The sequence below is a fragment of the Camelus ferus genome, chromosome 25 (assembly GCF_009834535.1).
Source record: "Camelus ferus isolate YT-003-E chromosome 25, BCGSAC_Cfer_1.0, whole genome shotgun sequence".
Lineage (NCBI taxonomy): Eukaryota > Metazoa > Chordata > Mammalia > Artiodactyla > Camelidae > Camelus > Camelus ferus.
Window position 1 is genome coordinate 23,428,339 of NC_045720.1, and position 118,577 is coordinate 23,546,915.

Sequence of the window (118,577 nt, forward strand, 5' to 3'; positions counted from 1 at the left end):
AAATCCTGTGAGGAGTGAACACAATGTTCCAGGCACTGTGCTTAGCACTGGAAGTTACAAGATTGAATGAGACAAGGTACTTGCCTCAGAGATGCTCACAGTCCTTGGAAGAAAGAGGCCTAAGTATGTACACACCATGGGACACATGTATCATAAAAGAGACATGGACTGAATGCTAAGGGTAAAGAGGGAGCCACATGCTCTGTGTTATAAAAATCAGAAGGATTTCAAAGAAGCAATATTTGAACTGATGGTGAAGGCATAGGAAGGCTATTCAAGGCAGCGAAAACTGTATGACAAGTATAGGGGGGAAATGCAAATCAAAACCACAGTGAGATATCATCTCACACCCATCAGAATGGCTATTATCAAGAAGACCACAAACAACAAGTGTTGGTGAGGATGTGGAGAAAAGGGAACCCTCAAGCACTGTTGGTGGGAATGTAAATTGGTGCAGGCACTGTGGAAAACAGTAAGATTTCTTTAAAAACTAAAAATAGAACTACCGTATGATCCAGTAATTTCACTCCTGGGTATATATCTGAAGAAAACGAAAACATTACTTCAAAAAGATACATGCACCCCTATGTTCATTTCAGGATTATTTACAACAGCCAAGACATGGACGCAACCTAAGTGTCCGTCAACAGGTGAACAGATAAAGAAGATGTGGTATGGAATATTGTTCAATCATAGAGAAAGAATGAAATCTTGCCACTTAACGTGGATGGACCTTGAGGGTATTACACTAAGTGAAATAAGTCAGAGAAAGACAAATTCCCAAATACCATATAATTTAACCCATATGTGGAATCTAAAATACAAAACAAATGAAGAAACATAGTAAAAAAGAAACAGTTATAGACACAAAGAACAAACGGGTTGCCAGAAGGGAAGGGGATGGGGGAACAAAAAGAAAAAGATAATAGGTAACTCTGTGAGGTAATGAGTGTTAATTAGTTTGCCGGTGGTGATCATTTCACAATGTATATTTATATGAAACCATCATGTTGTACACCTTAAATATATACAATTTTTGTCAATTCTACCCCAATAAAGCTGAAGAAAGATTAAAAACAAAGTATAGAGAGAGGCATCCACTCTCTCTTTCCAAGTTCCAATTTCAGAACATGAACAAGGGGCTTCAATCCTCTCAGGGATTTGGGGAGCAATTCCTTTAATTTCTCGCCCACTATATGGTATTGCAACCATGGTTGGTGGGACCGATGGGTTTGGGGAGCATCTCAGTAACAGGTGAAGCCTCAGTTCACGTGCTCACTCCCCACAGTCAGCAAGAGTGCTCCTCCAAGACATGACGACCCCAAGCTATCCCTGCCCCTGTGGGAAGCCTACACTTATCCAGCTGCTCCTTCGGGACCAGGTGTGTAAGCTCAGCTCTGGAGGACATTGGACCCAAGGTGCCTCTTCCAATTCTACTGTATTTGTAATAAGGTTGATATCTAAATCCTTGCTTCCTATAATTCTTCTTCAGTTGCTTCAGAATCTGGAAAGCAGAACTGATGTGCTCCTCACGTGACTCTCAGATCCCAAAACAAAGACATTTCATTGTTTTGGAGTTTGTGTGTTACAAAAATGGTGGGAAACTCAGCATAACTAATATACAGAGGAAATGATAGGGAAGACAGAATTGAAGAAGGAGCTGGAAGACAGACTGTGAAAGATATTTTAACACCATAACAAGGGAAATTTACTTTTTCTTGATGGCAATGAGGTGACTGTAGGAATCCCTAAGCAGAATAGTAAGATAATCAGAATTCTTTTGAACGTACTAATTCTAGTAGGAAAGTGATGGATTAAATAATAGCTACGATATACTGTTCATGATGACATGATCAGTGAGCTATAGTATGCCATACAGCACAATGTTTAAGCATAAAGAAGACTTGGGTTTAAATTCCTGTTCCTAGCAATGTACGTTGGTCCAGTAACTTAATCTCTCTCGGCTGAAGTTTAATCATCCTCTATATGTACAGTACCTGGCCCATAGTGTTGACTTGAAGGGTAATTAATTAAGAAACTAGATACATGCAGTTAGCAATGAATACTGGCGGCTTCTGTTAGTCCTCTAACATTTGAGATACTCGTTGTCATATCTAATGTCTAACATTTAGGGTAGTCATTAGTGCAGCAGTTCTGCTCAATTTCAACCCATGTTGTCCACCGAAGTGAATCATGAAACTTCTGAAAATACATGTGTTGAGGCCCCACCTCAAGATTCTGACTCAGTGGCTCTCTGGGGGGCCCTAAGCACTTGCATGTACTTTAGGTTCCACAGATAATTTTTATGCACAGCCACAATTAAGAATATTTAAGTAGTTGTTGCATTTCTTTACACTAACAATGAATAGAAAGGGAAAGTAAAAAATTATCCCTTTTAAAATCACACCAAAAAATACTTAGGAATAAACTAGGGAGGTGAAAGATTTATATACTGAGAACTACAAAACACTGGTAAAGGAAAATCACAGTGATTCAAAGAAATGGAAAGATATCCCATACTCTTGGAAGGATTAATATTGTTAAAACAGCCATACTACCCAAAGCAATCTACAGATTTAATGTGATCCCTATCAAATTACCCATGACATTTTTCACAGAACTAGAAATAATAATCCTAAAATTTATATGGAATCATAAAAGACCCAGAATTGTCAGAGCAATGCTGAGGAAAAAGAACAAAACTGGATGCATAACCCTCCCAGACTTCAGACAATATTACAGGGCTACGGTAATCAAAACAGCATGGTGTTGGCACAGAAACAGACATATGGGTCAATGGAACAGAATAGAGAGCCCAGAAATAAACCTACAGACTTATGGTTAATTAATCTTCGACAAAGAATATACAATGGAGAAAAGATGGTCTCTTCAGAAAATGGTGTTGGGAAAGCTGGACAACCACATGTAAATCAATGAAGTTAGAACACTCCCTCATCCTATACATAAAAATTTACTCAAAATGGCTTGAAGATGTGAATATAAGATATTACACCATAAAACTCTTAGAACAGAACACAGGCAAAACATTCTCTGACATAAATCACAGCAATGTTTTCTTAGGTCAGTCTCCCAAGGCTAAAGAAATAAAAGAAAAAATAAACAAATGGGACATAATAAAACTTAAAAGCTTTTGCACAACAAAGGAAACAATAAACAAAACAAAAGACAATCTAATTTAAACAAAAGAATGGGAGAAAATATTTGCAAAGGATGCAGAAGACACGAGTTTAATTTCCAAAATACACAAACAACTCATACAACTCAATAACAAAAAAACCAAACAACCTAATCAAAAAATGAGCAGAAGACCTAAATAGACATCTTTCCAAAGAAGACATACAGATGGCCAATAGACACTTGAAAAGATGCTCAACATCGTTAATTATTAGAGAAGTGCAAATCAAAACTACAATAAAGTATCACCTCACACTGGTCAGAGGCCATCATCAAAACATCTGCAAATAATAAATACTAAAGAGGGTGTGGAGAAAAGAAAACCCTTCTACACTGTTGGTAGGAATGTAAGATGGTGTAGCCACTATGGAAAACAGTATGACATTATGGAGATTCCTTAAAAATCTAAAAATAGACTTACCATATGATCCAGCAATCCCACTCCTGGGCATATACCCAGAAAAGATGAAAACTCTAATTCATAAAGATATATGCAACCCAATGTTCACAGCAGCACTATTTACAATAGTCAAGACATGGAAACAACCTACATGTCCACCAACAGATGAATGGATAAAGAAGATGTGGTGTATAAATATATACAAATTACTCAGCCACAAAAGAGAATGAAATAATGCCATTTGCAGCAACATGGATGGACCTAGAGATGATCATGCTATGTGAAGTAAGTCAGAAAGAGAAAGACAAATATACGATCTCACTTATATGTGGAATCTAAAATATAATACAAATGAACTAATTTACAGAACAGAAACAGACTCAGACATAGAAAACAAACTTACGGTTACCAAAGGGGAAAGGGGAAGGGGGAGGGATAAATTAGGAGTTTGGGATTAGTAGATGCAAATTACTGTATATAAAATAGATAAACAACAAAGTCCTATTGATTCCAAGGCAATCTTCAGTCCCTGGCAGGAAGCTTCTCATATACTTCTTGGTGCCACAGGAACCAATCGAGGCCTGAAGGTGGAAGCAAGTAAATGCATGAAAATGGAGGAGGTGAAGCTTATGGAAGCAGGAATAGCACAAGATCTCTGATCAATAATACCAGACCACTACAAAGATGCCAAAACACTGAGAAACAAGACTAATATTAAATATTACTAAAATAAATTTATATTCAAGAAACTATGACACATGACAAAATATGTCAGAGTAATATGATTTAAAATGAAAAATGGGACATGGAGAGTAATTTCATTCATTCATTCATTCAACCAAATAACAATTCCTGAAAGCCTTCAACTCTCAACCCCTGTGCTAAGCACGAGGCATATCAGGACACAGACAGCGTCTCCAAGGATCTTCTTGTCTAGCAGGAGCACCAAAGGTGGAATTATTACAATGTGATGTATTCAGTCCCATGATACAGTTAATATCAGGGTGTCAGGGAAGACTTCCCAATGTAAAGCTTTAAAGAACTCACAGGCACTAGTTAGGGAAGAATGTAATCCACTGTGAATGAACAGCATGTTCAAGGACAAGACAGTGAAGAGGACGTGGCACATTTGAGGATTTGGAAGTAATTCAATAAGGCTGGAGCATATGTTGTGAGGTTAGGAAGAACGGAAAGTTGAAGCCAGAGAGATAGACAGGGGCCCTCTAATGAAAGGCCATGCTAAAATGTTTGGATTTTATCCAAGATATAATTTTCTCTGACTTTAAGTCATTTTAAATAATATATCCAAGGATATGCAGCAGACAAGATGAAATGGAAAACCAAATAGCACATATGAATTCAGCCATGCAATTATCCACGCAAGGTCAAATAAGAGTTCTGGTTAAAAATAAACCGGTTTAGCGAACTCTGTATTTTCTGCTCAATTCTGTTGTGAACCTGAAACTGCTCTAAAAGAATAAAGTCTATTAAAAACAAAAACACACACAAAAAAAACTGGTTTAGACCCAGGCCTGAAAATACAGGGGAGCTCCTTTTGGGGGGATCAGATACAGTTCCAAATGTTTACATCAAATTTATTTTGTCTTTTCCAGGATTTGGTGTTAAAAAATTATCTTATTTTCTTTCTCTAAATTAAAATAATTTTTACCTAAGAACAACTTACTTTGGCACATTATAGCAGAGTGCTCCCAGAGCACTAAATAAAGATTATTGTGAACGCAATGAAAGATTAACTTTCTAAAACACACAAAAATTAAAAGAGACACAAAAATAGTCTCTCAAGATAATTTTGATAAGAAAATCTAAATTGAATGATGGCTTTACACATACATCTTAAATACAGAAATATGAAGCCATTGTTACCTAAGTCCATTGTTACCAGAAGTTGGAGTTATTTGGACAAAATGCACTAGTGAAAACCCATTTCAGCAGAGGAGCCACTTCGCATCACAACAGTTATTGAAACACCTTTGAGGCACACATTTGGGCCTTAATAAAAGAAATAATAGTGTGGTCATGAACACCTTCATTCTACATGGCAGACACGACTGAAGCCTCAAAATTAGAAAAGATTCCCTGTCCCCTTTGACAGGACACTGTTGCTACAGTGATGGTCTGCTAGACTATCGCTGAGCATCCTCGGGTGGCTTTGGTTCATGGGGACAAGCTAAGTCATGTTTGAACCACCCTGCTTACACAGCAACCCAACCAAAGAAAACCCTTTACATTTAAGAACAAGTTATCCACTTGTTAAAAGAAAAAAAACTCTGTGGCTTTTGAAGCTGTCTATGTGATGAAGACTCTCAGATGATTATCTCCAGCCTCTGAGCTTCACTTCCACTCCATAGCTCCATTTCGATGCCTAATTATTATTTGACATTTCATATGACCGAAACAAACTAGTCATTTCTCCCACTCCCATCCCAACCATCACAATCACATCTTGTTCCATCAAAGTAAATTGTACCCCCATCTACTCAGTTATTCAGATCAGAAACTTTGCAATCATCACTATGTTGCCTATTTTAACTACTTTAAAACACTTATCAGTGTCTGAAATGATCTTGTTTGTCACACATCTTTTCTCTGACTCTATTAGAATATCAGATTTTGCATGGCAAAAAAGCAAACTTTCATTTACCATTATATTCCCAGCATCTAAAGCAGTGCCTGATATATAGTATAAATATTTTATTGACTGATTCTGCCTAGTCCTGTTTCTTATTTTAGAATTTTCAACAATATTTAAAGGATGTGATGTGACTGTAGACAATTTACTTTCTCTGGGCATTTGTTTCGTCATTTACAAAATAGGGGCAATTAAATAATCTATAAATTTTCCATTTATGCTAAAACTTCATAACTCTGGTCAAAGCTTACTTTAATTATAAAATATTCCTTTTCTACTCAATTCACTATGTGATTTCCATTTAACTCTTTTTTTAATGTCATGTACAAGAATGTGTATGTAATCATAGTTCACAAAGCACTTTTGTTTCCATTATTTCCCTTTTTTGGGGGGGGTAGTTAGGTTTATTTATTTATTTAGTTAGTTAGTTATTTTAATGTACTGGGGATTGAACCCAGGACTTCATGCATGCTAAGTAAGCACTCTAACTACTGGGATATACCTTTCCCTCCTCCAGTATTTCCTTTGACACCTCAAACTCCTGGAGCATTTTATTTACTATTTCTGTTCAACAGATAAAGAACTACAGGCACGGAAAAGGTATATGAGTTGTTCAAATTCACCATGCATCTCATTTCGTTAAACCAATCTGTTATGAATAAAAGTTGTTGGCTTGGCTAATACTCTAAATATTTTCATAGCCAAAATGTAGACTCAGGAATTATAATAAATAATCTTTCTCCAAAATACATTTAATAGATATTCATCATCATATATGTGGTTTAAAGGGAGCCTAACACAGTTTTCCAGACTTCTCAAGAGTTTTTTTTTTTTAAATTGAAATATAGTCAGTTACAATGTGTCCATTTCTGGTGTATCAAGGGTTTTGATTACTTTCTGTCAGAAAAGAGAAAGTTACTGGTATGTTTGAGTTGAGTGACAAAAGTTGACTAAATCCACTCCTTGTCCATCCTGCAGTAGCATCTAATATTTCTTTCACTTGACTGTTCTTCTGAATAGAGGCATTGCCTCCAGAAAGCCCCAGCAGTGAATAGGAGCACAGAATAATCAGAAATATTTGGGTTCAAATCCTCTCTCCACCATTTACTAGCTTTGTTACTGTAAATAAGTCATTGACCTCCTTTTCTTCATCAGTAAAATGTGACCACTTCTTAAGGAAAATGTAGTAACTACATTAGATGATGTAACACCTATGGTCAATTAATCTTCGACAAAAGAAGCAAGAATGCACAATGGAGAAAAGACAGTCTCCTTGTTAAGTGGTGCTGGGAAAGCTGGACAGCCATGTATAAATTAATGAAGTTAGGACACTCCCTTACACGACACACAAAAATAAACTCAAAGTGGCTTAAAGACTTAAATATAAGACAACACCATAAAACTCCTAGAAGAGAACACAGGCAAAACATTCTCTGAGAAGTAGGAGAAGGGATGACCAGAGGAAAATGACCTCCGACAATAGAATAAAATGTTTCATATATTTAACATGTGCCAAATTAAATAATGTGAGACTGGTGGGTTTCAACTATATATTCTACACTGCAAAGTTCTTCCCCCATAAATAGAAGTCCGTTGTACTTCATGCTGACCGTGTGGGCTAAGCTCTCCTGAATATGGGGAGAAGAGGAGCCAGAGGAAGGGGTGGGGGTGGGGGGGTCCAGGTAGGGCAGGGATGCTGCAGGCATTCTCCAGAAGCAGTCTTCTGTACAGAAAGCTCCCTTTAGGAGTAAAAATAAAGATTAATCTAAGGCTAAGCAAACAACAGAACAAGAAACTCACTTGGAAGAGCCTTTAGCCTGACTGCGGCGGCTGCCCTTTGACCCTTAGCTACGATTGGCCAGAAGGAGGCCACCAGTTCCACCATGAAGCTCTAAGTAAGGCTGGAAGTTCTTGAAGGGGCTACCTGGGGCTCCTGGCAATTCTGAGGGAAGAAAGTACCTTCCCACCAATTCAAAAACCTACCTTCCCAGAAAAGCAGGTCGTGGGGCTGATGTATTCGTTTTGCATTTGGACTCACGAATTCGAACCGTTTTCTTCCTAGTGTTGAGGTTTCCTTCAGCCTTACCTAAAATCAATATGCAAAGTATTACCTATATTGCACTTGCTAATTAAAGAAGTCTGGGGTAATTTGTTTTGTAAGCCCAATCGCTATTATCCCCTAAGAGTTAGAAAGTGAAGGCCCACGTTTATCCCTGGGACCAGAAAATTCTGACAGAGACACCTTGTTTAGATGAGGCGCCCAAGGTCACTGGAGAAGTCAGGAAGAGCTTGTGGCTGAAGGTAAGTCTTGGCCTGGAGTTTGGGGCAGTGTTTCGTTAGCTGCCTCAGACAGGCTGTGGCCACGAGAGGGATTTTCTCAGGGAGAGGCTGTTCTGAAGTGCACCTCCGGTTCGCGCTGCGGTTTTCAGTGGTTTGCATCTCCTGCGCGGGGACAGGGTATTGGCTTAACGCGGGTGAGTGAAGACCGCGAGGCGGACTCCGACCCCAGCAGCCCCTGGGATTCGCGCGGGCTTGAGAAGGAGGTCGTGAAACGCTGACCTTCCCGCCCTTAAGCCGGGCTCCCTCCGCAGGCGGGAAACCCGAGCCTCTGCAGTGCGCCGCCCCCACCCCGAGCGGCTTCGGAAACCGAGCCCGCAGCGCAGGCGGCTGGGGCCCTGGCGACTGGGACCAAGCCTGCAGGTCGGAAGTCCCCGGAGTAGGAGCGCGTCGCCGCGCCCCACCTACCGGTGCCGGCCTTTTGGTCCCTGCCCTTCTTCCCACTCGGTTTGCAGCCGCGGCCGCTCCCGGGCGGCTGCAGAGGCCGAGGGGCCGCCGCCCGGACCCGAGCGCGCGAGCGGCGAAGGCACCACGTGTCCGGCCCGGGCTGGCGCGGAAGGAGCGGGCCAGGCCAGGCTCCCGGAGCCCTGAGCGCACACCCGCGGCGGCGCCGGGTCCCTTCCGCACCCGACGCCGGCCCAGGGGGGCCCCGGCCTCCCGGGCGCGCGTGGATGCCTCCTCCAGGACAGCGCGATGGGGCCCTTCTGGGAGAGAAAGGGTAAGAGCGGGCATCTGTACGGGCTCTGAGGGCAGTGCCCGCGGGCACTGGACGGCGACTGATCCTCTGGTTCAATGAGGGCCCGGCTGGGGTCTTGGAACCCTCGGACCGCCCCTTCCAGTGCCAGTAGGGGCAGGGGGGCGGGTTTCCATAGTGCCTGGGGACAAACAGAAGGTTGCGGAAATTGGGGACTCTCAGCAGAGGGAGGCTGAGGGGGCAGTGTCCCTATTTCACTGGTTATTGAGATGGTTGGGCTGCACTCCTCGTTGCAACAGGCAAGGTTGACCAGGCCGTCGGTTTTGGGTCTCCCTTTAGTAATTGTCCTCGGGATTGGTGACAGAAATGGTGCCTTTTAATAAAGAAGGTTCCGTAAAGAATTAATGGTATCCAGAAAGAAAGCCTCGGTAGATCTCTCCAAAGGGATGGATGGTCCAGAGTCCCCAGAGGACACTTTTCAAGTTTCTGCTGCCTTAGGGATTTTTTTGTCTGATTATTTGAGGTGAGGCGGGAGGGCCCACTTTTCATCAATACGTTGGAAGGGCTCAGTCAATGAGCTCAAAACATCCTTATGCGGAGTGGCATCCTATGCTGGATGACTTAAAGTAAGAGAGAATTGTAGAGAGGAAGAGATCTGTAGGTTATATTGGTGCCTGGAAAGAGGCTCTTAAAGCTTTAAATGGAAGGAGTTACTTCTGGCAAACTGCTTTCCTGTTGTTTTCCACTTGTTCTCCAGTGTTGAGCAAGTAGTGACATCAAGGAAAGCAGGAAACTTCACTGCTAGGTTCCTGGCAGGTCCTCTGTTCCTGACCCCAGACCTTGGGCAGCAGAAGCAAAGAGCAGCTCCAGTGTCTGAATCTTCCTTCTCAGAAAAGGAAGATTCTTCAGAATCTTCAATGTAAAGCTTCTACTGCAGCACTACCAGCTCAGATACTCGGCCAGGCACATTTTAGGGATGTTCACTTCTTCCTTCTCAAAAGGTGTCTTTGGGGGCAAAGGAAGTCAGGTAATCAGAGTGACAAGTTTTCTCTACATGTACATTTGGGAGGACAGCTGCACATGTCCCCTTGATAGATGCGTCCAAGTGAAATCATGTTTTTTACTTGCTTCAGATTTTAGAGCAGCAATACATGATCCTAATGCAGCTTTTGTTTTCTTAAGTTATGTGACACTGACATTATTTTAATGCAGAATACATTTAAAACACACTGTTCAATCCATGATGATCTTCACATATTTAAATTAAATTTTATTAACTTGGTTTACATGCAATCTTTAAAGTGGTATCAAAATTGAGATCAGATTATTGTATGAGTTCTTAAATGCTGGTGCCCTGAAAAAAAGAAGTCCAAATTTTTGTTTTTATAGCTGAGCTACTGAGGCTGGTAGAGAGTTAGCCCAAGAGCATGAATTAGCCCCTGGCAGACTTAAAACCAGCGACCTCCTAATACCCAGTCCAGTGGTTTTCTCACATTTTAGTTAAAGTGTGTAAGAGATAAGCATAAAAGGGTAATCTTACAATTGGCCTGATTGGCAGGGCTTAGAGATGGGGTGAAGGGGTCTGTGACTATAGAAAGGTAGCATGAGGGAGATCTTTGTGATGATTGAAAGACTGTGTATCTTGATTGTGATGATGGTTATGTGAATCTGCATATGAGATAGAATGTCATAGAGCTGTACACACACTACGCTAATGTCAGTTTCCTATTTTTGATATTACGCTATAGTTATGTAAAATATAATCATTGAGGGAAAGGGAGTGAAAGCTATATGGGACTTCTCTGTACTATCCTTGCAACTTCCTATGAATCTATCATTATTTCAAAATAAAAAGCTTTTTAAAAAGTCATTTTGTAAGGACATCAAATTCCAAAGCATCCTTCTCCACAGGAGATGGCACTATTTCCAGAACTTCAGTTACTCTAGTATCCTTGACCATGTTTATCATTTCTAAATACAAATTGTAATATTCTTTACTTAATATTATTTTAATTATCACACTTTTTTTTTATTTAGCCTCCATCTAAGGAATAATAGCCATGATATACCAGGTTTAGATGTTAGTTACATTTCTCAAGATATGTAAAAATAAAAATATGACTTCAAAAGAGGCTTATCCACCTAAAATCATCACAACACTTGATGCTGGACAATGGCAGCCTTTGGGAGGTGCTCCAGGCAGTGGTGAGGGAGGCAAGCCCAGCTCCGCACAGCAGCTTATGATCAGTGGTGCAATGGGAGAAATCTAGGTCACCCCATGTCCTGCAGCCATTGGAGAAATGACCTATCATTCCTTAGGAAAAAACCAATTTCCATTAAGCTTTTTAAATTATAAAATATTCCCAAAATTACCTCAATTCTTTCTCAGAGTGGAGCATCTCAGTAAGTATATTTAGCTCTGTAGAAACTAGAAGCTATATTTGGTTTTTATTTCTATAATTTATGACAGTGATTATTCAAATTGTCTCCCAGGCTTAATCACCAAGTCGTCTGTGTGTGGGCTTTTTCTGTCTCTCTTCTCAGAGTATGTTAACTTGTTTTTCTTAAACTGGATGGCCTTTGGTTTGGTGTAGAAATCCCTTTGAAAAAATCCACGGATGAGTAAATCTTGGCATTCTCAAAGTGAATTTTTAAAAGCGATATGAAAAAAGATAGGTATGTAAGTATGGAAGGACCATAACAGCATTATTACAATGCATTCCTAAAAAATACTTTTAAGGAACTTTAACTCTTTGTGCCTCTGCTGGTTCTAAAATGAATCGTTTATGTTGTTTCATTCGGTTAGGTATTATATTTGTATTAAGTTTCTGACCATTAAACTTCAGTGAGAATGTTCACTCATCAGAAAGAAAAAAAAAAAAAAAGAAAACATTTTCCTATAACAATATGTGGGCTACAACGCATTCTTCAGGGCCGTAATTTTTTAATTTAAATAATTTATTTTCAAGCATTAAAATGATCTATTGCCTTGTTCTTAACTTTGCTTCTCAAGAAACATAGGCATGCCTCTTGGACAACTGAAAAATATCTTCCTAAACCTACCAACCAGCAAGATCCAGATGCGAGGGGAAAGAATAGTGGTTCTGTGACTGAGTTAACAGAAGGAGAAATAGTCAGTCACAACTTAAATCCCCAACTGATTTCTGACCCTTCATTTTTTTTAAAAAAAAATTCAAATTATCTACAAAATCAGATGGGATTATTTTGAATACGTGATAATTTTTTAAAGATCATTTTTCTTACCCCTTCACCAATATGGGTAGAAAAGCCAGAAATTGTATTAGAATAGACTCATTCATAGGTCTCTCCTAGACTGCACCATGTTTGCCACCTCATTTGGGAATTGCAGTTTGCCAAAGCATGATGAGATTTAAAAACAAAGATAAGATGTTTTTCCTTAGGAAGAGTGATACTGATGTTGGAATGACAACTGCCAGGTGTCAGATGATTTCATCCTCTTCTCTAATTTGTTTAGTTTATGGAAGGCTGATCAAAGAGAAGGTAGGATGTTTGGGCTGCTCAGTTACCAAAGTTTGTAAAATGTTGGTGCATTAGGAGTGTGATCGTATATCTCAGGCTGTACCTGTTGACTCTATATCCCATCTAGTTTAGCATTTTGCCCTAGCAGAATGACAGGTGCATAATAATAAATATTTTAGAAAGAAAATTTAAATTAATATAGAACTTTTTAGCTAACAACACCCATTTGTTACAGTGTAATGTGTTTTTCGCTTACAATAATTTCATGTCCTATGCTGAATTTTGGAGGAAAACTCCAGAATGAAGTTAGCACACAAAAAGACACATTCATAGAGTGCCCATGTAACTTAATATCCAAACAGGACAAAAATAGATTGCAAACTCCGTAAGAACAGACATTTTTGTTCCTATTGCACTGACAGCACCTAGAACAGTGCTTGGCAATAGTAGGTTTTAAATTAATATTTTTAAATGAATGAGCGAATAAAAGAAGATGTGTGTGTGTGTGTCTGTGTCTGTGTATTCATATTTATGAGAAAATATTAACATTAAATTTAAAATTCAGCTCTAGGTTGCTTTTCCATATGGCCTTTGGAATTGCCAAATTATGGTTAAAATGAGTGCTTCTAGTATAAGGACTGCTCATGCCATCACTGGGAAGATCCAATTTTCCTTATATTGAGATTAAATTTGAACTCATCTAAATGTAATGTCTGTATTGTCACCCAACCAGAAATTCTCGATAATGGTATATGAAACCCTTTCAGATGACTCCACAAGGTCCGTATGCTTTGCCACGTGTCCCAAGCTGGCAGCCTAAGGGTCAGATGCATTCTGCAGATGTATTTTGTTTTGTTTTAAAAATCAGAAAAAATATTCATTAATAAAAAGTTGCAGTTAAATTTTTTTAAAAAATGATGATTCACATAAAAATCCTGATTTCTGGCTTTTCTGGGAAAATAATATCATTTAGAGCTGAGAGAGGCAGCTGGGGCACAATCTTTTCTATTCACAGTGCCCATTACCATCCCATTTGGTAGTACACTGGGCCATGTAGCTCATTTGTGTTCATTGGCTGGCTAAGTAAACTTCTGAGTTTGTGACTTCTGTCCTGACCATGTCTCAGATTTACTAGTCTTAACCCTATCCTAAAAAAAACCAAGACCAAACTGAAAAACTAGGCTTACTAAATTATATTATGCTTTGGAGACCAAGCTGTTCTCCGAATATTACTTTTTTTTCAAGTACTCAGAAGCCATCTTTTTGTTAAGTTGTGTCAGAAAATTGCCTAATATTTTATTTTGACCTCACCAGTGTTTTAGAGACTCTTCCTTCTCTCTAATTTTTGAAAATCAAAACTATATGCTTCATTTCTGGATTGCTATCCTCTCGGCATCTCCCTTCATCTTCAGATAACAGTGTTGACAGTGTTATCATAATTCTATTTGTAAAAGATGAGTTTAGAAAGCTTAGGACGTAGTTTGTCAAATCAACTAAATGCCTTAAAAAAAGCTGGTAGCCTGAGCTTTAGTATCCTTTACAAAGTTTTATTCTATGCTTTTTAGATTGGACATCATTTGACTTGAAGGAAAAGCAGAAGAGTAGCTACACAGTTCTGCCATCTCTTAGTCATCCAGCAATATTAAATGAACCACAACAAGCAGTGGGTGTACACTTTAATTTCTCTTCTCCCTTCAAACATAATTAAAGTGAGTAGTTCTCTCATTCTTAATATTTTCACAAGTCACAGTTCAAAATTAGATTCCAGTCTTCCTGTTACTATGAACCAAAGTTTTGCTGTATCAAATGTTCCTGAGAGCAGAACCTTGAATATTTCAATTTTTCACATGATAGTAATAATATGTATTATCATAATATTTAGATCCAATTTAAAATTGATTAAACACCACTGTTTTGTCTGATACATGGTGATGATGTGAGGGAGAGATTACAAAAAAAGAATATCCTGAGTGACCCCTCTCAGTTGAATCTGTAAGATGAATACAGGAAGGGAAAGAAGTGACAAGTTATCTGTTTCTCTGAAACTAGGGAATAAAATATGAATTTAGTCTCAGAAGTGCACATATTTTCTATTCCCTGAAGAAAACTGCAAACCTTTGGTGACCCAACCACAGACAGTTACCTGAGTTTAAAACCATAAAAATCAATTTAAGCTCAACTTACTAACACTGAGCATTTACTTCCCAAGGGCAGAGCTGACATCTATTGTAGTACAAATGAAGAATGGAGTAGAAAGTAATATTAACCTGTCCTCTCCCTTCTTCCTGGGTTTAACCTGTGCCCAGGGAAACTCAATTCATAATTTCATCAATTTCACACCATTAATACACATTAAATTAGCTTTAAAAGGTATGGTATAATAGTCTGAGTGAGTAGGAGCCATTAAACCTAATGACACTTAAATGCATTTATCACACAGTGATGCATGTCTTTAAAAGGGCCATTATGTTTTTCCGTAAGATAGAAGGGGTTTGGAAGTGTAAACTTTGTATTATCCAGCTGAACGTTCTTTAGTATTCATTTGGTCCTTAAAACATATTAAAATGGAAGATGGCTACCATGAAGTTATTACATTTTAACTTAAGGGGACTGTTTCCTGTACCACTCGTAAGGCTGAGTGTTTTTTTGGTGCTTTGTCCATGGTGCTGAAACCCACCACAGGGTCAGAGAAAAGAGAAGTGTTGGTATTTCTTTCAGGTAACGACTTAGAAGAATACAAATATTGACTTAGAAATGAATGTATAGTTCAACTTTATAATCAGCATAGCAAGAAAATTTGCGCATATTACAAGTTTGTTTATGTGAATAGTGTGCAAAATGATGGCTGAATTGACAAATATTTGTTTTTAACCTATTTAAGTACAGCTTGGGAATTTTTATCATTTTACTTCCTTTGTTCATTAAAGTGCACCAATTGCAATAATTTTAAAAGTTGTCAATTTATATTGTTTTCCAAAAACTTGCATTTTGGATTTTCTTAAGCCTAAAAATGCTTTCTCTTTGACTTTTTATTACAATAGACACTTTGGGCATTCTTCATGCAATTTCAAACCACAGGAAAAACTATGCATCTTCAAATAATGGACCAATATTTGAATTACCTGTTATAAGTATTGAGAACATTTATTATCAGTTACCATTTAAGTCAATAAATACTTAATACATATAATTATAAGGATTACAAAGAATTCGGATATATGGCTTTTAACCCCCAAAAACTTAAAATTTTATACATGTAAAATAACATAAGCAGTATATATCATTAAATTTTAAGCTCCTTGAGGGACTGGATCTGCTTGACATTTTCACTGCTTTGTCTCTAGTGTGTAACACAGATCCTAACACATAGTAGATGCTCAATAAATATTTGGTAAATGAATTAGAATGTGAGTGAATAATTAAGTGCAAAAAGAGCTAGAATTGTGGTACCAATCAGATGTTACTGATTTAAAGTACCTTCTTTAGAAGGTGCATGCATTCTCCAGTTATCAAGTTACAGAAACTGATGAACATTTATCTGTTTTTCTCAATGCACTAACTTACCAAGGGGAAAAAAAATGACTAAGAACATTTTAGTGTGCATTAAATGTGAGGCATTTTTAAAGTGCTTACCTGTGTCACTTCACTACAACTATTCTCTTTTTGCAAATGAGGAAAGTTAAAATGACTTTCTTAAGTAACCCAGTCAGTAGTTAGTAATGCAGAATCAAAACTCAGAACTAAGTCTGAGCTCATGATCATTAGTTTATCAAAGCCCCAACCTATTTTTGAGCATTCAAGCGCCTTTGTAAATTCCAAGTCATCATATAAATTGCAGCTCTTTGGAAATCTTTCTCTTGACCTGTTTATATACAGTTTCTTGCCTTCACTACGTTCCTTTTCTAGCTGTCAGTGAAGAAGTCGCTTTTCTTCCTCTGTGTAGCTGGCAAATAGGGAGGTTTATTCATAGGAGAAAGCACAAAAGCCAGGATCCGAGGGATCCTTTGGGCTTACAAAGAAGTAGAGAAAGAAGTGATGCAGTTGGAAAAAAAAGTTAGGTCTCTCTACCCTGTGATCCCAGTTGAGAATGTTTGGGGTAGGGGGTAGCTATAGAACAGTGATAATTTTCTGGCTGCTGCTCTGTTTTCTCTTCTTTTTGTAGTGAAGTAGCTGCGGCATGAGGTTCAGGCCAAAGTCTTGAGGAAAAATGTTCCAGGCAAAAAGACTCTTTTTTTCCCCAATAAGACCAATATCAAACATCCCGGGAGTGTAGACCAGTTCTTTTTTATACAATTATATTAAACTTATTTACAGAAGTTTCATTAAGAAATCTGTTAGGTCATTTTCTCAGACTACTTCCCGATCTAATATTTCTTATACTTATGTTGCATTTTTGAAATCAAAACTTTTAAATCCAGCGTCTTTTATTTAGCTGTCACCACTAATCGTCCCTGAAGTTTGTCCAGGAAATTTACCAACCATCTTGAACTCAACTCAAAAGTCGTGATGTTGATCACTTTCCATAAAAGACAACTAGGAAAATAGATTCAGTAGAGTAGTTGTATTAAACACACACAATCCTTGCCATTCATAAAAATTGTATTATGACATCCAGCTAAGAAACTTTAAAAATGAAAATTGAATGAAACCCAATAGTGCCAAAGACATTCCATGTCCTGGCAATACCTAAACGCTCATTCTCTTCATTGGAAAAGGCAAAAGCAACCTGATTTTCCTTGCTGAAATGATGAAAAGTTATGCATTAGATGAGGTGACTGGTATATGATCGATGTGCTCATCAGTTAGTATCTACAGAAACTTGTAAATTAAAGATATGATGGCTTGATCACTTGCTCTGAAGATTTTGGCCCCAGTCATTGAACTTCGCAATCTGTTATCCAATTTTCACATATAAAGAGAGGAAAATACACTTCATCAACTGTACAAACAGCGATGAGAGAATGAAAGAGTAGAAAACTAACACGATGGTTCTTGAGTTGTTCAAGCTGTACTTCCAGCCAAACTGATCTTATGACTGACACACTTCCCTCCCTGTGCACTCTTTTCTTAGAATAACTCATCCTAGAGGTCGTGAAAGAAAGTCATGGACTGAACCTCAAGAAAATGGGCAACCTCTCCTAAATCCCTCCGTAACAACAGCAGGTTCTTATCAAGGTGAAGAGAATGTAACACCGTGTAAAACGCCCTGATTGTTACCACTTTTTCTGTGCCATCCAGTTTTTCTATAAAACCTCAAGACCCCAACCCCAAGATGGGCTCACAGTCTTTAAGACACTAGCCTGCTGTGACTCCCTTTGCCTGGCAAAGCAATAAAGCTATTCTTTTCTATCCTCCCAAAACTCTGACTCTCAATTTGGCTATCAGGGTACAGAGACTGGTATTTTGGCAACAAGAACACATAAAACATTTTAAAATTCTTTTTTTAAAAAATTGAGGTTAGATAGTAATCCTTTGCTTTACATTCCTCCAGTATAATAAAAACAGCATTAAAAATGATTTGAAATTAAACTTCTCCTATACTTTAAAACATATGTTAACACATGAATAAATTACACTGTTAGGTTTTTTCCTTTTCATGACCTTAACTTTTTCATTGCATTTTTTCATCCCATTATGCTATGCCTTGCTCTTTATTTCACTGCCCTAAGGAATTTTTTTTCTCTTTTTACCTACCTGCTTCTATCTGCCAATGAAAATTTTGCACACTGGGGAGAAGAAAGAGGTAAAAAAAAAAAATTCAGATACACATCCTTGACTTCCTTAATGGACGTTCAGGAGAAGTGGAAAATTTCTTTTCTCAATGTCTCTAATATGTCTTTCAAAGGAGATGAGACAGCATTAATGTGACCACAAATTTCCAACTGCTAAGATGTACACATTCACTGTGTACAGGCTTGTTTTACTGGTACACAACAGAGGTCCCGTCTCTGGGACTTACTTTTTTTCTCCATCAGGATATTTAAGCTGGAATCTTTGTCAGACTGCATCAGTGTTTCCAGAGCAAGCAGGAATGCAAACTGCGCTTTTAGCATTAGCATTCTACTTAGAACAAAGGGAGGTGCCCGGAAGCTCTACACACCAGTGCAGATTCCTCTGGTTTCCCTGTAGAGGGTAGCCACAGCTATCTGAGTCTTGGGTTCATTTAAGCACATCTCCAACTCTTGGCTCCAGACCTGAAGCTTCATACAGCTCTTTATATTTGCTGGAGCCAGTGATTCCCAATAGGTAAGTGTGCTTGTGGTGATGAGGGAGGAATATTTGTTTTGCTGGGGGGTGTATTTGGGGTCAAAGATTTGTCAAAAAATATTAAGGAAGCTATGGTTAACTAAACTGCATTTTGTAAAATGTTGCTGATTTTTCTAGAGAAAAAAATTTCTAGTTCTAGAGTTGTAAGGAATCTGGAGAAAATATAAGTTTCCAGTGAGCATTTAAAAAGCAAAGAATTCACACTGCCTGATTTATGATTCTTACAAAGAAATTTCAAGTCATGTCTTATAAAAATGTACCCTAATTTTTCAGTTTGGTAGAATGCAGCTTTCCTTTCATCAAGCCATATAAAATCACTTCCTATGTTCTTCACCATGAGTATCTCCGATCTGGTTGACAAGGAGAGAACTACTAACTAGAGTGGCATGTAGCCATTTCTACAATTGCCAACTAGAGGGCATTTGAGTGAGTGACTGAGTTTCACTGAGATTCTATCCAGGGTTTATACAGGACTCAATCATTTTATGCTGCAGGTTTTGCTTTAGAATGTAGCTGAGAAATAATGCTCTCGATCTGGAAGCATTTTGACTAAATTAATTTGAATGTGATGCTAGTTGTTTTGAGGTTGTACACACTGAATGCTTCTTTAGCCTGTGAGAGTTTATATATGCTGTCCTGGTTGGGAGCTGTCACAGATTAGAGGAAAAGTGTCTTTCTGCTGTTAAATAGAAGTGCTGTATTACTTGGTGCTGAACTATCTAGTATGCAGAGTTTCAAAAATAGCTACCATGAATTTCATAATCTGATGTACAAGTTGATGGAGATTCTTGCAGGTGAAACTAGATATAAATACAGCTGTTTTCCTATAGGCGCCAATCCCAGTTGACATTAAGTGGATGCCAACTAAACTCCCACCTCAGCAAGGGGGGAAAGGGTTATTTCCTGCTGCCCTAAAGCAGCTTTCTCTCCAGTTAGGTTTATACTGTTTTTACAGAAGTTCAGAAATCTATCCCAAAGGGATGGTGATTATAGTTACTGTCTGAGTTATCTCATTGCTCATAACATAGAGAGCTGTCATACTTGTGCTGTGCCTAATTCTTCACACACACCTGGTACCCCAAGCCTCCACTTATTTGAAGTCACATGGGTATAATAGCAAAGCAACTGCAAAGGAATGGTGCCCTTGTTGTGGACGGAAACTAACAGCAATGTTTTCCAACCTTAGCTGTACGTTAGAATCACATGCTGGGCCCTGGGCATTATCTTTTTTTTTTTTTTTTTTTTTGAGTTTCCCGGGTAATTCTAAGATTTAGTCAAGGTTGAGAACCATTGCTTTAAAAAGAATTATCTTCCTGTATAATTTTTACAAGTCCTTTGTAAATGATCTCTTGTCTTCTACGGACAGCAATATGAGATACTGGAGTGATTTATCTACTTTTGAGGGGACGGGGAGGGGGTTGTCAAGTTTAATCCAACAATCTTGAGTTACAGGGCATGATGAGTAAAATTTGTAAGGGTGCAAATGTACTTAGCTTTGAGAAGGCAAAACAAGATGTTTCGTTTAAATGCTGATGTTTTTGAACTCAGATATGGAAAAGAAAAATGAAAAAGGGTGTTCAGTTTTACTTTTCCATATTTCAATATATCGATAACTAAATATACAAAGTAGTGTTTTGAGTTATTCGGCAATGTTTATCACATGTCTGTCCCTGAGATCCATTTCAGTCTGTAGTTTGGGAAACACCCCGGCCAGTTTCCTCGTCTTGAACAAAAGGCTAGTACTTTACTTAGAGGGCTCCTGAAAGGGTGGAAGGGATGATGCGTGTTAAGATGTCTAGTGTGGTGCCTGACACACAGCAGTTGCCTTATCTAAGTTAGTTAGTCTTCCCCTTTCTTCTTCAGCTTATGAATTTTAACATTATTAAATCCTAAATTAACCTTCAGGTATGAAAAAACCACTATGTCACGTATAGTATGTTAATTCCTCTGTTATTTTTTTAGATGGATTAATTCAAAGCTTTGCCTGGACTGTTGCTATTTGCCTGTGTATTTCTTTGTAATTCATTTCAGAATAATTAAAGGAATTCAGAGTAACTAAGAAATCATGCAGAAAATGCAAGGTTTATTAGTTTGCCCAAACGTTGTTAAAAGAAAGAAAAGGGAATGACTGAAATACATCCTTATTTTGGTAACGATGGCAAATCTACTGCAGAAAGCATTTCCAGTTATATGAGTGCTCTCATATTTTTTTTAAAAGGTTCCAGGTATTGATTTGTATATATTATTTGAAAGTGTCTTTTAGTTTTGTGAAAAACCCTTGTCATTTGTTGACAAAAGTTCTTTAAAAGGCTTCCAACTCAAATCTTAACTCTTATGTATACCTCTTGCCTCTATCCAACCGAACACATGCTTCTAGCTTCTATTTTCCTTTTTCTTCCCTAACGGAGAGGGAAAGAGAGAGAGATTTTTCTGCAAAGTATACGCTGAGATCTTAGCCAGTTTAAATGCTGATAACAACTGGCTGCTGCCAAAGCAATCCACTAAATGCTAAACTGACACACTCTTCATTATACAGAAAACCTCATTCCCTCTTGGGTACCATGTCCACAGCTCAGTTTAGTAAGAAAATATTTAAGTCATTTTTAATCATACAACGTCCTTACATCAAGCTATCAATTTTAATACAGAAATGATTTACTTTTTTCCGTTTGAGTTGAATTCTTGATGATTTATGTTCTGTGTATGAAAAACGCGACACTGTATTGTGAAATTGGAGTTAGACAACTGCTACAGATAACTGAGACCCCAGAGTTAAAGTTGTTCAACTACAGTTTATTAAATACACAGCAACCTTGAAATGACAGACATTTGAAACATCCTTTATCATAATGATAACCAACTACAGGAAAACTTAATTTATTCATGTCAGTAATTGTTATCCCGAGATAGCAACTATTAATCGATCTCAGATATACACAGAAGTCGGTGCGAGAAGAGCTTCTTCTAAAGTTCGTTTTTGTTTCTGTTTTCTTTTTAATATTTCACTCATGACTGAAATTAAATAGATGGTTCCGGGTAAAAGTACAATCTAATATTAAGGGAAAGAAAAAGGTTTTCATTGCTATTCTTAAGTTATATAGTACATTTTAGCACCCAATTTATTAGTTTATTTTGACTTCATAAATGAGTTTTTCAAAAAGGTTTACACTAATAGCTCCTTTTTAATTCAAGTAAGGGAGGAACATGCTATCCTCATTTAAAACTTAAATATTAATAAAGTACCCACAGCATCTTCAATGCATATTAATTAACTCATCAGCCTAAATAAGCTGTCCCTTCTTGCAAGAAGCACAAATCCAATTTATATAAGTAAATAAATAAGTGACATGAACCCTCCCTAAATTGAATTAGAAAAGGTTTTATTTCTATATTTCAGAAAATAACATTTCTGAAACCCATAAACAAAACTAGTTTGCAACTTTTCAAATGCTGTAATTACTTTTCAGTTATTTTAGGGTAAAGTGACACTGGCCTAATTCGTGTGGCCGAAAATTAAATTCCAGTGGAACCTGGTACCCACTGGAGCTGTAAGAATATATCCGAGGAAGGCCGTCTGCCGTCTTCATTGAGTCCCTCCAGCCCCCAGTGAAAGAGATTCTTTGAGGTTCAGGCTATGTGTACTTCTCGGAGGACACATCTGAGAGGATGCTCTGTGTGTGTACATTTCTTTCTATCTCTAATAGTATGGATGATGAATATGAAGCTTATGAAATATGCACTCACATAGCCTTCCTCCCTTTTTAAGAAAACACTCTGCCACACCCATGATAGGGAGAAAACCTGAGAAGTCTGAAATAAAATTTGTCTTGAACTTAATATGACTTTACCATAAAGAATGGTTTTCTGCATATAAATTTGAGTTCACTCTATCAAAAGGAATTATTATGAGGGCAAGAAGCAACATTACATGTGAAGTCAGGATTTTCATACTGTATTACTACACTATAGATTGCAAAGAGCCAGGAGCTGCATCTAGAAGATTTATAATTTGAGAGATGTTATCTCAATCAGTTCTTTAAAAAGAACCTGTAAGATTCTTTCACCTGTGTCAGCACAAAAAGGAGAAATTCCTTTTTAAAGACTTCCTTTGATACCTACATATAGAAACTCTCTCTCTTTTTAGAGATAAATAGAAAGAAAATAATTTCTTTATACCTGGAATGATAATATATATGGAAGGAAAAAAGGAAGGGAAGCAAAGGAATTTCTAAAAAAAAGGGAAGAATCAGAGTTGTTTGCTAAAAACTGATATCTTGGCAGAGATAAGGCAAATGTTCTTCAATTTAAATTTTTATTTAAAGATATTATATTTAAGCACTGATGACAGACATGAACCACCATTTATATCTTCATTCAATAGTACTCACAAAGCCAAAAAATAATTGTACAACAGGCTCATTAAAAATAGTATTATAGGAAAAACATCATAGCAAGGGTCAAGGGGCATTTAGAAATTAAATGAGCTAGTATACATGAAAATGGTTTGTAAAGCTAAAATATATTAGGTAATATTATTAAAGTTGTATTTTCCTTTTATAAATTGAATTGCATTGAATTTTATAAATATGAAAAGTCTGATTTTAAAAATTTCTTTAAATTAGAATTCTACCTTTTTAATGTTCAATTTTGATATTTCATTGGTAGGTTGTTGCATACATATAGATGCTGGTAATAGCCCATAACAGAAGCTAATTTCTACATTATGGAAGTTTATTTATTAGAATTCTGTTCATAATTCTGTTACTGTTACTAATTTTTCTTTCATTTGGCCTAACCTCACTAATCCTCTACGTTTATACTGAAAAAAAAAAAGTATCTATGATGACCATTCATCAGCTATTAAAGGATTAATTAAAGTGCTTTTACTGCATAAGCATGTATGGGTTTCCCATGTTTCATGCATGTAGCTGGGATCCAGGCTCAGTCAACACTACTCACACAAAGACAGTTGTAATCAAAGAAAAAGCAATTTATTTAAGCTAACAAATAAATGTTCTTCATATGGAAACTGTAAAATCAATGGATGTGCTCTTCTCTGATCGTATCACTAATAGCCTCTGGCTGCCTTGCATTTCCTTGGATAAGTTGGGGAAGGGAAGTGGGAAAAGGAAAGAATCAACCCTAAGAAGCTTTGCACTGGTAGAATCTCTAACCTGCACTCCAGAAATGAAACTATATGGTGTTTGAATAAAACTTCACATAGTATAAAATCAGAAATGGCAATCTGATGTTTTCCCCTTAAAATTCAACACATTGGTATGTTTTATATAATAATATTGCATAAATGTAATCTACTCAATCAGATTTTATAGGTATTTGTGCCAGGGCCAATAAATATCTTCAATCTCAGATCTCAGTTGCTTCACAGAGTAATTAAATAAATCAAAGAAATAAGCCTGTGTTTTAATTGCCTGATTAAATTCTGCTCTGTTTTCAATGTCTCCCCTTTCATTGGCACTCAAGTGTCTATCATGTGGATGAATTTCAGTCCATTAGTACCTAAAATCTAATGTAATTATATTAATATAAATTATATAAATTATATTAATATAATTATGTTAATTATTATGTTAATTATATTTAATTAACATAATTATATTATAATTATATTGATTATAATTATATTAATATATTAAGTACGCATATTTACTATTCTTTCACAAAATACACATAGTAAAAATGAGGGAGAATTTCAAGTTCTAAACTATGGACCTTGAGTTATCAGCAGTCTTTTTCACTGTGACTGTTTCTAAGGACTATCCAACTTGAAAATAAAACACTTACTCTTCTGTGTTGCCCTAACTGAGTCTGAATTGCAGACATCTTGAGAATGCCTCAAACAGCTTCAGCTTTGCCAGCAATCATCTGAAAGAGCAGGATACGCTTTTGCTGTGTTAAATGATGCCATGAAGTCTATGTTTTTTGGCTTCATTTTTCTGTTTGAAAAATTCTGGAGTGACATCGCCCTCAAACCCACCCTTATCCCCTGTTCTCCTAGCTCATGTGCACAGGTACAGAGTTGCTGGAATCACACTGGATGCTGGGTTGAGATTTCAAAGAAAACATGCGAAGTAAATAATGACAACAACAATAAAAATAAAGTTCAAATTATCTTTGGAAATTCTTTAAAATGGCCATAAGTTCACTATTTAGCCAGTTTCCTTCTAAAATCAGAACAGGCCATTTTTTGTTAGTTAAATAACAGATGAACTTCTTGGTTTATACGTAGAACCCTTGTATAAAAAATATTTGTATCTTTAAACACTAGAAACACACACGACTCAGGGAGATGTGAGAACTAAAGAAATAGCAAATTCATGTCTCCCATTTCACTCAACTCCCAGGCCTAAGCTGGAAAATACCCGTACTATTACAAATCTCTCTCTCAAATTGAATCGTTGAATTTAATTTAAATGAGAATGTGACAAGACTCGGCTGTTTTGTCAAAAAATCCATTAGCCTCTTCAAATTACAAGGCTCACGGTATCAGGCCAGCTCTCATTAAGAGTTGCCCAGGAAGCAGTAACACGCACACAGTGAACCTGAGCCTTGGAATAAAAAAGATACGAATTTGAGTGCCATTTCTACCAGGTACATAATTTGTTACTTCAACACTCTGAGCTTCAGCTTTCTTAACTTTCAGGTGTGAGTTATGATACCCACCTCAAGCAACTGTTGTGAGTTAAATGAGGGAGTTTTAATTAAGTGAATTATAATGTATACCAATGAATGTTAGCTATTGATATTATCAGTGATAAGAATAATGTTGTTTAAGGGTTTTTTTTAACTATTACTTTAAAAAAAAAAAAACCCACAAGAGGGTAGTAGAGAACAAATCGTTTGTATACATTGTTCCAGGTGCTGCCAGGTGAAATGACCATGTTCTTGTCCTCATAATACATCTATCTACCTGTTCTGTCATTTCAAAATAAATGTATAAGCCTAAAAACATGGAATAAGCTTTCACTATTCTTAAATATCCAAATTTTACATATGACAAGGAATAGTCTGTACTAAGTATAAAATGCTTTGTTACGGAACTGTTTTAAAAGAGGAAGAGAATGATAAATCTTGCTTTGAAGCATTTTATTCATACACAGTCTTTTACATAGTTGGAAATGTTTCAGGTTCTACTTAAAACATGAATTACTTCATCTTTGTGGTACTACCAAAAAAATACCAAATTGATGGTAGTGAGGTTTTAGTGCCTTGTTTATTTAGGGAGTCCAGGTCATTATAAAACAATTTCAATAAACACCCTCGAAATACATCTAAGGGGTTTCAAGCTCTCCATCTTTTCACTCTCTGACGCACGTAATGGTCATGTATGAAAGTCACCATTATCACTGTGGTTTATCAATTCTGGGTAAAAATGAGGTGGCGTATTTAACTTTAAGAGGGCAAGCAAGCTAAAACAAGATCATTGAGTTTGAGGAGATGGGACACAGGAGATTATTGTGTGAATCTAATCTGTTTTCCAAAGGCTACAAGCGCTAGATGTAGATAATATTGGTGGATTTGTACTCTGGACTAGAGCTCAAGCTGTATTTGTAAATATATAATCTTCAGACTCTGAACAGAGCAGTAGTTCTCAATCAGGGACAATTTTGTGCCCCAGGGGACATTTGGCAATGTCTGGAGACATTTTTGACTTGTCAGGAGCTGGGTGAGGATACATGTGGGGGTGATGTGAGTGGAGGCTGGAGATGCTGCTAAACGTCGCACAATGGAAAGGACAGCCCCACCAACAAAGGGTTATCAGGCCAAATATGTCAATACTGCTGCCGTTCAGAAGCTCTGGAATAAAGCCATGAACTTCCAAAGACCATGCTGTGTCATTGGATAGTTTCCATTTCTATTCCAAGTCCACATTGGTCGTTTAGAGAAGAGCTCTCTACTAAGAACAGCAGTCGCTTTGGCATTCGTTCATCTTCCTTTTTTAAAGCAGCAGATTTTCCTGGGCTTCCATTTAAAGAATGTGCCATATTCACTCAGTTTCTGACACATATTCAGTGTGATTTGGAAACCTAGCAAGAAATGTACAAGTGCTCAGTAAAGACAATTTGTAGAAAACAAAAACAGGAGAGCAGGTTTCTAGCTTTTCCTCCCGCAAAATGGCTTTGGTGCAATCAAAAATGGGAAGTGTGAATAAAACTGCTTTTTGTTTGAAGTAGAAGCATTTGAAAGTATTGGTATAATGCCTTCAGGACACAAAATCTTCAGTTACATGATCACTTATTTAGAAATGTGATGAAGTGTGAAGAAACTGCACCAGCAGGAGGAATCATTTAAAAATTTAAAAATCTGAACGATAAGTTGCATAGAGCCTGTATGTGGCTACAAATCAGCTGGTGTATGTAGTAGAGCCTTTTGTGTTTAACTGTCACAAATCCATGGACTTCTTCTAACTTACTGAGAGCTAAAGGAGAGCCATAAGAGAGCACAGAGTCCATCTAGTCACAGGGATTAGCTGATTTGGAGGGAAAATGGAGCTTTTCACTTTTCATCTATAATTACACCTAATTTGCTAATTGCGAATCCAGCCAAAAAATAAAACATGAATTTTGAAAACCAGTAAAGCAAATAGGTCTTACCAATTTAATCTTCAAGAGATTAAAACGTCCAGTCGTGATTAAAATTACTAGAAAACTATCCATATTGACTGCTTTATCCAGCTCATTTATGCTAGTGCATGGACCCGTGCTGTCCAATATGGTAGTATTAGCCACGGGGTTATCTAGAGCCTTTGACACGTGACAGGTCTGAGTCGAGATCTGTCATAATTGCAAAATACAAAGTGGGTTTTGAAGACCTGGCTGAAAGAGAAAAATCTCATTAATAATTTTTATATTGATCATATGTTGACGTAATATTTTGGAGATGTTAAGTTGAATAAAATAAATTGTTATATTAAGTTCACCTGTTTCTTTTTACTTTTTTAGTATTGTTGCTAGAAGATTGAAAAGCACATTTTAGCTCATTATTTTTATTGGACAGCGCTGGCCTAGACCATTCAAGTTTTAATTAAGTAATTGTTTTCATGATCAAATGTGCATGTAAGAAATTATGATAATGTGAGGGAAAATGTATAAGAACACCTAGTTTGCTAATCCTTCTTCTCTGTCATAGGGTTATGACAGAGAACCCCCCTTTCATAGGATTAACGCCCACTTCCCCGTTTCCTCCCCACAGGAACCTTCTGTTTTCCCCAAACAGGTTCTTCCAAACCTCCCTTCCTACACCCAGTGCTCTTTCCTCTGTGTTTTTCTGCTCACAGTGCTCCCTTTGCCTGAGATGCCTCCCCTGCCTTATTTCCAACTCAGTCTTCAAGATCTAACTCAGAAACATTCCATCTTCATCGTGGTTTGGTTTTCTCCAACTGCAAGTGGCCTCTTCCCCTTCTGAGCTCTTTAGCAGTTAATCTGTGCTGGCCTTTCTCGAAGTGTGCTGCTTCCAACACTGGGACTGCCAGAGTTACAGTTTCTGAGGAAAAACGTTCTGTGGTTAACTAAACCTTATAGTTCTTACTTTGCACGATGCTCGCACAGTGCTTTCAATTTAAACTCTAATTAGGGGTAGGAGTGCAGAACACTCTGACCTTTTCAGTGTAGATTAGCAGCACTAAGCAAAGCCAGCAAATACCTCTAGCATTTCTTTGAGGGCAAAAGGGGTAAAATTGCTGGAGAATATGAGCTGGGAGTCAAATTGAAGACTGTAAAATGAGAGTAAAAAAGAGATCTTTAAGTTAAAAACGTACCAGGGAGAAGGAAAGACAAAGGTGAATAATAAAGTACCACCAGGTATATTTTCATTGTGATGTAAAAAGCACCTCCATCAGATATTGGTTCGCCATTTGTCAACTGTAACTCATTTTTTCCCAAAAATATGCACTCAGTACCAAATTCAAAAGCTAATTGATTCATTACTATAATCCACACATGTATTGACTAATCAAAATTAGAATACTTAATGCCAGTTATAAGAGTTAAACAGGATACCTAAGAAATGTCACGTTAGGTATAACCTAGAGAGTATTCTATCCCATTCTATCCTTCATTGTCCCTATCTCTGCCCTTATGTCCTTTTTTTATTCATATATATTTATGAACTTGACCTCCCCACCCCCAGGTAGGACATGAGTGAAGGAGACTGAGAAGAGGCTGTGTTCTATGCCTTTTTATATTTCTAGTGCCTGCCCTACTTCATTTATATTTGTGGAATCCCTGACAGTGGCGTGAAGCATTCTGTTGAAGAAAAGGGCAGCTGTTTTCTTGATTTCCACCTAAAAAATCAAAAGTGTATCTCAGGATCCAAGTTTTCCTCAATAACCCATGATAAATATCACCCATGACTTTTTTATATTGCCAATGTTTTAATCAACTGATCAATAAGTATGCATTTATAATCTACTTAGTATGTTTGTAGCCAGGTGCTTTGGGAGGGTAAAAAGAAAATAAAATACACACTTCTTTTGCCTTCAGGGTTGAGAAGACAAGGCAAATAGATAATTAGAAAACAAATGGAGAGTGGGCACTAAATTCCATGGAACATATACTTCAGAAAAGGGGAAATGGAAGCAGGCTGGAACACAAAGGAAGTTTGCAAAGTAAAGCCAACGTTGAAGGCAATTAAAGCCAAGGGCGTGGTTTACACCATGTTTGGTAGAGACCAGAGGGCCCAAGATGGTTTCTGAGGAGCGGGTCTGTAAGATGAATCCTATGCTAATGAGTCCTGTCCTAGACTCATACATAGATTAGATTCATATATGGACTCATATATGGATTAGAGTTGGGGAGAGGCTGCGTAAGGAAGACCACGTCAGAGACCGTTGGCTTTAGCCTGAGTTGGAAGGATGAGTGTCTCTCTGGGGCTGTAGACCCGGAGCAGCTTTTGAGAGGAGAACAGACAGGACTCAGTGACTGACGGGAAACAGGAGATTAAAAAATGTGGATGAGATGGTCCAAAATGACCCCAGGGGTTTGAGCACAGATAAAATAAATAACAATAGCTTATGTTTTTGAGCATTTGCTTTGTGCCAGGCAGTGTTTTGTGTAGATGTTCCTGAGTTTTATGATGTGGTTATTGATGTACGTACTAATGCTTCTCCCATTTTATAAGTGAGGAAACTGAAATTCAAAGAAGAAATGTAACTTGTCCAAAGTCACAGCTGAGTGGAAATTTTAATCCCAGCAGCCTAGATCCACAGCCTGTGCTCTTAACTTCTGAATTCTTCTCTGTCTCACATCCTAAAGAAATGGGAGTGATGATGATAAACTTGGGATGAGGAGCTAATTTGGGTTTGGGGCAGCAGTATTTCCAAGTAGACATCTCCAGGTAAGATTTCGAGATGAAAGACTTCCGCTTGGACAAGCTGGAAATCTAAATTTCACAGTAAGGACTGCAGAGAAGTGAGAAGTTCTTAGGAGAGAAAAATACAGCAGAGATCTCACAGACTGCAGTCTTCCCAGAGGAGTCACTTCTCGGAGGGGCTGACTTTTTAGAGCATGCGTATTGGTAGTTCATGTTAAATGACCCTACACAGTGCTCTATCACACATCCCTATTATGGCAAAACATTTGAGCACCCACCCTTGGTATTTGTAACTTGTTCTCCATCGTTTTCACTTGGTAATAGAGCTGATGAAAAGTTCCTACTGGGGGAAGAGGCAGCTCTATCATATTCTAGTTTGCTTCTTATACCATCAGCATGAACTTCTGTCTGCAGTTCTTTGGCAGAAGATTCTGGAAAGCCATTTCTCCATTTTGTTGAGTTAACATTATCCTGTGTCCTCCAGGCTCATGTAAAACGCATCCTGTTTCCATGCACTGTGCACAAAAGGAGGACGCTGCTGTCGGAACCTGCACTGTGGGTCCCTCGTCCCACTGCATTTATATAGGTGGCGCCAGACATCTGATTTAGGAGCTAAGTTATGGCACTGGTTTAATTAAACGTATTTTTATTTACAAATTGTCACCTAAGCATTTTCTTTCCATCCCCAGTAGTTTCTTTAACCGTTCTCCACCTCAGCCAGAGAATTCCTCTGCCCTTTGGAGAAGACTGACTTTGTCATAACTTTCTCAGGAGTCAGGAGGTGCTTCCTCAATATTCATTTTCCAGCATGTGCTGAGTGGATGAGTTTGAGATCACTGTGTCTGTACCCCAGATGGTGTGCACACTTCTGTCCCAAACCCACTCAGCCATTCCCTTTCTGTATTTGAATTCCTGAAGATTTAGTCTCCTCATGCAATTTCCTTACTCCTTTTTTTTTTCACTATTTTAGTTTCTTTTTTTCCTTTTAATTACCTTAGCGTCAACCTTCTGTTTTTTCTTATGCTTCTTGGGATCTGACAGGGAGAATTTTACAGTATTTCTAGAATAAGCCACTATCTGTGTTCTCTGTATGTTTCCAGAATTTCCTTTCTGTATATATTTTATCAAAGCAATTCATATTTTTTCAAGCTCCACTCATTGTGGAATGAGGACCTCCCTTGTATTTGTCAAAAGTAAAAGTAGCGGGTAGGGGAGTAGGTCAAGAGGTAGAGCGCATGCTTAGCATGCACAAGGTCCTGGGTTCGATCCCCAGGACCTCCATTAAAAATGAATAAATAAAAGTAAAAGTAGTATCTGAGTCAGAATATATACCCAATAAACATTTGCTTAGTGAGAAATTTAATTTGTAGATTAGAGTCAAATAGTAATGTCAGAAATATTTATGAATCCTTGTCAAGTGAGTAGAAAATGTTAATTAGTATATCTTATTTATTTTTATTTAGGTTATTGCTTTTAACTTATTTTTAATTCTTATATTTTCATGTTAAATCACTTTATTGTTTTCTTTAACCTTGAATTAAAAGTTTTCTTCTGCTTGATTAGATAATAATTTTACAAACAGGCTGGCCACGTGACATTTGGAAATACATTCTCATTTAGGCCATGAGAAATAAACTTTTGCATTGAAAAAATGGTGAGGGTGAATACTGAAATATCAGATAACAGTTGGGAACCACAATTGGATTATTTGAGATAAGACAATACTAACAGCCAAGTACTCGGTCCAGAAAGTTTGTGATATACTCATCTTTCCCATTGATATAAATAACTAAGTAGATGTTAAAATAACTTGTAACTGCTCATCACCATGCTGATGGACCCATTCATTATAAAAGTAAATAGAAAAAAAAGAAAGAATTTGTAGGTAACTGTGGACCAACTTCCTTCCTAGCCTAGCAAGAAGAGTTTCTACTTTCAGATTTGTAAACAAAATATATGGTTCTGGTTTTAGTTTAAACTTGAAATCAAGTAGAAAAATGTCTTTCTGTCTATTTCTTATTAAAATAAATGAAGCCAAATGGATAGTGCCAGAAGATGGCTCAGAATTAGGCGTATTTTAGAGTCATTTCATCAGAACTATTTGGATGATTAACTAATTGGCTGCTTGATTCATCAACATTCAGGTTGATAGAGAAGCAAAATTATTTTTTGTCCTTTTCCATGCAGCATTTATATTTTCACATGACAAATGTACTTAGGATCTTATCAATATAATTTTTTTAAGTTGACTTTGAGAAGCAGCTATACAAAAACACCTACCTCTGTTTCTAAAAGTAATGAATAGTAAATATATATTTTTCCCTTCTCATGCTGACAGTTCACAAGATTACACCTAATTATAGGGCTTGACAAAGAGCTTTATGATTTGGAAGAGAAGGAAATAGCTAAATGAAAAGAACAGAATGGCTCTTGGTGTGGGGAGAGTTTAAAAATGACAGTCAGGGGTGAAGGGCTCTCATGAATCTGGTGATGGGGTTGTGACTGGTAAAACTTACTGCTTATTCTCTGCACAAAAGAACAAATTCAGATTGGGCCACTGTAAAATGTAGTGCTGCTTTTGTTGACATCGTGGGCTCCTTGTTGGAAAAGGACAATGTAAATAAACACATAGGCAGTGAAATGCAACAAAAAGCTATTGGCTTTGAAAGTCTCTACCCCTGTTACACTGGAGAACTTCTATTTGGTGATCATGAATAGAAGTCTGATAGGTTCAGGGACGAACAAGAGGCAGCAGATCGTCAAGTTGTGTGTTATTGCTATACTGGGAAACACAATGGCCATACTGGAAATTCACTTGGCTAATTTTCTCTCATCACCCAACTGGGAGTCCATCATGGAACAGACTTGGACAAGACCACTTTGCTGAAAGCAAACATAAGTCTCACCCACGTCATTGGGGAAGTTGTCAAACATGAGCTAATGGTCACTCACTAGAAGTAGAGCAAATCCAGTACTTTTCCGTCTTTATGAATGGATCTGAAAATACAAATGATGGCAAAATGATGTATATGTTCTGTGTGGATAAGACTCCTTTGCCAAATGTTAAATTACTGAGTTCAAAAGAGGCCAAGCAGGTGAGTGCAAGGTTTGAAGAAAATATAATTCTTAACACAATGTCAGAGCTTGGAGTGGATGTAAATAAAAAGCATATTGGTTTTGGGAAGGGGGTGGGAAGGGGGAGGTGGAGGTTTAAGAGGTACAAACTATCAGGTATGAAATAAGCTACAAGGATGTATTGTACAACATGGGCAATATAGCCAATATTTTGTAATAACTGAAAATGGAGTATAACCTTTAAAAACTGTGAATCACTATATTGTATGCCTGTAACATATAATATTGTACATCAACTATACTTCAATTTAAAAAATATATTATAAAATAAATACATAAATTTTTTTTAAAAAAGAAAAAGATTGAATTCAAATAAAATAAATATAAACCAAAATTTTAAAAATTATTGGTTTAATGGGTGACAGTATTGGCTCTCATCTTCAAATAAAGAGAGAAATTCCTGACCTGCTCAAGAAGGAAATGCCCTTCTGAGTTTCAATACCTTTGTCTTAGTCACCACTTGGAGAGCTAGCTTCTTTGAACATGTTTAAAACACTGGCTTTGTTGACATTTTTGCCACACTTCTCTTTATACCTAATATCAAATAGCCCTCACTTGTCACTGTGAATTAAAATTTTAGCAGAATTTGTAGAAGACTGTTTAACAACACTTAAGAAAGCAGGTGGAATGCACCAGTTCGAGCATAAAAACAGGGCAGACAGGGCCCTCCTCATGCTTTCTGTGTGAGAGCCCCTGTTTTAAAGCATGGTCTGTGGGAAAATCCCAAGTTCAGGCCTGCAAATGAGAATCCAGAGCTATCTGACGTTGCTAACTAGCCTAGAATGTGCCCCTAGCCCTACTCACCACTGAAATGTGAAAACCTACTCTCCAAATGCCATTGTCTTGCACTCAGTGACTTACCGGTGAATGCGGAAAGAAACCCAGAGGCAGCACCTTCCGGTAGGATCAGACCAAATGGCGGATAGTGTTGTGATGGAAAACTTTAGGAAAAGAGTGCTCATTTATAATAACGTTATTCAAAAGTGGGGGCATCACATTTTGGAGATCTTTGTAAAGAAGATGCATCCTGGTTGTTTTAAATTATCAAATATAAATAGAGGACCAACACCGAGCGTGCCTTAAAAGCATATGCAGTCAAAGAACTTGAAATGTTTATTAATCCCTTTGAAGAGCTGCTGCAATAAAATCACGTGGACACTTCCCAGTTGGCTCGAGAATGGGATTGCTCAAAGGTTTCAGGCTGAAAAGCCTCACACAGCTCTCCAGGCAAGAAGTTTGGCAGTGGTGCTGAAAAACTACAAAGACATATTCCCCGATATTTATCATATGATTTGTATTCCGCAGTCATTTCCAGTTTCAATGGCAACAGTGGAAAGGAACGGATGAAGTCAGGTTACAGAAATAGAATGCTTGAGAAAGGGCTTGAATATCTAATGCACATTTCTACGGAAGGCCCAATGCCAGGAGTATGAAACTACAGGCCTGCTGTCAACTTTTTCTAATTAAAGCTCACCAGGACAAACAAATTCCCTTTGGCAAAAGACCCTCAGAAAAAGAAAACCTCCGTTTTGAAGGACAGCCATATTCCTTCTGGTAAAAAAGAAACAGGATTTTCTGCTCAAGCCCCCATTATCTCTGGCTTTGTTTGTAAATTATGGATAAGCGATTAATCTATCTATAGTAAAGCATAATAATAGAGCCAAAGTAGCAAAGTAAAATGAACTGAGTACATTTCCTACCATTAAGGGGTTGTTGCGTGTCCATTTAATTTTTAATGTTTGTAGGAACAGGAGTACCCTGTGGGAAAGGAATTCAAGGGATTTGGCCAAGGGCGCAGGGGGAGAGGGGAGCGGGAGGGAAACTTGCTCGATTTTCACTTGACCATATTTCTTAATTATAAAGAAAAATACAGCATGTGGCCTATATTGATAAGTAGCATTCTTTTGTTATGTTTGTTTTTCTGTGTTTTCATTCTTGCTTTATCTTAAAATATAGCTTAAAGCTAGAAATCAAAGTCTTAATATTAAACAGGTCATGCCATTATCCTGTAAGTGTTAAAGTGATCATATTTTATTTTGTTACTTAAAAGTTGCCCAAAAGGATGCAGCATGGCTTAGTATTTGGGTGGAGTTTACCATTCTGCCTTTATTCTCCGCGGCCGTACAACAGTCTAAACACTGCTTGGGGCCCTGTGCGACGGCACCGAGTGAGATAAAAAATCACATCTGTTCCTGCTACCGACGCAAACTACTTAAATTTCTCCCAGTACTTCCTGGAGTTCTTGGTATATAGCCAAGGAATCAGTGAATATTTGTTGGATAAATGAAATCACTTACTTATAAAAAGTCTGGCATTCACAAGATAGGATTTGCAGCCGTGAAAGTATAACTCTGAAAGGCAATTCTTAGGTGACCATTATGGAAACTGCCTAATTATTATTTGCTTCAGCTCCATGATGTTTAGTGATGAATAATCTTATTTTAAAACAGTGTTTGTCAGATCTCCCTTATTGCATGATTAAAAGCCAAAAATGAGAACCGGAAAGTTCCTAAGTCTATACTTACTCCCCATTTGCCACATTTCACAGTCCTTTCCTAGAGAGGTGTTTCTGAATTTAGAACTCTGTGGAGAGGAATACTGACATTAGCGAAGGCAGAAAAAAGTAGTAATTTATACGGAAAAAACAGTTATTTACCATGGGAGCTATAAGCACATTGGTTTTAACAAGTCACACTTCTATACTTAGTAACTCAAGCATTAGGAAATCAGCTGCTCTCAAGTGTGTTTTAAAAGGGTTTGTATCATGGAGTTTTTTAATATTCTCTTGCCCAAGTTACTACTTATTATAAATTTTTACAAGTCTCAAAACAGATCTGCTTAAATCTGATAAGCATTTGAAGAAGTTGCATTCTCCTGAGTTTATTTATAAAGAAAATAATAATAAAAATAAAGCAATGCAAACATGAATATTTTAAAATATAGATGCCATTGTTTTTTGAAAAATAAATCCTAATCTAGAATTGTTTTCTATTTTAATAAGTCAAATAAATGGTAGGGGGAAAACAGCAGGAAAAACTAAGAAAGAATCATGGGAATACTTTTTCAGAGAATTCTTTGAATTCTCACTCAAGAGAAGTGGGTTCATTAAAATAATGAAGCTAAGATTAATATTTAATAATAAATAAGATGAAATGTATGTATTTTCTGTGGCAGAAGCTTTTCAAGTTATATCAATTTGGAAGTCATTATTTCACTTGATCACTAAAAAATTCTTTTGAATTGTTCTTCAACTCATGCTACAAACCCAAGAGCTAACACAGCCTTTCGTGTTTATCATATCTTTAATATGGTTTTATCTTTCCTTAATACTATACACCCATGTAGTTCCAGCAGAAAGAATTTCAAAGTCAGAAATCATTGTCTTTTGTTTCACACTCAAGACTGGAGTAAATTCCATGACTCTTAACGAATCGGCTTTTCCAGTGAGCACATCTGGAGGGCAACAGGAACTGGACGGTAGTGGTGGTGGGAGATGGAGGTTTGAGGTTGGGAAGTGTTGTGAATAGAAGGAACAACACTGGTGAAAGTCAAAGGTAGAATGCAAGAGTTGAGTCACCACAGGTCTTGTAGGCCGTAAGTTAGTGTATGAACTTTATCTTGAGGGCAGTGATGAGCACTGAAGGGTTTCAACTGGGGCCAAGGGATACAGAGTCGGGGGTGATCAGATTTACACTTTAATAACATCATTCTGGCCACTGTTTAAAAATGTACTGAAGGAACAAGTCTGTATGCCAGGTTAGAAGTGCAGGCAGCAAGAAATGGAAGAGAAATGAACACATTTTAAAGATAATTAAGAGGTAGTGCAGATATGGGTTAGGTTCCAAGTTGTCGTAAAGGTGAGGGAGAGAGACGAGTTGAGAGTGTCACCCAGCTTCCTGAGTCTGCATGACGATAGCGTTTATTAACTTAGGGAACACGGGAGAGATCAGCTTTTAGAGGCAGTGTGGTGAATTCAGTATGTAATATAGTGAGTTTGTTGACCCTGTGAGTTATAAAAGTTGAGCAATCCAGGTGGATTTTGGGATAGTTACGGAATAAAGATTTATAGAATTTATGGATGATCTGCATATAAATAGTAGTTGAAGCAATGGAAAAGAAAGATGTTACCTAGGGAGGGAAGGTAGGATGAAAACATAGGAGGATCAAAGTTAGAAATTAAGGAACACCAATGTTTAAGAAATGGCCTAAAAGTCAGAAAGAGGGTCAGCAGGAAAGAACAGGAGGGTTGTGTTACAGAAGGAAAGTGGTTTTCAAAAATGTGGCAGTGTTTATGCCAAAGACTGATGAGAGATCAAGATTCAGATAAAAACTAGCCAGTAGATTTAACCGCATGGTAGTAATTTGTGACTTTGGGCAAGAGCTGTTTGGTAGCAGGGTGGGTACAGGTACTTGAGTGGAGCAGGGAGGGTGTGAGACGTGGGAATATAGTTTTTATTGTTTTTCTAAGAAAAGTTGTATGATGAATGGGGAGAAGCCACTGGGTATTACTAGAAAAATACAAGAGTTCAGGGAATTATTTATTTCCTTGGGTGGGAAAGGTTTCAGCATATTTAAATGCTGATGTGAAGTGTCTGATAGAAAGTAGGTTAAAGTGATCAAAAAAAAGAATAATAGCTAATAATAACAGCTAACACTCACTGAATGCTTAAAATATACGAGGCGTTCTTCCAAGTTCTTCACATATATTAACTCCTCTTATGTTCACTGTGGTTCCTCATTTTGCAGATAAGGAAAAAGAAACCTGGAGAGTTAGAAGGACTAACTGATGGGATAACTTTCCTTAAGAGTTGGAAAAGGGTAGAATCCAAAGCCCAGGTTGTCCAGAATAGGGACAACTTCCACTCTACAGGACCAGATGTGGAAAGGATGGGGTGGAGGCAGGTGAATTTATAGGTTTGAAGGCCAGAGATCGAGAGAATTCCCTTAATAGCTTCTATTTTGTCAGTCAACCAGGAGAGAAGGGCATTTGCAGAACATGAGATGAGGTGGGTAGGCTGGTAGGTTGGAAGTGCAGAGAAGGGTTCAAACAGACCCTGTACAGAGTAAGAGAGAACACTGTCTAGGGAGCATAAATGATTGCAAGCAGCCCTGAGACCCCGCTGCAGTTACAGGGCGAGTGCTGGCAGTGTCATTCATCTGTGGGGTTGTGTGGTTCCTCCACACTCAGCTCCAGGCCAGAGGGGAGGTAGTGCTGGTAAGACCACCCAAGAAATATCCAGAAGTTCTGGACTTTGGAGGCAAACCAAACAGGTCAGGGTATGGGGAACGGCAGGGGAAGAGGTGAGGGCACTTACTTGCACCTTCTGTAGAAGCAGAGTATAATTATACTTCATTAATCAGGTGCACAGGGGATGGATGATATCTGAAGATTAAAAAATAGATATTGGTGAAGGGTATATGGGAACTCTTTCTGCTTAGTTTTTCTATAAACCTAAAATTGCTAAAAAAAAACATAATAAAGCCTATTAATTTAAAAAATAGACCTTGGAATAGAAGAGATAGACTGTCTGAGTATGCGTTACTATATGACTGCATATGACTTACAATATGACTTACCTTGCTTGTTTACACTGGCTCAGCAGGTAAAGCAAAAGAAAGGAGGTTGGAACTATTGTCTTTCATATGCTCATTATCCTGTACTTACTGAATATTGATTCCATTCATTGGTACTCAGTTATGTGTAGCCTTAAACTTTGACAGTTTTCTGAAAGTTTGAATAAAGCCACTACTTTGGTTTGTTGCAAACCAAACTTTTATCTGTGAGAAGAATAATTTACTAACGAACCAATAGGTGGCAGTATAACATGGTGTTGTTGAAATTTTAAATAATTGCTAATTAGTAAAATAACTGATTGAAGCACCAGGTACTGTGTGTGGTGCTGTGCTAGGTAACTAAAACCCTGAGACAAAATCCCTTTCTTCCAGAAGGTTAGTCAGGCAGTAAAGATTCAAGGGGGAGTCCAAAACTTCTCTCTCAGCAGTCCACTGGAGACCAGTATGTAGGGCAGCAGAAGTCTCTCAGAGTGGAAAGAAGGTGGAGGGGGAAGGAGGACAAAGTGGAGGGGGGGGGGGCGGAGGGTGGAGAGGAGAGGAAAGAGAAAGAGAAAAAAATTCTGAAGGAGCCAAAATTATAATAGTACCCTTTCAACACTCAAAATTTACCTCAAAACTCACCCCTGGAACTCTCAGAACCCAGATTAGACTGGCAAGCCCTCAGGTCACTCATCTGATGTGGTGTTAACACAATGCATGCTGTAACAGCTTATGGCCATGAGATACCTGGGGAAACACTGTTCATCTTTGAATCCTCTAGAACCAGTGCCTAAGCCAGTGTCTGACTCAGAATAGAAACAAAATAAACATTAATGGATGAACGAATGTATGAATGTGTGTATGAATGTATGTATGAATGAATGAATGAAAGGTATTTGGCCATTTATCATGCTGTTTACTCTAACCTTTCCATCTGCCCTTGGGAGGAAAAGTCCTGTCAACTTCTTTTCTAAGGAAAAATTAAGCTTCTCACTTTGTATCTCATAAGCCATCTGGGAAAAATTAATTATTTCCTTTTAATGGCAGTTAAAATAAAAATCTTTAGGATGAGGAGAATGTGAAACAAGCAAGCAGGAGGCAGCAGTGGTGACTGGAATGGTTTGGACCTGAGAGAGAGGATGCCTATTAGGCTTCAGCTATGTGCCAGACATAAATGGTAGGCTTTGCATGTATTCTTGTCTGATCCTTACAACAGTATTATGAACTAATTACTGTTGTTAAGCCCGTTTTATAGGTGAGAAAAATGAGGATCAGAGATGTTAATTTGCCCAGAGACATTAACTGGTGCAACCTGATCTCTCTTCTTTCCTTCTTTCCTCCCGTTTTTCCTTTCTTCTTTCCAATCTTCCTTCTTTATTTAACTAGCACACACTTATCACCTGCTGAGTCCTTGAGGGGCTCAACAGCTTGTCTAAGGTGACAGTCAGAAAGAGGTAAAGACGGACTCAGATCTAGGCCTGCAGAACTTGAGAATCCATGTCCTTTATTAAACTGCATTTTTCCATTCTGGAGCTCTGCAGACTTCGGGAACCTCATTTCACTTTCTTGCTCTCCCTTGAATTAGCATCACATGATGGCAAGCCAGTAGCTGGACTTCTGAATAGAAAGGGACTCAGGTGTTTTGCTACCAACCTCTGAGTTGAGGTTATTTCTCCAGTCTGGAGTTTGCTGATTCTCCCCTACCGGTGCTTCCTGAAACTCATGGCCCATACAGTAAGCACCAGGGACCTGGGAAGCCATCCTTGTGCTCTGAGCTTCCAACAGCAGCCTCAGCTGTTTGTTAATGTGCTGAGAGCCTCTTATATCAGATTAGCACCCAATCAGAAGACAAACAGGAGGTGAGTAACTTCATGGGAGAACACTGGGTATGCATGCTAGCCTACCGCAGCCATCCAGAAACAGCCAGACGTGATGGCGTCAAAGGCCTAAAATGCTGTATGTCACTTAGAATCGTATTCTCATTTTAACAGTACTGTTTTTGATGCACAGTAGATAAGCCTGAGAGCAAATACACAGAAATGCTAACAGAAGGAATATGGATAATGGCGTTTGGACAATGAGATGATGAGTAATATTTTTCTTTTATTTGCCAGAATTTTGACAGTGTGGTTTTAGTACCTTTAAAAAGAAAATATTAAAATTATCTTTTTAAAGCATTTGTTTTCTCTTTAATGAAACAGCATTCTAGAAATAGCTAGAGAGGACACATGGGCAGATAAACAACATAGGCCAGATCCCCAAATTCTGAACTCATCTTCTTAACAGATTTTTTTCTCCAGTGGATTGGAGAGGATCAACAAGTACATAGCAAGGGCTAAATGTACTCACTAGGTCACAAGATACGGGGTGATAAAGGAAAATGGGTCCCAGGAATGGCCTAGGAGGTGGGAATAAAGCAGCCATCAGAAGTCTCCTCTGCTCCACAACAGCAGAGGTAACCCCTCCAGCCCCAGCCAGCAGATCAGCGGGCTCCCGCTTCCACGTTTCCCCTTGGCTCCTCTAGCTGCCATCATAGTAGTTGGCCTCTAGGGGCGCTCTGCTCCACTTTGCAATATTGCTCTTGCCCTTCGAGTAGACGATCTCAAAAATCCTCCTCTTCCCCCCAATCTTCTATCAGAAATAAAGGCAGAATTACTTTTTAAAATTAAAAAAGAATATTTAAAGTTGAAGGGAAAACAAATGCAAAGTCATGGAGATAAATTATATGAGAACAGATTCTTTTATCTTTATGTAACTCAAATCTAGTCACAGATCTGCTTTCTGGGAACCCAGATTATAAATTTCTTTTCTAAGCCTAGACTGCTGTGGATGATGAATGAGTCCCTCAGAACCTGAAACCTGAGGTACTTGTTCTGCCACTGCCAAGTCGGAGGAGGATCTCAGCCTTCACTCATCTTCCCTCTAGGTAGTGAGCTGCCCCACTGGGTTCAGGCAGCTTTCAAATGCCCTGTCTTTGCCATACTTTCTGGTCTCTTGGTCTCCTGGGAGAGGAAGGTGCTTTTCTCTTAGGCCCAGAATTCAGCCTCTGGATTTAGGCCATCCTATGCCTACCTTAGATACAAAGATGACTTTATTTCCCTTTTCTGTAAGTCTGTAAACCCACAGATCTGCTTGTCTTGTCCCATTGTACGAAACATTTTGTTAAGTTCAAGGTTCAGTTTCTCTTACTTTTTTACAACTGTACTTTCCAGAGCATCTTAATTCCAGTCATTCTAATCTACTGTCCTGAAAATTATACACCTACTTGTCCATCCATGTATCCCCCGTTTGTTCAGTACAATCACCATACTTCTTTCTGTCTTTGGCTAATATCATCTCCTATTCTCACAAGTGGACAAAAGATCACAAACAGTGGACAGCATTTGGGGAGGATTACCTCATGTCTGCTCCCCTGTCCAGCAAGCAGAAGACTGTATCCTAACCATCCTCCAAAGCTCCCATCCCCAACCTGTACCACCTTACCTGGACTTTCCCTTCATTCCTGTCCTTCATCTGAGAGATGTCTCTGAAAACACATCTGTGGAGCAGAGATCATTGACTCAGTCTGAACCCAGTGAATGTTCAAGCCAGCCTGGCCTCACCCACTACCCTGTCTGCCTCAGGTAGTCTCTGGGCCCCCTCTTCAGGGAGAGATCTTGCAGAATTCTACCCATTACAGTTTTACAACATCAAAATCCCTTAACCATATAGTAACAACAACACACATACAATAAGAGGAGGGTTGATCACTCACACATGCCTTTACGGGAAAACGGGCAGCTCTCTCCGTGGTAAGAAAAATACAGGTCTCTACCCCACCATAAAAAAAAAGAAAAAAAAATCCCAGGATGCCCCAGAATGCAGTTTCTTTTCTTCATGACGTTTGTAAAGCACGTCAGCTGCTCCTTGTTGCTGTGCAGATCACCCAACATCGGGTCACTGAGACAGACGGCAGCTTTGGCTCGCCAGCTGATAGGATTAGGAGCTGGTGCTTTGTCAGCCCTGCCGAAGTCCGAGAAAGCCCCCAGCACACGCAGGTGAGCTGTGAGAAAGAGCGGATGCAGGGGACTGGCCGTGAGGTATCTTGGGTGCATGGTTTCAGACGTTTTCTCTTTGGCTGTGTGTTTGTATTGTCTTTTCTGTGAAGTTTGCAATCTAGGGGGTTCCTATCAATTAAAAACCTGTTCTTTATGACGTATCTGGTTTCAGGGACTGACAACATATGCCTCACAGGATTTTTGTGAGGCTCAAATAAGATTATACATGTGAAAGAGCTCTGAAAATCTCAAGCTGTGTGCAAACAGAAGGTAGGAATCATTTAACTACAGATTTCACATAAAGAAACAAATAATTTATCCCAGATCTGGGGACATAATTACATAAGTACATCCCTTTTCTCCCAGTCTACAATACCCTATCTCCCCTGTTCTTCTTAGGTCTGGGCAGGGATGTTATTTATAATCTTGAAGGATTCCAGCCCTCTGAAGTAGTTGATATTTTCTAAAAAAAAAAAAAAAAAAACCAGCATTACTTTCATTTCTGAAGGAAAAGCCACAAAATTGCAAAACCAGACAATAAATCAGTGTTGAAGTAGAAATGAAAATGATTCATGAGAATATTTTAAAGCAGATTAAAGAGGACTATATAATATGCTGTATTAGATTATATTTCTTTGGTGGCAGAATCCAAGCATTTTAAGACATTTCTCTTACTGACATGAGAAACATTTGAGTGAAATTAAAGGCAACATAGATATTAGCATTCGTAAAACTTGCCATTTAGAACAGTGTAAAAACAGGCTTGGGTTCCAAAAGTACAGAACTAAGAGGCGTTTGAACACTAAATCATCAGCCTTTCCCTCAGCAGGGTTGCTATGGTGACAGCGGGGCTACAGCGGGCCTCACTGCCTGCACTTCGCAGTAAAGGCTTTCACTGAGCACATGTTGGATTTTGTAAGGCACACAGCACATCATCAAATACAAAGACATATTGGAGGCAGCTTTATCTGAGTTATTTTGTAAAGAGAAGTTATGTGTGTCTTCTTTATCCTGTACTGATGGCCCCTTAGGGGTTACAGAATTCACTCATTCATGCATTCATTCATTTGATTGTTATATATCGAGTGCCTACTGTGTCAGGACCTGTACTAGGCACTGCCTACATCCCTGGTAAAGACAGACAAATAAGTAGGGAATTCTGATACAAGATAGTAACAGTTCTCCTGGGTTGAATTAAATACAGGTGTCCTGGAAGTATGTAAGAACTGATCTTGAGGGATCAGGGAGGTTTCCTGGAAGAAGCTGTTTCTAAAATGAAACCCAGTGTATCTTTTGGAGTTGAGGAGGATGGGTGGGTGGGGTACAAGAAATGCTCTAGACAAAGAGACTCAAGTGTGCAACAGTCCCGCGGAAAAAGAGAACATGATACCTCCTGAGAACTGCCAGTTTCGCAGTTTGAAGGTATCCATTTGTAAGGGGAAGGGGAGTGGCAGGGGCGCTGGGTAGCGAGTAGGTGGGGATAGTGAGGGAGCGGGTATCTAGAAGAAAGATAAAGCCAGATCATGAAAGGCCTTTGGGCCACATTAAGGAGTTTGAATATTACTTGGAGAATAACCAGGAAGTCATTAATGAGTGCAGATGAAGAAGCATGGATAGATTCAGCCTTTCAGAAAGGCCTTGTGGAAAAATTGCAAAACTGGCAAGAAAGGAATAAGAGGCAAGACTGCAGGCAAGACAGCTTTAGTTAGACCACTATTGCAATAATCCAGGATGTTTGTGGTTTAGATTCTAAATGAAGATAATGGAGTCAGTGGACTGAAGTAGTCAGATTCAAGACATTATTTCTAGGGTAGTGTGATCATTTGTGGTTTCTGCTGTGTGAGGGCCACGTGAGGGAGAAGTCAGGAATGACTCTGAGGTTCTGACTTGGACAGCTCAGTGGCGGGTGTTTCTGCTGTTAGGTCCCCAGATTTAAGTCTCAGTTCTCCAGAGGAAACTCAGAAGCACCATAACAGTTTGACCCTAGCTGTTTGCTCCTGTCTCACTGTTTTTGTCCTCAGGCTCATAATTTTGGAAATAATAGATTGTAGGAATCATCCTGGAACATCAGTTTCCTGAAGCCCAGATCTAAGATAGCTCTGGATATAAAAGTATGAATTAATCGCCTTTTCCTAAAGAATCCTAAGATTACCAACTTCACTGCTTAAATAGATTGAAAAGACATGAAGATGTATGGAACAAAATTTCTTTGGGGGTATAGAGGTGGCAGATTGATTTCAGTAATCCTGATTTCACACGGTCTCTCAGCTCACACTCTACATTCCTAGACTGGAAAGTTGAGGACTCAGAAAAATACTTTTTGGAGGGCAGGCAAATGAGATAGTCGAGGTTCCAATACCATTTTTCAAGGATTGTAGTCCTTCCGTGTAGCACACTGGGTGTAAGGCTCAGTCTGTTCCCGGTCCACATTGCTACTTAGAATATTCTCCAATTCCGAAATAAAGGACGTCTGATAAAGGACGTTATTATTCATGTTCCATCACCAGGTAATATTTAAATAATAAGTGTAATAAGTCAAGGCCCATGACCCAGCCGATAGACGATCTCTATTCCAAGTCCTCAGTTGGAGAAGTGTTAGAGCTTTTTTTTGACCAAATTTGTGTGCCCCACAAATGCTTTTTCTGTCATGGAAGAGGACTCAGCAAATTGTGAATGGAAGACCTGGACGTGACTTGACTGCCCTTGAAAAGTTCTGTGCAGTCAGCTGGGTGTAGCAGGGGTTTTTTGTTTTCTTTTGTTTTCCTCACCTAATCCTCATAACTACCCTTCAGGTAGGTATGATTATTATCCCTCAGATTGAAGGAGGATAAACTTGAAATTCAGAGAGGTCAAGAACCTTAGGGTTAAAGGTACCCCGCTGGAAGGGAATGGAGTGTTGCCTTGAACTGGTTCTCAGTTCAAGTGCGGTGTTCCCAAAGCAGCGCGCCTGGGGTTCATTCCCGGGCGGCTGCGGATCTGAGCCGGAGGAGAGGCTGCTCTCTCCCTGAGCAGCCTGGCTTCCAGAGGAACCGGCCTCCTGTCGTTCTTTCCCGGCGGCGCTGCGCTGCCAACGCCAGGCCCTTCTGATGCAAATGCCCCAAGGAGATTCGCAGCCTTGGAGATCCTGGAACCCAGATGCTGTGTCAGTCCTACAGCAGTGGCTTGGCTGGGGTCCGGGTAGAGGGGGACCCGCCCCGTCTCTCTCGGACGAGGTAATTGTGGGGATCCGCATGTTGACTTAAAACCGAGAGAGCAGGGAGGGGCCGCGAGGGGAAAACTTTCCCTTTCTCCATTTTGGCTCTCAGTGATGTCACAGCTATTCTGGGTTCTTCTATCCGACGTGCACCCCCTTCTAGCCCGATACCAGGTGCCAAAAAGACGGCATTGGCCCTCTCCAGGTTGGAGATGCCTCGAGTCTCCACCTGGCCCCCTTGGGTCGGGCCCAGCAGAGAGGGAGGGGCGCGTGGCCAAGTCCGGCGGGCGGGGTGCGCGGATGTGCCTCCCCGGGGGCGGGCAGGTGAGGGGGACGGCGGAGGAGGCGGCTCCCTGGGAGCTGCGGTGGCACCACGTGTCCGGCCGGGGCGGGGCGGCCGGGCGCGCCCTCGGAGCCGAGCGCGAACGACGGCAGCGGCGGCGGCGCGTCGGCCCCGCAGCAGCCGTCGCCAGCAGCGCTCGCCGGCTCAGCGCAGTCTCCTCGCTCCGGTGCTCGCAGGTGCCTCCACCTGGACGGCGGCAGCGGCGGCGCGAGGAGCCGGCGGGCAGCAGCGCGATGGGACCCCTTCGGGAGACCAAGGTAAGGAGGACACGTCGTGCGGGCGCGGTGGCAGTGTCCGCGGACGCGGGAGGGAGAGGGGAGGTGGGCACTGCGGGGAAGAAGCGGGTCAGGTGAGAGCCGGAGGGGTGGCGTTGAGTTCTAGACGCGGACAAGGAGGTGGTGGGCACGGTGGGAAGGCAGGGGGCAGTTGCTCAGGTGATGAGCCCTGGGAGATGGGGAGGTGGTACGGGAGGAAAAGATTTGGAGGGCTCACAGGAGGATTAAAAAGATTGACTCTGGAGGGTTAATCCCATCCCCTGAAATTGGAGATTTGGGATCTAGCTCTCAATTGCTGTTGTGTGTGTGTGTGATGTGGATGAAAAGGATTTGATGTATTGGTGACTGAGAAATAAGAACTCCAGCATTGGTTCAGGGTCTGCCGTGTGCCGAGCGGAGGGGCTGACGTGTGATACCTGCTGGGTGACTGATATGCAGAACACAACCCGAGGCTGGGCGCGACTGGGTAGGGTGGACGCCTGAGCGGCCGCAGGAGTTACCGGCTGCTGGGGCTTCCCTTCAATTCCCTCACTGTGAGGGCTTCCCAGAGGTGTTTACTTTGGCAGCGACCCTTCCTGGTAAGCCGCGTGGAAATGAGCAGGAGGTCATGTTTCGAAATACTGTTTGTTACCTAATCCAAAACCTTTTTTTTTTTTTTTCAATTTTTTCAGTTGCAGAGGATAGTGGGAGCGGTGAGATTTTTTTTTTTTTCCTGTGAAGAGCTCCTCCTAGGAATCCATTTTATTAAGTAAGGAAGGATGGTGGTGACCCCGAAAGGCACTGGGTTTCAGGCCTGTTCTGCTTCTAGGTGATTGCAGCAGTCTTGCCTATGCATCTTTACCTCTTTTAGTCTCAGTTTTCTCATCTGTGAATAGGGACACAAAATAGTGTCTCCGCTATGGCCTGAGTTGTAAAAATCAAACAAGATAACGATTGGGAAAGCACTTTTAAAAATATTACTTTTTATGTATTTTTTAAAGCCAAGGCATGGCCCTCTGCATTTAATGCTGTGCTTTTAAGGAGGGAGAGAAAGATCTTTTTTGCAGGGGTGCCCTGTAAGGAAAACAAAAGCTAACCATGAGGTAAAAGGTGGAGCCATCTTACCGGGTATTGGATTTTTGTTTGCTTTTCTGTTGGCAACAAGCCTTGTGTACCAGGATATTAATGAATAATTAAGAACCTGGCGAGAAGAGGAGGGATTTGAAAGATAAGATTTCATGATCTATCAGGAAAGATTTGTTTCAGGTATAGGGGTCTACTTTGTGAGGAGACAGGAAAACAGAAGTCAAACTGTCACAGCTAATTCAGGGAAAGCAAAATGGAAGTCTGAAGAAAATCAAGTAATAAGCCGGAGTGAGCTGTGAGTTGTAAAGAGCCTTTGAGTGTGACAGGAAAAGCCTGAGTGGCAAAATGAGTTAGGAATCACATGGGAGAATGGAAGAGCCTTCTTTCAAGTGGGCTGGAAGTGTGCATGCTTCTGTGTGTGTGTGTGTGTGTGTGGTGTATGTGTGTACACATCCATGCTGGAGTGTGTGCTCTTCAGTAAATTAAAAGACTTAGCTCAGTAGAAGAGTTTTGGAGCTCATTTTAGCTTCTGCAACAAGGACTAGTCTGTGAAGATTCAATATTCAGAAATGTGATTTCTTGGAAACTGAGCCCAGAAGGAGCAGACTGGAGTTCAGAGGAGGCAACAAGTGTCCTTTTGTTTTCTTTCTAACGTCCAATTTGGAGAAGGAGCAGAGGGTGCAGCATCATGAGAAGGAGATTTCCCGAAGCCGGATTCCCCGTTTGATTCTTCGGCCCCATCTGCCTCAGCAACAGCACAAAGTGTCCCCGGCCTCTGAGTCCCCCTTCTCTGAGGAAGAGAGCAGAGAGTTCAACCCCAGCAGCTCTGGGCGCTCGGCGAGGACCATCAGCAGCAACAGCTTCTGCTCAGGTACGATATCCACCCAAGTGTGTACGTTGCCAGGGCATTGTGAATGGAGCTGGAGTGGACTCCTTAGAGTCTAGGCCTTGACTTCTGTTGTTAGGATGAATGGTATGAGGTTGCATCCTTTTGGTTTCGACCTGCAAATGCAGCAGTTGCAAATGTTTCTGTGTAGGGGAATTTCATACCTGTTTTTATACGTTATTCTAGTTTATAATTTACTGTGTGAAACCTAACTTCTTGTTTCTATGACTGCTTGTAAAATGTATTCCTTCATTAAATCAGGAAAATGTGTTAGCTTGCATTGTATATTAGCAATCTTTGTAAGCCTGTGTACTTCAATTTATGGAATCCCCAAAGATAAAGCAAGTCCTAATGCATGAGATTCAGATCAAGGTGGTTTATATCCTAGGACTAGCCTGACCTTGTAGTTTAGAGGGTAGGAGCACAGGCTTTGTAATCTTATAGGCTTGCGTCGGAATCCCTGGCCTTTCCACCCCTTACAAGCTGTGTGACCTTGAGCAAGTTGCTTAACTTCCTTAAGCCTCAGTTTTTACATCCATAAAATGGGATGATGCCTACCATGTAGAGTAGCTGTGAGGTTGAAAGAGACCACGTACTAAAGGTACTCCTAGCACAGAGCCTGGCTTGTAGAGATGCTTAATAAATGATGGTTCTTAATACAAAGAACATATGCCAGCTTTGATGCATGATTAAGGAAATTTCCTTAGCATTGTGAGCATATTTAGTAAAGGCACACAGCTCTTCCCAGCTCCTGAAGATGCCACCATAATCACTCGACAGCGTGTTGTACTCACTGAAGCATGTGACTTAAAAGGACTTGTATTCTTTGAGAAGTATTAGGAATTTGGGTAAAACTTAAAGGTGTGGCTGTCTTGTGATTCATGAAGAATGTTTTATAGAGGATCATTTTTAGAGCTTATTTAGGAAAAATGTAATTTGAAGATTAACCCATAGATGAGAAGGGACATACGAATCAAGATGTTATGATTAATTTAGCAGAATACAGTATTCCATTGTATTTATTACTGGAAACTACATTTTTCAGGGATTTTTAAAGTGTAACTTTAGATTTATTTTATACTTTCACAAAATAATTCCATCGAAAGCATAAGTTGTATATTAGAAATACTCTGCTGCCTATTTAAAAATTTTTTCTCTATAATGCCTCAGATTCTCTGTTGGTTTTGAAAGAAAAAAGTCTATCAAAATATTATATTTTAAAACATATTATTGCTGTTTGAATTATCTGAATCCAGCTTAAAATAGAAACCCACTGGTGGTTTGCCTGACACTCCCAGGAAGAAAACAATAGGAAAACTGACCAGCCAGAGAGGTTAAGACTCCTAGAACCTGGAGCCGTATTTGCAGAATGTAATGCTGTTTACTTTCACTCCATTTTGGAGCTCAGGAATCACTCTGTTTGAATGTGGATGAACCCAAGAGATACTATTTCATACTGACACAGCTTTGTTTACATAACTCAATTACGTATTTATTCCCGAAATTCTCTCCACATAAACATTTTTTTCTCTGACTGACTTCAGGGTAAGCAGTGTTGCCAGAAAAAAAAAAAAAGGAAGAAAGAAAAAGTTGGTCAAAACAAAAGAAAAACTCCAAATAGATCTTAGAAAATGTATTTGGCAGATGAATAAAATCGTTAATTTTGGTCATGAATCATTATCCCCAAGACCCATTTCCTGGATCATCCCGCCTTCCCAGGGGACCTGTCTCCCTGTAGGGCCATGATGCTGTACATGGAAACTGAAAGTAGATATTGATCCTTCTGCCATTAACTAGCTGAGAATTGAGTGGCAGAAGCATCTAATGATGGGTGTCTATAAACCTACCTTTCGCTTTTTCACCTTGCATGCTGACTGCAGATTGGACTTGCTCTGTTCCTGGGTCTCATCTTCCTGCCTGGCGATTCCCCAAGGTTTGGGTTGGTGCCTTGTCCGTCTTGGCTTTCCTTTCCTAAGAGCCCTGGTAAAACCCCACGACGGTTTCTAAGTGCTGCGCTGACTAAAATTGACTGGAGCAAGGTCTTTGGGGGCGTGTTAATGATGCTTTAGGAGATCAGTCGGTGGATGGGAAATAAATGGGTTTGGTACTATGGGGAGCATCAAAGCTGCAGGCAGTGAGGTAGAGAATGTAAAATACGTCCAGCCAGCGGGGGGAATTAGCTGGTTTCAATGCAGCCGCTTTGACACTGAAGCTGGAATATGTGTTGGTTATCACTCCGGTTAAGTCTGAGACCAAGGTGCATGCACACCTTAAAAATGCCATCTTCTGCTAGAATGAAACTCTGGTAATCTATTTAGAGATGTCTGTTGCTGCCTTAGCTTCATAACTTTCCTGTGATCATTCTGCATTAGTTTGTCTTCTTTATAAATCATCACATTCACTAATGTGAAAGAACGCATACAGAGTTAGAGGAATTCTGACAATCTGCTAGTAAAATTATAGAGGAAGATGTTACTCAAACACTGTGTAATTTAATTTGAAAATTACATTTTTAGACCTGCAAACTAGATTTTCCCCAAATTTGTATCAAAGACTGTATTAATTATTAAGAGAATCATATATTCTAAGATACTCTGTTTTTAAAAGAAAGATAATGCACTCAGTTTATATAAAGTTAAATTTACTCAATATAGAGGATTACCCTTTATTTTGAGAGTCTGGCTTTTCTATCATTTGTGTTATAACAAAAAGTCCTAACAGGGGTTGGAGTTATACTTCAGCAAAATAAATGACAACTATGTTGACGTGTCCTTCACCCCAACCCTCATGTTTTTCCTTTAATTTTACTGATCTGTGAAATTAAAAGCCTGGGCACCGTTTTCAGAATGACCTATCCGTTTTTACCTACTTTCTCTATTCCTTCCCTGCCTCCACTGCCTTCCTGCTTTCCTTCCCATGGGAGCCTTGACAAGGAACATTTCATAATTTGATATTCTGTATGCTAATTTGTATATTGTCTCTATCTCATTTCAGAGGGAAGGAGTTGTGTATGACCTTTTGCAATTCATTTGGGGCGTGTCCCCAAAGAGCTCTTCTTTTAATAACTTCTTATTAGCAAAATTTCTCCGAAGAGATGCATATGTTTGGTGCATTTCATCAGCACATATATTTTTGCACTGGGACATCCTTCTCCTATTAAAAGAGTCCATTCCTTACAGTTTATATTCAGTTTTAGTCACTGTGACCTCAGGTGGGCACAGTTAAGCTTATACTGTATTGGAGGCCAGGTCCTGTTTTGTGTGCGTGGCAAGCAAAACATTGCACATTTTTATGTTAACTAATGCTTTCTTTTTTATCAAAAAAAAATACATAAGGAAGTACAGTTAATAGTAAGTTAATAGGAAAAAACCCTCCTTTCATGACCCTTCTTTTATTTTTAATGAGTTTTTTTTTTAACCAGTGGTTTGGCATAAAATCATCCTATCTTCCTTCCCTCTCACTCCCCTGCCATGTTTCTTGCTTTAACATTCCCACTAGAAATGAAAAAACCCATATTTATGATTTGTGCTCTGGGTGTGGCCCCTTGAATCTAGACCTCTGTCTGTTCTCCCCTCTCATGGTGGTAGTGCGTTGTGTTTGTGCTTGTCCATGTACCACCACTCCAGCCACTATAAGAAGAGCTAGTGACCTGGGGAAGCCCATCGTGTGCAGCAGTCACCTGACTAGTTAGCAGCGTGCTATGCATTTCTCTTTGCTTAGTGGAGGCAATAATTACCCCTTAGAACTGGGAGGCAGGTGGATGGCTGGGTTTGAAGCTAACTCTCCTTGAGGTGCCTTGTGTTTACAAGACAGGTGGGAGAAATGGTGCCTCTAGTCCTTTGGTGGTTTTATGCGAGACCAGTGATTTCTCTGAGTTATTTCCATGTTTCTAATGTGTACACACATACATAGGCGAAATTATGACTAAACCCATTAAAAAATGTATCAGATCAGTCAACTGAATGGACAGAATCTGAGATTCTTTGCAGCCTAATCCTGAGTAAGGTGTTTGCAGAAATTACCCTGGTGGTTTCAGTGGCTGGGAAGAAATCCTTCATTGAGTGCCAGTGACCTAAAGGTAATTATTGTTGCTGTTTGTGGGAGGAACAATTAAGGCAAATTACAACCTGACTAGTGCTCTGCCGCGGCATGATAATGCCTCCAAAAATTTGCCTGGCCTTGCCAAACAGAAATAGTTCTGCTATGCTTTTGTCCAGTTGAGGAAACTTGGCACCTGGGTAGAGTAAGCCTTTGAACATAATGATCGGAATTGAGATGAACTGCTTAAAGTGAAGTGAGCCTCAGTACTGAATTACACTGTAGTTGAATGACTGCCAACCTGCTGTGCAGAAAAAAACAAAACCCTAAGACTTTCGTGTCATTGTGATGACTACGGGACCGAGGCACTCCTGCATAATGTATATTTCAAGTGCTTAGTGGCCTCAGCATCAGAAATAAATACTGAATGAAATAGGTTCCAGATGAAGGGCACGTAGACAATATTTCTTTGAGGATGTGGTAACTAAAATTAGGGGGACCAGAGCACAATTTTTTGCCACTTAATTAAAAAAAAAATTAGTTAGCTGTGGGGACAGTAAAAGATAATCATGATGGAATTGGACCACACCCAAGAGAAAATCATGGTACTTAACATGAAAATCTTTCATGTTCTAGAATAGTCATCTTCATGACATTGTTTCTCAGTGTCGGGAACGGTGTTTGTCTAATTCTGAATCCCAGGAAAACTTGCCTAACATGCAGGCCCCACCATAACCTGTTATCTCAGAATGAGAGGGCCCAGGAATCTGTATTTTACAGGCTTTCTGGATGACTCATGCCTCCTGAAGTCTGAGCCTCACTGCTTTGTGGTCTGGGTGCATTTGGGGATTCTCAGTGAGGGATGTGAGGGGTATGCCCCAGTGACATCCCACGATGAACCAGGATCAAAGATGGTAGAAGTGGTGGCCAGCCAAGCTGTTTAAACCCATGGCATGTGGTGAGGGAGATGCCTCCACATTCCCTGGAAATTATAGCTTCTCACTGTGTGTTTACGATTTCCATGTTATTAGTTTTAGCAATAATATTATTTACGTGTACATATGGGTTTAACTTGTGTTCAAATGGTAGAAAAGTAAAGGGAAGGAGAAAGCATTTCCTTCCTTTATTTTCCTACGTAGTCCTCTCTCTGGATTTACTGTCTCTAGCTGTACTGTTTATTCTTTTGCATGTACTTACTTTGGTATTAGGATGATTTGGGGTACACAGAAAGCAGGTACACTGGGTTCAACGTAAGTGTACTCTAAACGCCCAGTAGGTACACTGAAAAAGATGGAAAAAAGAGAAACTGAGGCCTGGGAGTAGCAGGACATTCAGCTTCCTGCAAATGTCAACAAAAGTATGCTATCCGATAAATATTTATTCAGTGCCTGCTGAGGATCAGAAATTGCGCTAAGGCTGCAAAGATGAATAAAACACGGGGAATGGAAAACTCAGTTATTTTGCTGCCTTAACCCTGCTACCAGGATGAATGGGATAGCACATCTTGAGATGAGATTCCCACACAACTGCCTTTACTCACTGATTTTGTATCAGTTCCTTTTGCCCACACCCACTCCACACACACACACCTTCCTTGTAATTTGAGTTTGTTGCTCCATTTATTATCTGCATTGGCCACTCACATTTCATAAGCCCAGAGGTTCAGAGAAGGAGCATTCATTAGCGTGGTGTAGTGGATAAACATGAGCCTTGACATCAGCCGACCTGAGTTAAAAAGCATGAAATGAGATTAGAAAGGTGGGCAGGGCTGCATCAGGAAAGGCTCTGTTTGCCATGCTAAGAACTTGATCCCTGAGAACTAGGTCCATACAGGAACTGGACCAGTAACGTACAGAGTGAGGCCACCTGAAGAGATGACAGTAGAAGAGACTCTGGAACTGGACAGTGTGTGCCCCTTCTAAGGATATGCAGAATTTCTAAAATTGAGCTTTTTTGTTTGTTTGGCTTTTTCCTGACCCTGGGCCAAATAGCAGGCAGCCGCAGCTGGATATGGCCCATGGGCTGCTGTCGTGGGCTTTCTAAAGGTCTTCCAGAGCCAGTGAAGGGTTTTCTGCAGGGAAGACTTATGACCAGATTTATAATTTAGAAAAATCTTTCTGATTACATGTTGGAGAGTGGATAGGAGGTGACAGGGAATGGTGGTGAGGAGCCTGCCTGGTTTGAAGGCCACTGTGGTGACAGTCTAAGTGAAAAATGATAAAATGACATGTGAGAGGACTGGGGGCTAGAACATACGCATCTCAGTCACCAATCGCAAGTGGAAGGGGGAGGAAGGGCTTGAGTCTGAATCTCCACCGGATGCACCCACGTGGAGTAGCAGGACTGGGGAGAAGGGCCAGTCTCCCTAGACTAGGCCTTGTTGCGTTTGACGTAAAGGTGACGGTCTGGAGCTCTGAAGAGAAGTCAGAGATGCTGGTAGCTGAAATTGAGCGACTTGATGATACAGGTTTCCCACTATCTTAAAGTAGAATGTCCTGTGAAACCTTTTGTAAGCAGAAATGGTGTTAAGCAAAGAAGCAGTCACCGTAGGACATGTCTTGCTAGCAGATGCACAAAATAAATTGAAATAAAGCACAGATGCTGACAGACACAGTGTGGAGCGCTGGCAGCTGGATGCTGAGGAGCTGTGTAGTTCCCAGAGGAGGAACTTGGCTGTGCCGCTTTCGCCACCTGGGGTGTCTGCTGCCTCTGTTGACAGATTGATGCAAAACAAATGCTGACTGCTATTTTAGATATTTGCCTCTTCTCATAAAAGCAAAAGTTCTCTTTAAATGTCTTTTGGTTAGTGAAAACAGCACTACTGTAGGTCTTTCTTGAAAACAAAGTGGCCTGAAGCAAACTTTCTGTATTTGGGGGATGCCTCTGATTACTAGGGGAGTATGTGGAGGAAGATTAGAGGACCAAGGCTGGAAATCTGAGATAAAGCAAGAGTAGGCAGAAAAAGGACACCAAGGCACGAGAACAAGCACTGGAGACAAGGGAAGAGAGTCGCGAGGAGAGTCAAAATGTCTCCAATCCCAAAGGAAGAGAATGTTCCCGGAAGAAAGCAGCCGATAGGTTCAGATGTCCGTCACCAAGGAAGGTGAGCACGTAAAAGTGCTCAAGGATGAGACGGCTAGGTTATCAGGATCTTAGACAGAAACAGTCCCAGAAAAGTGTGGGGATGGACTCAGATTGCATTTGGCTGAGATGTGAATGGGAGGTACCAAATAAAGTGCAGACAACTTTTCTTAAAAAGCTTATTAACAGAGACAGGAAAAAAAACAGAATAAAAACAAGTGTTGCTTTTATAGTAAAGATAGAGTGTTTATCAAATCGCAGTCATTTTGATAAGGTGTTTAGGCTGAGGAGAAATAGACAAGAAAAGAGAGAGAGACAAAGATTGAAAATAGTAGAAGTGATAACTTTGTAATAAGACCAAGAAAGACACATATAGAAAGAAAGAAAGGCTGGATGTGAATATAGGTAAGTATATTTATAGGTCAGGGCAGGTAACTGAAAGGTACATTGCAAAGTCTAGGTTAGGTGCCCCTTTTTTATACTTCTCTCAGACCAGATGGCCTGGTTTTAAATTTTCCTTTTTAGTTTCCTGACTCCCCAGTAGACTGTAAGGCAGGAACGATGCAGTTCCCTGCACATACCTGACACACAGCAGTTGCTTAGTAAGTATTTGTTGGAATTCAGTGGAAGGTATAATTAGGAGAACAGGACAAGTGAAATAGTTTCATTCATTTAATGCATTGAGAGCAGGAGACTTAGTTGCTGGGGAAATAAAACAACTAGAGCAGCACTGGTACTCAATGTTATAGGTTAATTAAAGGAAGGAAACATTCGTGTCCAGAGGACTTCAGCATCTCTAAAGGTCAAAAAGAGTCATCTGTGGAACAGAACCCTGTCCCCAGTGCTGGGGTAGCTAGAAGAGAGCTCTCGTGTCAAGAAAATCAGAAAATACTCAAGAGCTGGTAGTTGTAAGCCCTGAGGAAAACAGCAGCCCAGTTTATTTTTTATTTGTGTGTGTGTAAGTGTGAGGTGGTGTGTGAGGTATGTGTGTGATTGGTGTGTGTTATGAGGTGTGTGTGTGAGTGAAGTGTGTGTGTATCATCAGTGGGTGTGGTATATACATGTGCTTGAGTGTGTGAGGTGCATGCACACACTGTGTGTGTCCGGTGGAGAGAGAAGTGGAAGATTTGCATGTTGGCAAAGCTTTCTGAGGAAGTGCTATGTAAATTCTCTGTTCCTTCAGCTCCAGCCAGGCTCTCCTCCTTCTGCTCCCCTGAAGTGACACCTGCCAAGTTCTCAGTGGCTTGGCCACTACCAGACCTCACCTTATCCATCCCCTGAATTCAGTAAATGGCACCCACTGCATCTAGATAACGTCAGCCCAGTTTAGCCTCCAGAAGGAATTCAGCACAGCTACGTTTCCCAGGACCTAGCTTGACCCTGGTCGCCACCCCACCCTACCGCCCCAGCGGATTTCACCCTGGAAAGCCCCAGCTTCCTCCCACTGACCCAGGGGGCCTGAAGGCTGCGGGGTGCGCCTGGATCCTAGGGCAGCTTTGCAGGCGCCTGGGCACAGTAACTGCCCCGAACCTCCGCTGCTGTGGCTTGGACTGTGGACTCTCCTGCTTTGGAGACACAGTCCTGCCCCTCCTCTGCCGGAGCCGAGACCCGGCCCCCAACTCACTGCCGGGGGTTACGCTCCAGGGGGCCAGTGGTGTCAGGCTGACGGCCCTCTCATTTTAGGGAACTTAAACCAGGCTGCCCAGTCTCAGCACGGGAGCTCACCCAGCACTCACCCCCATCCTTCCCGGCTCGAGGCGGGTTTCCCCAGGGTGCCTCCTCTTTCCTGCAGTCTCTGTCTAATCCTCTCCTCTCTAGTGTGGGGCCCCTGCAGACAGGGTTCCTCCTGGCTGCTGACCTGACCCTCAGAATTCTTGAGACCTCTGGACCCTAACCTGCCCTTCTATTTATTCTGAGGTGTTTGTGAGGATTACGTTTTCTTTAATGCTAATATTATATATTTTAAATTCCAAAGTAATAACCGAGGGCAAACACATATGTCAGCATGGATGTGATCACATTTATAGGATTTATTTTGTTTAGCTTTTTGCCAAAGTGGGATCATGCTCTGTTGACCTATGACCCCTTCGGTTAATTTAAGTAAATGTTTATTGAACACCGATTGTGGGCAAGGGGCTAGCCTAGGCACCCACAGAGCAGTGAAGCATGCTGACAGGGCTCCAGCCCTGCAGGAATGTGTGCTCCGGGCCTGTGCCTGTGGCTGTGGCTGCTAGTCAGTACGTAGAAGTCGCCGCGTTCATTGTCGTGACAGCCCGTGTTCCACTGTATGGACGGCCTTCATTTATTCAGCCATTCTTCTGCTTTTGGACATTTTATCTGTGAGGCTGACTTTGAAAATTCAGAATTTTATTTTATGAATGTCACTGGAATTAGCTTGTTCCTGAGCATATTTCTTTCTCTCTCTCTTTTCTTTCTTTGTACCTTTTTAAAAACAAAGTAAATATGATTCGCATATATTTTCTAGAACAATTCTCTTCTTTTCCAAATAGAAAAATCCAAATGGAGCAATTACACTAAGCATTGTTTCCTTAATGTTCTTTAACACTGCTCCATTTTTATGCCTTACTCCGTCTTGACTGTCACTTTTTTCAGATTCTCGATGTGAGAAAAAATGGAAGGGAGGGAGAAAATATTTCCATTGCTACAAGAGAGCTCACTGTAATTCAGGTGTCCTTGGGGTGGTTTGGAGTTTCCCTGTTAGAAGGTTTTCAAGAGATCAAGAGATAGCTTCTTGGTATCTGTCTCTGTGTCTCTCTCTTCTTTCCTTCCTACCTTCCAGCTCCCCTCCCTCCCAATCCCCATCTCCTCTATCTTCTCCCCACAAGGAACCTTAAGAAAAAACAAGTCTTTATAAAGGCATGGCTGAGAAACTGCGAATAAACTCGTATTACTAAGGAGAGAGGAGAGGGAAGATCAGAAGTGTTAGTAACATGCTGTTTTGGAAGGATCATAACCCTACGAGAGAAAGAGCAGGAGAAATAAAAGCTTGTGAGACAGAAGACTTCCCCACCCCCTGCAGGGGCTCACCTGTGTCCTGGTAGCAAGTGAGCCACCCTGGTTCCCAGTTTCAGCATTAGCTGCTCCCTCACCCAAACCCCTATATAAATGTGTTGTTACACTACATCAACTATTTGGACCAAGATGTTTTCCCCTCCAGATTCCTCCTGTGACTGCTCACGCAAATCAGACAGCTTGACGCTTGGTGGAGAACCAAGTTGAGGTCCTTGTTTCAGAGAAAGCACGAGTCCTACGGAGAAACAGACTTGCCTCACCTCACCTCACTTCGCCTCACGTCCTCCTTTACTGCCCAGGGCTGCACCAGATGACTTTTATGGGAGCACTCCAGGCTCCAAAATAGCTCAGAAATCCCGGGAATGTTTATATGGGAAATGATTATTTTGTCTCCAAGAAACCAGGGAAACGTTCATTAAATGATTTCTCCGTTCTCCACTTGATTTTTATAGACATAGGTTACGTGTCTTAGTGGAGGTGCTTCATTCCAGTTACTTGAACAAGCTCCTCTCCCTGAGCACACACATACTCTAGAGTACACGCATCCTTGAAGAAAATAGCTCACTGTGACCCCTCATCTCCTTGCAGCTGCCATCTTATTTCTCTGCTCCTCTTCACGAGCAAAACTTCTCCAAAATCCTCTCTCCATAATTTGCCCTTGTCAAGCACATGAGTGACCACATTGGCAAATCTGACATTCTCTTGCCTGCCCTCGTGTTCCCTGATGTCCCAGCAGTAACTGATGCAGTTGAACAAGTCCCTCTTTTAAGACAGATCTTCCTCCTTGGCTCCCGTGGTCCCACCCCTCTGGGAGTCTTTGTTGGTTCCACTGCATCCTGTCCCCCTTCACAGTGTCAAAGTCCTCAGCCCTCCTCCCTTCCTGTCCCTCCCAAAGGCTTGAATCTTTAAATCTCTCACTTTTAAGATAGTGATGCTCCCCAACCCCACCGCTCCTCTGAGCTTTAGACACACTTATCCAACTGCCTACTTGATACCTCCAATGCCGTGGTTTATTTCTGCCTCAAGGTTAACGTATCAAAAACGGAATTCTTGATTTTACCCTCTGCAAACTCATAAACCCATTTTTCTCCAACTCAGAAATGACCGCCATATTCCCTGCTGCTTAAGCAAAGAACCCAGAAAGTATTCTTGATCCCTTCCTACTTTTCATTGTCATAACTTCATGCTTTCAGTTATTTCGCCAAAATGGATCCAAAATCCATTTCCTTTTCTCAATTTTCACTACTACCACCCTAGTCAAACCATTGTCCATTGTCATCTCTCGTTTCTCCACGTGGGTTTATTGCTTCTGCGCCTTCATTTCTAAAGGGACCACACAGCCTAGTGGTTAAGAAGGGGGCTCTGGAGTTAGCCTCTGGATTCATACCCCAGCTCTGCCACTCACTGACTGCAACCCCGGGGAGGTGACTTACACATTAGTGCTAGTTTTGTATGCCTGTCACATTAGTGCCTCTCTCAGAGAGGATATCAGATTAAGTTAATTAAGATGCATTTAGTAAGTGTTTAGAACATGCATGGTACTTAGTAGGGCACTCAGTAAGTATTAGTGAGACATAATATCACTAATATTGTCTGTTCTCCACAGACCAAATGCTTGTCATCTCCTGCTTCAGGCACAGGATGGCTTCCTTTTCACTTAAGATAAATTTAAGACTCCTGCCTAGACTCATGCTCATGCATGGTTGGACTTCTACCTCATCATCAGTCCTTCTCTGTCCATCAGCTTTCCTGGCCTCCTCTCAGTTTTCTCAGTACACCAAACTCCTTGTTGTTCCCTCTACCTGGAGTTCTCTTCCCAGCCTTCTCCATAATTGGAATTCTTTCTCATTTTTTCCATCTCAGTTCAAATGACTTCCTCAGGACCTTCCATGACAACTTGTCTAATGAAACACCATCCCACGTCCCACACAGCTAGCCAGTCTATACAGTACCACCCAGTTTGTTTCATTAACAGTACATCAGAATCAAAATTTCTTCTCTATGTTTTTTTTAACTTGTTTATCAGCTGTCTCCCTTTACCACTAGAATGTGAACTCCTTGAGGACAATGCTCTGAGAGTCTTGGTCATCATTGCATCCCTAGTGTCTGGAAGACTATCTGGCACACAGTAGGAAATCAGCAGTTTTTTGTGGAATGGATGGATGGTTGGATGGATGAATGGATGAGATTCTTACACTCAACACTGGCAATTGTGTAGTCTCATATTTATAATACTGAAGCAAAATTAGCGTGGAGCCTTGTAGACTTGTGAATTCTCACTCCAAAAAGTTGCTAAAATTAGGTGAAGGAATAGGAGTTCAGATTTTTCTGCTGAAGAACTAGAATGCATAATCATCTGTATGGCAAGCATTAAATGGTTACTGTGTAGAAGCAAAACCTGGAAACAACTAGAGTTTCTTGCCTCAAATTTCATGGTCTGTTTATGATGGGATGGCTTCTTTCTGAAGCTTCCTTTGTCTGCTTTTAATTTGCACTTTCCCAGGATTTCTGCTGTTTCCTCTTGGGACAAAAAAAGGTAGAAAAATTTAGAAAACAGTTTGTGGTGGTGAGAAAAACAAGGACTTTAGGGGCAGACAAACTTGAGTTTGAATCTTGAGCCAACTATTTGGTAGCTGTGTGACTGTGGATTTCTTACCCTCTCTGAGCCTCAGTGTTTCCACCCATAAAACAAGCTATTGTTAAAATTATATGATAAAAATCAGTGTTCTTGCCACATGATAGCTACTTAATAAATGTGCATTTGAAAGTGATAAGAATTTCACAGGGTTCAGATTAACCATGAGGTTAAGCTGTGACACCATCTGTCTCCATCAGACTATCTTCAAAAATGTCAGTATCTGGAGCAGTAAGGCTAGTAACACCTAGAGGAGTGTCTGGCACATAGTAAACACTCAATAAACATTTGTTGAATGGATGAATAATTAATGCTTTACAGACAAAAGCTGTAAACACTTTCGTCATTCATAAGAATCAACTAGATTTCTATATAGTATAAAGAAATGTTTCCTTAAAATAGCAGTGATTTTTCCTCCAAATTATGCAACTGAACATTTAACAGCGTCAAACCATAACTGAATGTTTCAAGACATTATGGCACAAAACCACGTTTTCTCTGCCTGATGTTATTTTTAAGTATGTCTTCTGGAATTGTTTAGTTCAGCATTTTGGAAAACAAATGAGCCATGAGATATACATTCAAAAATGAACCAGAAGTTTTAGAGGTGTTTCTTGGGCTTTGAAGAATTATTTTATTTGTAATCTTTAGAATCCAGTATTCTTATATGTAATTGGTGCAAGGAAGTTGATGTAGGGACTTGGTCATCATAATTGTCACCAAATGTGCTTGATGGCACTGGTTGTTAGGTACTTTAATTAAATACCAGGAAGTTATATAATATACACACGCACTTTAGGCAATTCTAATATTTTAAAATGTGGATTAAAAAATACATATATATATATATATACAAGTCAAATGGTGTATATTCACTTTGCAGAAAATATTCATTGCCATCAAAATTTCATCAGAAAAGCATTTCAAAGTAATATGGAAAGGATAGAGTTCCTAAAAATTAAGCAAATAATAATACAGTTAAGCATCTAACCTCACACTGTTCGAAAATGAATTCCAGATAGATTTAATTTAAATGAAAACTGAAATTATAAAAATCTAGAAGAAAGTATAGGTAATGTTTGATTGATCTTGGAGTAAAGAAGGACATTTTAAACATTAAAGCATTGGATGAAATCTCAAAGGATAATATGGAGAGATTTGACAAATGGAAATAGAAAAAGATTGGATGTCAAAAACATTATAAACTAAAAGCAAACAACAAACTTGGTGAAATATGCTAAAGGCAAATATGCCTTTTATATATAAGGATTTCTTACAGATCAGTAAGAATTCCTTAACACCTGAATGGAAAAATTGTCAAAGGGCATGAACAATACACAGGAAAAGTTAAAAAAGGCCAGTGAACATTTGAAAGACATTAAGCCTCACTAATAATTAAATACATGCAAGCTAAAATGTCAGAAATACATTTTTCGTGATTAACTTGGCAAAAATGCAAGCAAACCTAGTATTCATTACTGGAAGGGATTTAATAAGTGGGATGCTCTCATACAATAATAATAGGAATGTAAGTGGTTTCAAACTTCTGAGAAGACTTACTAATTCCACTTTTAGAGATACATTCTATGAGATAATAAAAATTTTGACTAGAGATTTATCTGTAAAATGTGTCATTAAAGCAATTTCAGTAATAATGAGGAAGTTGGAAATAAGCTAAAATACCCTACAAGAATGAATTGATTTTTAGAAACACTATGTTCCTATCTATTCTAAATAGTTACCCATGTATTAAATAAAATATTTTGAAGCTTTTAAAAACATACTCAAAAGCAGAGCAAATACTACAATGAACCCCAACATGCTGCTTGTCCACTTTGTCCAGATAAAGCAATAGCAAGATGTTGTCGTATTTGCTGCCATCTCTTTTTTCTTTTCTCTTTTACTTTACTGAAGCATTTTAAAGCATATATCCAGACATCATGTTATTTCATGTCTACCTACATACTTCAGCATGCATTTTTTTTAAATGAACTTTTTTTTACATAGTAATCACAGTGCCATTTTCATTACTAACACATTTACTATCATTCCTTGGTATGATAGGGAACACTGAAATAGCCTCAGTTGTCTCAAAAGTGTCTGTTTGCTTCCTCGTGGTATCATTTAACCCAGAAGGCAGCAAACTTTCTGAAAAGGACCAGATAGTAAATATTTTCGGCTTTGCTGGCCAGATGATCTCTGATCTCTGCCATTGTGCTTGAAAGCCACAGTAGACACTGTGTAAAGGATTGGGCTGGGTTCCAATAACATTTGATTTACAAAAGCAGACAGCAAACAGGAATTGGCCTGTGGGCTGCAGTTTGCCAACCCCTGATTTAACTCACTACTGTTCTCCATGTAATCAAATCTTGATTAGATTCAGGGGCAATTTTTTGGTGGCAAGAATACTTCGTGGGGAATGCTGTGTGCTTCATCTCACTTCCCGTCCTAAGGTGCAGACTGTCTGTTGCCCCACTGTTGGTGATGCTAAGAGTACTACATGGATACAGATGGGTAAGGCCTGGTGCCAGGCCTTACCAGCCTTTTGTCTAAAGGTTTCATCCATTATGTTTATTGATTGAATCAATTATTTCTTTAGAATAACAAAGTTTGAACCACGTTGGTCCACTTGTATTTGGACTTTTTTCAGTACACATGTGCCATAGTGCTACATGATTCAAGGTAGGTTGAATCCTTGGATGTGGAACTGCAGATATGATGGGCCACCTGTTAAGTTATGCTTAGATTTGTGACTGCATGGAAGCTGGCACCTCTAACCCTCACACTGTTCAAGGGTCAACTGTTGTTAACTTTATATTATTTCATCTACTTTCATTAACCAGAATGTTTCTGTAAGGAAGAACTTTCCAATATCAATGAGTGATTTCAGTTATCCAGAAATATAGTTTGTATAGTAACAGCTTTTACAATCAGAATATGTGCTAATTCCTTCTTGCCTTTTAATTGTGAAATTTTAGTATAAAGAATTGGTCTCTGGGTCACTTTCAATGATTTGTAGTGGGTTGGTGTTTTGGGGGAAGTGAAAGGGGCCTTTCTTTTTTTTTTAGGTTGGGTTTCTTTTTGTTTTTGGTTTTTTTGGTATGACAATGAACTCACAGATTTTTTTTAATATATCTAATGATCATCTGTCATTTGCATGTATTATTGTTTTTGATACTCAAATTATTTCATCCTTGGCCAATGGAGCCCCTTTGTTTTGGCTCCTATTAGACTTAATAGCTTCTTTCTTTCTAGCCTGACAAGTTCCAGGGAGAAATTTTTAACAACAGAGTAATGATACTGTCTATAATTATGTTGAAATTTTAACAAAACAAAGAACAAGCAAGCAAGTAAATCATATGCATAAAAAATCAATAAGAAGTATGCCAAATAATTAAATATTTTTTCTAGGCAGTACAATTATAGGAAAATATTAGCCCTTTATTTTTTATTTACTTCTTTGTACTCTTTTGTACTCTAGATCTTCTATTATAATTTAAAAATTTATTAAAATTTTAACAACCCAATTGAAGATTTTTTTAATTTAGCGTGTTTCTTTAGTGCATTTAAAATAATAAAAATTATTTTAAAAGATACTTATACATACCTTTTCAGAATTATAAATTGAGTAATTGTACAGTTATTAACTATATCCCGTATTCTCAAAGTGCTTGCAAAGAGAGAGGAAAAATAGATTTAAAAAATCATTTTTAACAACCTCCAGGCTACAAAATTATATTAGATGCCTGATTTCTCCCATCTGTCTTTATAGACCTTAAAAAATTATTTTTTTTGAAAACAATTTGGAAACTAGTTATTAGTATATTTTTTATAGCTCCATAGATGGGCCACGACTTCTGGAGGTTCCTGGATCTGTGGGTATTCTATTATCCTGAATCCTGTGTGTTGACCTACTCAAAGTAGGTAAACAAGAACAACACAACAAAAGAACCTATTCCTCAGTATAAATCAAAGAGGGCATGTAAATTAGTCTCCTTCACTGCGGCCGGTGATAATTTCGATGTGGCCCTAATGAGGGTCCCTTTAACCTGAGTTCCACCAGTGGCCATCCTGGACCCATGTACATGGGGTTTTAAATTGTTGACCCCAGAAGGAAATCATCTCACCTGGATCCATCCCAGACGATCACACTGTGTAAAACATGAAAGGTGATCCTACTGCATGTGTATTTTTTAAATGAAGTTATATTTACCATGAATAATAGAGAAAGAAATGTAAAAACTCAGGATTTATGCAAGAGCTAGTGTGGGTGTGTGTTTAAGTGCATTTTAAAAGAAAAACTCCTTTCTTGCCAGCAGAACTGACAGTCTCCTACACCCCCTTCCTAAAGCCTTGGAGCGGAGCTAAAACCAGGCTGAAACGTCCTTACTTCTCTCAGGCATTCTGGAAATTTGAAGCAACCCACGCTTTTTGGGTAAATCATTCAGGATTTCTGCCGTTTCCTGCCCAAGGAACAGTTTCTTCATGATGTCATACTGAAATTTTTGTCATTGATAAATTCTTTATGCTACCTAACATAATTAACAAAAGCTGTAATTACAAATATTGCACTTAGAAGTCTGTGGATTCTACAGGACAAATTCAACAGTCAGCTTAGCAGCAGGAAACAGAAGGCACACTCAAAGGGTTTAACTGAAGCAGGCGGTTGGGTACGATGCCTGTGGCTGGTTCAGTGCCAAGACTTTGTACATATTTGTTTAACTAATGAAGGACAATGTCGTATATGCCTCTTGTTTCCCTCCCAATAGGAAGGGCAGTACGAGACAGTGAAGAGATGCTGGGTGAACACCAGTTTACTATATAGTGATTGAAATGCTGTACCAGGTACCTCAAGTTAAAGATATATGTAGGTATTCATCTTCTCAGTCCCTGCCCCGGGAGACACTGGCTGTAAATATTGATGACAGGTGAGGCGCACACTCCAGGTGAAAAATTGCTACTGCCTTCCCTAAACCGCCACCATTCTAAATCATTTCAGCCCCCATTTTTTAACCAGACCCTACCTAGCACTTAATCCTTGAAATTACTAGTACTGAAAACATGGCATATACATATTCCTTCTTGTTTAACTCTGGCAAAATGATAATACAAAACAAATACCAAACAAAGCACATTTGTTTTCTATTTATTTAAATTATAATTTCAATAGTGTTTCTCAATACTGGAGATTAACTTTGTCCCTTTGAGAGTTTTTAAGAAAGTGATTTTTTCAGGGTAGAGAATCTGAATTTTTATTTATTTGAGCCATCTCTCTTTCCAAAGAAGTAATTTATGGCCCTGATTCATAGGGAAATACTTTTCAAGACAAATAGATAATTTTGAATGACTGGATCTCATTTGTTTGGGCTTATCTGCTTTGGGATAGGAATCAGGAACCAGGCTGTCCTGAGGCTGCGTGCAGACCTGTTGAGGCTTGTCAAAGTGCTGGAATCTGTCTCAGTAATTAGTAGCTTTGCACCTTAAGAAAGGAGCTCAGATTTCTTTGGATTGAAGCGTGGGACATGCAGAGAGAAAGCCAAGGACAATAAGCGAAGAAATAGCTGAGCAGTAGCAGCCAAGAGGATTCTCATCACTCTGTGATTTAGGGTCACAGTGCAGTTCAGGAAGAACGTAGCACATTTAAAAGAGCAACCAAGGCAGAGAGTATGAACAGTGCAGTAAAAAACATTTACTTCCAGAAATGGACTGTTGAAGCCCTCTATAGACTAATATGCCTAAAAGTCAAAAAGGATACAAGGGAAATGAACCTTTTTACCAGTGCCAAGTTCACTTTGTTCCAGGAACTGGGATATTTCATAATAAAAATTGAAACAAAGGCCAAAAATGAACCAATGGCAATTATTTTTCTAGATGGATTCTGGTCATCTTAATTCAGGCAACCAGTATATTTTATTCAGGCCTAGTTCTCTTTCTGTCCTTATTCAAGCCATGAAGTTTTAAGATAAACTTTGATAGATGGTAAATTATTTTAGTTTCTTTAATATTTATAAAAATGTAATAGTCCTAGAAGTTATTAGTACTAAAAGTCCTTATTCACTTTTTTGCCTAATTAGTTACTGAAATAACTGACATCAAAATATTTCCATATAATAAGGAATTATTTGGTAATGAAAATTGATCACTAATTGGTTAGTTTAAATAGACATACTTTAAGTAATATTGATTGGCTTTCAATGCCCATACGATACTTCTCATCAAAGTATAAATGAATTAACCAACCATTATAAATAATTAACAGATATGGAAGGCACTTACAGGAGTCAGCAGTACGACGTTCCTGTTTGCTTAATAAGCATCTACACAGGTCACTTCATGTCATGCATACTAACTTATAATAATGAGTATGGTAATAATATATAACTTGAAAGTTAAGGGAACATTTCTAATTTGAATATCATTTTCATTTTACCCATTTACCCCAGACAGCAAGATTTCTGATTGACGTATTTTTGATTGGATGTGTTTGATAATAAAAGATCACTTCCTTCTGCTTCCTTGAACTCTTAAAGCCAGATCTCTTATCTTTCAAACTCTGTTGACCAGTTGATGGGCCCAGTGATCAAAAACTGGGTGTGGTCAATAATATTCAAGTAACTTTTTCCTAACACCGACAATTCTGAAAATTCATGTTAATAATCCTGAATTGCTCTGGCCACCCAAAATCTGTGGACGAGTATGACCCAAAAGTATACCACCTGAAGTGTTACAACAGACAAACCTTTGAGTTTTAACAAGAATGGTACAGAAATATCTGTGATCCAAAGTCTTGTAAGGTTTTGCCTTTAAGTATTTTTTTGTGATAGTGGGTATTTCCTTTGGTAACACAATTGGTCAGCATGGAAAGTAAAAGGCAGGCCATTCACAGGATTAACCCGGGGCCTCATGAGCCCAGTGCGTGTGTGAGGGCATGCGTGGGCACGGCTCACTGCGCGATTCCCCTTGGCCATCATTGATTTCCTCCTCCTCATTAAACACTCATTGATTCTTGTCTTCCAGATGACACAGGCTGTCCTAGCAGTCAGTCAGTGTCTCCTGTGAAGACGCCCTCGGATGCTGGAAACAGCCCTGTTGGCTTTTGCCCTGGAAGTGATGAAGACTTTACCAGAAAGAAATGCGCAATTGGAATGGTTGGTGAGGGAAGCATCCAGTCAGCTCGCTGTAAGAAGGAGCCCAAGTCAGGCCTTGTGAAGCCAGGTGAGTGTTTGCTCTTCGTGTTCTTATCAGAGCAATGTGACTGGAGGGACTGCAAATGAGACGTGAAATGGAACACCTGGATGTTGAGATAGGGAACACTAATGCAGTACCTGGTACCCAGAAACATCTTTTTATATATATACATATTTTATATTATATACATATAAAAAAGGTGGAGCAGAGAGTGGAATATTTTCTGCACTGGTTGTTAATAATTGAGAATGTATATTGACATATGTGTCCATTAAAAAGACATTAAAAAAAGGAGGAAAGTGGAGGAAATGTTAACTGAATGGCCTAACAGACACTGAAACTATATAATTAAGTCTAGCATAAATTATTCTGAGAAATTCCTTGGTACCATCTAAAGTGCACACAAATTGTGAAAAGAACTGGTTATCTTGATGCAGATCTGCAGGGCTGGACATACCTGCTAACCTAGTTATTCTATTTGCTTTTAAATATTTAAATATGAATATGATACTTTATATGTGTAGACATATACACATAGAATATTCAATTATTTCAAAATTGTTAAAGCTGTGAGATGAAATGGAGCTCATTATTGCAGTGAATGCGATGCCATGAACATCAGAAAAGGTCAATTCTCAGAATTTGCAATCTATAAATAAATATTTTACATCTCAGAAATATACAGAGTGTACGAACAAATATAGTTTTAGTGAAACGAAAGTTATAACTTGAAGGTAAAAGTATCTGAGCGTTGGCATTGAGAAACAACCCTTATATTGCATTATTTTTTCAATATCACCAGTTATACTACACATGTCTATGAGCCTGAAAAGACAGATTAATGGCTTGTGTGAGTCTCATTCCTCACATTTGTCTTCTAATTTTTGTTCTGTGATGGCTTGTTGTGCAAGGGGCTATAGATGGCTTTATTTCAGTGGAGCCAGGGCTTGGTCCTCTGTCTGCTTCCACTGGAAGGTCCTGTGTCCTCTTCCATCTCCCTCTGTTTTTGTTCTTCCTGAATAAGTGATATGCATAGCATATCTTAATGGATTTTTCTTCATCTTGTTCTTGGCCAACCGAAGAGAATGTCATTTGGGCTCAGAGTTTAAGTACTGTGTGAAGTCCGCTATTTCCTAACAGTTCCTGACAAATGTTAGTCATGATGAATTTGTTAATATTCTTTTGATTTGGAATAATATAAAAAAGAAAGGGAATGATACACAATGGAAAAGACAGCATATGAAAAGAAAAATGGATATTGTGGATAAAAAGGGTGTTGGGTACCCCCAATACTTGAGACGGAGACAGTGAGTTAATGTCATACAATTATAGCCAAGAAATAAACCATTACCTTGTGTACTCAGCAATCAGAACTGCCTTCTTCCTTCCCTCAGCACAGTTGTCCTTTTGTTAAATTAAGATACAGTTCACATACCATATAATTCACCCTTTTAAAATGTACAATTCAGTGGGTTTTAATATATTCAAAAGATTGCACAAACATCACCACTATCCAATTTCTGGACATTTCCATCACACTCCCTAAAAAACCCCATACCCATGAGCAGTCACTGTCCACTCTTCCTTTCTCCCCGGGCAACCACTAACCTACCCTCGGTCTCTATGGATTTGCCTGTCCTGGGCATCTCGTATAATGACTCATACAACATGTGGCCTTTTGTGTTCGGCTTCTTAGCATGATATGTTCAAGGTGCATCAACGCAGCATGTGTTAGTACCTCTTTCTTTTTATGGCTCAGTAATATTCCATTGTATGGATATATCACATTTTAAAGTAGACTTTTGGGAAGCAATTTTGGGTTGACAGAAAAATTGAGCAGACAGCACAGAGAGCTCACACACACCCCCTCACTCCTCCTACCTCCAGCTTCCCCTGTTATTAACATCTGGCCTTAGTGTGGTGACATGCCACATTTTGCTTATCCATTCACCGTTGATGGACATTTGGGTTGTTTCCACTTTGGGGCTATCGTGAATAACGGTGCCATGAAGATTCACATGATAAGTTTTTGTACGTGCTTTCAGTTCTCTTGGGTATATACCTAGAAATGAAATTGCTGAGCCATATGCTCACTCTCTGTTTAACTCTTTGAGGAATTGCCAAACTGTTTTCCCAACTGGCTGCACCACTTTACATGCCACCAGCAACGTATAAAGGTTTCAATTTCTCTGCATCCTTGTTAACAGTTGTTATTATCTATCTTTTTATTATACCCACTCTCATGAGTGTGAAGTGGTATTTCATTGTGCTTTTGATTTATATTTCTCTAATGGCTAAAGATGATGAGTATCTTTTCATGTGCTTATTGGCCATTTATATGTCTTCCTTGGAGAAATGCTCTCAATTTTCCTTTAACTGAGAAGTAGTCACCAATAGAGTCTGCTTCTCTAATGTACAGAATGTAAGTTGAAGAGCAGAAGCCCTGTCATCCTCTTTTTGTATTCCTAGCACACAGGGTCCGGTGTGTATCGAGGGCACAATCAACATTTGTTGACCTCAACAGCAAAGGTAGGCTATGGGGTTGAGAGTATAAAATGGTGCAAGAAAGAATGTCAACTTCATGGATTGCAAAGAAAAAGCAGATTTTTATTGTGATGGTATTGTAGGATTTGAGTGCAACCTGAAATTATTTCATTTTTGTTATTCACCTCCCTCTCCTCCCCAGCCTCACTGCAAAAACATTTTACAGTGATGACAATACAGTGGAACAGTGGAACAGTGAAACAGTGAAACAAGAAATAAGTGTGGTACAGCAGGAACAAACTAAGTTTAAATGGCAGTTAAGATTATACTTGCCCTTCCTTGTTTCAATAATCATATGAATAATCGTACTTAATATAAGATTGAAGACCCTATGTATCTATGTATATATAGAGAAGTCACAGTGAACAAGTCTCTGTTCCTATGGAAGATACTCAGTTGCTGAAAACCAGCTACTTGTCTTGCTGAGATTGTTTAAGGCTTATGTCCTTATGAAGAAAATGCAGACAAAAAAGGAAAAAAAAAGAAGAGGAGAGGGAAGGGAAGAAGGAAGGAAAGCAAGAACAGTTCTTCTTCATGCTGGGTTTTGTTTTTTTTTTATGTTAATCCCAACCTCCTAATTTATCCCCACCCCCCAGCCCTTTCCCATTTGGTAACCATAAGTTTGCTTTCTATGTCTGTGAGTCTATTTCTGTTTTGTAAATAAGTTAATTTTTATCATTTTTTTAGATTGCACATATAAGTGATATCATATATTTGTCTTTGTCTGACTTTACTTAGTATGATCATTGGTCTATCCATGTCGCTGCAAATGGCATTATTTCTTTCTTTTTTATGACTGAGTAATATTCCATTGTGTGTGTGTATGTGTGTGTGTGTATATATATATATATGTATACACATATATATACCACATCTTTATCTAGTCATCAACTGATGGACTTTTAGTTTGCTTCTATGTCTTGGCTATTGTAAATAGTGCTGCTATGAATATTGGGGTGCATGCATCTTTTTGAATTAGAGTTTCCCATGAAACCTCAACTAGTATATGATATTTTGTGCATATTTTTCTGGAGTATGTGTCCATGGCCTTCATGTTGTTTTGACTAATGGATCCTTGGAGTATCCTGAAGGCCATGGACCCATACTCCAGAAAAATATGCACAAAATATCACATACTATTTCTGAGGTTTCATGGGTCTCCTTTATTAGGATCTAGGATTCCTAAATGACCCAGAGGCAGAGCCTGAAACACCTCTTTTGTCAGCGCTTCTCATTTAATTGATCATAGGCAAACATCACCTAAGTAGAGCTTACCTTGTGATCTTTTGATTTATTTGCATTTTGTCAAGGTCAGAGGCGTAACTAAAGTTTATTTCTCAGTTGCCTGAAATTCCTAATGTCATCACTAAAAACATTGCTCTAGTTTTTGAGTGGGACCCAATTCTGTACAGTAAGCTGTTTGTATTTAGAACAGTCTGCACCGTGACCTACCGTTCTCTGAACTTTCAGCAGGATAAACCCATCAGTCTCACAAATATGAAGAGAGGAAATCCTGGAAACGAGGTCCCTGAGTGACTCCAGAATTTAAAAAATGCAGCATCATAATCTGTTAAACCACAAGAAGACACTGCTCTCAGGTTAATACATTCCTCCTCCATAGCCCCAAGTGGCCATCTCCCCACGGCCTGAACTCATTGTCCACTCTTGATGTGCGCCCTACTTTTTTAAAATAAATCAACTCATTAGAACCAATACCAGTTTATTAAAATAGCAAGCAATTAGTGTCTCTTAGACAGATGCTCCAGGGCCGTTTAACATTAACCTGAGCCCATTTAATTTTAGATCCACTGTTCTAGATTCTGGAAACTGCTGTTCACCTCAGAAAGGAGTCATTGAAATGACCCTTTGGTCATTCAGACCAAGAGCTAATAATGTTTGCTGAGTATCTAATGCAGAAAGAGAAGGTCAAGATGTCCCAGGATTCCAGAGGGGCTTAGAAAGGGAGCCTGAGCCACCCGCACCTTTCCAGCAGGACACTCGGCACACACAGCAGGAAAGCCCTGCCCCCCGCCCGGCAGAACTTGTGCTGGAGCCTCTTGGAGGCAATGAGCCTTCTGCCATTTTGGCTTCTGTCACTTAATGCATTTTGTGCAGATTTAATTAAAAATTGCCACCAAAAAGCAAAAGAAAACATCCCTATAGTCCAATTGGATTATAGCTTTGCCTTTTTCATGTTTTCCTTTTATCTACAAGTCAATTCAATAACCACTCAGGGCTGAATCTCCAGAGCTAATACAGTGGCTGTCATAACATAGGTGTTCATAAATACCTCAGTGAGAGTAGAGGGTACAGGGAAGGCTGTTCAGTGTGGGATAGCGTGGGAGAGCTGGGCAAAGAAGACCTCAGCATCATCCCTGCTCTTATGGACCTTACTGAAGGCAGAAAACTGTACGATAAATCTGGTCAGTAGTGCCGATTAAAGGGGAAGGGATGAAGGCATTCTGATTGCGAACTTTTTGAGGGATCTGCAGCGTTCACATCCTTCTCCCAGGAGCTTCTCCTGTATTTAGTTCACAGTCAGCTTTCCTGATGAGATTTTTTTTTACCCAGAAAGGAAAGGCCACGTTGGATTTCCATGCCAGTACACTGAATGATGTTCCTGGGCCTCCTTTAAGGCTTGATTTCCTACTTGGGAAGCATCCTAACCCAAAGAAGATAAAGACCCAGCGTCATTTTTCTACAAATGCAAGTGCTAAATCCCTTCCGACACCAGGCTTTTTGGAGAGCTGGGCAAACAATTACACAGTTTAAACAAATAATTAGAAAATGTGAAAGTTAAAAAAAAAAAAAACCACTGATTAAGGAGATAGGTAAAGAGCAAATGGTTAGGGCCAGTCCGATTGAAAGGAAATCCACATTTAGAAACTGAAACGTTGAAATCTGCATTTGAAAGATGTCACCTCTGCCATGCCATCGGCATTCAAGCTAAGTTAGTATTCCCAGGTCATCAGACACCGCCCAGGCTGTTGAAATTGGAGACCAGGCCAGGTGAACTCTAATGACCTCACAACAGTAACGGAGGACGGGTGACTTTAAAAAGACAATTTCCCACATTTAGAGGCATTCGCTCGAAAACTCAGAAGGCACCACCTCGGTTAAGTGATGAATCAGCGCTGCTTCCCTTAGTAGACGGAGGCTCTTCCACACGCAGCTGATAGCCTGCAGATGTTCTGTGCTTATCACAAGCATCGCCCCTTTCACTTCACAGTTAGTTCTGTGAAACAGAAGAGAGCGAGACAATTTACAGGGTGGGTGGGGGTGAGTGGGGGCAGACATGTGTGGAACAACTTGAGCGACAAAGTGGAGAGTCAAGAGCTTAGATCTACACAGTTCCTCCCCAGGTTACCCAGCTTGTTGTTTCTGGCAAGAAAAAAGTGTGTGTGGGTGGGTGGGGCAGGTCTGGGGGGACACTTTCTAACCACTGGCCTCAGGAGTCCAGTACACTAGGCTCACATCTTCATCTCACCCCCTTATAACTGTGCACTCTTCAGCTACTAGTTATATCCCAGAAACTTGGTGTTCCGAATCTGTGAAATGGGCTTTCGTGAAGGTTAAATACACTAAAGGATATAAAATGCCCGACATTGGACCTGGCACCAAGTAATTCCTTAGAAAATGTTAATAATGGTCATTTATTGCTCTTAAAAGAGTTACCAGAAATTCCTTGCACTTTGTTTACAGGAAAACCCTTCAAACTGTCACACAGGACTTACTGTTTATTTAAAACAAAATTCTATCCCAGTTCACATAAAATGGAAGGGTGTTTGCCATAGGAGGGCACTAAAAAGAGCATGAATTGACAGCTGATGGCCTGACAATGAGGAAAGAGACAGGAACAAATGAAAAAGCAGACAAAAGACCACTTAAAAGCACAGTGGCCTTTAAAATGTTTTAGGGCCTTAAATGTTTTGTAGCACTTAATGCAGTAATTAACGTTCTAGAGACAGACAGAGTCATTGTGATGGTGGAGTTGGCAGAAAATGATGTGTATGAGGGCAGGAAAATGTCTTCAGCATTTTAGACATATTTTTGTGGAGTGGAAAAATTAAAATTTTAGTGCTGAAAGAGATTTTGGTTATATGGAAACTTTCTACATTCTTTGGCAAGGCAATACTTATTCTAATAGCTTACGGTTTCAATCAAAGGTCTTCCAGCAAAACCCAGGCTCAAATAAAGGCTGTAATCTGTTTCAGATACTGAAAGCCTTTTGAAGGTATCTGGAAGAATATATTAGAAGTAACTGTGGGCTTGCGTGACCCTGAAGTTTGATTAAAAATTGTTTTAGCTAATACTTATTGAGCCCTGACTGTCCCAGGCAAAATTCCAAGCCCTTTACTCATTTAATCCTAGTATCAGTGTGAGAAAAGGATCTCATTATCCCCTGTTTTACAGATGGGGAAACTGGCATAGAGAGGTTAATTCATCCAAGGTCACACAGTTGGATGTGTGGATTTTAAACAGCGTAGTCTTATTCCTAACTCTTAACCACTGCACAGCTTGTAAGGTCTGACTTCCAAGGAATAACTCACTGAATTGGGGAAGGGGGGTAATACGTGAGAAAGATAGAAAAGAGGATTTTTTTAAAAAAAATCTGTAGAACCCTATAAATTAACTGATATAGTCCCTATATAGATTATGCTGGCAGTTGCTGATAACAAAATCATTGAACCTCAAAGTAACAACAATGAAATAGAGAAAGTTGAACGCAGAAGGCTGTTTGGATGCAGATCAGTAAAATAAACCACGAGGATGAGAACATCAAAGGCATGTTAAGGTCTCGAGTGTTTTCCACTTAACCACGGACTGGTCCTTTCTCCACTTGTCACCATAGTTTATGTGCTGCCTGCCTGTCATGAATACTTTTGTAATCAAAGATCATTAGGCTTTGTCAACTTAAGTAAGAGCTTTTGCGTGGGTGCTGAAGAGGATCTCTGAAACTTTCTTTCACTCTGAGAGAAAGAATGTTCTCCCAGGACACAGCAGAGGATGCTTTATGGTGAACATGTTTTCTGGGTATAGTCTAGCCCTTCTCCCCAGCAGAGACCAGACCAGTGAAAAAAAGCATAAGTGTGATGAGCAGACTTGAGTGTTTGCCTTTACGGCAGGGCTACATGTTTACTCTCGTGCCTTTCTCCCATCTGCGCTTCTGATAATGCACCCAATCAGTGTAATGGTGCCAAATGGTCTGCTAATCGCTTTCCCCCTAAGAATTAGTGAATTATGATCCTCTTCTTCCCAAAGGTGACTGCCGTTCCAATCCCAGGTCTACTAAGGTTTACTGCAGGGACAGTGTTCTAGCTACTGATCTGGGGGCCTGCCAGATGCTTCCTGGGTGCTCTGATGTGTTGAGAATGAAGCATTACTGGTCTCTCTTACATAGCAGACGTGCTAGCAGACCACACACCCAGCATTAAACATATTTATCGACTACCAACAGGAGAGAAATAAACCTGGAAACTTCTTGCACACACAAACCTATAAACTAAGAGTTCTGAATCATGCAGATACAGGCTTTAGATTGGGCTTTGGGGGGTCTAATTGAGCAGAGTTTATTGAAGAGACTGCCTGCAGAGGAGTGGATGTGACTGAGGAGATCCAGCAAGGAAGGCGATGGCAGCAGCTTGGAGCCCTTCCCACGTCCCGGCGGGGCCGGAAGAAGGTCCAGTTACCCAGAACCCAGGGCGAGAGAACACCAGGCTGCACGGGAGGGGGCGACGCGCTTGGGTAGAGGAACAAAGCACCTGACGAGAAAGGAGCCAGAGGGATAAGTACCCTGACCTCTCCGTCTTCTTTGTCATTATAGTTTGTCATGTGGCATCTGGGTAGATTGCAGGGTTATTGACAAAAGTTATGTGTTGAACACCACAGTAAGTTCACTTGGGTAATTTAGTAAGTTAAGGTCTTCTGCCACCTGAACCTGTGTCTGCTCCTTGCCAAGGGACGGCAGTAAGCCTCGTAAATACAGGCTGTGGGTCAGTGAGCCGGGCTTCAGGAAGCTGGCTGCAGTGGGCTTGCATTCCTAGATGCATGGACAAGAATGTTTGTGGCATTGCAGGGAGGTGATCGTTGTGTGTGAGTCTAAAGGATGGCCACCCTCACCTGACCACGTGTAAGGTTTCTGCTAAACCTCAGCCTGAATCCCAGGTGGACGTTGATTGACCGGCTTTCGGTCACTCAACAAAGATTTATGAAGCATTTACGCTGTGCTGACACCGTTGTTTCAGTCATCAGGGATAGAGAAGTGGAAATAAACAGACAAGATGCCTGTTCTCTTGGAGCCTGCCTTTAGCACGGAGCGATGGCTGATACACAAGCAGACAAACAAGATGAGTTCAGACAGTGACAAGAAAGACAAGGTAATGCTAGAGATAGTGACTGGGCGTGGGACAGGGAGTGTCTGGGGAGATGACATCTGAGCTGAGAACTTAGCCATCCATATTCCTTCGCACTTGGGGAGGCAGTGGGCAGAGCAGTGAGCTAGGAAGGGAAGCGAGTGGTAGCAGGTGAGATCTGTATCATTAGAGCAATGGGAACCCACTGGGAGAGGCAGTGAAAACGGGGAAAGTGTGGGGATACAGTGTAGATGACAGAATATACGGTCCCGCACTTTCCTAATGAGATTAGAAACGTTTTATTTGCTAACTCCAGTAAACCTTTACAGATGGATGAAGTAGTCAATATCTGATAAATTTTTAAATTTATTTTTTAGTTAAATACACCAATTTATACTGTGCTATTAATGTAGAAGCAATGATTTTATTATTTATAGTTAATATAAAAAATGTATTGTCTTGCTCATCCTTAGAGCTGCTTTGCAACTCAGCTGTCTTGTCTAGAGCAAATTTCCTTCACTTCCGCCAAATTTGTTTGATATAAAGCAGTTTTGAAGTCATGCCTGGTGTTCTCATTGGACACTATTTTTAAGCCTCCAAGTACTGTGAGGGTATGAGTTAGGTTACTGTAAAAAGAGGCTCCCAAATCCAGAGGTTAAAATTAGACAGAAGTTGATCTGTCTCCTGTAAAACAGGGCACAGGTGATGGGTGGTCCAGGCCGGTAGGCAACTCTGTCAGGCTGGCTGTCCTCTCCCAGGCTGAGGGAAGTGGGAACGGGACCAGGGGATACCCACTTAGGCATTTTCAGGTCAGGACACAGAAGTGGCACATGTCATTTCTAATTATATCCCAGGACATCTTAGTCAAATGGGCATCTATTATTATGGAAGAAGGGGAGAGTGGAGGTGGCCATTGGAGGACAACTAACAGGGTGTCACAACATCTGTGTATAGCATGGGGACAGCTGGGTTTTCTGTTTTCCTGTAGATGGAATGTGAACTTCCTTCACTACCCAAAGCTATTCAGTTACTGAGTTCTGTTAGCAAGGAATTTTCTTTTTTCCCAATCTCTACAACCTAACCGTTGACTATTGCTGTTTAAAGTAATCTTTAAAAGGCTGGAGGAGTCAGACCACGGGAATAATTACAAAATCTGGCTTTGAATTTCTTGGCCCCCTGCATTTTAATAATCGCATCAGTCGACCTCTGAAGGCAGCCCTAACCAGCACTGACTGAGGTCAAATCAGACTGATGTGCCTTTTTCAAATGACGCTTTTTGTTCAAAGAAGGTAATTATAAGAAAGAACTCTGTAATAAGAGGCTTCAGAAAGACTTTAGTATAAGGAGCTTTCTTTTCTGAGAGGTAATCGTGGGAGGAGGGCACCTCACCTTATATTTAGACATTGAATAGGGTGGGCCGGGGCACCTGCAGAGCAGTGCGGGGGAGGGGGAGTCAGTGGGCATAAGAATTTCTTTTGTAAACGTAAGGAAATGCTTTCTCTTTTTTGTTAATACTTATTTTTCTCAGGTTGCTGTGAGAATCATAAAATATGTTAAGTAAATAGCAGAGTACAGGCCTACCTCGGAGATGTGGGTTTGGTTCCAGACCACAGCAATAAAGTGAATGTTGTGATAAAGTGAGTCATATGAATTTTTTGGTTTCCCAATGCCTGTAGAAGTTATATTTACACTGTATTGTAGTCTACTAAATGTGCAGTAGCTTTATGCCTTAAAAATATACGTGTCTTAATTTAAAAATTCTTCATGCTATAAAATGCAGATCATCATCTGACAACACAGAGTTACCACATATCTTCAATTTATTAAAAAAATGCAGTATCTGCAAAGTGCAATAAATGAGCTGTGCCTGTATATGCATCAAGTAAATACCTCATGGCACTAAGGCAAACATGCACATCCTGTGTCTTTGCAGAATTCAGGGTCAGTATTGGGCAGGAAGCTGTGCTTGTAGTGACGGTACTTGCTTGGTCTACAGTATGTGCTCAGTTAATGAGCATTCCTGTTATTACATGAGAAATGAGGAGAGTTTACAGATTGCACGACTTAAAGGCATTTGAATGTTCACTTATTGTCTTGTCTGCATTGGTCCTATTTTATCATGGATGCCTTCCTAGTAAGAATTATTCGGATGTAATGGAGGGCTCTAGCAGAAGCTTAATAAACAGATTTACTCTAAGCAGACTCCTCTTTGGAAGGACTGTGCCAACAGTTGTCCCAGAGAGCCCTCGATTCCATTTTCTTCCTTCAGAACAAGGGAACCACTGTGCAGTGCCTTGCATATTTAAATAGCTGGAATTCATGCAGTACACCAAGTATTTTCCTCAGAGCATCACATGCTTGCCATTAAATTTAGGAATATGTGGGGTTTTGGATGTCATTTCTTCCTTGCTCTTGGGATATAAACATGGTAGAAGGGCTCCAAGTGGTTTTTTTTTTGCTCCATAATTGTCAAAGGATTAGCCTTGACTGTTGTGTAGGCATTTACTTCTGTTTGACAATTTGATGTTTCCCTTAAATGCTTTGTGTCCATTCATGAGGGCGATGGTTTCATTTGAAACGCTGCAGTCACCAGGGAGAAGCTCCTGTGCTCTTCCCTGATTGGCCAACCTCCCTCTGCCTCCTGTTGCTATGGTGCCCAGCAGAGTAACTTCCTTGCCCTGCACATGCAGGAGGCTCGGTCTCCATGGATACCCCACTCTGAGACTGTACTCCATGGAGAGATGAGCTGAGCAGCACACACTATATTTCTGCACAAGACATACCCCAGCCTGTGGTGGGAGGCTGTTTGCAGAGGCAGTGTTTGCCATGAAAGTCTACGGAGCTTACCTTCTAAGTAAGTCATATTAGTCACAGTAAGTAAATAATTATATTGGATCCCAGAGGATATGCTCTTTGTGTGTATGGGTGTGTCAAGTTAGTGGTGGTAGGCTAAAAATGTAGTCTAAAAACATCAGCTCTGCCTTTCAGAAATTCTGAACATGAAATCTGGGGCTAAACTTTTTTAAATACACACATATATTGTTTTAAATACTCCTGATCATTTGTGAGTCTGCAAGTCGAAGCCAAAGTGAAAAAGACTGACCATGGAGGATTACATTTTTGAATGCTCATCTATTGCAGGCTGCATGTGTAAATGCAGAGCTTGGCCTTACTCAGGGGTGTGCTGTGGGAATAGATGAGCACAGCCACGATTAATGCTAATTGGCACCGCACATAGTTTGCAGTGGGCCTCTGTGTAGGCTGAAGACTGATGTATTTATTATCAAGAGAGATATTGCTCATGTGTTCATGTCTGCCAGTTCACCATGAAAATTATTCAGAGACTATCTCTGATCAGTTTTAATTTACTTTTCTCGTGTAGCATCCAGCAGAAATTCAAACTCTTCCTGTCCCTGGCATTGGGATGTAGAAGAGTTTTCTTTTTATTAACTGGTTTGCTCTAACACTTCCTCTTTAGTGTACATTCCAAGAACATAAGGGGGTGGGTTTGCAATGTTGTAAAACACATGAGTCATCGTAAACTGATTTTCATCTGCTGGGCAAATGATTAATGCCTGTGGTGTTAAAATTAATTAGTGGAAACAAAAGACTATACCTGTGGTAACCCCTGCTCTGGCTCAATAACTTTAAAATTGTGTAAAATTTGATTTTCAGACTGTCCACAGTTGATAGCTGTCACCTAAGAGCTCTAAACAAAAAGCAGAACATGTCATGTATTGGTAAAGAGAGAGATTCATTTTTAATCGTACAAAAGAGTGAGCACAGAGTAGTACACTAGATTGTAAATGTCTCCTGTTTTCTGGACTCACAACCAACCATTCATGCAAAGGACAACCAGTGTGATGTCCTCTCTTCCAACTGTTAGTCATGGCTCAATTTTAACTGCCTCAAATGGTGAAAAGGTACCACCCTTTGAGGATGTGAATGTACTGATGATTCCTCTGGCCCTTTGTCACTGAGGTCATGTTTCATAAATATAATTTCCATCCATCAAAGGGGCAGCAGACAAGTAAGGGTGCATGATGAACTCTGTAATCATCATGGTTTCGGAGACCTGGAAACCATGTCAATGACAGCGTCTCCAAAGTTTTTCACCTCACTGGTAGTAGAGAGCTCCATTTCCCTTTTTCATGTGTTTGTGATGTGATGAATTCTCCTGCCCATCTCTGAAAACCAGCGTCATATGGGATTTTTTTCAATCTCAAAATATTGGAATGTCGTCTCAGTTTCCTCATCTGTATAGTGGGATAATAATAGTACCTGTGACATAAGGCTGCTTTGAAAATTCAGTGACATCATCAGAGGTACAGGACATACACTACACAGTCGCTGCTGTTGTGTGATCACCGTGAGTGTCATCCTCATCAGTTTTACAAAGGCCTTGTAGTTAAGGGAGGCTGTAGCTAAGAGCTTGAACAATTCTTCTGTTTGATTCCATTCAGCCTATCAAATTGCCTAGCAGATGCTTACTAAGACCCTAACTATGTGCTTGGTATTCGAATTATGACATTCAATGTACATGAATGTGTAGCTAACAAAACAAAACATGAAATATACAGTAGTTTTCTCTGTTCAGATGTGTGGCTTTCTGTTTTTGTTAAATGGCTGTGTCTATCTCTATATAATAAAATGTTTGCCAATTCGTTTTGCTGCCCCTAATGGAGATGTAGGATTCCACAACGGTTATGTAAGATAAAAAGGGGCTGGAACCCAGCATAAGTCTAGTTAATTTTTATAATATGAACTGAAAATGTGACATTTCGAAACCTAGGTTTGAATTTTAAGCTCACTTCCTTTCCTGAAGGGATTTCCGTTCAGAGGTGCAGTAAATGACATATTTTGAAAAGAGAGCAGTTTGGTTAAGTTGAAAGTCTGAGGACTGATGAGAGAGGACACGATGGGAAATGATTGATTAATCTGTATAAAAATAGGCCCCATGCTAGGATTTTTCCTTTTGCACTAATCCTGTGTGACATCTGAACCAAGAAAAATATAAAACCAATGCCATATGTGCAGAGCCTGCTGGTGCTGATTTTAAAACGCATGAAGAGTTGACCCAGATAATATTTTGCAGCTTTATTTTTACTGTAATGTCATTTTCATTTTCCATTTCTTCTTTCTGGCATGTTCTCTCCCTTCCATCTGTTGGCCCTGGAAGGAACGTGGCATGTGGGGCAAGGACGATACCAATTTGCTCACATGGAGGAAAAGGGGAGGGCATTTGTAGGGTGCGTTTTAACATGAGGTTCTCTGGAGGCTGGGAACTTGGGACTTAATGTATGTCCAAACGTATAGCTCAATATACTTTGCTAAACATGATTTCAGATGCAATATCACTCAGAAAATCAAACTGGAATAAGTCTTCTCCTGCAATGTCTCAAGGCAAAGATGAAGTCCTTGGCAACATTCCCACTAGCACAGTGACCTTTTCGCTACGTGATGCTGGTCTGTGACCAGAATATTGCTCCACTTTCTTTTTCCATGGTTGTTAGTCAGACAGGCACATGCTCTGACAATGCCCAGTTTGTCAGGTGTTTGTCAGGTCCTTGGTGCTGCTGTCATGAGTCAGGGATCACATCCTTTTGTTGACATCTTAGGAGCATTCTGAGTCCTGTTTGCCAGTTGACAGTCCTATTTGCAGAGTCCTTTTTCATCTGAGGGAGTTTGTGGCAGTTTCAGAGGGAGGGACGTTCCCTCGTCTTGTGTGGTGGCAGGAAAACTGGATCTCGCCGAATCTTTGGCTTCTTGTGCTCACCCCTGTGGCTGAGATAGGCAGGCTCTGCCGGACTCTGCCAGGAAGATCTGATTTCTGTCCAGGCGACTGGCAGGCCTGACTGCTCTTGAGAGATGGAGGCTGTGCCTGAACCTGATACTGGGTGGCTGCGTGCCATCCAGCATCGTTTGTGGAGGAAGTGAAGGATCCAGGCAGAGAAGCCTCAGCGAGTACAAAGTGTGGTCCAGGATCTGCGGGCAGTGCCGGGGTCTCCTGTACTGTCACATCCAGCTCACCAGGGACAGTGAAGGGGTGTGCAAAGCCGGGCATTCCTGAGTTTGGGATGGGACTCTCCAACTTAGCATTTCCACCCCTTCCTTTTCTCTTCAGTCTCAGCCACCATTGAACAGAACCGAACCCAGTAATGGTACTCATTCGTTTTATCAACAACTATTTATTGAGGTGCCAGCCAGTGAGCCAGGCAGTGGGATTCGGCAGTAAACCCCGGGTTCCACGTGCCATGTGATGTAGTGTGTTTCCAGGGAAGTACAGGTTCTGTGAGTACACAGAGGAGGACCATGGAGCCCAGACTCTGGGGTTCCAGGAAGAGTCCCAGGGAAAGTAATGCCATGTTGACACTTAGAAAGGGTAAAGCCAGGTTTTTAAGTACAGAGACACTTGGGGATCTGAACTTTACATGCCTTTGCCCTTAACTTTAGTACTATGTACTTTCTTAGAGGTTTTTTTTTTTTAATTCTATTGTTATGGTTACCATGTTATATTTAACACATGTTTTAGATGGCTCTTTACTAGAATGGGAGCCTCTTCAGGATGTGGACCATGTTTTTTCTCCTCCTTCCTTCTTTCCACCCCCTCCCCATTTTATTATTTTTTATTTTTAATTTATTTCTGCTTCTTTATTTCTCTTTAAATATTATGTATATATAATGCATATTATCTGTATATATAAAGAACAGGTATAACATATATGTAAGCTATGCAGTATAGCAATAAAGCAAACACTTTAAAAATTACCCTCCACTTTAAAAATTAGCACCACTGAAGCTGCCTGCCTGCTCTCCCAGATCCCATTATCTGCCTTTCCCCAGAGGTAACCACTATGTTGAAATGTGTGTTTTAGCAATTCCTTGCACTTTAAAAATAATTTCTACCACCTCAGATTTGTGTCCCTAAAAATATGTTGGAGCACAAGGGTAAAATTTAAACACAGAGCCTTCTCCCTTCATGCTCTCCGTAATTAGTACAGTGCCTAGAACTTTCTAGGTCCTCACTAGATATTTGCAAATAAATGGATGTGCCCTTCTAGAGCCTAGAAGGTATTTCTGCGATGCTATAACACCAAAGAGATACTGGAATTCAATTTCAGTGGGTTTGTTCTTTTCAAGCCTTGTTGATTTTGTCTCTTTGGGGTGTTATCGATGTAAGCTACAGAAAGGAATCACATACTATTTAATTGTTTGAGGTTGCTTCCAAACTACCATTTCCTACTTACCCTCTTCATTTTACTGCCATAAAATGGTCCAAAAGAGAAAGTGGCCTTAATATTTGTGTAATAGTCTGCTTTGCTTTTTAATTCTGTGTTGGTTTTCCTTAGAACAGTGTGGGGTGGGGCAGAGAGGTGGAGAGACTAGGGAACACTGAGTACACTTGAATTTAAGAGTGAACTTGTGTCGGGGGTGGGGCAGAGTAGCCTGGCAAGCAGACGGTTGGCTGGGGAACGCGTGCTCCGTGCCAGACTTCAAGTTGAGATCCTGGGGAAGGTTCCATTAAACAAGTCCGTGGAAATGCAGAGCATGATTTGTGTGCGGAGCAGAATCTAATCGTGAGTGCGCTTCATTCTTTTTAAATGCTGTGCACTGTGCAAGAATCAGTAGAGAACGTTTTCAGGGGGACATTCGAAAAAATTTGGTTCAAAAGCTTGAGGGTTTAAATAGTTTTCAGTGGGTTAAACAGTGGTGTAGGAGCCTGCTGCTGGAAGCCCAGCTGGCTTGCAGGCTGCCTGGTCTCTGCCTAGCGAGCACCCAGCTCCGAAGGCTACCGGGGACTTCACTGCAGCGTCCTGGGTGAAGTCCCCTCCCCGGGAGGTGCTGGGCTCCACTGGCCTTGAACAGGTGTCCCAGGGCGAGACTGCGAGAGCTGTTCCACCTGCCTTGCACCTGCTTTCCTCAGAGCCCATCCCTGACAGAAATTCTCTGTTGTGTTGCCAGGCTTTCTCCTGGAAACATTTCCATGTGACTTCACTATGCTCTCTCTCCCTGATTCTCGCTTTAGTTCCTTGAACACATGTCTGAATTCAAACCCCACGAGACCTTCTATCGCTCCATTCGCTTTTGTTCTGAAATTCTGTATCGATGCTAGAAATTGACAAAATTTACCCAGCCTATTTTTATTTTATTGACATTTGTACTTGCAAATGAAAAAATATTTGCATTAAAGATGGATTACACGGTGGTAAATATAGCATTGATCTTAGAGCATCTCAATCCATTCTGATTAGATTACTCAATTTTTCATATAGTCCTTGGGCCACATGAGAGACATTCTTTCCTTGTCTTTGACTGGGATGATTCCTGTTTTCTTTTTATGCTCTTTGGTTGTATGAAAGGCACATATTCAGTTGCTCTTTTATGTGGGCAGCACTGCTGTCAAGCGAGTAAGATGAGGGGTCTCTCAATGTTTAACGTACTGTATGCTTTTCCTGTTGTAAATCCTTTTGTTGACCTGGGGTTTTAAATGATTTCAAGCCTCTGCAGTTAATGATGTGGACCTAGGAGCCGTGTGGAAAGGGACTCTGCAGTCGGGGCTTTCCTGTTCACCATATGGCCCGCCTCCTCGTAACAGTCACCTGCCTGCCTTCTCAGGCCCTCCTCCAGATATTGCTGCCACAAAATCTCCATAAAGCGTCACTCTGTTCATATTAACAACCTGTTCAAAACTCGCCGTGGCTCCCTCTTGCCTTTAGAGAAAACGCCCTTAGCATAGCTTTCACATTCCTCAGCTCTCTGGCTACAACTCATGTTTTCGGCTACGTTTTATCCTCTGATCACTGTACTCCAGCCAAAGAAGGGATTCAGTATATTCTACAGATGCTCTGTGTTTCCCTTCCTCTGTGTTTCAGTTCATGCCACCCCTTTCACCGAAGGTCCGCTGCCTTCTGCACCCTCAGCACTTGGTCATGTTCTCTGTGGTGCTCAGAGCCCATCTCAAGTGGTACCTCTTCCAGGACACAGTCCCTGTCCGCTTCCCCTCACCCTAGCTGAGAGTATTTCTTCCTCTTCTGTGGTCCCTTAGTGCCCTGTATCTGCACTGCACTCAGCATGTCCTCTCATATCCTAGTTATTTGTCTCGGAAAGGCGCCTTGAGCACTGGAACTGTACTTCTCCATGTCCCCCCTCCTCTGCCCCAGTGCCTTAGTATGTGCACAGCTCAACACGTATTTGAAATGGACTGAACTGAATGCTGTCATCTTGGTTTCTAGTTCTTAGATCTTTGTAAATTCTGATGATGAGGTCCCAAGCAGAGTGAACAGAGTGAAGAAAGCTGACTCTGGAGTCAGACAGGCCAGCTCTGCTGTTACTAGCTCTGTGACTTGGGGCAAGGCTCATCACCACTCAGAACCTCAGTTTCCTCTTCTATACCCTGTTTGTCTTTAGGAGGAAGGATTAAAGAAAATAGCAGATGTTGAGTTCTAGACAAAGTAGGCTTTTAGTGCAGAGTGACTAGTAACATTAGTATCTGTCTCCATCCCCTGTTGTATTAGTTATCCCTTCCAGGCTGGTGTAGTCTCTAGTCTGCCGTCAGCACCATTCCTTCCATGTTTTCATTCATGTCATTAATAAAGCATGTTAAATAGGATGAGGGCAGGGACAGGGCCAGATGACACGTTACTAGAGATTTCCCGTGGGGTTGGCAGGCAATCCATTAGTCCACATCCTCTGGGGACTGGACTGTGCTGTCATCCAGGGCACATGTCAGCCTTGTTGGTAATACTTTCCTAAGTGTTGTGACTAGATGTCTACTGAATTCCAGGTAGGTGATTGAGGTGGCAACCCAAAGTCATAACTCTATCAGAAAAGGAAGTGAGCATTTTTTGTTTTGGTTTAAATATCTGGTTCTTCACGAACTCTTGCTGGCTCCTACTTGCCTTATTAAGGGGCCTCTTCTACAGTTTTACTGGAGATCAACAATAAACTTAGCAATTTGTGATTTCAAGAAATTATCTTTTCCTCTGCATTGATAACCTGTGTACTTTTGTTCATCTCCACCCACCTATCTCTCTTCCTTTGTGATTTCTCAAAAATTGGTGGTATTTCCACAATCATATCTCTAAGTTCTTTTAGGACCTTTCTTCCTTCCAATAAATATTCTTCTGAGTCTATTCTCTGCCAGGCACCATGCCTGGCTTTGGGGATAAAGTGATGAACAAGACAGAGGTATTCCCAGACTACAGGGTTTCTGCATGCTGAATTTGGGGCTGAAAACAAATGTTAAGAGATTTGGGCAGATGGAATGTAGGTAGGAGTGGAGGAAGTATTTATCCTAATTGTAAATAATATGGGGCTGTCAGCTCAACCTAAAGGGAGAGAACAAGGAAGGTAACTAAGTGAAAAGCCTTTGTAGGAGCCATTGCTGAATGACAAGTGTGGAGGAACTTTTAATGTGGTGCAATCTTTCAAGGCCACACCAGCTCCTATGTGTTAAAGCTGAGTTAGACACTGGGATGCAATCATGGTAGAGCCCTCAAGGAGCTGACAGTGTGCTGGGAAATTGCAGACAGTTGGTGGCAGTGCAGTGAGGTAAATGCTTGTTAAAATTCTGGATGGGGTGAGAGCATACAGCAAGGGCTTAAAGGTCAAGGCTAACCTGAGACCTGAAGAACAGGTAGTGGTTAGTCAGGCCCAGAGGGACAGGAAAATAACCCAGGTAGGGGAACAGCTCCTGTGAAATGATGGTGGTTCTCTCTTCCAGAAATGTTGGTGGCTCCCCCGGCTGGGGGTGCAGGCGTGGCAGGCAAAAGAGATGATGGAGGGCTTATAAATCATGCTGTGGAGTTTGGACTGTATCTTAAGGACACGGGCACCATTAAAGGGTTTCAACCGGGGAATCACCTAATGAGATTTATGCTCCACAGCAGAGTGAAGATGGAGTGCTTGGGGCCACGCCGAGCAGCTGGGACACAGTGTGTGGCTGTTTTCTAATCCCGGTGGGAAATGATCACAGCCTGGGGTGGAGTGTTCAGGATGAGGAGAAGCAGACAGATCACGGAGTTACTACAGACAGATCTGAGGAGGTGGCTGCAGTCTACAGTTAAATATTGAAAACCAGAGCCATTCATTGTAGTGGTTCTTACCTGTAGTGCACGTGCATGCATAAAGGATCACCTGGGCATTTGTAAAAATGTGTATTATGGGAATGATTTGAGGAAGTGTCCGTTGGCAGATCTGGAGTCTGAATCAAGAATCTGGAATTTCAGCAAGTATCTGGGTGATACTGGTACAGATGGTCCTTGGACACACCATCAGAATCCCCTACCCATGAGACATCTTAAAATGGCTATCTTTTAAGTGTATTTGCAATATGTTAACTTTTCATTTCAAGGATGAGGAGTCAGTTCTGTTATGTTTGTTGATAACAGGTGAGTGGCTCAGCCCCAAGGGTTCATGTGCTTAAAAAAAAAATAAAAAAGAGCAATCTCCTGGCTAGCGTGGTGGGTGTTCACCAATTGTCTGCTCTCTGGGAAGGAATGCAGAGGGTAGTACTCTGATTAAGAACCCTGCTGCAGATGGTGTGTAAATAAATTATGAAAGGTTTCAGCAAGCCCTTTGCAAGAGCAAGCAAACAGCAGTTACGGGGAAAATAAAATTTCCCCCACTTTTGAAGTTTTGTGCAGGTGTGCATTCTTAGTGTTCAAGGCCTATTTTGATGCGTTTATTATTGTGGTATTTCTCAAGCCTAAATGCCTTCAAATCTCAGCTTCACTGTGTATGAATTGTGTAACCTTGAGCAAGTACTGGCTCTCTCCTTCTGGCATCTGTAAAATAGGAGTAGAATTGTACCTGTCTCGTAGGCTTGATGTGAGGATTAAATGAGAATACAGGTAAAGCAGATGGAACAGTGTGTGAACACAGTAAGTCATTTCTGACCATTAGTGAGAGAAGCCGGGTGATCTGTGATAAACTCATCCCTTGTATTAGAGTTTAGTCATGTAAAAAACTCTTCACTTTCTTATTTAAGTCATATCACCTTAAAAAAAAAATCTATGGTGCCCGCATGCAAGAATGCTTAGAGAAACTAGTGTTTAGCATATAGAAAACATAGGGATAATAGGCTAATAACGATAATGATGAATATGAATGTGCACTTACAGCAGTCCCCATTCTATCACTCAGCCCTCACGGCGTTGGCGTGGGGTCCCTCTTTAGAGTGAGGAAACTGAGGTGTAGAGAGGTTAATCGATTGCCAAAGTCATACTGTCGTTAAAGGAAAGATCAGGTGTTTTCTCTCGGAACCCACCAGCGCTAGGATCTGCTTTTACTCCACAGCTAAGTCTGTGTTGTCAATTATATGAATCACGGTTAGTAACACTCAGTATTATGCCAAGTAAAGTGAGAAATTGGCTCATTTGGAATGTGAAATTTGTAAAAATGATTCCCCAAATGTATGCTGTGATGCGCAGCTATATTTTAAATCACAGTCAAGCCTGCCGCTCTGTTTCTCCAGGGCAGCCGTCCAGGAAACCGATATGTGAGTGATCTCAGTCACAGGGTGTGTTAGAACAGTGGCTCTCAAACTTTAGTGTTCAGATACCCAAAGGGCTTGTTGCAGCAGGTTACTGAGCCCGGGCCCTGCCTCTGAGTTGCTGACTCTGTGGGTCGGGGGCTGGGGAGCGGGGGCTGGGTGGGGGGAGGTATCAGAGAACCCGTGTTGCTGTTAAGTTCCCAGGAGATGCTGTTGCTGCTGTTTGGGGGCCACACTTTGAGAACCACTGTCTTAGAGAAATGAGAAGACAATTGGTGACTTTAGGAGCAGAGGATGGTTTAAAACCTGACCTGCTCTGCCAGCCAAATTATTTAAATTCACAAAGACGTTTTGAAGCCACAAAATGTCAGCTCTAACACGTAGATGCTGAGATGCAGATCAGAAGACGGATGTCTTTACTTTGGCTTTAACATAACATTTCTAAAGCAAAGCAGCTGTGTCAGACACAGAGACGTTTGTACAGCAGCTTCCCCTTCTGTAAGACGGAGAGGGGCCGTTTTAAAACTCAGATACGCCTTCACACGTGACTCAAACCCAGTGTTTGGTCTTAGAGCTAGGTTCTTACTTCCTGAGGGACAGGGGTTTTCTCCCTCAGTGAGGTTACGTGCATAATCCAGTAACTCTGGGTCAGCATCTCAGGGTCATGGGCTGGTCTCATTGCCAAAGCTAAGGGGCAGGGTCATGCCGTGACTGTCGTATCACCGGAGCAGGAAAAACACGTCTCCTTTTTTATATCCACCTCTCTGAAGAAGGTCACATGTTTGCATGTTTCTCAGAGAAGCAAAAGTAGGAATGTTAGAAATTAAAAAGGTCTGTGTGTCCAATAAAACTTTAGGGTCCATGTCTAAAAAGGATTTTAAACTACCCTGCTTCTAAATTACCTTTCCTGCCTCATTCCGGCCGTTGCTGCTCCTGTGCTGTTCCCTTCACCCCGGACGCCTGTCTCTACAACTCCTCCTCCTTGGATAGTTGTGAATCGTGTCAAAGGCGAGCTAGTTCAGTGAGCGTCTCCATGGAATCTTAATCCTTCCAGCAGAAAATAGTGTTTTCCTTTGCTGCCCTATTTTAGCACCTAATTTAGGTCCATCCTGACATTCCCCTCTTTCTGAAAACAGGGTCAGCGTCTCCACCTGACATTTGCCAGGTGTAAGAAGAGCCGTGGGACGTCCAGATATGAACTAATGTTACCTCCCCCTTGTGGAGATGTGTCCTGAGCACATTCTTTATGAGCCCTGTACCCTAGGAGAAGGGTCAGTGATTAGCTCTCTATTGTTTAGTGTGCTTGAGGCTTTCCTGTCAAATTGGGGAGTTCAGTCAATACAGCCCAGGTCTGAGGATTTACTCATTGATTTATAATCTAGAGGGAGGAGGAAGAGTCTTTACTACCCTCTGTCAGAATCTTCTGTTTATTTTCTTGTTTTTTTAAATCCGTGATTGCCACACACACCCCACACCACAGCTCCCCCCTCACGCCTGGTCCCTGCTCCAAGCCCTCCCTGACATGTGTTGGGACCCAGATGTGGTTCAGAGAGGGTGATCATGAGAAGAAAAATAAAAATTGTAACAATTTTTTTAAATGCTTACTGAATGCTACGCACTACTTTTTACATGCTTTGCACATATGAATTTGCATAATCCTTACAACAACTCTGTGAGAGATATGATTATCATTCTCTTTCCATAGAGGAAAGTCAGACACAGAGAGGCTAAGTGCCTTTTCCAAGGTCACACAGCTAGTAACGGAGGCTCCTAAACCATATTAACTCATAAAAAGTGAAGAGAAACAACTACATGGGGATTGAAAATGCCAGGGAGAAAGAGGGAGGCAATAGATTATTCAGGAACTAAGGTGAAAGGACATCGAGATATTAGAAGTGGAGCAGGGCCAAGTGCTGACGAGGTCCAGTGAGGTGGCTCAGCAGGCGGCCTGTTTAAATGGAGTGAAGGGGAAGGTCAAGGGGGTGAGGCAGGTGTGGGATGCGACTTCAGTGTGGATTGTGGGTGGTGGCACTCCCAGGAGCCTGTGCTCGGAGAGCAGACACTATGGTGTGACCTGGAGATTGTCACCTGGCAGTGACGGTGACAAGGATGGGGAGAGGCAGTCAAGGCTGGGAGGTCCTGAAGTCAATTTAAAAAACTGCTTATGGACTGTGAAGGAAGGAAGGGAGGGAGGAAAAGAAAAGAGAAAAGAAAAGAAGGGAAGGCGAGCAGAGGGAGGAAGGCTGTTCAGAACCCTTGTGCACGTCTCTGCAGCAAGTTGTAAGTTGTGTCATCTTCTTCCCAGCAAGCGCGTGCTTTTGTTCCATTCATGGTCTCGAACTGCTTGCAGGCAGCACCACCTCACCGAGAGTGGAAAATGAGGGGATTTTGTAAAACATCCATCCTTTCCTTCCTCCTTATATTCTGGGCTTGGCGTTACAGACACAAATCCTAGCCCTGTGCTGACTTTGTAGTGTTGGCAGCATGTCAGTTGTCCCTCCCACCTCTTCATCACCTCCTTCCACAACCCTGTCAACTGTCCCCACAGTGACACCCCCGCTCCCAGCCCACCACTGCCACCTCGAGCGCTGCTTCTCCCTGACAGGTTTTCCTGCCAGACACGGAGTGCAGGCACCTTATTTTGGTCAACACTGGATAAACACTTCTCCTTAAATAGAAGCAGCGGTCTCTCCAGCTGGCCTTGTTAAAGGGACAGAAATTCAGTTCAGTAAATTTGACAAGAAATCAAAGATGAGGAGCATCTTAAGAGACTGGAAAATTCTTCAGGGAGGATTTGCTCTTGTTATTACCAGGCCCCACCTTGGATGAAGTTCATGGTCACTGTGGATGCAGCCCTTCCCCGACCTGTTCAGCAGGAGGCAGTGCGGAAAGGACTGGCCTTTAAGACTGAAGGGCTGCACTGCTGCTGGTTCCGTGTGGTTCCTTTTGGTGACATTCAGCAGGTCAGCCAGGGACGCCTCGACCACAGCAGAGGCAGCAGGTTAGGGCTGACGCGATGAGCCAGTGTTTCTCGTTGCTGAATGGTGTCTGACATCCCCAATTCCAAATTGCTGGGCCCTGATGCTTTAAAACAGGATTAGGAGGACTTCAAACCATGGGCCAACTGCTAAGTATCCTACTCGCTTTAGAAACCAACCCACGTGCACCTGAGTTTGGCTGGAACTGGCCCAGTTTGGAACAACTTCCGCATTCCGTAGGTCCCCCTCTTCCCTTCCTGTCTTCTGAAAGTGCATTTTGCCCAGGAGAGTGCTTCTGGAGAGCCATGGGGGGCAGGCCACTCTGTAAGTTAAATGCTTCTCTCCTGTGAACCTTGCCCTCGAATTAACTCCTTGCGTTGGTGGCGTGTCCACCTCACCTTCTGCTCACTCACCTCCCACTTCCCATTGAGGAAAAGTGCTTGCAGTTCGCCTGGACTGGAGAGAGGGTCCTTTGTGTTTGGAGCGCTCCTCCTCACAGCATCGTCCTTGACCATCTGCTGCACAGTCATCGATGGTGATTACCTAAAATGCAGATTCCTGGGTTCCCCAGACCTTCTGAAGTGGAATTTCTGTGAGTGTTGCCCAGAAATCTGCACTATTATTCAACTTCCCGGGTGACCCTTATGCACAGTAAGGTTTAGGAAACATTGCATTATTAATAATAATTATAAGATGAACATTTATGAGCATGTCAAGTACTTTCCATGCATTTCACGTCTCATTCATTTCAACTTCACAACAACCCTGCAAGGTAGGAGGCATCCACCTAGAGCAGGGACTGACACACGGCATGTGGCAGATGCTCAATAAATTCTTGTTAAACAATAAATTAACTACACACACACACACACACACACGTATATATGTATATGCATACATACATCAATAAGGAAACTAAGGGTTAGAGAGATTAAAAACACTTGGCCAAGAACACAGCTAGTGAGAGGTGGAGCCAGGCTTTATAGAGCCTCCTTTGGGTAGAGCTTGTTGGTGTGTGAATTTGCAGGCTGGTGCCCCCTTCTGGTGATGCTGGGTTGTGCGTGGCATGGGTGCTGGGGAACCACAGAGGGTATGACGGGCCTTGGGTTGAGTTGACTGATCTCTTCTCCAGAGTTTTCCTCCTGGCCACCTCTGGTAAACTGACAAGAGTCACATATTTACTTATTACTAATGAAGAGAGCAGGCCCAGGGAGGCTGGGCGGTCATTCACAAAGCCGAACAGCACCTACTTTCCTTCCCTCTACTCTAAGGTGGCCAGTGCAGAGTCTTCATCTTCCCTGGGGGTGAGGCAGAAGGAGACCAGTTATATCCTGGGTCCCTGTGGGAAATTAATAAGCTTTTTACCCTGGTCAGAAATGTTCACTTCCTCCTCTCGTCTTGAAGTTTCTTTACATCCTCTTTGCTTATCATTTCTATCATCCACTCTTCTTGGTCGGCAGGTGGATTACCTGTATTGCTGCCAAGGACAGGTAGCTGAGCCAGGCCAAGATAAAGGGGTGAACACGACAGGGTTGTCCTTGACCTGTCGGCCCTCTTGTGCCTCCTCTTCCGCGCTCCCCTCTCCCTCTTTCAAGGGACTGGCCCCTGCCAAGCCCTGAGCTGTTTGTTGTGAACCTGTGTGCATTTACCATGGGGCTTTCTGGGGGGAGGGTATAGCTCAGTGGTGGAGTACGTGCCTAGCATGCACGAGGTCCTGGGTTCAATCCCTGGTACCTCCACCAAAAGTAATAAATAGATAAACCTAATAAACCAAAAAACAAGAGAAAGCAAACAAATAGAAAAACCATGGGGCTTTCTGAAGGCAGCATTCTAACCTGTGAGCAACTTTAGATACTTTTTTAGAGGCATCCATGGAGAGTTTGTTGATGGATCTTTATATACACCCTATTGTGTACACACACATACACACACACACACACACACACACACACATACCCCACACACAGTAAAAAACAGAAGCATGCTCTCCACTGAGGGAAAACCATCTTTTGTAAGGAGTGACTTTAAAAATGTCTGACTTAAGTGAGATAAGGCATATCCTATTGTGGGGCTTTTTAAGGGAAAGATGTTTGAAAAACCCTCTTTTGGCCCTCACGCCACTGTACCAGTCATTGCAGTTAGAAATGATAATAGCTAACATGCACTGAGTGCTTGCTATGTGCCAGGCACTGTTCTGATTTCCTTGCATGTTTCACCTAATTCCCACAATCCCTTAGCAATACCTACTGTTAATACTGTCATCCCTATTTTACAGATGAGAAAACTGAGGCAGAGAGAAGGTAAACAACTTTCTCAAGGCACCAGAGTTAGTAGAAGAGCCACCTAAGTGGCTTGACTCCAAATACTGCATTATATGGTGTGATTACTTTTGTTATATAATGATTTTCCTTTTAAAAATTTAGATTTTTTAAAAGGAAAAAGAAAAAATCAGTTGTCCATAATTGTCCTGTACCCTTACCTATATTTCTTATAACAAGAGTAAGATGCATATGGTTAGAAAAGCCAAATGGCTCAAAAAGATGGAAAAGGAAAATAAGAGATGCTTTATATCCCCATTGTCCTACTTTCAAGGGAAACCACTTCTAACAGACTTTTTTTTTTCTTCCTCAAGAAAAATGTTCTGTGCCTATAGCAGGTTATATTTTATGTAAGGATTTATTCACACAAAAGCAGGTGTGCCACACCCACTATTCTGCATCTTGTTTTTCTTCTCTAATAACAGATCTTCCAGGTGTGTTCACTTCAGCACACACAGGTGCATGCCCCTCCTTTTCATGACTGCAGAGTATCCTCCTAGGCTGCTGTTCCACCGGGCTTGCCCAGTTGCTGTTGATGGACAATTGGCTTGTCTTTTGGATGCTTACGTGCAGGGTCAATTCCTAGCAGTACAGGTTTCTTTTTCACGCATGTTGCACCAACTCACGCTCTTGCTACCTCCTCTCGGTATTTTGTTCCAAAACCTTAACAGAACCAGTGTGATCAAACTTCGAATTTTTAAAAAATTTTTTGCCAATCCAGTGGAAAAAAACTCCATGTTTTCATTTACATTTTTTATGTTATAAGTGAGATTGTATGGCTTTTCAGGTCTATTAGTCATTTGTTTTTCTTTCTTTGTCTGCCATCTGTCTGTTCATGTCCTTTGCCCATTTTTCTGTTTGTTTTCTTTTTTCTAATTTGTTTGAGCTTTTGGTAAATTAAGGAAATTAACCCTTTGTCTATAAATATGTTGTAAATATTTGCTTTCAGTTTATTCTTTGACATAGACTGCTATTTTCCCATAAGTTGTTGTTTTTTTAAGTTAGATTTATCAATACAAAATTATTCACTTCTACATACTTTAAATTTGAACTTTTGTTTTTACATGTTTATATATTTGCTTTTAAGTGTATGGCAGCTCCACATGAATATCAGTCAGCTTGAATATAAACCCTTCCTGAAATTATGATAAAAGTGAAATGGTATTTACAATTTTTCAGGAAGATGTATTCTGACATGCAAGAAAACATATATATAAAATGTATATAGTGTGTGTATATATATATATTTCAATCAGTTTATCAATCTTTTGATCCAGTATTCTCTTATTCCCTTTCTGAGATAAACACCTATGGGGATTCAGTTTGCAAAATAGTTTGCAAAAGCTAAAACAAGAGCCCTGTTTAGGCTGTGAAGCATTTCTTGGGTTCCTTGGCAAGACCCCCAAAGCTCTGCAGCTAGGGGCCAGCGCTGCTGGGTGAGCTGCGGGGCAGCTCCTTGAGCGGAGTCTTCTGTGGTTGCCCGAGTGCCCAGCCCAGCTGCTCCGTCATAGCGCTGCGGGGCTTCAGTGAGCACGGCTCCTCTCTCCTCTCTAGAGACCTCTACATCAAAGCTCTGTGGATCTGTGTGGGGACAGGAGATGGGGGGCTGTTTTTGGTTTTGTTTTCTTTTTTAATTTGCCACTTCTGTTTGAGGTGGGGATATCGGTGGCTAGCCTGGATTAATTTGATAGCTTTGTGGAGACAGAGGACAAAGGAAGGTTTGGGGTTGCTCCAATCAGTAGTTTAGAATGGCTTTCTACAGCTTAGCAAATGTCAGGTTTGCTCTGTTCTGAGGCCTGTGACGTTCTGGTGTATGAGGACTCCACAGTCTCCTGAACGTGGGCAAAAATAATGATGCCCTAGGAGACTGGATCGCAGGCAGTGTTTTTTAAAAAATACATCTAGTTATCAGTTTTGGCACATAGTCTTTTTGTTTCCATTTCCCTTCTGTCTCTGATCCGGGCCTTGCCATCACATGCACAGAATGCTCATTACCCTAAGGTCATGAATAAAAGTAAGGCCTCTCAAGAGACTGCTGCAGTGCGAGCAAACAAAAACCCACCAGTGCCCACCAGCACTGCTGGAGGCCAGCCAGCCCGGCCACTTGGAAATGCCTCCTGCTGCAGGATGAGCCATCGCCCAGACACTGGCCTCGCACGGTACCGCAAGGGTCATGAGGCTCATCCTCCCTGTTCATTCCTGGCATCCTGCTCCGCCAAGCCCAGCAGCCGACGGAAGACAGTATCGACGAGGATAACTTGGAATGTGCACATCTTTAAATTTCCTTCAGCTTTTCAAGCACAGCCCTTCAGTGGCCAAATACTGTTCCCCGGGCTTTGTCAAAGTGTTCCCTGTGACCTCAGAGATTTACCACTCAGGTCTGCACGTGGGGGCAGATGGGGGCAAACACATTCTTGACCAGAAAAACTGCTTTAGGCTAATGCTATCCAAAAAATCCCTGTGGAATATATATTAAAAGTCTTAAAATGAGTATATTTTTTGACTGAAGTATTCTGCTTTTAGGAATTTATTCTAAGGAAATAAGCAGACAGGGAAATACATTTGTATGCCCACGCATATCTGTGGAACATTAGGCCTATGCTTAAGAACATGGACCCCGGGGTCAGATGGCCTGGGTCCGCTCTTGGCTCCACTTCTTATTAGTTATGTCACCTTGTGCGTGTCACTCAGATTCTCTTCCTGATCTGTAAAAGGGACTGATGACTATCCCCACCTCATAGGGTCCATACTGTCCTGAGAAATAAATGAGTTACTATGTAAAAGATTCTCGGGATAGTTTCTGGCACATAGTGTTTGTTACTGATAATAGAAAAATTGGACATAGCCTACATATTCAAAACCTAATAAAATAAAATGTGCCATACTTTAAAGATATTCACCTATTAAAAGAAAAACAATCCATAATAATGTATTAATTATGAATGCTGAACAGTTATATTCCAAAAAGTTATTTTTTGGTGATGGGCTTGTAGACTGTATTTTTTCCCTCTGGATCATTGCGATATTCTAAAGCTTCCACAAAGGAAATGTACAGTATAATAACAGTTGTCTTTTTAACCCCTGCAGAATAATAGTAAGAGCTAACATTTGTTGAGAGCTTACAACGGATCGGGTGTTTTTCTAAGACGATAGATATTCACCGCTGACGGTAACCCTAGGAGGCGCTCTGAGCCTCATCTCCATTTCCCAGATTAAGAAACCGAGGTTCGGAGAGGTGAAGTGACAAGTAACATGTCGTGCATTTTCCACCTAGTAAGCAGTAGAGGTGGGATTTGAACCTGGGCTGTCTGACTCGGGGCCTTTGTTTTTAGGTCAGATACGGTCTTTGTATGATTTCAATAACCCAGAAGAGCAGTGAACCACAGCACCCACAATAGTAACCTAGCTGCATACACTGTTCAAAGGACCTGCGTAAGGAGTGCCTCTCCTTCCTTGTATCTTTGTCGCCAGCTCACAGATAAAACGGGGCTTTTTCAGGTCTGCAGGCTTCCTCTTAGTAAACCGGGGGAGCATATCAGATGATACAGTGAAACTGACTTTTCTGTGTATCCCTTAAAAAGAGTGCATTGACTTTACATTGCAGTAACCAAGCTGGAAAGTTTGTATTTTTTTCAAACCATAAACGGAAATAAGGAGTATATACGTTTTTCACTATCGTATTACTCAGATCGTCCTGAATGCAGCTGCAGGGTACCCTGCACGAGTCTTCTCAGTCTCTGTCAGATGTGCACAAGAGAAGTTAGGGAAGTACAGGAACCAAGTGACCTTCGGCCCTGCAAAGGTCAATATATTGAGTTCCAGGAGCAATAAAGTGTAGAACAAAGTTGTCCCTTCAGAGTACATAATTACCGCAGATCAGAGGCAACCATGAGGATTAACTGGATTTTCGGCAATTGTCTGTGTCTGTTCTAGAATTTCCGTTTTCATGCAGGTAGTTAAATTATAATTGATGGGGTTTTTGCATACCTTTTAAAAAATGGAAATTGGGTGTTTCAGAGTAATAATTTTACATCAGAAAATAGTATCTTACACCTAGTGGCTGTAACAACAGGATCCATTTTTGAAAATTGTCCACCTTTATTATTTTATAACCAACCTGCTAATTTACTAGCAGACAAGGTTGGTTGCACTGGGCTGTCCGGACTAGTGCTTCCTGCAGAGCACTACCAATCGTGAATCCTGGAGACAGTTAAGTACCACAGTTTAGCCAATGCATTACTCAGGGACAACTGATTAAGTTCAGGGAGCTTCTAGGAGTTTGTTACATCAGTAGATAGTCTCTGAAATCCAGAAGGAACAGCCAGTCCAGGTCCTGTTAAATTGCTACCTTCATCCTCCCAGAATTCTGCCGGGACTTGGGATTCACGGCTGTCATCTGCTCTAAGGGGTCCTTCTTGATCTCTTTCACAGAAGAGGGCGGCTGACTTTCGTGACAGGTCCTGGAAGCCGGGGAAGGGATTTTTCTCTCTGCCTTGCTGTTGCTTCCCTTCCTTTCCAGCAAAACTAATACAACCGGTCAGTGAGAGCATCCATTCCCCGGTGGGCCAGTCTGGCCGCATCTTGTCCCCGTGGCTCGTCTTGGCTGTGAGGGAGGCAGTAGTTTATTGCTGCCCGCACTTCTTCCCATGGCCTTCCTGAGGACGTGCAGGAGCATGCGGATTTGGTCCTGGACAGGACTCATCACCCACAAACCTTGGGCAAATAAATCAGCTTTGGTTTCCTCAGTAGTAGAATGGTGAGATTAATATCTGCCTTACAAAGCTGTCAGGCTGAACAGATACCGAGAATAGAAACAGTCGTGAACAGGGCTTGGAACCTAGCAGGCACTCAGTAAATAGTTATTATTGTGATGATAGTTACTGTTCACTGCTTGTTAGAAAATCAGGGGATTTAGATTAGTCATATTTTCCTCAACTCAGAAATGTGATCCGGCTCTGTGTTTTAGACCAGGAGAGTCACAAATTGTGTTGTAGGAGTGGAGAAACAAGGCCAAGTAAAATTACCTACATTGATCTTCCAAAAGCTTATGGAATTTCACTTTTTAAAAAATCCTCTTTTCTTCCCATTGTTCTGTTACCTCTTCCACTCCCCTGCTCTTCCCCAGGCAATCCATGGAATGTTTTCATTAATCCTATTTCAGGACTTGTATTTTTTTTTTTTGTTAAAAATAAATGTATGTTAATTATTATACCACACAGCATGTTTCTAATTATACAATGAACTCTAGTCTGTGCTCAAAATATAATGTGATTTTTGTAAACTAATAAACAACCCCTCCACCCACCCCCAAAACTGCAATTTCAAATTTCAGTGTCATTCATAGTTTCCATCACTGTCACTGAACTTTTTCCTCACTCTCTTTGGAGATGTTCAGTTCCTGCTCTTGGTTAAGGTTCTGTTCTTCAGAGAAACCGCAGCTGCAGTCAGAGAAGGCAACCATCGGATCGTGCCAGTTGGAGCCGTTATCTGGAGCCCAGGCTTTCCCCCCACTGCTTCTAGCTGGTTGATTATCTCCAGACCCTAACGTGCCAAATTCAAGTATGGCTAGCCGACTACAAAGCCCAAAGATAAACTCTTCTTGGAAAAACTGCTCTGGGGCTGACAAGCATGCTTTTCATTCTGCTGAACGTTCGGGCGGGCGCGTTGATGTTCTGGGAGGGGTGGGCATTGTCCCCGGGTCACCGCCGATGGTCTGCAGGAACCCGGTGTCTATAAGACCTGCCGCCCTGCACTTCTGAGCTGTGTTTATGAAGTGATGTCCTCGTGCCCGCACCTCCTCTCTGCTTTGAGGAAGATCCCAGAACCCGGGAGCGCTGGCACCTGGCCACTTGCTGAGTTTGTGTGTGAAGGCAGGGAGCTTGGAGGGCAGGGGACGGGCCAGTGTGTTCTCGGGTTTCCTTTCCTTCACGCTTCTCTCTCCCCTGTTGTTTTTCAGGTAGTGAAGCCGATTTCAGCTCCTCGAGCAGCACCGGCAGCATCTCGGCCCCTGAGGTCCACATGTCTGCTGCGGGAAGCAAGCGGTCCTCTTTCTCACGCAAGTAGGCCTGCCTCCCGCCTCCCACTCTGTCCTTGTTAAGACGCGTTGCCCAGCGACTTACCTGCACTTTGTTTCTCTGGAGCCACCTGGACTACTGTCCATTCCTGTGGGTTATTATGATTATTCAGTGAATGGGTTTTGTCTGCTGGTTTTCTCCAGGGATTTGCAGTGGGCACTCTTCCCTGCCTTACCCCTGTGCTCAGGTGGGTGGCCTGCGTTTGTCTCTCATGGCTCCCTCTTCTCCAGCGTGGGCTCTGGGGCCCTGCTCCTCCTCTCCTGCCCCCCTCCCTTCACCAGCTGTGTGCTCACCTGGGTATCCAGCTGGTCGTCTCTCACTTCCACCTGCCTCCGCTTCATGAATCTGTCCTCTCTCAGCTGTGAAGCCTCTTCTTCACCCTTGCTTTTCTCAAACTGAGCTTCCTTTTTTATCCTTGTGAAAGAAGCATAGAGACCCTCTGGCAACTCCCACCATTCACTTGAGGAAGGGGTGAAGAAAGCATCAAGTTCATAGGCATGGGTGCCCCCCGGCCCCCGCAAGCAGTAGAAGGGAAGAGCTAAGTGTGTGTGTGTGGGATCTGGAGCCCGGCTACCTTGACTTGAATGCCAGCTTCAGCACCTGCAGGCTGTGTGGCCCTGAGCAAGTTGCTTAACTTCTCTCTGCCTCAGTTTCCTCATCTGTAAAATAGGGCTGTAGTCATACCCACCTCGTAGGGTTTATTGTTAGGGTTCAATTAGTGAAAACAGGTACAGTGCCAGGGCATTGCTTGAAGCAAAGTAAACATCAGCGGATGTTCGCCACTGATGCTCTTCGGATTACGGGAGAGAAGGACTGTGAGGTGAATGGGAGCGCCATTCACACTTGATGAGACGGGTTGTAAGCCCCGGGATTCTCTGCTGCTGTCAGTGGCTTTATTTATTTATTCAATAAGTATTTATTAAGCATCTACTACGAGGCAGGTTCTGGAGAGAGGGCGGTAAACAGAACTTCATGAAAACTATTCATTCTGGTAGGGAAAGAAAGATAACAAATACATAAATACTGTAATTATTTTTTGAAAACATGCAGGGAAAGCATACAGTGAGTAATGGGATGTGTGGTGTATTTTAGACAGGCCGTTTCAGGGAGACTCTGATGAGGTGAGCCTGGAGCAGGGACCTGAACAAAGCCATGGAGTAAACCACATGATACAGGGTAATTTGTCACTTGACTATCCTGGCCCACAGTGTCCAAATGAGTAAAAGGGAGCTTGGACCACGTGATTTTTAAAGTCCCTTGCTGGAGAAAAACTATTTAGATTCTAAAAGCTTACATTTCCAAGACTCAGCAAGCAAATATTTCCCATTTCTCTTGAGTGAGCAGAAGTTCTCGCTGTTATTTATAAAGGGACCTGAGATCCCCAGTGCAGCCTTTGCATTGTTCAAAGCTGAAGCCAGACAAACCTGTGACTAAAGAGTGAAGTGCACAGTGAAGAAGCACAATTGTTCTGTCCCCAAATACCATCTATTTTGGAAATAAAGTGCCTCCAGGTTCACAGGATGTGACTATAAACATTCTCTGTATAAATCAGCTGTGCCTTGCTTTGAGAATAAACAATTTATCTCACCCATTCACGTGCCCATGGTACAAGGAATCAATGAACAGAGAGGCAGAAGGAAAAAGAAATGGCCTGAAGAGGAAGCTAATTTTATTAAGCATTTCAAAGGAGTTTGTGTTTGTGGCTAAATTCCAAGGGAATGTCAGTTAGACTGAGTGACTTAGAGAAAATATTCTAGTCTGGAATCCATGAATTTCTCTTCAGTGATTAAAAATTGATGTGTTAAACATAAAATAGCTAAATATAATTATGTGCAAATCAGACATATGCTTACTAGACAGGAAATTGAAATTGGCAAATCTTTCTATCCATTATCCTGTTTTTTTATCTGAGCCAGGCACAGAGCTCCATCAATGGATTTCTGGGGTGGAATATCTCCAGCATTTCATGTAATCTTTGTTCCCTGTGGGACCATGCATTGAGGACAGCTCCTCTACATGCCCAGGCATCCATGCCAGACTAAAATGGCTTATGATCCTTTTCATTGGCTTGCTCCTCCTGTGATAAATAAATTTTCTCTGTAGAGAATTAGCTCCTTGGAGGAAGGCTAGCGGGAACATTTGGTGAGGGGGCAGGAGAGATGAAGGCCAGGTGGAGTTGGAGAGAATGTTGTTGACAGGTGATTTTAAAAACAAGACTTAAAAGATTACAAATGATCTCTTCTTATAGAAGGCCAACTCGGCTGATACTTCTGAGGAATTTTCTTTCTTAAGAGAATCTGATTAGAGGCAGATAGAAATGAGAAGACGAGTAAGTCTTGAGATTTGGAGTCAGATCTGGACTTGAGTTCAGCATCCAGCATTTATTAGGTGCAAAACTCAGAGCCCTGAGCCTCAGTTTCCTGTTCTGGAAGATGGGATAATAATGACATCTACCTCACTGAGTTAAATGAACTGATAGATACAAGTGCGTCACGCAACGCCCAGGACTCATTAAAGGGGTCATCGAATGACTGTTCTAGTCAGAGATAAGAGAAGTGATAAGATACTAATGGGCGTGATGCTGCTGCCATTGCTGCCGGGGGTGGGCGTGGTCATATTAGTTTGCTCAGGCTGTTATAACAAAACCCCATAGCCTGGGGACTTACACAACAGAAATTTATTTCCTCGCAATTCTGGAGGCTAGAAGTCCAAGATCAAGGCGTCAGCAGGATTGGCTTCTGCGGAGGCCTGTCTCCTTGGCTTGTAGGTGGCTGTCCTCTACCTGTTTCTTCACATAGTCTTTTCTCTGTGCCTGTCTGTGTCCAAACTCCCTCTTCCTATACAGACACTAGTCAAATTGGATTAGGGCCCACCCTGGGGGCCTCATTTTGACATAAATACCTTTTTTAAAGCTCAGTTTCCAAATACAGTCACATTCTTAGGTTAGGGCTTCAACCTGTGAATTCGGGGAGGGTACCATTCAGCCCATAACACTGATGATGATGATGATGATGATGATGACGGTGGTGGCGGTGGTGGTGGTGGTGGTGGTGAGGGTGAGGGTGTTACCTGAAGGGAAGGGCAGTGGCCAGGGAATTGAGATTCACCTGGGTGCCCTGCCAGGATCCCTTCTTCACTGCTCTCTCACTTTCCAGTTACTGTGTTCAGGTTTGCAGGAAGAGGGCAGGGTAACAGAATTCTATCTCCTCTTTGTGGATTGCATTCTTCTTGGCCACCAGACCGAGGGATTAGGGGAGCGCTAGGCAGGTAGCTTCAGATTTGCCTGTGCACGACCTTAGCAAAGGCGGAATCCTGTCTTCTCCATGGACAATGTTTTTTATCATCATCCACAATGAGTTTGTACCCAGACACAGTAGCATTTGAACTAAACTAAATGTAAGGAACAGAACTGATATTTTCAAGTATGTAGTTTCTTTCTTTTAAAGTTAACCATTGCAGACAGCCTAGTAACTCATTTCCTGAAATGTATTTCAAGACTTGATTGTACTTTAGTAACGTTTGAGAGTTGGAAGACTTTCTTGCTTTATTCTGTATAACAGATGAGTTCTTACAAAATCTTCCTCTCATTTAATTTGTATGTCACTAATCACGCATCTTAGCGCACACACTGCTCTAGAGAAGTTGGTGCTGAATTCTTCAGGTGATAACACTTCCCTTGCCAGTAACTAATATACCTATTTACAAGCCCCAAACAATAAATTCCATGTGTGTAAATCAGGAGATATTTCTTTAGAGTTAGGAGACCTGAATTTAAATCCCAGTTGCAGTTGAGCTGTGAGTTCTTGGACCAGTTTTTTTTGTTTTCCCTGAGCCTCAGGTGTTTCACATACCTGAATACATCACGTACTACATGTAATGTAAAAGAGAAGCGATCACTGTATAAGCCTTATTGCTGTGATGGTCAAAATTAAGTGAAACCGTGTTCATAAAGCACCTGCAAAGGGCCTGCAGTCACAGAGGGTCCCTGGCAAAGGTTAACTTAGAATAGAATTCCCTAGGTCACAGTCAGGGAGAGCTCTTTACTTGGTCTCTTAACGTGTAACAGTTAACCCTCCATATTTCTCGTGGCCACGTTAGGAAACAATCGGGCCAGCTGGTGCCAGACAAGAAGGGAAGCAGAGGGAAGCAAATCAAAGCCAGAGTACATGTTCTTTTCTGCGGATCATGAAGCACCCTCACCTTGCCCCAACCAATGAGCTGCTGAAGTTGGTTTGTCACAAAGCCATCAGCCCATCTGTTCCATATAAAGTGTCCCCTTCTCACAAGAAGGAGGCAGAGTCCATTTGGATGATTTCAAAAGGAAAGAACTTTTTCACTTTAGAGTTTGGGATGTTTCCTTTATATGTGATTTACTGGGTTGTATTCGATTTTAAGTAATCGTGGTTTGGGGGCCAGGTGTCCCCACACGCACACCCATATTCACGTCCACTGCCATTTGCCAGTGAGATGTGTCCATTGGATACAGCTCTAATCGACTGCAAAGAGGGGCTTGCCACAAGCAGCACTGCTACATGAAAGGTTCCTTGTCTCTCTTGTTTTCTTGTATACCTCAAGATATGTTCCTGACATAGACGTGCTATTCTGTATAAAGTAATTTCAACATTCTCATGATGCTTCCTCATACTCGGGGTGTCAGATCAATGGAACTAGATGAACAGGGAAGTTCCAACAAGTTTATCCTGCAGTTGAATTGCCCTTAATATATATACTCAACCTGCATTCTTATTTATTTTCACATCAACTCTGTAAGGAAGGCAGGAAAAGTTATCATATATCCCCATATATTAAGTGGCTTACTTGCCTAAGCTCCTAGTAAGTGGCAGTGCCAGGACTTCAACCCAGTTTATTCACTTAGCAGTGGCTTAGGGCGTCCCCAGCATGTGCCCGAAGGGAGTGGGATATAAAAGCACAGGCTGTGTTTCTGCCCTCAGGATGCCCTAGTCTAGCAGGAAAGACGGCCAGGCATGCAGGGGTGAGGCAGTGTGAGGACGCATGGGGGAGGTCTGCACAGGGTGTTTGGGAGGACCGAGGAACCGCACCCACTGGCCTCGGGAAGGAAGACTCTGGAGAAAGCTGCTTGGAAGTAGGGTCTCATCAATCCCCGGGGAGGAGGTATCCAGAGGCGTAGGCTAGGGAGCAGAAGAACATTCTAAGCAGAGAAAATAATAAGTTCAAAAATAAAAAGATGATGGAGAGCACGGACCACCAGGAAACTGTAAGTCAGTTGTCTGGATGCTGGAATGCAGGGGGAGGAGGGGGCGGGGCAGGGGGCAGGTTGGATGGGGTGGGATCAGACTTGTGAGCCTTTTTAAGGGTCTGGCCTTTATTCTGGAAGCAGCGGGGAGCCAGTGAATGGCTTTGAAGAGGGCAGTGATATTCAGATTCCACTGTAGAAAGGCCACTCCAGCCACTGAGTCAGCCTCCGTGATGGAGGGAAAGAAAAGAAACAAAAAAATAGGTGGCAATTAAAATTAGAGGCAATGTATTTATGCAGCTTATGTTTACCTGTCCTATTTTTTCCTTTTCCTTTACTGTCAAACCCCCTTCTCCCCCATCCTCCAAATGAACCACCCTACGTTTCTTCCCCCAACATGAACCAAACTTGAATATTTGAAAGCAGGAACAGGTATCCTGGAACAAAAGCCCTATTTTCAAAATGGCCTCCGAGATGAACCTAAACCAAATCAATATTTTACATGGTTTGTGTGCTTTGCAGGCAACTGGGTTTAATCCAAAACAAGCTTTATGGTCAGAAACTTTGTGAAAGAGCAGCACAGGGAGAGGTGGCCGGTGCTGATGTCACAGGGAGAGAGAATGTCGGGCGGGTGGGATGACGGCCAGTTTGCTCTAACAATTAAATTGCCCCTTCCAAGTCGATGTAAATCGGATTTCCTCAGTGGAAACTGGCTTTAAGAAGGAACAGAGCATTAGCATTTGGGTGTCTGCAGCCCCCGGCATTTGAACACTCTCCCTCCTTTTCTCCCAGTCGAGGTCCCCACGGGCGGAGCAATGGGACTTCATCGTTCAAGCCTGGCAACAGCCCGCCCTCCCCACGGGACAAGGACCTTCTGTCCATGCTCTGCAGGAATCAGCTGAGTCCCGTTAACACCCATCCCAGTTATGCGCCGTCTTCCCCAAGTAGCAGCAACTCTGGCTCCTACAAGGGAAGTGACTGCAGCCCTGTCATGAGGTGAGTGCTGCCTGTCTCCCAATTCATGGTTCTTAGTTTGTCCTAATAGGTAAGCGTCTCTTTAAAAAAAAAAAATTATATGATTCTTGATCCTCTGCCTTGTTGCACGCATGCCTCTTTCCTTTCCCACACTCGGCTCATTCTTCAAGGGCTCCTGTAGGAGGGACTCAAGCCACAGTTTCTCATAAGGTTCAGCAGTCCAAGGAGTTACTGACTAGGGAGGAAAAATGGCACAGCGGCAGTAGGAGGGCCCTCTGCACGTCCCTCCGAACAGGGAAGTCATTCACTTGTTCATTCATTCATTCCAATACGAGATCTGTGTTGAATACCACGTTATGCCCAGTATAGGGTCAAGCACTGGGAACAGAGCAGTAAACAACAAAGGTGGTCCCTGTGCTGACTGCCCAGAGGAGACAGACCCCAGAGGAAAAGAAAAACATTAGCCACCTAAAGACAAAAACACACTAGGATTATTCTGCCAGTGTCTGTTGTTAAACGTGTATGTAAAAGGTGGGAGCAGGGTCCAACTTGGGCTGGAGGTGTCAGAGGAGGCATCTCTGAAAAAGTGAAATTGAAATGAGATCTGAAGGTCAAGCAAGGAGTAAATTAGTCCCTGGGACACACGAGGTTGCAGAAAAAAAACGAACTGCACACCCAAAGGGTCCCGACAGGAGGGCTGGAGAGTTGGGAACTGGACAGGGTGGCTTGGAGGGGGTCCGAGTCAGCCCTCCCCCTTCAGTCTTCCTTCTCTGTGCGCCCCGTCTCATGAGTCAGCTGTCTTACCGCAGGGATACCCAGCTCTTGGAGAGGCCTGAGAGGGGCCAGGATTCCAGCGATGGAAGTTTTGTAGAATACCGGACACCTCTCATACAAAACATATCTGGGGACAGTGGACTAGCCTTTTTCCCTTCAGCAGAAGGAAACTTTCCACCAGATCAGCACACTCACACCAGGGACTGATGTCAGAACAATCTGAATTCAGCTAGCAACAATCGGGATCTTTAGGCAAGTGGCACATTGTGTGGAAAGCTAGGTCATCGCGCTCCCTTCCTGCCCTCCCACCTGCCCCCACTCATTGTCCTTTAACATAACAGCATGTTACACTGAACTGACAGGCCAGCCTGTGGACAATTGTGCATTATTTTATATGAGATCATTCCTAAGCCGTAGAAAATCTCCCTCTCCACCGTCCCTGCCCCCTTCACAAACAGCCTGCCCCCACGCTTACTCAAAATGAACAGTCCGCAGACTGGCAGGTAGATCACAGTCCCCCTTCTGACGTGAGGTCACGCGCTACCGGGGCTTCAGACCCCAGCACACAGCGGCCGTTTCTTCTCAAGTTGTTAGCTGTGCCTTGACTTTTCATTTCATAGAAAAAGTAGCATTTCATTACTTGGATTGTTTCAGGCGGTCTGGAAGGTACATGTCCTGTGGTGAAAATCATGGCGTCAAACCCCCAAATCCGGAGCAGTACCTGACTCCTCTGCAGCAGAAAGAGGTTACAGTGAGACACCTGAAGACCAAGCTCAAGGAATCTGAGCGCCGACTTCATGAGAGGTGAATCCGCGCTCCTTGCGCGCTGTGCTTGCTTTTTCCTATTAAATGAAACATGCACCCATGCCACAGAAAACTAGAAAAGAAGAAAAATGACTTCATTTAATTTTTGTCAGATTTCTTAAATCAGTCTCTCAACAGAGCCATTTAATAATTCTGCGTGATTTGGCTGTTGCAGTTCAGGGAACCATCCTGGGTTGGAAGGGACCCTCTGCTTTTTCTGGGTGTATAGCTTTGACGTGAAGAGCTGGGTGTGTACGTGACTATTATTAAATGGCAGGAACCCTTGCAGGAACAGTCCCATCCTTCCAGCAGAGTGGGTCACACACAGTGGGTGCGACGAAGCCCTGTTTATCTCTGTGAGGGAGCAGATGGCCAAGGCATTGTAATTCCTACAAGCTATTTCTGTGCTGGAGGAAGAGGTTCATTATTCTTGGCCAAGTGTTACATTAATTAAAGGGGGAAAAAAAAAAACCCAAAAGCAGGCCAAGCTTAAGAGATCTTATCTCAGAGAGAAAAGACCTTTGACATTCTTGGGACAGGCCAGATTTTTTGCTGGATGGTTTTTCCTTGTCATTTTGGCATGGACAAGCAGAGCTCGGACCGGAGTGGCTGGGAACTCAAGGTGAAGCTGACATGAGTCAGACCCTACTTTCGGGAGGTCTTTGGTTTATGATTTGAGGAAACTGGGAGGGTTTGAAAAGTCATGAGAGGGAGGTATGGGAAGGCAGTGAAACTGGAGAATGTTCAAGCCTAAACCTATGGACGCAATACTTCACCACATCTCTTTATCTGTGTCAGGATCCTGACAATCTGGTCTTCGTATCCACTGAGACTATGAGGGCATATATTTTATTTACAGCATGACATTGACTATGAAGAAATTATATGTAAGGAAGAATTTTTTGACAAATATCTTGAATTAGGGTCCTGAAAAGGATCTAGAAAAATAGAATAGGTTCCCTTCAGGGTAGGTTGGATCCAGTGTATTATCTGAGAGAAGACAGAATTATCAACATTTCACAAAGTCCTTGCAACATGTACCTTTTATGACTTAAAGAAATTTTTTAAATTATCAGTGGAGCATGATCAGAACTATTTTGCAATGTTAAAACTTATCAGTCTGCCTTCTGCCTTTGATAGGTAATTAAAAGGGATGGGACTTCCCTTCCACAAATTGTTTTGTGGACATAAGAAAGGGTAGGCTATGGAGGTAAAAGCAGGCTAAGAGACTCTAACATGTTTTAATAATAAAATTTCCAATATTAAGTACAGGACCACCTCAGAGATATTCCAAGTTCAGCTCCAGACCCCCTCAGTAAAGTAAATACTGCAATAAAGCAAGTCACATGAATTTTTTCACTTCTCAGTGCATATAAAAGTTATGTTTATACTCTGCTATAGTCTATTAAGTGTGCAATAGCATTATGTCTGAAAAAAATGTACAAACCTTAATTTTACAAGACCAGTGCTCTAACCCCTGAGCTATGGAGCCAGCTGCCAAACCAAAGCTTAATTTTAAAATACATTTTTGCTAAAAAATGCTAAACAGTGTCTGACAATGCTAGGTTGCCACAAACCAATTTGTAAAAAAAATAAAAAAATAATAAAAATGCAATATCTGTGAAGTGCAATGAAGCAAAGAGCAGTAAAACGAGGTGTGCCTGTACTGAATAGAGAATAATGCTTGAATAGTACTTAGTGCAATGTCGGACACTTGGTGGGCACTCAAAAAGAAAAAAAATAGCCTTTTAAATTCTGATTCTAGTTACTGTTACTGTTTTAGCTATTTTACAATTAAGGGAGCAATTCAGGCCTTAATACCCATGAAAGAAAAATTTCAAAACTGATTTCACTTGCGTGTTTCACGTGGGTGCGCCTGGGCTCCTGGCTGGGTATCAGAGTTGCTGGCTGCCTGGTTCAGAGCTGGCCTTGTTCTTAGCCGTGCTTGTCTTCTGGCTGCAGGGAGAGTGAGATTATGGAACTCAAGTCCCAGCTGGCCCGGATGAGGGATGACTGGATAGAAGAAGAGTGCCACCGGGTGGAGGCCCAGCTGGCCCTCAAGGAAGCCAGGAAGGAGATTAAACAGCTCAAACAGGTCATCGAAACGATGAGGAGCAGCCTGGCCGATAAAGACAAGGGCATTCAGAAGTATTTCGTGGACATAAACATTCAAAACAAGAAGTTGGAGTCGCTCCTTCAGAGCATGGAGATGGCGCACAGTGGCTCTCTGAGGGACGAACTGTGTCTAGACTTTCCGTGCGATTCCCCGGAGAAGGGCTTGGCCCTCAGCACCCCTTTTGGCAAGACGGCCGATGGGCGGTCTCCGGAAGAGCCGGTCACAGAGGAAGGGGCCGACAGCGAGCTGCTGGTGGGAGGCAGCGTGGCCGACGGCACAGATTTGTTTGATGACATGGTGACGGCCACCGCCACGGAGGCTGGCGACCTGGAGCTTCTTCGTTCGGGCCGCGGGGCAGAGGCCCTGGCGCTCGTCCCGGCGGCGGGGGGTCAGGGGGAGGGCAGCGCGGTGGTGGAGCAGGCGGTGCAGACCGACGTGGTGCCCTACAGCCCTGCCTTCTCCGAGCTCATCCAGCACGTGCTCAAGCTCCAGGCCCCCTGCCCCTCCAGCTCCACATCCCCTGATGATGAGTCCGGGGCCGACTCGACGGAAAGCTTCCTGGAGTCCATCTCCGCCTTCGTGGTTGATTTGACTCCAAGGAATCCGAACTCAGCCATCCTTTTGTCTCCCGTGGAGACCCCCTCCGCCACGGGGGATACGGAAGCGCGTGGAAACCGCCTCATGAGAGAGCTGGATTTTGCAGGCTCCGCGGAGGGGAGGTCGGACGGCCTCATCCCGCTGGCCCGCGGGGGCGTCGGCAGGCAGTACTGGAGCCGCAGCTTCCTGGTGGATCTCCTGGCCGTGGCGGCCCCCGTGGTCCCCACTGTTTTGTGGGCGTTCAGTACTCAGAGGGGAGGGACAGATCCCGTCTACAACATTGGAGCCTTGCTCCGGGGCTGCTGCGTGGTGGCCCTGCATTCCCTCCGCCGCACCGCCTGTCATATCAAGACCTAAAGAGAAGTCGTCGTTTCCATGTGCCAGTCTGTCCCGTGTGGCGCTGTACCAGGTGGAGAAACAGCAGGTCGACCTGTGGCGGTCTCTGTTCTGTCGTTTTGGCTCCTCGGTGTTTGATTTGCACTATATTTAGTTGAAGCCTGTTCCCTGTTTAAAACCAGAGGTATCTTCAAAGGCATGGAGACCTGGTTCAAGTAAACGTCTCACCGGTGTGATATAGAAAGCATGCTCGTGACCCTGCCGCGTCGTCTGAGGTACCCGTGCTTACCCTAGTGGTTCAGGAAGAGAAAATGCAAAGTTTGCACTTTCAAGACAGCTTCTGTAAGGCTGGCATGTTATCTCCTTGCTTTGCTTTGTGCCGTTTTAAAATGTGTAATTGTTACAGCATTCCAATGGTCTTGTGCATAGCAGGGGACTGTAACCAAAAATAATGTATTTGTGTAATTGGCTTGAAGAAGTCTTGAATAGCTCTTTAGTGTCTTACTTGGGGTTGATGAGGTTTGAGCGTTTTTTACTAAATGTAGCTCCAAAGTCTTAAATGGCTAGTCTGTTCTTAAACCTGTTAATTGATGAAACTGTATGTAAGTTTACATTGTATTAACTTATTTTTTGCTTATTATATATAGTGTTTTATTGAAAATTGTTTGTAACCCCACACTTCAGCATGATGAAAATAAAGATTAGTGTTTCCATTTAAATAAATGTTTTATCCTCCTATGAAATAATTATCTTTGTGATTTTGCTTCTACATGTGATGAGAAAGACTAAATGGATAGCAGATCCTTCCATCTTTATCAGTGGGTGGGATCTGTAAAAATGGAGTTAACTTAAATGAGGAAGTGGTGGAAATAATTATTAAAGAATTGTGAGGACTGCCTACTCTGTCTTTTAAAAAGCATTGTTTCTGAATACAGGTAGCTTTGATTGTTTGCTCTGGAATTATCCATACACCTGTTTGTCTACATATCTAGTCAGTTAGGATATATTGAGGGTTTTCAGGAAAACTGGGTTGGTTTTACTTTAAAGCTCGCTGGGGGTTCAGCAAGGGAGAATATGCTGCTCCATATGCCTCGTCCCCTTGGAATAACAGGGCGAGGGTGGGCAGGTAAAGGAATGAGATACTATTAAATCTATATTCCTTCATTTATTCCTCAACCCAATGCTGTGAGGTGGGTATTACTCTATCTTGGAGATAAGGGAGCTGAGCCTCAAAAGCGGTAAATTGCTCAGGATCTCATTGTTTATCTCTAGCAGCTGAGATTTCAAGCGTCTGCAAAGCAAATACCTTTTTCACTTTCCCACACAAAGGGAAGAGACAAGATTATCCTAAGTTTTCACCCAGAAACTCTTCTCCCACAGCACCTATCACCTTTAAGCATACTCTGTTTTCATGTACAATGTCTTGGTTATTGCCCATCTCCCCCACTAAAATACTAGGTCTCCGAGGGCAGGGATCTGTGTTCTGTTTTGTTCACAGATATATGTCAAGAACTTGGAACAGTAGGTGGCACATAGTAGGGGTTCTAAAAACAGCTGTTGAATGAATTCATTCAATAAATACTTACCGGGTGTTCACATGCTAGGCACTTCTCTAGGTCTGTCATCAATAGAGGACAGACAAGGTTTCTGCCCTCAGGGAGTTTACATTCTATAAAAGACACAGAACATGCCAGCAAATGAACAAGTTAATTCTGGGTAGTGATTAAGTGCTTCCAAGGAAATAAAGTGTAATGACCAAGAGTGAGCAATAGGGATGAATGCAAGGAACACATTTCTAAAGAAATGGATGAAAAAGAGCCACTCATGTGAAGATACAGGAGGTAAAATGTTGCAAGAACAGAGGCAAAGTCCCTGAGGCTGAAAAGGGCTTGACTTGTGATGGGGGCATCCAGGAGGCCAGTGTAACTGGAGCCAAGGGGCAGGGGATGGGGAAGTGGACGAGAAGCTAGTTCACGTGGGGCCATGTAAACCATGGTAGGGTTTGTTTGAATTTATTCCCAGTGCGATTAGAAATATTAATGGACTTTATACAGGACAATGATATAATCTGGCTCCCCCTTCCCCTTTTTTTTAAACTGTCTGCTCTGTGCAAAATGTGAAGAGGCAGGAGTGGCAGCAGAGAGACCACTGTGACAGCCCAATTGAGTGATTATGACAATTTGGCAATGGAAGGGGATATAGAGATTAAATTGAATAATTAAAGCTAGATCTTGAAGATAGAACAGATGTGATTTGCTGATAGATGGGATGTGAGGAGGAAATGAGGTAGGGTTTAAGGAAGAGAGAATTAAGGTTGAGTTTCAGGTTTTTGACTTGAGCCTCTGGGTCAACAGTGGTGCCACTTCCTGAGAATGGAAAAAGTTCAAGAGAAGCAAGTTTGGGAAAGTAAATTTGAGATGTCTATTAAACATGTGGGACATAAAATGAGTAGTTGCATATATGAATGTGAAAATCACAGGAGTCATCAGGGCTAGGGTTATAAAAGTGGGGTTCTTCAGCATTTACATACTATTTAAAATCATGCTATGGATTTAAATTATCCAGGGAAAGGGACTGAGTCCTGGGGCACTTCCATATCTAGATAGGGGTAGAGGATGGAGAACCTGGGGGAGGCAGCCCAAAGCAGGAGGAAAACTAGGTGGAGGCAGTATTTGAAAACCAAGAGGAGAGAGAGTCCAGAGCACAGCGTCAAGTGTGTTGAAATCCTACCAGAAAGCTGAGAAACATGAGAGCAGATACATGTCCACTGGCTTTGACAACGAAGTCTTAGTGACTCAAGATCATTTTCTTTGCAAAAATGGGGATGGGAGGCAGACTAGAGTGGGTTGGAAAGTGAATGGAGGAGAGAAAGCAGAAATCAATGTGTGTGGCTAAGTATGTTTAAGTTTTGCTGTGAAGGGAAGTAGGTAGTAATTACAAGGGGATGTGAGTTGAGAGGAGACAGACGGTGTCTGTATGCTTTTGTGACTGAGCCAATGAAGAGAAAGATACTGATGACTTAGGAGAGAAAGAATTAATTGAAGGAGGGAAGTCCGTGGAGAAGATGGGGATAGGATGGAGGGCATGGGATGTACGCATGCAGAGGTGGTTTGTCTGGGATAAGCTGTTTCTTCCACGGGCACACGTGCCTCAGGCATACACAGCACACAGTCAGCAGCAGAGGGATTCGGCTGAAATGGAAGGGAAGCTATTTCTGGAGGTGAATAATCGGAAGCTTCTCAAAATAACGAGCCAAGCTCTGACTCAGGTCCCTTCCTGTAGCCCAGCCCAGACCAACACCTAGATGCTGCCGTCTTCCTTACAGCCCCTCCTTGGGTTTATTTTCAGTCGTTGCTGAATTACAGCATTTTTTACTTGAGGAAAAATTATAAGCATGTTTCTGGCATCCACTTGTTGCTACAGAAACGAATGTAGCCACACAAACTCAGCACTATTCTTCATTAGTTCAAGATGGATGGTAAGATGGACTCTGGTGAACAATTCTCCATGAACCACAAATATTTATGCTGATTATCACACTGGAGGCAGCTGATCACAAGCAGCAACTTGCTTTGTTGTCTTAGTGATCTGTATCTTTCTTACGTAAACCAAAAGACTCAGAGAAAGTTAATGCATTTGAAACACTGGACACTGTGTAACACCCGTCATACACACAGAAACAAATCTGTGCAAAGGCAAAGCAGGAGATCCTGGAGCAGTCATTCTGTTTTTCTTTTTTCTCGCTACTTCCTTCCCCTCTTTCTCCTCCTCCTCCTTTTCCAGGGCTCCAGTATGTATAATCTGTGGAAAATTACTGCTTTTATTCAGAACAAAGTGTGTCACAAATGAGTCCCTCAGAGTAAATAAAAGATGGAACATAGCTGGCGTTTCGGAAGCCCAAGGCGTTGGCTGGTTTTGTGGACAGGATGATCTGATCCCACAGAAAGAAGGGCCTCTAAGTTGCTTTCCGTAATTTGGGTGCCCGTGATGTACAAACAGGCAGGAAAATGGAAAAAGAAGAACAATTCCACTCTGTTGAACAAACTGCTGTCCCATCAAAGCAAATGCTAAACATTTCCTACAGTTATGTGTGCAAACAGTCCAATTTACAAGAAAAGATTTTTCCCAAAGGGATATGCTGACCTTTCCAAGTTGAGCTGTTCAGAAAGGGGGGAGAAGGCAGTGTACTCAGATACCAAGCGTTTCTGACATTTGTGGCAGGAGAAGGACGTCTGTGATCTGAACTTGTCACGGGCACTGCCTAAGTGTGGTTGGGTCTGATTCGTTTTTCTCTTGAGGATTTTTCATTTTAAAAGTTTTCAGGTAGTTTGTAACTTCCATTTTGGCTCAGTGAGCACTTTTACAAAATTCACTTATTCCCCGTCTTACCAGGCAAATGTGTACAATGAAGCAGCAACCTAGACAGTTAAAAATTATCAGTTTATAGCATCAAATCTTGAAGGAATGTCAACAAACTCCCAATGTTTCTGAAAAAAAAAAAAAAAAAAAAAGAACAATTAGAAAGTCCAAACAGAATATAACAAGTTTACATCAGATAATTAGTTTTAAAGCAATGGAAGAAATCCTCTGCTTTGACTACTGATTCTCCCATAATCATGATTATAACAATGATTTCAAACAATTTTAAAATTAAAGGTTTAAATGCTACTCAAAAAACAGTTTGTGTTAAAAGACTGGAATATTTCAGCAGCAGTTAAATTTTGTAAAAGGCCTATCTCTTTCAAAATAATTTTTCAACATACAAAATCCAATATGAAAAAACACATAAAAGTGAAGTTTGGGGAACAGGGCACCAGGCCTGGAGACCTCCCTTCTGCTTTTCTCTCATTCCCTGCAGTGTTTCCACTGCTGAGAACAGCTCGAAAACCAGTTCACTATATACCAGGTTCTCAGAAAACTGCCGGTTCATGTAAGAGCCCCTGTGTGGTAACTCTCAGTTCACTGGAAGAGTAAGTACTCTGGGTCATACTGAAGGACTCCATCCCCTACTGTCCTAAATAAATGAATACTTAATGGAGATGTTTGCCTCTGCTCTGTAGGTTTGACTGTGAAAAGGACCTCTCCCTCCACCTCCACATACAGAGGCCATGGAGGCACCTGGGATCATGGCTGTAAAACCCCTAGTCCGGGGCTTTCCTAGTGGACACTATTAAAGGCAGGCATGAGAACTTCCTGCTCCTTGTGGACCCAGAGTTCCTCCCCATGGTAATCTTACCTGACTCACCTTCAAAGACATTTTCACTCTTGTTCCTTGAAAGTGACATTTCTGATCAAAGCTATTTGAACAACTGAAAAATTAAACTTTTGCTAGACTAGAGCTTTAATGGACTGGGATATGACAACTATTAACAACTGGACTATTTCTATAATTCGATGGTGCAGTACGGCCCTCCCTCCCCTTCCTTGCAATCAAATAGCTCAGTGTTTGGAATGGTTCGCCAGCCTCACTTTCTAAACAATAGGTGCTGGCATTTTAAACTGACCTTTAATTCTTCTGAACCAGCACTATTTCTGGCTTGTTGATTGTATGGAGAAAATGAAAAAAGAAAGCAGTCTTAATAATTTTCACATCGCCTACTGAAAGCAGTAATGGAAAAGTTTTGAAAATGATCACCTATGTACTACCTCACTCCACAAGGGCTCCTTCCACTCAAGGCAGATAGGCAATTACGAGGTTCAACGCACTGCAGAGCTTCAAAAAGGAAGAAAAGTCACTTGTGTGCTGTAACTTAAATGGGGCAAGTTAAATATATCTATATTCTTATGCACATCTTAACTTATTTACCACTACAATAAAATACTGAAATCAAAATTTTTTTAATTTATTTCAGGTGTCAGTGTATCTAATGATGATGTCATTTTTCTCCATAAAATTAGGTAAGCACTCATTTTACTCAGGAATAGTCAACAAGTTTGGAAACTGCACTGCTACATAAATTAAGGATTCAAATTAAGATTTGAATATTTTAACAAATGGAACCAATTACGGGAAGAAGTTAATATCTTACAATGAGCCAAAACTGACCTAAGAAAAAGAAACCATAACAATTTCTCTCCACACACCACCGACTCAAAGCATGTCCTTTGAATTTCCTGTGCATAGAGATGACTTGTTCCTGTGCCTATCACTCTGAACCAGATC

The 118,577-nt window shown here is 41.3% G+C and overlaps 1 protein-coding gene across 12 annotated transcripts; it reads left to right on the forward strand.

Moving 5' to 3' along the window:
• The first annotated feature begins 8,889 nt into the window (after nt 1–8,889).
• On the forward strand, nt 8,890–113,153 carry SYBU (syntabulin). 12 transcript variants are annotated; one of them, XM_032467667.1, is made up of 9 exons: nt 9,202–9,300; nt 46,813–46,893; nt 48,646–48,847; nt 68,667–68,864; nt 71,307–71,366; nt 101,480–101,582; nt 107,605–107,808; nt 109,216–109,365; nt 111,328–113,151. In XM_032467667.1, exons 2-9 carry the CDS (start codon nt 46,870–46,872, stop codon nt 112,433–112,435), a joined length of 2,049 nt encoding a protein of 682 aa, XP_032323558.1. In that variant the 5' UTR covers nt 9,202–9,300; nt 46,813–46,869; the 3' UTR covers nt 112,436–113,151. The 12 variants fall into 12 exon arrangements, with proteins under 12 accessions (XP_032323559.1, XP_032323558.1, XP_032323557.1 ...); XM_032467666.1 differs by having other exon boundaries at nt 9,203–9,300; nt 48,643–48,847; XM_032467663.1 differs by lacking the exon at nt 9,202–9,300 and adding an exon at nt 42,696–43,100 and having other exon boundaries at nt 111,328–113,153.
• The last annotated feature ends 5,424 nt before the right edge of the window (nt 113,154–118,577 follow it).

Coding starts and splice junctions, on each gene's coding strand:
- SYBU (XM_032467662.1), top strand. CDS start 42,912: ATGCCCCAGAATGCAGTTTCTTTTCTTCATGACGTTTGTAAAGCACGT. Junction 101,583..107,604: donor CGGTCCTCTTTCTCACGCAA/GTAGGCCTGCCT, acceptor CTTTTCTCCCAG/TCGAGGTCCCCACGGGCGGA. Junction 109,366..111,327: donor GAGCGCCGACTTCATGAGAG/GTGAATCCGCGC, acceptor TTCTGGCTGCAG/GGAGAGTGAGATTATGGAAC.